Consider the following 117,270-nt stretch of genomic DNA (forward strand, 5'->3'; position numbering starts at 1 on the left):
TCACCCTCTCCAGCAAGGCTCTCATAGGTTCTTCCTCCTCTAGGAAGCCCTCCCCCACTTCTCCAGCCAGTCTCCAGCGATGATCTCTACCTTCCGGCAATCTGGATCACTGCTTGGTATGAGCCTATTTCATCTCCCCAGTGAGTCTCTAAGGACCGCCGGGGAGACGTTCTTCATTTACCATGGGCCTAGCTCTGCATTCACTTTTTTTTTTTTTTTTTTTTTTGCGGTACGCAGGCCTCTCACCGCTGTGGCCTCTCCCGTTGCGGAGCACAGGCTCTGGACGCGCAGGCTCAGCAGCCATGGTTCACGGTCCCAGCCACTCCGCGGCATGTGGGATCCTCCCAGACTGGGGCACGAACCCGTGTCCCCTGCATCGGCAGGCGGACTCTCAACCACTGCGCCACCAGGGAAGCCCCCTGCATTCACTTTGACTATGAAGTGAGGGATTAAGTTAGACTGGGCAGAAAGTAGACTGTTTATACGCTGGAAGGGCATAACTCCAGGAGGCTGAGGTCCCCTTCCAAGGGATTCTCCCCAAGCCAGGCTGAGAAGCCAGATCTGGGGGGTCAGAGGTTGGTCCCTTAGAGCCAACCCAACCTGGGGGCCCTGGGAGCCTGTGTTTCTGGTATCCCCTACCTGTCCTGGCTTGGAAAGGTGGGAGAAGACAGGTTTAGGTGAGTGAGGAGGGCATCCATCCCCTCCCTCAAAGCTCACCCACTCTGAGCTTGGTGCTGGGACTTAGGCCTTTGGTAAGGCTGGGGTTGGGTCCTAGACTGGTGGCCACTCAAACACAAGGGCATGTGGGCTGGGGGTTTAGGGATGAGGATAGTGTAGTGGGGATGGGACGACACAGATTAGGGCAGGGGCAGTGCGGTGAAGACTTACGAAATGAAGAGTGGCTCTAAGCCCCAGCCCACCCCTATTCACTTCCTAAAGCTGTCATAACAAAGTACCACAGACTGGGTGGCTCCAATGACAGAAATGTATTGTCTCACAGTTCTGGAGGCCAGAAGTCCAAGATCAAGGTGTCCACAGGGTTATTTCCTTCTGAGGGCTGTGAGGGAGAATCTGTTACATGCCTCTCTCCTGACTTAACGATGGGTTGCTGGCAATACCTGGCATTCCTCAGCTTACAGAAGCATCACCCCTATCTCTGCCTTCATCTTCATATGGCATTCTCCCTGTGTGCCTGTCTGTCTCTAGGTCCAAGTTTCTTCTTTTTATAAAGATACCATTCCTATTGGATTAGCGTCACCCTAATGGCTTCATTTTGCTCGCCTCTGTAAAGATCCTGTTTCCATATAAGGTCACATTCTGAGTGGCTGGGCGTTAGCAATACCTTTGGGGGGACACAATTCAACCCATACCACCACCACATGGGCCCCACTTCACCTCCAAGCACTGGTGGAGGGAGGTCAAGGAGAAGGCTAATATATATTGTACTCAGGCATCTCCTTTCTGATGTGGCCTGGATGGAACACAGCAGATTCACATCTCACGTCTTCCATCGCATTCTTCTTCCTCCCACCAGCCTATCCCTCGTCACCACCAAAATTCAAGTTGGTAACAGGCAACTCTTGGTCACAGAAAAAGCCGTAGGAGGCTTGACTCCTGCCTCCCCGCCCCCACCCCCTCACGTGACTGTGGTCCTTTCCCCTCTTTGGGCCTCAGTGTCACCACTGTGAAATGAGAGGATTGGATGAGAAACAGGCATGTGGCAACTAGGCATGAGGAGCATCGCAAGGAATAACTTGCCACTAAGGTCAATTCCATTCACTTGAATCCACATTGCCTTCCTGAGTAGAAAAGAAAGGGATGGGGTTATGTGGAGTGCACTGGGAATTTTTCATAACCCAAGGTCATCTTATCTGCAGCCCATGGGAGCAGTGAACGTCATGGGCCACACATAAACAAAACAGAGGGCTCGTGGGCTGGGTGATGTCAAAACTTCTTCCCCATCTAACATGCTGGCTCACTGACCACTGGGTTGCTGACCTCATGAATTTACCACTGACCTCCAGTGCCTTGATTGGAGGTCCTTCATTTCCTTTTCACACTAACGTCAGCATGACTACTGATGTTTGCAGGAAGAGGTATGATCTCAGGATTGCTGGAACTTCTTTTTCTACCTTACAGCTTCTCCCACCAGTCCTGGCTCAGATTTCAAGGGTCACATGAGGCTCAACAGTTTTGCCCTTCCCATCCAAGCCACATACAGATAGCCACCAGGCTGGTCCTGAGCCTGCTTTTCTCCTATTCCTCCAGCTGACTCTGATTTCCAGAAGTCTCTGGCCAATCTGCAGTTTGTCTACTTTCCTCTTAACATGTGCCACACTCCCCTGGGTGCTAGACATGATACTCCAGGTGGTCAGAATCCAGATTATCACCTCTCTTGTCTCAAAATTTCTACCTCTATTAATGCGACCTAGGGTTACATTAGCTTTTCTCTTTTCTTCTCTTTTTCATATATAGAATTTGGGGGGTGGATAACAAAGGTAATGCATGATCATTATAGACAATGAGATCCCACCATCTTGGGGTAACAACTGTTAATATTCAGAAGTAATTCCTTCCAGACTCTTCCATGCATATATTTAAATAAAAAATCAGAGTAGGGCTTCCCTGGTGGCGCAGTGGTTGAGAGTCTGCCTGCCGATGCAGGGGACACGGATTCGTGTCCCGGTCCGGGAAGATCCCACATGCCGTGGAGCGGCTGGGCCCGTGAGCCATGGCCGCTGAGCCTGCATGTCCGGAGCCTGTGCTCCGCAACGGGAGAGGCCACAGCAGTGAGAGGCCTGCATACCGCAAAAAAAATAGTAATACTAAGGTATGAAATTTAAAGTTTAAAAATTTATTTAAATTAAAAAATATATATATAAATAATAATAATAATAAAAATTTTTTACTTTTTTTTAAAAAGAAGATGTTGGGGGTAGGAGTTTATTAATTAATTTATTTATTTTTGCTGTGTTGGGTCTTCGTTTCTGTGCAAGGGCTTTCTCTAGTTGTGGCAAGCAGTGGCCACTCTTCATCGCAGTACGTGGGCCTCTCACTATCGCGGCCTCTCTTGTTGCGGAGCACAGGCTCCAGACGCGCAGGCTCAGTACTTGTGGCTCACGGGCCTAGTTGCTCTGCGGCATGTGGAATCCTCCCAGACCAGGGCTCAAACCCGTGTCCCCTGCATTAGCAGGCAGATTCTCAACCACTGCGCCACCAGGGAGGCCCCAAATTTTTTTTAATTTAATTTTTTTAATTAAAAAAATTTTTTTAATGCATTACTGATTATGAAAGTAATCCATTGTGAATGATTCAGAAATGCAGAAAAGCACAAGCAAATCATAAGTGAAGGCATCAGCTTCCTCTGAGGGTAGAGAGAAGGTGGAGCTGAAAACAGGAGAGCTGACTGAAGGTGGTGGGCGCATGGGTCCCCTCCTCCATTCTGAGCAGCTAGGTGACCACCCTTCCCCTACCCTGTGGAGCGATGGGAGCTCATTCTCTGGAGAGGATAGAACAGAGATGGACGGGGAAACACCAAGCCGAGTAGAGGGTGGCAGCGCCATGAAGATCATGGAGGAATGAAGTGGAAACTTACATACTGAATGGCGAGACGCTCAGCCATCTCCCCCGAGGTGGCTCCCAGAGCGCTGGATGATAGATAAGACTATAAGACGGCAGGCAGGGAAGGCTCCTTGAGGAGGTGAGCTTCAGCACCTGAAAGGTGAGGAGGAAGGCTCCAGGGAAGAGGTGGGGAACAGCATCCTAGGTAGAGGGAACAGCTGAAGAAGAAAGGAGCTGACAAACAAAGGGGATCGATATATTCATTGTTCAGGATTATTTTAGATATGAAACAAGCTTCTTTCCAGTAAAAATGTCTTGTATATTCAATAGCATCATATGAAAGTGCCCGTTTCAAAGCACCCATGCTAGCACTATTAAAAATTTCAATTCCCATGTTTATTAATTATTAATCAGAAAAATATATATATCACCTTTCAATGCATAAGCCTTGATTACTAGTGAGCCTAAACATTTTAACACATGCATCTTTAACACGTTTCTTCTGTGAATTTTTTTTGCCCATTTTTCACTCATGTTTTGGTGCTTTCTGATTAATTTGGGTAACCTCTTTATAGAGAGATTTCAACTCTTTATCTGGCATATTTGTTATTTTAAAAATTTCTCAGTGTGTTATTTTGTCCTTTTAAATTTCTATGTAGTCAAATTTGTCAATTTTTTCCTTTACAATATTTTTATACTTATACTGTTTCCCACTTTCTAAGATTATTTTTCCTCTTTGATATTTAATACTGTAACCTGTCTTGAAAATAATGAGACAAATAAATAATTATTGAATGAAATAAAGCATGAACAAATAAATTAATTTTAGCATATAATGTAAGCTGAGGTGCTAATTTTTCCCCCAATAATTAATGATTCCATCAGCACTTATTGAATAATCCTTCCTATACTAATTTGTGATATCAGCTTGACTGTCTACTACCTTTTTATACATAAAACAGTCTATTTCTGGACTACCTAAAATTATATTCCATCAACCTATCAAATTATATGATACTACCACCCTTTTCATGAGTGTGCCTTTGTAACACATTTTAATGTCTGGTAGAATACATTCTCCCTTTATTGTTTTTACTTTTCTCGAGAATCTTGGAAGCCAGGTATATATTCTCGAGGCAGGTGTTTGAAAGAATCTCCTAAGTGGAATCTGACAGACCCAAAAGAAAAGAGCTAAAGATATGGCACTAGATGTTCCCCAAGAAAACAGACAGCTAGATAGCCAAGCCCCACCCATTCACTCAGAGCAGCTTTTTAGTGACCCACTCTCAAATATGAGCGTGCACCCAAGGATGTCAGGTATTCAAGGCAAGCGCCTTATGTGAAAGAGTTTGAAACAAACAGAATAAAGTTTTCTAGAGGAAATAGAGATTATGTATGGAGAATAAAACTTTTTTTAACTATCACTGCTTTCTTCAGAAAGATAAAAGAGTGTATTGCATCCATGAAAAAAGAAGATGATGCTCTAAAGAAGAAATATGGGACTTCCCTGGTGGCACAGTGGTTAAGAATCCGCCTGCCAATGCGGGGGACACGGGTTCGAGCCCTGGTCCAGGAGGATCCCACATGCATGGAGCAACTAAGCCCGTGCACCACAACTACTGAGTCTGCACTCTAGAGCCCACAAGCCACAACTACTGGACCCGTGTGCCACAACTACTGAAGCCTGCGCCCCCTAGAGCCCATGCTCCACAACAAGAGAAGCCACCGCAATGAGAAGCTGGCGCACCGCAACGAAGAGGAGCCCCCGCTCCCCGCAACTAGAGAAAGTCCGCGTGCAGCAACAAAGACCCAACGCAGCCAAAAAATAAATAAATTTTTTTAAAAAAATGATTCTTTAAAAAAAAGAAGAAGAAATATGCAGAGAATAACAACAAAATCAAGTTCTTGGAAAATGAAAAACATGATAGCAGAATTGAAAACTTCAATAAACATTTTGGAAGATAGCTAGGCAATCACTCCAGAAAATAGAGTAAAAGACAAAGATATAGACGTTACAAAAAAAAATTTTTTTTAAGTTAGAGGACCAGTACAGGAGGTCCAATTAACAGGAGCTCTAGAAAGGGGAACAGGAGAAAAAAAAAAAAAGGAGTGGAAGTAATCAGAGAAAATCTTAGATTGAGAGGGCTACTAAGTGCCCAGCTCAATGGACAATATAGGTCCACACCTCTGAAATTTTTCAAAATACTTGAGACAAAGAGATGAGCCTACAAGTTTCCAGAGAGAGAGAACACAGTCTCAAGAACCAGAATGGCATCACACTTTGCAGCAATCCTGGAGGCTACAAGAAAATGGATCAAAGCCTTCAAAATTCTGAGTGAAGTGATTTGCAACAGAAATTCTATACCCAGGACAATGATCAACTAAAGTAGACTATGTGCTCTGCAATTGTTTTAACAGCATGATTCCTTGAAGGTTTGAACAAACTTGCCTGTAAAGCCAGTTGGACTCAATGCCTTCTTTATGTCATTCTTTAAAAAATTTTTCACTGTCACTCAATGACTATTTGTCTACTCAGAGTTTCTTCTCCATGAATCTTAGTAATTTATATTTCCCCCCCAAAAAAAAATTTTGCCTATTTGATTGTTTGAGCAGCCTTTTGTCATCAGACCATATATTCTCACTTTGCTTACACTTCAACTAAAAGCCTTAGTAAAATTGTTCCTTGGCTTCTTTGTGTGCCATGTGGAGACGTTTCATAATCAGGGTCATGCTAGTTTGGTAAAATATAACTGGAAAGCATTCCAGCTAAAACCCCAAGCCATTTACATGTGGCCTGCCACTAAGCTATTACTAAGCATGAGCTTATGTAACTGGGAATTTGGGAATTAAAAATAACACATCTGACTTACATCTGTACCAGCGAAATTCCATCATGTCTACTTCAGCCCATTGCTCTAACTGACAAGAACCATCCTCTTAAATCTGGACTCTTGTCATCCGGAATATTAGCTTCTAGCTTCCATAAATAGGATTTATTTTTCATCTGGCAAATCTGAGAGTTTAATACAATTAAGTGGCCCTTCCTGGTGAAGACTATGTTTATTCCTGCACCTGTATGTTTGGGGTCTTTGTTAAGTGCAAAATGCTATTTCTAAAAGGCATGTTCCTTGCTCCACCCCACTCCACAGGTGGGGAGGCAGCAGAGCAAAGTATCACAGAGAACCTGAGTGTGTGGGGGGACCTGATTACCCAGGCCATGCCCTGAGCTCAAAGAACGGCAGTCAGTCCAGCTTGGCTGTGACCCAGAGGAGCTCTAAAACCAGAAACAGAAACTCGAGGGTGGACAGAGGGTGGATTCTACAAGGGGGAATGAGGGTCAGACACAGGAAGCCAAGTCCAGCACAGGGCCCAAAAGCTTCCCAAGACGAGACGTGCAGGTGTTAGGTTAGGACCACAGGTGCACAAGCCAAGTTTTAGCCACTGGAAGACGCATTCTCAGCCTTACAGTAGTTGGCCCCTGTAGAGAACAGAGCTCAGTAAGGCAGGGAGCCCAGGATGGCTTCCCAAGATTGGCTCTCGAGAGGCCTCCAGGACTGAGGCGATGACAACAAGCTGTGTCAGAGCCAGGCATGCCTGGAGTAGAGATAACGAGGGACAACTAAGACGGAGAACTCTACCAACCCAGCAGCGACATCAATGGGAGTTTTGACATTACTTCCAAATGAGGTTACACACACAATTGCGTTTTAGTGTGTGTGTTAAAAATCATTCAATATTGACATATTTGAAACATACCACAATTTTTATAACTCTCTTTATACAATTCTTAGCTATTTAATATAGTGAGAGCCTCAAAAAATTTAAGTGGCCCAAGCATTTCAACACCTGAAAGGCTTTGAAAAGAGAAACCTGGACTAAATATTTTGATAGTCTGGTTTTCTAGGCCTCCTCCACTGGCCCATGAGTTCCCTAAGGGCGTGGAGCATGCATCCTCAATACCCAGAATCAGGAAACTCATATAGCATAACCACTTTTTGAACCAGGAGAATGGGTTCATCCAGGTTTATAAAATTTAATTGAACCGAACTCAGAGATTCTGGTAGGGCTCAGCAGAGAACACTTTCAAATGAGTAAAGTCCATGAGCTTATTTATAGGATATGAAGAAGTAGAGAGCAGGGGAGACCTACCCAATCCACAGACAATTTAGGAGAAGAAAGCTCCAAAACGCTGCATGGAAGGCAGGTAAGTGTCACAAAAGGAAAGGAAGCTATATCCCTGCAGCCTGGAGCAGGGGTTGAGGAAATGTGGCAAACAGAGACCTAGGCAGATAAGGGAAGTATCTTCTCTGGGGGTCAGCAACTGGGTCTGAACAAGTATCTGAACCTCTTCCCAATGGGGAAGGAGTCCTAAGATAAATTGAGGGCAGGGTCTACCTCCCAACATGGAAGCTGAAGTGAGGAGATAGGACCTCGTTCCTGGAACCTAGAAAGCAGAGCTTGAGCCCATGACTTAAGTTTAGCCAATCAGCTGTTTCTACCCAAGACTCTTCAGGAAGGGCTGCCAAGACACAGGGCACTTAGAGATGAGCCCACTGGTATGATGATGCCTTAGTTCAGGCTGCTATATTATAATGAAAGTACTAAAAAACTGGGTAGCTTAAACAACAATTTTTTTCTCACAGTTCTAGAGACTGGAAGTCAGAGGTCAGAGTGCCAGCACAGTCGGTTTGTGGTGGGAACCCTCTTCCTGGTTTCTTCACATGGCAGAGAGAGGGGAGCAGGGAGTGGGTGTGGAGCAAGCTCCTCCTGTCTCTTCTTATAAGTTCACTAATCCCAGCACAAGTGTTCCACACTCATGACCTAATCACCTCTCAAAGGCCCAATCTCCAAATGCTATCATCTTCGGGATTAAGGTTTCAACATATAAATTTTGGGGGGGGACACAGACATTCAGTCCATAGCAGATGGTAAGTGCCCAGGGACTACTGAATCCAAGAACAACGGTAGGATGTGTCCAGTGACACATCAGCCCTAGCTGAGGAGTCCTAAGCAAACCATTTCCATGCTTGGATCTTCGCTGGGCTTTGTCTTCCCTAGAGCTTGTTCAAGCCCAGTTCTCAGCCTTCTGGGTCAATTCTATGAGCTACTTAATACCTTCCCAATTAAATTCCTTTTCTGTTTAGATTAATCATAAATGATTTAATAATTAATCAAATACTGATTTCAACCAATAATAATTAATCAAATACTGATTTCAACCAAGAGCTTGACAAAGCCTATATAATTCTCTGACATACTCCATAGACGTCATCATCCCATCATTGGTTAAATGTTGACCAGAACACAGTCTAGGATACAGCTCTACAGCAGGCCACTAGAGCCCCTCCCTCATTCATATTTCCCAAGCTTTGGGAAACCACACTTGATGAACACTTTGGAAGTTATTTTGACTAACATAATATCACATACACGACTTTAATATGGTATTTGCAAATATCATGACTGTTCATTCAACAAATATTTATCCTCAGTAAATAGCCTGCCATATTCCAAACATTGAACTAAGCTCTGGGGATCAGTAGAAAATGAAATAGATCTAGTCTCTGTCTACAAGGAACTTAATAGTCTAATGGGGGAGACAGAAGTTAAATAAAGCATATAAATATAAGATTACAAATTGTGAATAAATGCTATATAGGAAAATAATTTCCCTATAAGGGGGAATAACAGGGATATCTTATTTACTGGAGGTTTCAGAGGAAATGAGGCCTGAAGGATAAGAGGGTATCAGCCAAAGGATTGGGGAACAGGAAAGGAGAAATCCAGGGGAAGAGAAAAGCTTGTACAAAATGACAATATAGCTGATGCGATACAATATAAAACAGAAATGCTGGATAAAATTTTACAAACAACTTTTCAAGTGGAGAGCTGAGCTGAAAAGAGACATCAAAACTAAGGAGGAAAACTTAAAATCAAAGTGAGTATGTGGGTACCAATGCTTTTGTTGTCCTGCGTTTGGTAACAGGGGACTGGCTCTTAACAATGATGTGGGAATAGGAGACAAGGCTTTGGGCCCACCTGTGGCAAAGCTGGAATTGAGACTCCTGCATAAAGCCAGTACTTTCTTTCTCTCAGCCCTAGTGCTAGTAGAAAAAAAAATGCCTCCCTTGAGATTTAGTAACCACAGACCTGTTCTCATGAGTATGGAGTTCGAATCTCTTCTCCTTGCAATATCCAGGTACCCCTAAGCTCAGAAATTAACATAATAAGTAGTCCTTAGCTAATGAAACTTAGGGCACCTGGTAGAAATTGAAAGAAAGTCATGCTTGAGGAATGTTTCCTCAAGCAAAGCCACATGGAAGTCCCATAAAAATAGCACCACCATATACGAACACACAACACAAAATTACAAAACACGCAAGAAAGTAATGCTCTATGAATAAGGGTGAGCAAAAACAACATACAGCAGAATTTGACCTCCAAAAACTTCGAATCATTGAACCATGGGATAGATTCAGTAGATCGAATTGTGATAGATTGAATTACTGACCCAGTACTTATCCTTCCTTGCATCCACACCCTTGCTATGGTTTCATTGTAGGCAGAGTGTGTTTATACACCCCTTAACTTAGAGCTTGCCTAGATGCCTTGTTTTGACCAGAGGCATGGGGAGGAAGTGACCACAGATCAGTCCCCAGACTAAGCCTTAAGAAGCCTCAAGTGTTTCTGTTTGTTCTTTTGTGCCTCTGCGATCATTATGAGAAGATTTTCCCCTGAGTGGCGGTTGCCCCTGAACTAACATTCTAGAAGCAGAGCTGACCACAGAACTGCAGTGAGAAGTAGAGCCATGCCAGCTGCCAGAGGCTCCCAACTGAACCTAGCCTAGCTCTGCAGAGCTGCCCCAGCCAATAAACAGATGCATAAGAATAAGTGATTTTTGTTGTAGGCTACTGAGTTTTTGGATGATGTGTTATCCAATATTATTATGGAAATAGCTAAGTTATACAAACAAGTATGTTTAAAATGACTAAGAAAAAAAGAAGGAATAAAAAAGTGAGAAAGAAAGATTTTTAAGAAATAAAGGTCCATGCATTTTAGAAAAAGAACTAAATCAAACTTACAGAAAATTTTTAGAAGTTATTGAAGTTTAAAACTAATGGAGAATTGTGCTTCTACTCACAAAGGATTAATTGCTATGAAAATTTCCCTCCCATCATAAACAACTAGAAAATACAGACAAAATATATGAAATAACTCCTTTGGACATTGGGCAATAGGCAGTGAAGGGCTATTATCTCTGAAGGGAAATTAACAAGGTGAGCACCGCAATTACCACAGTTTACTACGTGGGAACAGTTTCCTGGCTGCAAAGCAGGGAAGGGGAACCCAAACAGAGACCAACAGTCTTGCTGAATTGAAGAGAAAGAGATCAGAGTTCAAGGAAGCCAAGACAATTAGACTTTCTGGGGTAGAGTGCCACAGAAGATGGAACTTCACAGAGAGCTCCAGAGATGTTTAGAAAATTCCCCTTGAGTCCATGGTGAAACTCCATGAAGACAGAGCAAGAATCACTGGAAAACTATGAACTGAACAAATCCTGGAGCTCCAAAGGTCTGGGAATAGTTTGTGTTCCCACCTGCCAGAGTAGGAGACCACATAATATATGGGGTGTTGAATAGTCCTGACATGAGTATCATGTAGTAGTGGGGCTAAATTAGCCACAAACTAAAGGATCCTCTGGACTTCCCCTAACAAAACTTAAAAACAAGCCTCAAGAGGTTCTAACTAATCCCAAGTAAGTTAGTTGCATGCTAGGGCATTTTAACATTTTAAAAATAAATACAACAAAATCCAGCATCCAAAATGTACAACTCACAATGTCCAACACTCAATAAACATTGCCAGAAATGCAAAGAAGCAGGAAAATGTAACTCATAACCAGGAGGAAATTTAACCAAAGGAAACAGACCCAAGAATGACAGAGATGATGAAATTAGCAAAAAGCAAGTTAAAAGAGTTATTATATATATATATATATACATATATATATACATATATATGTATATTTATATAAATTATGCTCAAGCATATAAAGAAAAACATGAACATACTGAAGACAACAATGGAAGACATTTAGACTTCCCTGGTGGCGCAGTGGTTAAGCATCTACCTGCCAATGCAGAGGACACAGGTTCAACCCCTGGTCTGGGAAGATCCCACATGCCCTGGAGCAACTAAGCCCGTGCACCACAAATACTGAGCCTGTGCTCTAGAGTCCGTGAGCCACAACTACTGAGCCTGCGTGCCACAACTACTGAAGCCCGTGAACCTAGAGCCTGTGTTCCACAAGAGAAGCCACCGCAATGAGAAGCCCATGCACCACAACAAAGAGTAGCCCCCACTCGCCGCAACTAGAGAAAAGCTCGCACCAGCAACAAAGACCCAATGCAGCCAAAAATAAATAAAAAATAAAATAAATAAGTTAAAAAAAACTGATCAAGCCAAAACAAGATGGAGCAATAGCTTTTTAAAGTTTTTTTTAAAAGATCAATCTAGAACTCTAATCCCAGGGAAAATACATTTCAAAAATAAGTGAGACTTCTGGATTCCACTCATCTGGTTTCTTACTCAGTATGTAAGGAGCTTAGAGCTCCACTCCTTCCTAACAACAAGTAAAAAGCTGAACAAACGGAAAAATCAACAACTCTTCCTGGATCTGTAAGAGAAGTAAACCACTGTCCCCACAAAAGGAGAGACCAACAGGCTAGTATAGAAAATTCACAACATTCCAGACCCATGAGCTGAAACCTCTGAGGGAACCAGTGCTGAGGTAGGAAACTTAAACTGTAATTGATGAATCCTGGAATCTCCGTGTAGACAGGTCTGAGAGCCAAAAACCAGGGGAACCCGTCATGGGGAAGGAGGGTCCTCACACTTCTGTGAGTTTTACATTCAGGATCTCCCCTAGGTTCTCACAATGAATATCAGAAGAAAAAGTCCTCCTTCTGGCAGAGGGAGGGGGAAAGTAGCCATTTCGAAATACATCAGAGCATTCTATTCTTCTTATCAAGGACTGTCCTCAGGAGAAACAATTTTACCAGAGCCTAACCCGCTGGAGTTTTATCAGAGCCTAACTGACCTGGGGGGAAGGGAAATACTCAACTCTGGTCCACTATTGCCAACTTGTCTCACCAAAGGGAGGGAGGGAGGAAATATCTAAGAAGAACTTATGAAGCTCACAGTCCAGAAACACAGGCTCATTAAAAGACTGAGACTAATCATAGGAGTAGAGAACACTTCCCTGTCCCCACACCTTACCACCACATTACTAAGGTCCTATTTACAGCAGTTCCTTTCACCCAGTACATTATGACCAGCTAGCAAAAAAAAATTACAAGGCATACTAAAAGGCAAAAATACAGTCTGAGGAGACAGAGCAAACATCAGAACCAGACACAGATATGAAAGGGATGTTGGATTTATCAGCAGGGAATTTAAAACAACTATGATTAATATGATAAGGGCTGTAATGGATAAAAGAGACAAGATGCAAGAACAGGTGGTCAATGTAAGCAGAGAGACAGAAATTCTAAGAAAGAATCAAAAAGAAATACTAGAGATTAAAAAAAGTGTAGAACTGAAGAATGCCTTTGAGGGGCTTATAAGTAGAGTGGACACAGCTAAGGAAAGAATCTCTGAGCTTGAAGATATCTCAATAGAAAATTCCAAAAATGAAAAAAAGAACAAAAAACCTAAACTAAAAAAACAAAACAAAGAAAAAACAAAAGAAAATGGAACAGAATATCCAAGAGTTATGGGATAACTACAAAAAGTATAATATACACAAAATGGGAATACAAGAAGAAGAAAAAGAGAAAGGAACAGAAGAAATATTTGAAGCAATAATGACTCAGAATTTCCCCAACATTAATGTCTGATACCAAATCACAGACCTAAGAAGCTCAGGGAACAACAAGCAGGATAAATGCCAGAAATACTAAACCCAGGCATATCATATTCAAATTGCCGAAAATCAAAAACAAAGAAAAAAGCCTGAAAGAATTCAGAGGGAAAAAACACCTTACCTATAGAGGAGTAAAGATAAGAATTACATCTACCTCTCCTCAGAAACTATGCAAGCAAGAAGGAAGTAAAGTGAAATAAAGTATTGAGAGAAAAAAGTCACCAACCTAGAATTCTGTACCTAGCAAAATTATTCTTCAAAATGAAGGAGAAATAAAGACTTCCCAGACAAATAAAAATTGAGGAAACTTGTTGCCTGTAGATCTGCCTTTCAAGAAATGTTAAAAGAAGTTCTTTAGAGAGAAGGAAAATTATATAGACCAGAAACTCAGACCTACATAAAGAAAGGAACAGCATCAGAGAAAGAATAAGTGAAGCTAAGATAAAAACTTATTTTTACACTTGTTGCTCTAGCAGATAAGTTTATTCAAAAATAATAGCAAATATGTATGTGAGTGTATGTGCATTTATGCATAAGAGAAATAAATGAAAGTGACGATACAATGAACAGTAGGGAGGAATTAGGATTATTTTGTTATTATAAGGTATTAATACTACCCATGAAGTTGTATAGTATTATCCGAAAGTAGATTTGGATTAGTTGTAAATATATATTGCAAGCTCTAGAGCAATTATTAAAAAAAGTTAAAAGAAATATAACTGATATGCTAAGAAAACAAAGAAGATGGAATCATATAAAAATGTTCAGTTAGGGGCTCCCCTGGTGGCTCAGTGGTTGAGAGTCCACCTGCCGATGCAGGGGACATGGGTTCATGCCCTGGTCCGGGAAGATCCCACATGCCGCGGAGCGGCTGGGCCCTGGAGCCATGGCCGCTGAGCCTGCGCATCTGGAGCCTGTGCTCCGCAACGGGAGAGGCCACAACAGTGAGAGGCCCATGTACTGAAAAAAAAAAAAGACAGTTATTGGGAATTCCCTGGTGATCCAGTGATTAGGACTCAGTTTCTTCACTGCCAGGGCCCGGGTTCAATCCCTAGTCAGGGAACTAATATCCTGCAAGCCATGTGGCACAGTCAAAAAGAAAAAGACAGACAGTTATTGTCTGAATGGATCACAAAATAACACCCAACTATACGTTGTCTATAAGAAATCCACTTTAAATATAGATTAAGAGTAAGTTGATGGAGAAAAAGGTATCATGCTAACACTAATCAAAAGAAAGTAGGACCAGCTGTATTAATTTCAGACAGGGCAGACTTCAGGGCAAGGAAAGTTATTGGTGATAAAGAGGGGCATTACATAACAATTAAAGGAACAATTCTCCAAGAAGATATAACAATCATCAATGTGTAAGCATCTAACAGAACATCAAAATATATAAGGCAAAAACTGATAAAACTGCTAGGAGAGAAAGATGTATCCACTATTACAGTAGGAAATGTCAATACCCCTCTATCAGAAATGAACATTATGACTAAATGGGCATAATTCCAGAAGTGCAAGTTTGGTGTAACTAGAAAATCAAAACCACATGATTATTTCAATAGATATAAGACAAGCATTTAATAAAATTCAACATGTATTCATGATTAAAAATTCTCAGTAATCTAAGAATAGATGAGAACTTCTTCAATCTGATAAAGCATGTCTACAAAAATCCTACCGCTAACATTATACTTAAGGTGAATTGGGCAAGGATGTCTTCTATTCAGCATTTTACTGGACAATGCAATGAGGCAAGAAAAAAAAAGGTATACATCTTTGTAAAGAAAGAAGTCAAATGGTCTTTATTCTCAGATTACATGATCGTTTAGAAAATTCTAAGGAATCTACAAAATAAAGAGATACTAGAACTAATAAGTGAATTTCATGAGATCTCAACTTACAAAGTCAATGTATAGAAATCAACTTTATTTTTATATACCACAAAGGATAATTGGTATTGGAATTTCTAAAGTACCATTTGTAATAGCATCGAAACTATGAAAAACTAGGGATCAATTGAACAACATGTATAAGATCTGTACCCTGAAAAGTACAACACATTGTGGAGAGAAATTAAAGAAGATCTAAACAAATAAAAGATATACCAGGTTCATGGATAATAAGACTCATTGTTTTTAAGATGTTGATTCTTCTGATTTATAGATTAAATACAACCTAAGTTAAATATATATAGGTTTAAATACAATCACGATTTAAAAATCCCAGCAGGCTTTTTGGGTAGAAATTATCCAGCTGACTGAAACTTAGTTAAAAATGCAATATTCCTCAAAAAAGAAGTAGGTTGAAGGACATACACTACCTGTTTTAAGGACTTACTATAAACTACTATAATCAAAAAGATGTGGTATTGGTATAGGAATAGACAATAGATCAACAGAACAAAATAGAAAATCCAGAAATAGACCCACACATATGGTGTCAGTTGATTTTTGACAAAGATGTAGGGTAAATAAATGGGTAAAGGATGGGTTTTTTTCATTAAATGGTCCTGTAACAATTGGATGTGGAGGGGAAAAAGGAACCTGAGCCCTTTCCTCACACCATACATAAAAATTAACCCTAAGTAGGTCAAAAACCTAAACATGAGAGCTAATAATAAAAAAACTTCTAGAAGTAAAAAGAAGATAAATTCTTGGGTTGGATAAAGATTTGTGAACTTGGATTAGGTAAAGATTTCTTAGATAGAACACAAAAAGCACAAACCATGCAAGAAAAAATTAATAAATGGGACTTCATCAAAAGTAAACTGAAATAAATAAACTGAAAAGACACTCAATAATATAAGTAATTAAGGAAACACAAATTAAAACCACAATGAAATACAACAAAACCCACTGGAAAGGATAAAAGACTAATCATACCAACAACATGGATGAATTTCAAAAACATGCTAAGTAAAAAAACAAAACATAAAAGACAATGTGTTATATAATTCCATTTATGAAATTCTAGAAAAGACAAAACTTCAATGCAAGAAAGCAGATTGATGGTTGCCAGTTTCCTGGGCTGTAAGTGGGGAGCCCTCCCTATTTGTACCTATCTCATAGGGTTGTTGCAAGGATTAAGTGAGAGTTAAATGAGGTAACCTCTATAGGGGACTTAGCACAGACCCTGCCCATGGAAAGAATTCAGAGATTGTTAGCTATATCTTTTAAATCATTGATATTTTTGCGGCAGAGCCTGCTAAGATTCACCCATATCATGTTGTCCTCTTCTTCCTGGACATGCTGCACGACCCCATTTCTAGCCTCCCTGCATTTAGGTAGGACCACACAACTAGTTCTCACCCATAAAATGTGGATGAAAGTGATATGAGTTACTTCTGGGCAAGGCAGTTAGGAGTGGGTTGCTTTCTCCATGATCTCTCTGTGTGCTGGAGGATGGAGAGGATCCAGTGGAGGACTCAGACCCTAGAAGATGAAGAAACCACAATATGGAAGAAGCCTGGGTCCCTGAATAACTGCATAAAACAGAGCTCCCTCCTTCCTGCACTGGACTGTGAAATAAGCAAAAAATAAACTTTTCCTGTATTAAGCCATGGAGAGTTAGGTGAGTTTTTATTGTTGATGTTATTGTTACAGCATTAGCCCGCCTGACTAATCGTATATATGTGTACCCATCCTTATCCATTGTACTCTGAACACAACTCCCCAAAGCCTTAGTTAGTGCTAGGCTCCGCTTCCCACTCTTCAATTTCCGTCCCTGGCTCTATGCTCAACCTCCATCTTTACTTCCTCTTATAGTCCTTAGTCCAAAGTCATTGATAGACCGAACCCCACCAACAATTCAAGGTTCTAAGTAGCACATCTTTATCTCTAAGCAGTGAGGCACAATAGAACGAACATAACTTGGCATTTCTAAGACCTAGATCCAAATCTCTCCATTAAATTACCAGCCATGACCTTGGCTGTGTGACTCTCTCTGAGACCCAGTGTCCCCATCTGCAAGATGGGGAGAGCAACATCTTCTTCAGATGATTGTTGTAAAGGTTAAATTAGGTAAGAGATGGCAGGGTTTACACAGCCTGATATATGTAAGTCCTGCAGTGGACCCAAAACTACTTGTCTCATCCCCAAGAGCTACCAAGGCTGGCCAGGCTCCCAGAAGCCAGTCTACATTTCAGAGGGCTGTGAATGTGTGGGGAGGTACTCCTGGCCCCAAGAGGGATAGCATCTGCTCAGCCCCCTTCCTGTACCCATAGAGACAAAACCATAGACCTCTTACTGCAAATATTGTGGTAACCTCCTTTAAATCATACATTGACAATAACACCAACAGCACCAATCATGTACTAAGGCCAGTTACAACCTATTGGGTTTATAGTGTTGCACAGTCCCCAGAAGAAAATAAGATGCTAGAAGCACACTTCACTTTCACTACAAGCCTATGAGGTACTTACTCTACCGATGAAGAAAGTAAGGTTCAAAGAGGATAAGTAACCTACTGAAAGCCACATAGTCACCAGGTAGCAAAGCTAGAAATGGACCTACTCATATGTTCAATCGTCCACTGATTTAGTCAACAAATCATTTCTGCTATCTGCTCTGGGCCAGGCCCTATGCTGGGCCTGGAGACACAAAGATGCAAGGAGACCAAGTCCTCAAGGTGCACGTGGGAAACAGACACATGACTCGTTAGCTACAGTCCCAGGCAGAATGGAGCCTGTGCAGTGCTGGTCCCTCTCTGGTCCCCTCCCCCCATTCTGCTACCTTCCAGAGCTGCAGAACCCCAGCAACAGCCCAGAGACATTTCCTGAGGCCACTGTTTTCCTTGGCCCCGTGGTGGGAGACAGTGTGCCCAACAAGGTGGAAAACAAGGCAGGCGAGAGGGAGCAGACCTCCCAGCAACCTGTCCCTGTTGCTGGTGGGAGCATGGAACAGAGGGGGCTGCCCTTGTACCCACCCACCAGCCCCTCCAGGCCATTGTTCCCTTGTTGTGACAGGGGGTTCAGCTGGGGCCTGCAGACCAGGGGCTTCCTCCCCAGCCCGCCAGCCCGCCGCGCTTGGACAGCTGGAGGAAACAGGCGCTGGGGAGCCCGCTCTGCACTCCAACAACAACAGGCTGCCTGCCCACTGGCGGCCTTGCTGGGGGGCCGGCCTGGAGCCAGAGAGGCCCCCCACTCCACCCCGCCACTGGCAAAACATGCTTTCTTGTTTTCTAAGGGGAGGAGGAGGCCCGTACCCATCCTGAGTAAACACGGGAGCTGATAAGCACGGACAGGCCTGGCTGCCAGGGTGCCAGCCGGGGCCATGGAGGCAGGGGCAGAGCCAGGCCCACCCGGGAGACCCTTCAGGCCAGAATGCCAGGTTCAGAGTCAGAGGGGGAAGAGCAAAGTCCTGGCCACTCTGGGGATAAAGCACCCAACGCCAAATCTGCCTTTACTGAAAAGGGGAGACCCCAGGGGCTGCCAGGCTACGAGCACCACCACTGACCTCAGAAGCACAGTGCACTAACCTCTGAGGGCAGAAGTGCCCCGTCCACTGGTGCCTGCTTCTCGGCCAGCCTCTAGGCCGTTACCATTTTCAGCCCTCAGAGAATGTGAAATGTACGGCCTGCTGCCCGTCACGTTTCTCAGATGAGGAGACGGAGGTTCAGGGAGGCAAAGCGACTCATCCAAGGCCACACGGCGATTGGTGCACAGCTGGGATGTGAATCCACACCTGCCGGATCCCAAAGCCCATGTCCTTCTGATCACGCCCTAGCCAGCCCCACAGCCCTTTGTATTTGCAGGGGTCTTTAGCGTACGCAGCACTTATGAGTTTACCGTATTACTTTCTAAGGGCTGAAGTGGGAGCCATGATCAACCTGCCATTTTTATCAGGAAGCCCTTAGTGTCTTAGTTTGCATTCTCCCCAATGCGGACCCTGAGGTAAGGGTCTGAATGCAAAGCCGTTTATTCCAGAGTTGATCCCAGGAAGCTCCTATAAGGGAGGGAAGGGAAGAAACAAATATAGGATGCATCAGGAGGCTGGGACTGCTGTGGGCAACTGGGACTCAGTCCTGCTGGAGACCTCTGGGACACAACATGGAACAGAATCGTCCCCCAGAGACACAAGGAAGCTGCAATACTTACCCACCACTCCTGCCCGGCTCTGGTTGAGAGCTAAGGTGCTACTCCTGGCCCCTTAGTTCTCCAAGCCTTCAGACTGGCCTGTGAGGGGGGCTGAGCATGATCCCACAACCAGAGAAAGTCCTCAGGCAGAGAAATGCAAGTTGACATAACAGCATGTGCGGGAATAGTCAGGGCCCAGAGGACCTGAGTGGGGCACTGACAGGCCCTGCGACAGTTAGTAAAACAGGAGCACCACTCCCATTTGGTAGATGTAACCCCTTGTGTTCTTAGGCCACACCATCCCCATACCTATGCATACTAGAACTCTGGACCCAAAGGCCCCTCTTCATCTCGAAGTGACGTTCAGACTACCTGCCCTTTGTTGCAAAACTCTTATATATCCTGGCTCCCCGCTTTGCCTCCTCAGAGCAGTTCTCTCAGGGTTACTTGAGATGCTGCCTCCTGGGCTTGAAGTCCTAAAAATTTCCACCGAATAAAGCATAGCTCTCAACTTTTCTATTTTTTTTAAATGGACAAATTTTAATTCAGCACGCTACCTCCTGATTCCAAGTCTTTGGAGGAGAGGGAGTGTACATCCTGTCACTTGAGGTTTGTAACAGATGCTAGAAAGCAGTGCTCTGTCTGCTTTGGTCCCACTTGTCCCTATGCAAGGGTACACCAAGGTGGAGGGGGGAGTGGTCCACCCCACATGTGGTCAATAAAGGGGTGCATTGTCTGTAGCAAATTTTAAAAGAATAATAAAACTGACTAAAACTCAGCCGGCTTTTAGGGCTTCCCTGGTGGTGCAGTGGTTAAGAATCCGCCTGCCAATGCAGGGGACACGGGTTCGAGCCCTGGCCCGGGAAGATCCCACATGCCGCGGAGCAACTAAGTCCGTGCGCCACACTACTGAAGCTCACGCACCTAGAGCCTGTGCTCCGCAACAAGAGAAGCCACCGCAATGAGAAGCCCGCGCACCGCAAGGGAGAGTAGCCCCCGCTCACCGCAACCAGAGAAAGCCCTCGCGCAGCAACAAAGACCCAACGCACTCAAAAATAAAATAAATTTATTTAAAAAAATAATAATAATAATAAAGAAAATAAAACTCAGCCAGCTCTTTGTTTTCGCCATACAGTGGCAATTCTAGAGAATGTTAGTGATAAAATAGTCCCCACCACCCCCCACCAAGGGGGACTGCTCCCACCACCACCCCTAAGGCACCACTGCTTGGTGCCACTCCTCTCCCACTCTGCGTCTGTGACAGACATTATAAAGCAGTCAGGTCTCTCTTTTCCACTGAAGTGAGATGCTGCTTCCAAACCTCTCCTCCACACGTTACTCTAAGCAAATCTATTCTGAGCTGGCACCAAACTGACCCCTAGCACCTAAGATCCCTGGCCCAGACCCTTTTCAAGAAGTGTTCCACAGACTGTTCTCCGGCGAGGGAATCTAGCCTGAACCCCGTCCTCTCACACTTAACCCAAGTCCCACCCCCGTCTCTCTGATTTCACAATCCTCACTCAGCCTCCCTTACTGTCCTCTGCTCTATATTTGTTCTTTGTCCAACTACACACCTGCTTCCTGCCCCCAGGGCACCCAGGGCCCTGGCCTGAGAATTCATTCCAAAAACACTTGGCCTCCAGCTGGTCTGCCTCTGAGCAGTGGTCTCCTGATGGTCACGCACAGGAGATCCACAAGGAGCACTGGAAGGTGACTTCTCACCTGCGCATTGTGTCATCAACACGCCCTCTGAAAAATCCCCTTACGGGAGATCTAGCCTTTAGGGTTTATCACTATCTAAAGTTATATCACAGATTCGCTTGTAGGTTTAGTGTCTGTCTCCCTCCACTGGAAAGTAAATTTCAAAAGGGCAGAAACCTGGTCCATCTTGTGCCCAGCTGCATCCCCAGTACCTAGCGCAGTGCCTGGGACGTGGTAGACACTCAGAAGCTAGCAGCTGAGGGGACTTCCCTGGCAGTCCAGCGGTTAGCACTCCTCGCTTCCACTGCAGGGGGTATGGATTCGACCCCTGGTTGGGGATGCTGCAAGGCGTGGCCAAAAAAAAAAAAAAGAAGCAGCAGCTGGCAACTGAAAGAATTAAACGAGTTTTCCCAGCCCACACTTTGACCCTGTGGGCCCAGACCCACCTGGGGTAGCCTCTACACTCAGAATGACTCTGCCTTCGGGATCTCAAACTCTGAGCCCCCTCGGAGCACACCTGCCCTTCCCCCACAAAGGCCCTCAGGTTCTTCTGCCACCCACCCTCTGTCCAAGAGCCCTGCTGTGCCCTCCTCCTCCTCCCTGTGCCCTCACCCCTGCCCTGGTGCCCTGAGATCTGTGTCTTTCCCCAGCACCCGCTCAACCAGTCAGCAGCCCCAGGGATAGAAACTCCAGAGGCGGGAGAGCAGAGTATTTGAGAGCTAGGACCCTAGGATCAGACAGTTTGATTCTTAACCTCTCCAAGGTGCAGTGCTATTTCATCAACAAAATGACAAAAGTAATAATACCCATCTCAAAGGTTCTTACAGGGATTAAATAGGGAGCTAAAATATCAGATGTGTAGTGAGCCCTCAATTGCATTTACCATTATTAATACCAAGTTAATAATACATTATTAATAATACATTATTAATACCAAGCTAAGAGGCTTTCATAATAATCCAGAAGAGAAATTCCAACCCACTCAGACTCCCCCCCGACTTACAGGGATCCCTAAGGAAAATGTTCAAAACCTAGGTTTGCATAGAACTCAAAGCGAAAAACACTGTTTAACCACCACTCATTTTGCGTTGCATGAATGACGCTAATTCTTCCCCTCCCGGACCCACAGCCTTCATCATATGGCTTTGTAGATTTTCTCACTGAAGAGATGGCATCTCCTTCCCCGCTCCTTGAATCTGGGCTGGCCCTGTGGCCTGCTTTGGCCACAAGATGCAACAGAGTGACCGTGCGCAAGTTCTGGGTGAGAGCCCCCAGAGGCCTGGCACGTGAGCATCTGCACTCCTGCATCTCCGCCCCAGCCAAGAGAACATGCCAGGGTGAGGCTGTGGGCAGATGAGGGACACACGGAGCAGAGCCCAGCCCACGGGTCACCCCAGCCCAGGCGACGTACGTTGGCCAACAGCCAAGCCACCCCCACATCTGTGAGTGAGCCCATTGGAGGCCAGCAGAGCTGCCCCGCAAACCCCCAGTTTCCTGCAGACCTGGGAGCCCTCAGTCCTCCCTGTTGTGTCCCACTGAGGTTTTATGGTTATTTCGCAGGAAGACGGGACTGATGTACCACCCAAGTGGGTGCTGGACCACTGTGCTCCAGCTTTCCTATCGATGGCCGACGAGCTTCTGCTCACACGACTCCATCAACAGGAATCTGATGACCTTCAAAGGCAGCCTGTTCCCAAAATCTTTCCAAAGTTTGAGCTAAAATCTCTCTCCATGTCCTTCACCCCTTGGGAAAAACCCCTATATTCTCACACAAGTACCCCAGTCTCTGTCCCAGGCCCATCTGCATGTTCACATGGATGTCCTACAACCACACCAAGGTCAGAACATCCACGATGAAAAGCTGCTTTTCTCCCCCTCCATTTGCACGGGGCAAGAACCTCTCAGCTCTCAAGTCTCGCTCTTCCTCACTCCCAACATGAAAGAGTTGCCAAGCTGTGAAAATTCTGTCTCGTCAGAGTCACAGCTCACTCTCCAGCGCTGGCCTTGCATCTCTGGCCTGGATCCATCTGACGGTCTCCATTCCTTCCTGCACACTGGCAACATACTCCATCCATCCATCTTTCATTCAAAAAGTGTCACCTCACAGCTACCCTGTCTCAGGAACTGTGCTAAGGATGACGAGATAAAAGGCACAATAATCGCTATTCCCAAGGAGCTCACCCAGTGAAGGGGCTCACCTTTCTAGCACAGGGATCTGATGATGATATTATCCTTTATTGGGTGCCTATTATATACCAACTACTCTATATCATACAATATCTCAAATCCTTTCAACACTTCTAGTGGGTCTTACCGTATCCATTTTTACAGATGAGGAAACTGCAGCTCAGAAAGTTCAAGCCATAGAGCAATGGTCCCCAACCTTTTTGGCACCAGGGATCAGTTTTGTGGAAGACAATTTTTCCACGGACCAAGGGTGGGGGGGTGCAGTCAGGCGGTAATGCAAGCGATGGGGAGCGGCAGATGAAGTTTCGCTCGCTCGCCCGCTGCTCAGCTCCTCCTGTCCTCAGCCCGGGCACTGAGGACCCCTTCCATAGAGCATAAGTGGTAACATCTGTTTGTTGGTCCCAAAACCCAGGCTCTTCCCATGGCACCAAACTGCCTTTCAGGCTGTCCTCATGTCTCTTTCCTACTCAAAACGCCACGGCTCCCTTGGCAGACAGAATCAAAGGCAATGTCTTTAGGGTGGACTCTGAGGCCTCGCCTGTTGCTCTACAAACACCAGGCCTGCATGCTCCAGGCTCACCCACCTCCCTTGGCTGGTGCTGCTTCCTTACCCGGGGACATCCTCCCTCACATCCTGCCCTACATCCTCAAGACCGAGCTTGAGGGCACCTTCTCCGAGAAGTCTTTTCAGCCAGCAGGACTCCCCCATGTTCCCTCAGCACTGTGTCAGGCCCGTTGTGTCGGCACTGGCCCGTCTCCCACAGTAGACAAAGGGCCGCTCGTAGACAAAGATTGAGTCTAGCCCATCTCTGGATTCCTGCTGCATCCCACAAAGGGTCTGCACTCATAGCTGTGGGACAAGACAGAATTAACTGGATTGGATTACTGAAAATAGGAAAGTGGGCTCAACCACAGGACAGAAACTGGTTATGTAAATTCAGCCAACCAATGTTTATTGAGCAGCTACTATGTGCTTAGTCAGGATTCTTAGCTGTAAGTAATATTAACAACTCTGGCAAACGAACATGGAAAACTTATTGGAGGGATGTAGAGTAGCAATAGGAAGACTAAAAAATGAGGCTCAATTATTTACAATAGCCAAGACATGGAAACAACCTAAATGTCCATTGACAGATGAATGGATAAAGAAGGTTTTATATATATATGAATATTATTCAGCCATAAAAAAGAATGAAATAATGCCATTTGCAGCAACATGGATGGACCTAGAGATTATCATACTAAGCTAAGTAAGTCAGAAAGAGAAAGACAGTGCTTCCCTGGTGGCGCAGTGGTTGAGAGTCCGCCTGCCGATGCATGGGACACGGGTTCGTGCCCTGGTCCAGGAAGATCCCACATGCCGTGGAGCGGCTGGGCCCATGAGCCATGGCCGCTGAGCCTGCGCGTCCAGAGCCTGTGCTCTGCAACGGGAGAGGCCACAACAGTGAGAGGCCCACGTACCGCAAAAAAAAAAAAAAAAAAAAAAAAGAGAGAGAGAAAGACAAATACCATGCGATACCAAAAAAGAGAAAGACAAATACCATATGATACCACTTATATGTGGAATCTAAAATACAACACAAGTGAACTTATCTACGAAATAGAAACAGACTCACAGACATAGAGAACAGGCTTGTGGTTCCCAAGGGGGAGGAGGGATGGGGGAGAAATAGATTGGGAGTTTGGGACTAGTAGATGCAAATTATTATATATAGTATGGATAAACAACAAGGTCCTACTGCACAGCACAGGGAACTATATTCAATATCCTATGATAAACCAAAATGGAAAGTAATATGAAAAAGAATGTACATATATATATATGTATATATATATACACATATTCATATATATATAACTAAATCACTTTGCTATACAGTAGAAATTAACACATTGTAAATCAACTATACTTTAATAAAACAAATATTTTTTAAAAATGAGGCTCAGAGACCCCCCAGGAATCCAAGGAGGCTCAGCAGCAGGGGCTCCAGCTGAGGTAACACTGTGGGCAGAAGATCCGTGCAGAACGCTGCTGCAGGTGCCTGTCCCTGCTGGCGGCAGGCTCGGCCTGTCTGAACAAACCCGCGGCTGCCCCTGATCTCTGGGTCATTCTCTCTGGACTCAGAGTCCTGAGCCTAGATCATACACCCCCACCCAAGCTGCCAGAAAGGGGGAGGAAGGACGATCTCACAAAGGGAAACCTCTGTAGTGCGAGATGGGGCTCAGCTTCCTTCTAAGACACATGTGAGATTCCCTCAAAACAAAGAGGGGAGTTGGGGTGCTGGGCAGCCAAAACTATATGACAAATGTCAACCTCAGACCTTTGCCTCAAGGAGCTTACATTCTGGAAGGAGAGGTGAGGCGGGATCTTGGAGATCATCTATTCCAACATCTTCCACATGTTGTCAGTGGAACACCATGAGGACAGGAGCATGAGGAAGGCTAAGTGAGAGACACTGGCTAACCCAGTTCCCTCATTTCAGGCCTCTCAGAGCCTTTGATGTGCCAGCATACGCTATGAACGTCCAAGAGGGGAAGAGATCATCAGCTTTTCCCTTCTTTGACCATGCAGCCCTTTTCTTGGAAAGTATTCTATAGAACTAGTATTCTGTTCAGCAGACCACACTTAGGGAACTCTAATTCAACCCTCATTTTTAGACAGGGAAACTGAGGGACTTCCCTGGCCTCACTGGGTCCCTGGCCTCCTGACTGTCCACCGAGGACTTAGGGAAAGGACCTGTTCCCAGGAAAAGGAGGCAAAGATGGAGGCAGAGACCTGGGCCAAGGCAACTGCTCAGGCCCTCCCCCTGACTGGAGCCGCTGACATGAGCTCACTCTGCAGGTGCAGATGAACAATGCCCACCCTCTAGGCCTTCGGGGCCCACTTCCACCCTCAGGAAACCCCTTCCGGGGAAGGGGGGTAGACGGTCACGGGCAGCACAAGGCCACCCAGAACCAGGTCCCAGCTGCCTCAGCACCAGAGGGAAGGATGCAGGACCCGCAGCAATTAGCCGGTACTCAGGACATGGCTGTGGAGCAGGTGTGCTGGAGTCCAGCCCCGGCTCTGCCACATGGCTGCGTGACCTTGGGAAGGTTAGTTAATTCTCTGAGCCTCGGTTTCTTCAGCTGAAAGAAAATGATTCACTGAATTACAAATGACTCAGTAAAGTGTGAAGTATTCTTCAGATATGAAGTATTGTTGAAACAAACTTGCTTCCTTTTCTTAATGAGAGACACTGAAAAAGACTTCGCAGGTAGATCATGGCCACTCTTTGCGAGGCTTCCCTAAAAGGAGGTGTCTCCTATCTAGTTATGTTTGGCAGGGCCATAGCCTACCTAGAAACAGAGACAGGACAGCATTAACATTGAAGTATTCATTCTGGAAATATTTCCAGAGTGCCAGGAATTGTGGGCAGGGTTACATATTCCTCCCCCCCGCCCCCCCACACACACACTGGCTCACATCTTTCATCTCCATGCCCTTGCCCTAACAGTCCAGGCTGCCTAGAGTATGCTTTCCTCTCTTCACCTGATGAATTTCTATTTATCCTTCCAACCTCAGATGAGGGGTCACCTCCCCAGGGAAATCCTCCTAGCCTCTCCTCTCTCCAACCTAAGTGGATGCCTCCTCTGTGCTCTCTCTGCGCAGACCCTCATCACTGATCTTCCGACCCTAGAGTGACCTTACCTGTCTGTATACTGGTCTCCCCAAATAGACTATGAATGACTTGAGGGCTAGAAGCCTAGCCCGGCACATACAGGTGGAGTGAATTAATGTATAACCCAACCTTCAGCTCTTTCTGTTGTGGGAAGCCTGGGGTTTCTCCTCATGTCAACCCTTGAAGCAAGAGTCCATATGTCTTTCCATCTACCCCAAAGAAAATACATGCCACATAGCATCTGACTGCTGGAGATTTTGTAAAGAAGAGTGAGGACATGCACACTCCACAAGATCCTCCAAATACCCATCAGACATGTTTATTTCCAATCTCCTTCCTATGACATCAGTAGTCCTTGATGGTAGCCAGTATGATGCCCCCTCCCAAGATGTCCAGGTCCTAATAATCCCCAAACCTGTGATTATGTCAGGTTACATGGCAAAGGGAATTTAAAGTTGCAGATGGAATTAAGGTTACTAGTCAGTTGACATTCAAATGGGCGATTATCCTGGGATTATCAAGGGTGTCGTAAAAAGTGGAAGAGGATGGCAGAGGTGAGAGTCAGAGTGATGTAATGTGAGAAGAACTTGAGCCAGGTTTGAAGATGGGAAAAGGAGAAAGGGAGTCATGTGCCAAGGAATGGAGGTGGCCTCTGGAAGCTGGAAAAGGCAAGGAAATGGATTTCCCCCTGGAGCCTCCAGAGAAGAATGCAGCCTGACAACACCTTGATTTCGGCCCAGTGAGATCCATTTTAGACTTCTGACCCCTAGGACCATAAGAGTACACTTGTAGGGCTTCCCTGGTGGCACAGTGGTTAAGAATCCGCCTGCAAATGCAGGGGACACAGATTCGAGCCCTGGTCTGGGAAGATTCCACATGCCACGGAGCAACTAAGCCCGTGTGCCACAACTACTGAGCCTGCGCTCTAGAGCCCACGAGCCACAGCTACTGAAGCCTGCACGCCTAGAGCCCGTGTTCGGCAACAAAAGAAGCCACCGCAAGGAGAAGCCCATGTACCACAATGAAGAGTAGCCCCCACTCGCCACCACTAGAGAAAGCCTGCACGCAGCAACGAAAACCCAAAGCAGCCAAAAATAAATTAATTAATTAATTTGTTTAAAAAAGAATACACTTGTGTTGTTTTAGGCCACTAAGTTTGTGGTCATTTGTTTCAGCAGCAATAGGACACTAATGCACCCTCTTGCCCTTGCCCCTTACCATGCCCAGACTCTCCTGCCTCCAGCAATTCCACTCTGGCCCCAAACTTGCACAGCTCACTCAGCTGAACAAAAGCCCTGCAGTTTGCCCAAACCCACCATCCTTAAAAGGCAGTTTAGCAACCATCTGTTGTTATACAAAGTATATCCCTCGACAAGCGGGCTCACACCCTCGCAACTAATCAAAATACTGCTTCCAAATAGATACGATATTCTCCCTGAGATATTCTCCCTGAGGGAAGTCTGGCGAATTGATTGTCTCCATCTTACCACAGGTGAAAATAATAATATAGCTAACATTTGGGAGCACTTGCTATAAGCCAGGCACTATTCTTAGTGCTACATGTGTTAACTCATTTCATTCTCCCAACAACTCACTGAAGCAGGTGCTGGTCTCAGCCCCATCTTACAGTCCAGGGAATTGAGACACAAAGAGTTTAAGTAACTTGCCCAAGGTCACACAGCTGAGATTTTAATTCAGGCGGTCTGACTCCAGTCTGGGCTCTTAATCACTGCACATCCTGTCCCCCCATACGTGAGCAAATGAATAAATGAGGCATGTGTGCAAAGTGCACATGGATGTGCATGTGGATGTCTGTGTGTGTAGATGCTGAGAAACCAGGTCATGAAGACAGAGGTCCTGTGCTCACATTTCTCATGGTCCAGCAGGAGATAGGAGGCCAATTCATCAGTCCAATGCTCTGAGAGCATCTGTGCAGAGCTCTGGGAGCAAAGGGGAGAGTCCAGATAGGAGTCAGGGAAAGCTTTCTGGAAGAGGTGGCATTGAGCTGAATTTTGAAGGGTGTGTAGGCAATAGTCAAGTGAAAGGTGTCAAAGGGCATTGGGTCAAAAAGACCCTGAGGCCTGAAAGAGAAATATAGAGACAGGACAGAGCCATTGAGAGACAGAGAAACACTGACTGCAGACTACAGAGGCAGAAAAAAAGAGGCAAAACAACTGACTGTGTTGCATCTGGCTGTTCCCGGCCCAACCTCCCTCCAGTTCTGGGACAGAAAATAGCCTGGCTGACCCGTAGTGTACAAAGCATTTCCTGTGCAGCCCTGGGGACCCCCGAGCTGTACTTTCTCAGGGGTGGGGCTGGTGGGGGTGTGCAGTGAGGGCAGTGGGGGAGGGGATGAAGTCTCCAGGACAAGAGTGGCTGAAGATGGGAAGGAAGCATGTGCCTATGTCAGGGTCCATGTATGCGCATGGGGGTGCATGTGCGGGAGGGTGCCCCAGGTGTGCGTGATGTGCCTCCGTGTGTGCACATGGCTGACCCTGGGGTTCATGTGTCTCTTCACGGAAAATGAAGGCTGGGTGGACACACAGCAGGTCATGGCGGCCACCTCCCTGTCTTAGGTCCCGGGGCAAAGGGCAGCTCTAGAAGCCTTCTTGAGTACACAAGCCATCTCCTCTGGGAAGCCACCAGCATCAATGCTCCTGAAGCAGCTTCCAGTGGACTCTTTATCCTGCCTGGTCCCCAGGGACGTCACCTCTGCATGCTCCCTTCTCGGGTCACTGACCTAGTTCCAACTTTTGCTGGGGACTGAGTGATCCAGCCAGAACCTTCTCCAAGGACCTTTCCCAGGGAACATGGGGAGGATCTGGGGACAGTCAGGCCTGGCCTCCAGAGCTCAGAACATCTAATCAGGGAAGATATCCTCCTCTCAGGGAGATCCCAAACAACTCCAAGTGACTTCTATGTGCCTCCAGCCTAGCCCCTTCCCTCATCCACCTCACTGAATCCCTGTCACCACATTCCCCAAGGTTGTTTTTTTTGTTTTGTTTTGGTTTTTGGTTTTTTTTGCGGTACGCGGGCCCCTCACTGTTGTGGCCTCTCCCGTTGCGGAGTACAGGCTCCGGACACGCAGGCTCAGGGGTCCATGGCTCACGGGCCCAGCCACTCCGCGGCACGTGGGATCCTCCCGGACCAGGGCACGAACCCGTGTCCCCTGCATCGGCAGGCGGACTCTCAACCACTGCACCACCAGGGAAGCCCCCCCAAGGTTGTTTTTGAGACTATCTTTAAACAAGCTCTCCCCACCCTATCTTTATGGAGTTTATTATTTTGCCCTCTACCCCTGTTAGGTTTTTATCATTCCAACACACGTGATATCTTTGAATCTAGAGCACACATTTTTCCTATTTGATGGACCTGCAGAGACTGAATGGCCAGCTGCTGGGTGGCCACAGAAGGACCGCTGCAGAGCGGATTCCTGCGCAGGAGGGAGGCTGGGCTTTCATTTTCAGCTGGGTAGACACGCACACTGCAGGAGCGGGTCCAGGTGAAACAAGGGCTTTCGGGACACTCAAAATGTATGTCCCCTTGCTCTCCTCCTAAGCCTGAGGTCTCAGCCAGCATCACCTCAAACTCTGACACACCTAACAACCAGCCAGGATCTTTGATTTCACCACACTGGGGCCCATGGAGCTCACCCCAAATGACCACAGAAGAATTTCAAGGCTGGAAGTATACTGGCTTCACCTGGCCAGGCCAGCCAGGCCTTCCTGGCCCTCCAAAGGCCTACAGCCCTGGCTCCCAAGCAGGTGCAAAAATAAGAGGTGCTGTCATCCTCGGCCTCCCAAAAGGAGACCAATGAACTCCTGGACTAAGGAACAGGAAGTAATATTGTGGAGCACCTATCACGTATCTCCTTTAACTGACACCAACCCTTCTAAAAGGGAATTGCTATTCTGGTGAAGAAGGGGTTTCCACAGGAGGCTAAATCAGGGTTCCGAGTCAGGTTGTGTCTGATACATTGAAAGGACAGTGCCCCCCCCCCAGCAACCGTTCACACGGGGAGGGCCCGACATCGGGGTATATACAGGAAGCAGGCTCCCGGAGAAAGGGGCCAGAGCAGATGACCTTTCCCGGCCCAGCTCCTGGGTCTGGGACAGAACGTCAGGGAGAGAGATGAGCTGCTGGCAGGGGAACTTCTCTCCTGGAGGATCACATGAGGGAAGGCTCACAGCCACACAGCTTTGGGGCCCAGAGACAAAGTATGATCTGGATTTGGGGAGAGGAATCTTCTCCCCACTTCGTGGAACTCCAAGTGGCTCCAGTTCACGGAGGACTGAAGGAAACAGGATGCCACCTGGCACCCAGTCTGCTCGCGGGTTTGAGGGCACGGGGACAGCACTGAGCGGGGAATAAGGGCTTTTTCAGGAGTCCCATAGCCCTTCTGTGGCTTGCAGGCCAGGACCAGTCATGAAGTAACAGACTATGAACACATGTGAGATGTCCTGGGAACCCTCTGAGTAGGTAGAAGTCTGGGTCCTATAGATGGGGAGCTACGAGGCAGAAAAAGTGGGGCGTTAAGGCCAATGTGATTTCATTTGCAGGCACAGGTTGGTGAGGCCAGGGAAAGCCACATCTCACACACTTTAGAGATGGGGGTCAGGCTCAAAGAGGCCAAGTCACAGGCTCCACAGCCGCACTCCTTCCAGGACAGCAGCTGACCTGGGTCACCTCTAATGTCCACCTCAATGCCAAGGCCCCATTTCTAAGGCCAGTGCATTTCTACTAAGAAATCACCATAGCAGAGAGGGCTGAGCCTACGTGGCAAACCCCTGCCCTGCCCAAGAGGCATCACCATACGCGTTTCCCCTGTAATGTCTGCCTTCTCTGAAAACTGGGTCCCTATCCACCAGCCTCTGCAGAAGCTGCCGTGTCTCACCTAACACTCACCTTTCCCCCAGGCACTACCTGCTAGTCAAGGGCCAGTGTGTCTCTTCTCTGGGATTCTTTTGGACTCAGAAACCAAGGATCAAAGTTGTTCCTGTAATATATTAGACTTGGGAGCTCTCAGCAGCCCTGTTTTCCTCCACATGGAAGAAAAAGGTGTGCAGTGAGAGGCTGAGAGAGCACTGGCGAGCCCCGTGTCTGCCACTGAAGCAACTCTGCAGACCCTGAAGGTCTTCTTTGCCTGAACAGTACTCGCTGGAATTTGGTCACTTGCCTAAAGCCTTGCCCAGCCCCCACATGCCCTTTCCCCTCCATTCCAGGACGGGCTGGACAACGAGCAGCAGCGCCAGGGAAAAGAAAAGCTGGGTGGGGGGGCACCCGTCAGGCTGTCCCTTGGGGCTCCTCCCAACAATGGCACGGGCAGCACAGTTTGTCCTGGGTCAAGACACCTCCCCGGATACCCCCCACCCCTCAGCTGGCAGTGAGTGAGGCAGAGGCAGAAACGGACGGTAGGGGCAGCTGCCAGGATCTTTGGAAACCTTCTGATGCCTGGGGACCACCTCCTTGACCCCAACTTTGCGTGAGCAGGGAGGGAAAGAGGAGAGGTCAGATGGGGGACGAGAGAATAACTTATTCTATGCTGGGGAGGCAGGGGATGACCCTGGGCTTAGGTGGAAAAGGAGGGAGACCTCTGACCAATAGAAGCAAGATGGCCCAACTGAGACCTGCAACGCGGCTGGAGCCAGCCATTTCTTTTTTCTTTCCTTCAGGGTCCCCAACTGTGAAACACGCAATGGGAGCAGAATAAACTCTGAACTAGAGAACCATGATCTCTCCCAAGTTTGGGGATAACTTGGCGTCACGTGTGATCCCAGACCCACTCCTAACCTTAGCACCTGCCAAGCTCCTCTGAACTCTGACTACTATGACTGTCTGTGTACCTGCCCAAGGTGGGCAAGCATAGGGGGCCAACACCAGTGGCCTCAGGTGCCAGGCATGCTGGGCTTCACTGCTGGTGCAAGCTGATGGGAAAGGACAGGAGGCTGGGACTTGGGCAGGGAGGGTGAGATCCTCCAAAGGCAAGATTCAGCCCAGCATCAATGTCTTTAGGCCAGTTTGGTATTCAGAGCAGACAGCTTTTAGAACTGGAGCTTCAGGAGATGAGTATATTCAGAGCAGGACCCAAGTCCTGCAGCTTGGGAGCACAGAAACCCATCCCAGCCCCTCTGGGGATAGAGGGGGAGAGGAGAGGGACACCAACAAGACTAGTCAGGGTATCCGGCAGCAAAGCAGGGCTTATCAATGGTACCAACTGGGAAGGTGCAGCTGGGGTTAGATGGCTAAGATCCACAGGTGCCCAAAGCTAAGCCCAGAGCAGCCACGTGAATGGCTCTGGTATCTACACCAAGGACAGGAGACAAAGGGGGAAGAGAGTCCAGAGCAGCAGGCTTTGGGGTAAAGAGTCTCCTGGCAGTTGTGGCTCCCCCAGGCCTAAGCAGTCAAGATTCGTACATGCACGGGGGCCATGGAACACTGTCAGGCCTGGAGGTGACCCAAGCCTGGAGTGCAGGGCTGACTCTGGGCAGCTTTCTCAGCCCCGCCTCAGAGGTCCCTGATGGCAGAAGAGTGCCACACAGAGCGTCCAAGACCACAGACACTCCAAGCAGTAGAGGGCCACTACTCAGCTCTAGGTTACCCACACTCCCACTCCCCATTCATTCATTTCCCTCCTTATCTGCTTATCAGATTCCAGGGTCAGAGCACATCCCCCAGCGCAGCGCTGTCCAGTGGAACACTCTGCGATGATGGATATGTCCTGCCTCCTCTGCCCAGTACGGTAGCTACCAGTCACCTGTGGCTATTGGACATTTGAGATGTGGCTGGTGAGGAACCGAATTTTTTTATTTTAGTTCATTTCACTTTTTTTTTTTTTGGCTGCACTGTGCAGCTTATGGGATCTTAGTTCCCCGACCAGGGACTGAACCCGGGCCCTCTCAGTGAAAACGCAGAATGCTAACCACTGGACCACCAGAGAATTCCCCATTTTACTTTGAATAGTTATATGTGGCTACCACCTACCATACTGGACAGAGCACGGTGGGGCAGTCAACCCTTCTGAGGTCCAAACACTTAACCATGTCGTTGTGCCAGGAATGATCAAAAGGGTTCTCTGTTAAGGTAAGGCTGGAGTGACAGATAAGAGGAGAAAGAAAAGATCAAAAGGGTTCTCTGTTAAGGTAGGGCTGGAGTGACAGATAAGAGGAGAAAGAAAAGAAAGGAAGACGTATCTACCTTATCTCATCCTCACAGAAACCCTGCAAAGGCCATACGATTATCTCCACCTTACAAATGAAGAGACTGAGACGAACAGGTCTAATAACTTGCCTAGGGTCACACAGTTAGTTAGGGCCAGAGTCAGGGTTTGAACCCAAGTGTCAGACTCCAATGTCCACGGTTTTCCACTTCATCACGTGTCTGAGGAAGAAAGTGTCCCTTCCTGGCACTGACGGGTCAGGGTTGGGAGGGCAAAGCCGTGGGCTGCTGGACGGTGCTCTAACTAACACGCCTCTTCCTGAGCTAGGTCTGCCCTGTTAACAACTTCATTATCTGGCTTGAAGTGCATTTCAAGAACTCGGACACACCCAGATCCACACAGAAGGCCAAAGGCACATGGCCAAAGAAAAACTATCTGTTCTGTGCTTCCATTAGTGCAGATAATTAACAGCTGACTTGATATTCTTGGCATAAGGGAAGACAGAGTTCTGTTTTGTTTGGGCTGATATTAAAATACCTATTTATCCCCTCTGCACGCTGATTTGCTCACTCACTGGAGAACCAGACAGCAGGGTCAGAAGTGAGCTGGAAGGGAAGGAGATGAGGGCGGAGAGGGAAATAACATTTCTTAGACATCTAAGACTTGCCAGGTACCAAGCTAAGAACTTCAACAACTGACTCAACTAATAATCATCCGATGAGGTAGCTGTGACTAGTCGTGTTTTACGGGAGCAGGACTGAGCGCAGAGCGGGGAAGCGACTTTGCCCAAAGTCACACAGTTGATGGTGGCCAAGTGTGACTTCCAAATCCAGGTCTGCCTGATTCCAAGGCTATTTTGTATCACACTGGCTCCTGGCAGAGACCTAGAAAACTCCCCACGGCTAACAAGGTGCCTGAACTCCTTTCCAGCTCTGTCTGGCACCAAACCTAAAGCCAGGTTCCTGCTACAACCATCCCTTCTCCCAGAAGTTCAGGCTCCCAGGAGCGGGCGCGGACCCCAGCCCCCAATCCCACTGTGCAGTCGATGACAATGAGAGGCAGGCGTCCCCTTCTCACCGACCACTTTCCTCCCCACCCCATGGGGAGCTGCCAGTTCAGCACAATAGTGCATTCTGTGTCCAAGAGCCTCTGCTGGCGGTCCCCACGCTTTTGCAGCCCCTCCAGACAATGGCAGGGCCCAAAGGCCTGATAACCAGTGACAAATGTATGTGAATGACCAGCTCACAGGAAGTGGCCTTCAATAGTCCGATAGCTTCCTGTATCCTGACATTGTGAAGGCCCACTTCCTGTGCTGTCTCCGAAAATACAGCAAGACAGAGCTGGGGGCAGGGGCAGAGGCAGGGCTTCCCTGCCCACCCCCAGGCCAGGTACGATTCAACCCTCCCCGCCAACGATGCCAACAGTCTCACCTGACTCCTGGCCAAACCCCACCCCAGCCCAGGCACAACAGAGGACCTATTCTTAAAGGGTCTACAGCCTTTCTCAGTCCCCCACCGCCCACCCCTGCCCAGTTGCAGGATCCCAAGCCTTCTGCTGGGAAAGGCTTTCCCATGGCTACTTGCATACCTCGGGTGTACACTATAAACACATTTCCCCTGTCCGCAGGTCACTCGACTCTGAATGATAACCTTCAATAAGCTTACAAATGCTTATTAAGTCACCACTTCAACCTTATCTTCCCAGAGTGGACAATCACAATTCCCTCAGCTTCCTCCTTGTCAAAAAAGGCAAAGCACAGCAAGAGCCAGGGAGGCCTCTGCCCTCACTGGGCTCCAGATGGACTCAGGAAAAGGCTTTCCCAGGTTTCGCCTTCCCAGGCACCTTTCCTCCCAGAAGGAGCTGGTCAAAGTGATCAAGACCGCCTCCCAACTAGCAGGAAGGTGGGGTAAGAGCAGGGCTAATGTCCCGAGTGTCTTCTGTGGAGTCAAGTACTGTGCTTACAGCTTTCCCCTCGATTACCTGGTGACTGACGGAGGTAGTAAATCCTCATGTTGAAGATAAGCACTGAAATAAGCCAGACAAAGACTACATGTTATCACTTATATGTGGAATCTAAAAACTAAAACTAAGAATATAACAAAACAGACTCACAGATATAGAGACTCACAAACTAGTGGTTACCAGTGAGGAGAGGGAAGCGGGGAGGGGCGAGACAGAGGTAGGGGATTAAGAGGTACAAGCTACTATGTGTAAAATAAATAAGCTACAATGATACGTTGTACAACACAGGGAAGATAGCCAATCTTTTATAATAACTATAAATGGAATGTAAACTTTAAAAAGTGTGAATCACTCTGTTGTACACCTGAAACATATAATATTGTACATCAACTATATCTCAATAAAAAAAATTTTTTAAATAAAGACAAGCACACAGAGAAGTTAAGTCACCGGCCCAGGGTCGCCCAGCTAATGGGAGGTAGAGCCATACTACCCCCAGCCTTGCTTGGCACTGGGAAATAGGTTTAGGTAGAGGGCAAAGGGGAGGATACCATTCGCCCCCTCCTCTCATACCCTCTCTAGGACACCCACCCACATTCCAGACATGGAAAGTCCTCCCCTGCCTTCCCGGCAGGCAACCCTGGAGAAGGGTAGGGGGTTGCACCCACCCCCCGTCAGTGGCCTGCTGCTGTGAGCATTGTTCTCCACTTTCAATGCCTGGGGCACTGAATCAGCCTCAGGCCATTGTGGTCGCTGGGTGGGAGGGGGGCTGGTGTGGGAGGCAGGGAGAGGTCAAGAAGTGACAACCTATTCATTGCCCTTAGCCATTGGAGACCTGAGAGCTGCAGCTCAGCCAGTAGGAGCCCCCAGGTCCTGTGTGTCCCGGAATCGGGGAGAACAAAGAGGTCTCTGGAGATGGAAGGAAGGAGGGCAGGAAGCCCTCACCAACTTTCCCACCCTCCACCCTCCACCTCACAGGGGAAGAAAGTAAAAGGGAGGGGCAGCCAGCTTCCCTGGGGGTAGAAAAGAACCCAAAGCCAGCAGCCCAGGGCTTAATTCCACAGCCTTCTCCACCAGTGACTTAGAGGATGACTTAGCCTCCGAGTCTGTGTCCTCACCTGTAACTAGGCTTTGCAGGGATTAAATGAGGTATCATGAAACACTCAGCCCCATGTTCACTGGTGCTCACTGAGCAAGCAGGTTTTCCTTTTCAAGTTTTCTGGGCTTTCTCTGCCTCGAGTTCCCGTGACTAACAAGGTCCACAGCAGAAAGAGGGTGGCTGCCCTCTTCCAGCCCTTTTCCAAGAAGCAGGAAGCCCGCAATCGTGGGACTCGTGGAGTGGTCTGGGCAGGAGGCGGCCGGCAGCCTGGCCTAAAGCACCGTCATCCCTGCCTCCAATGCTGGCTCCTGGACCCTGGGGGACCCGTGGCCACAAGAGACCCTGGGCTGCTGACCCCAGAGGGAGGCACCGAGGGCTGGGGAGGGGCAAGGCACCATCAGAGGCCCCTGAAGTGACCTCTAGCCCACCTAGTGGGGCTGCATAAAAGTGACAGGGAGGTGAGCTCCTGGATTTGTTATCTGTGGCCAATTCTGAATCCCAGCAAACTTCTGAGCCACTTTCCCACCCTGCTCAGCTTTTATCAAAAAACACACAGCTCAAGGGAAAAAGTCTTTACCAGAATATCAGCCTGAACCAAACCAATCAGACAGGTAAATCTTCTAGAAAAAAGATAACAGAAGTGATGCTTGGATTCTCAGTGCCGTTTCTACTCCTCCCTACGCAGAAGGGTCCAGAGTTGCAGAGCTCAGCGAAAACCCAGGCAGCTGGAGTTGTCCCCTTCAAAGTCAGTGTGGCCCCACTGGGAGAGCCTGGGGCCACGGCCGGACTCTAACGGTTGCCTAGAGGCGGAAGGGCGTCCAGGCTCTGATAAGAAGGGGAAGACAGGACCAGTGCCTGCGCCCCGCCACTGACTGCTCCTTCACCCCAGAGACCACAGGGATAACCAGCTCAGAGAACCTTCCGGCCGAGGGTTCCCACCCCGAGGCTTCTGGGGAGAGGCGCCGGCACCAGCCTCACTCCAGGACCAGGCCAGCAACCAGGGACCAGTGAGCTCCTGCCTCAGGAGGCTGGGCACCCGTATCCAAGGCACTGGCCACTGCCACCCTCTCCTTGGAGATTCCCCCAGAGGCAGCCCCTTCCATGATGCCACCCTGTCAATCCTCCTGTTATGGGCTGAACTGTGTCCCCTCCCAAATTCATACACTGAAGAACTGACTCCTCGCCCCAGCACCTCAGAATGTGACTGTATCCAGAGACCAGGCCTTAAACAAAGTGATTAAGCGAAAATGAGGCCATTAGTGGGCCCTAATCCGATCTGATTAGTGTCTTTATAAAAGGAGGAGATTTGGACACAGACACCAGGGGCTCAGGTGCCCAGAGGGACAAGCTTGTGAAGAGGCGGCAAGAGCATAGTCTCTGCGAGTCAAGGGGAGAGGCCTCAGAGGAAACCAACCCTGCTGGCCCCTTGATCTTGGACTTCTGGACTCCAGAACTGCGGGAGGACAACAGAACAAATTTCTGTTGTTTACGCCGCCTGGTCTGTGGTATTTCGTTGCAGCAGCCCTAGCAAACTAAGACAGCCCCCACCCCCGCCTCATCCGGGGATCATGAGGAGGGATCTGGGGGGACTCCCCCCATTTACTCCCAGCTGAGCCTCACAATGGGCTGGCGCTCCAAGAGCCACAACAACCCAGGCAGGGCCCCTCCCACTCAGCCCCACCCCTCCACTGCCCAGCTTCTACATCCTCTTCCAGAAACCCCCATGTGCCTGCAGGCCGTTCAGTGAGCCAACCAAGGCAGGGCTATGTGGGCATCAGGGACCCCCCCTGGAGCTGGGGATGCTGTAAAATACCAAGGGGGTACAGAGGGACTGGGAGTGGGGGAGAAAAATGGGAGGAGAGCAGCATCGAATGGCAGAGCCAAGCGGCCTCAGAGTTGAGGACCAGGACCCCTCACCATCCCCCAGCCCTCTGCCATGGCATTGCCCTAGGCCTCGGTTCCCCTCTACAGTCAGGCACCCCTTCTTAGAGACCACAGACCTGAGTCCTGAAGTGTGGGTAAATGCATGGGATGGAAAAATACCACTAATCAAAATAACCAACTTTTCCTAAGGGCTAACTACTACGTGAGTCTCTGTGCCAAACGCCTTGCGTGTTTTCTTCCCATCTTCACAATAACCCTGAGGTGAGCAATATATTAGTTCCACCTGACACATGAGATTAAACTCTGAGAAATTCAGTAGCTTGGCAAAGGCCACAGAGCTGTAAGTGGCACTGCTGGGCTTTGAACCCAAGCAGTCTTAACTCCAGAGCCGAGTTTGTTGGAGGCAGAAGGGGAAGGCTGGGATCTGAGCCCATCGGTGACGCAAGGGCCAGCCAAGGACAGGGCTTTAGGGACAACAGCAGACGGAGCAATCCACCTTGTCATCAACTGACCAAATTATAAACACAAAGGCCTCCATCTGTGGGAAAGACTGTGACCTCCTACCCTCCCGCACGTGGGGAAAACAGTTTGGAGAGCATCAAAAGGGCACAGCTGCCCCAAAGGTTTCTCTTTGGTCTGTGTGCTGGGAAAATGAAAGTGGGAAGGGGCCGGAGAAGCAGGGTGCAGCCTCGGGCAGAGATAAGTCAGGCCAGCCACCAGCAGAGGGGCTGTGGCAGTGCCAGCTCTGTGCCCACTAGCCCTCACACACTCAAGGGTGTTTCCACTGGTAGAGTCAACTGGTTGGCAGGCCAGCTGACCTCAGTTTGGTGTGATGACAAGAAGCAGACTGGGAAGGGGAGGGGCCGTGGGCTGGCTGCAAGCCCAGCTCTGCCAAGAATTCCCTGTGTTACATTGGGTGAGCCATTTCCTGCCCTGGGCCTCGATCCCGTTAGCATAAGGGAAACCAGGACTCCTCTCCTTTCTGTTTGAGCTCCTTGGGGAGAAGGGACAAACGAAGAGGGTTTCATATAAACACAAGATGTTCTAGGCCAGCTTCTTGATGAAATGAGGATACCTAGGGAATTCCCTGCTGGTCCAGTGGTTAGGACTCGGCGCTTTCACCCTGGGGCCCAGGTTCAATCCGTGGTCGGGGAACTAAGATCCCGCATGCTGCGCAGCATGGCCAAAAAATAAATAAAATAAAATGGTTCATTAGAAAAAAAAAAAAACCATGAGGACGCCAAAGCCTGCCCCATTCCTGTTTTCAAGGCTTCCGCCTCACCTTCCAGCCCACCCCCTCCCAGGCCACAGCCAGAGGGAGGGCACAAAGGGGAAAAAGGAGACAGAGAAGACGCTCCAGAAGCAGCGGTTCCCTCGGGCTCCCGGGCATTCCCATGCCTTCCCAGGATTTCCGTGTTCCGCAGGGTCAACCCAGAGGTCTGCTGAGGCTGAGGGAGAGCCCTACCTGGTAAAGGCATTAAGTGGTTCCTTGGGCTCCGACCCAGAGCCCTGCTGGGCTCCTTGGAGGGTTCCCATCCACCCTGCTGAGCTGCTACACAGCTTTGATCACTACTACACGAAGGGTTTCCTGAATGCTTTCCTGAGGACATTGTTCCCCACTACAGAGTCATCAGGGTCAAATTCATCATGGGCTATGCTGGTCCAGGTCCTACCCAGTGGGGAAAGCCCGCCCTCTGTCCAAGCCCCACTTCCCCTGGGAAAATGAAGCCAGTGGTTGCTCTTGGTTTAGCTCATTACCAGCTTTGGGGAAGGCAAAGCTGTAGCAAAACGCGGCTGCCATTAGCTCAAGGCCGCCAGGCAGCTCAAAGCACACACCTGGGAGCCCTGCTCCATCTTCCGAAGAGGCTTGTCTCCATACCCAGCCCCAGTTTCTGTCCCAGAATCACACTCAGGGGCCTCTTAATTCATTCAACGTTTATTGGAAATGACTCTGTGCAAGGCTTGGTCCCTGCCCTCAAGGAACTCACAGTCTAGGGAAACAGACACACGACCATCACAGTGCCTTGTGTAAATGCTGCAGTAGGAGAGCGGACACAGGGTTAGAGAGGCAGAGGGAACGGCAGTCTCTGCTTAGCTACCTAGGCTGTCTTGTGGTGTAATGGAGTTCACCAGGCAGCTAAGGAGGCCCAATGCATAGTGCACCCGGAGGCATTAGGACCTGAACGAGCATAACACGTTCAGGAAATGGTATCAATACAAAGCATGTTCTGTCCTGGGGATGACGGGAGGGAGGCTGGGGCAAGATGGTGAAAGAATCTGCATGGCACACGAGGGGCTTTGGTGAGAGAAGTCATGGAGGTCTTTAAGGAGTGACCTCATTAAAAAGGTGTTTTAGAGAGAAAATGCTGCCAGAAACGGGAAGAATTTTCAGGAGGAGACCAAAAGTTTAGGCAAGAGATTGTAAGGGCAGGGAAGTGAGATGGAGAACAGAGGATGAATTCCAGATGAAGAAGAAGTGGGTCACCACAGGTTGGGGGAAGGGGGAGTCAGAACCAAGTTGAGCAACAGGAGAGAGGAGACGGAATCCATGCCAAACACCAGGCCGGGTGTTTTACAAACACTCTCCATCTTCACAAGAATCGTCCCCATTGTACAGATGATGCTTGGAGAAGTTAAGTGACTTTTCTGGTCACGCAACTAGACTACAGAGTTAAGCTTCAAACCCAGGTCAACACCTTTAACTGTCATACAAATCTAGAAAGAGATGCATAGTGAGCTGTTTCAGAGAATGATCTAGAGCTTGGGGGGTAATTCACGACTACAGATAAGACATCTGGGAGTCCTCAAGGTAGATCAGCAGGTGGTTGAAGCCACAGGTGAGGCTAAAACAGTGCAGCAAGAAAAAAGCCAAGGATGCAACTGAAGAGCACTCACAGAGGAGACAGCTGGGAAAGGAGCCAGAGGTGGTGGTGATGTCAAGGCAGAATTCAGTCAAGAGTGCCGGACACTGCAAAAGGTTAATCAGTATGACTGGGAATGGATACCACAGGTGCAATCATAAAAGCTTTTAGCCAAACTAGTTTCACCACTTTAGTGGTGGAAGTGGAGAGCAAGCAGCAAGGGCTAAGAGGAATGCAGGGATGGGGCTGAGGGCTTGACACGCTTGGTTTAAAAAAGAAATCAGGGACTTCCCTGGTGGTCCAGTGGTTAAGACTCCATGCTCCCAATGCAGGAGGCACGGGTTTGATCCCTGGTCAGGGAACTAGATCCCACATGCCACACAGCGCAGCCAAAGAAGACAAATAAGAAATCACCTTGAAGGCTGCATCTGAACCCATACATGCAGAGTGTCAGGCCACACGGTTATGCAAAATTCTCTAGCTGCACTGGGCAGTTCAGGCCCAGAAGCAAACAGAAATGGACAGTGGAGCTGGGGTTGGAAGTGAAGGAACAGGGGCAGTGGAGGTGGGCAAAAGAGTACAAGGGACTTTGGACTCTTCTAAAGACAAGAGCTTCCCTTTCTGGGACACCAGTAAAGATGTTTAAAAATCTCAAAAATATTTGGAAGACCCATTTGGAATTTTTAAACAAAAAAAACAAAGCCAAGGTTCATCTCTGCATTGTGTAAAAGGGCTTTGATAAACAGATAACTAATGTTAACAAATTTAATTAAAAAAGAATAAACTGTTTTTAAGTACATCAAGACACCACTGGAACAGGATGCAAAATGATACACACACTAATTACTAATTACTCCTCTTTACTCTTCAAGCTGACTCCCCAAAGACTTCTACTTAGCAAATACTTTGAAGAGACTGTTCAGAAAAAGAATAAAGGAGCATTCACGTCTATTCCGTTATTCAGACTGGCTGCCATCCTGATTCGATAAAAGGGAGATTTTACTGGGCTAGAACAGCACCTGCACGTTTTCGAAGCTCTAAGCTGGTTTCTCACTCTTTTTACACTACAGCAGGAAGGATATCAGTACCCCTATTCTTCCAAGGCCAGAAGAGGTGAAGGGGCATGTCCCAGGCCACCCCAGTCTCTTGCCTCCAAGTCCAAGGCTCTCACCTCCACCCATCCTGACGCATGCTACTCTCGGGCGTTCCCCCACACCTCGCTCCACCCGTCTTGTCTCTGACCTTGAGACGGCACCGATGAGGCTACTACTTACCGACACAGGTTGAAGCCTGCACCCCCGTGGCCAGCCTGGTTCTTGGACAAGGCAGCCTTTCCTGTAAAATACTCCTAAGAAGCCCTCAACCACCAGGCCTGAGAGGGTCCCTGTGAGGGTGGGTCCCTGTGATCACCCTCCCAACCAAGGCTGCTCTCCCCTCTGGATCCCTAGCTCACTAGGATCACAAGGCTACATGGAACTGTTTTTCCTGCAATAAAACTCCAGCAGCCAACATTTATTGAGCACCTACTTGTTGCCATGGACTCTGCTAAGACCTTTACATATGCTACCTTAACTTTGCAACAACCCAGCAAAAATAGGTACTCTTATCCCTGTTTTATAGATGAGGATAACCGATACCTGAGGCTCAGAAAGGCTATGTGACTTGTCCAAGGCCATTCAGCTAGCGGTTGAGGCAGTACTCGTAAGTCTGTCAGACTCGAGAATCCACTTTATTTTCATTGCACCACACCGCCCTGGCTCACCACTCTACAAGTGCCCAGAGACCCACACCAGAGTGGAAAAGGAAAAGTGAGGCAAGGCACGAGCCTTTTCATTTTCACTACCTGGCTCCCAAGTGACTCTGGGGATGCTAATCCCATGGTGTTTCACTTGGCCGACGGCCTCACCAGCCCGGGGCCCTGGGAAGCTGACAGGAGTCAAAGGGCCCCCTGGCAGGCTTGTCCTGGCAGCTGCCCAGCTGACTTGAGCTAACACAGCAACAGGCACAGGAAAGGCTCGAGAGAGAGTGGAAAAGCACCAGACCCTGGGCCGCTGCGGACAGAGAAGTGACCCCTGCCATGCTCAGATGGGCTAACGCAGCTCTAAAGCCACCACTGTCACCAGGCTGGGAAGAGACCCGGGCAGGGGCCGGGAGGGGAGGGTAAAAGCCCCAAGCACATCTATTTACTAATGTGTTTCAGTGAATCATGACTGCTGGGCCAACCCAAAAGAGGGTCACGCGCCTCCAAGGTGAATCAGCAAGAGTGGAAGAAAACCAGTCCATGCCCTGGTTGGTCCCAGCAAGACTGGCCCACCTTTGCCCCATCCACAGAAACCCTGCTGCCTGATGACACCTGAGCAGAGGCAAGAAAGCACGCACGATCTCATAGCCCCGCGGTAGCAGCGGAGCTCAGCCAGCCCGTGGGAAAGGGCGAGCCAGCTGAGAATACTAACAGACTTGCTGGAGGCAAAAATTCAGCGAGGGCAAGCCCGAGGAAATAAAATTATTTAAAAGGAGCACAAAGTGAGACTAGAAAAAGGGAGCAACTTGGATTTCCAAAGATAGTGCTTCTTCCATCAGGCACTGGGAGGACGTATATCAGTGGTGGCAGGGTTATTCTAAAATATCTGAAAATCCAAAAATGTCTTAGTCTGTGGGAAAACGTTTTTGTGTTATTTCTGTAGGTTTTCTGTCCTGTAATGTTTTGCTTAGGCCGATATTAAACTACACATGTGCAGGATGCCCAAAAGCGTTTCGAGGGAACCAATCCTGGGATCTAATGTTTGCCACAGTTGTTAGACTGCTTAAAAACAAAGCACATCTCTAAGATTTCATTAGAAGGCGAGGGGCAGCTTGACAGGTGGCATATTCGCAGCCACTGGGTCAGATTAACCCTATGGGTATGTTAACATGCTTAGAATTTTTCAAAAAATAAATTTTCAACATTTAAAAATCAGAAGTTTCCATACCACACCTCCCCACCACCCCCCCCAAAAAAATCCACAAAAATCTGAACTTCTGGCATCTTTTAGAGAGGAAAAAAACCGAACAATCTGGTATCTCTGGGCAAGCAGCACAAATTGGAAGAAGCTGCACAGCCACTGCCCCCTTTAGGCAGGCCTGTGCTTTTCTAGCACCTGGCCTGGCCGCTCATTTAAGCCACCTGACTGACCCCTGTAGGCAAGAGAGTTTGCTACTGGTGGTTTAGCCCAGTGAAGGGATCCCAGGCTTGGTCGTCCTCAGGACTGCCACAGGGGGGCAGCACTGGTCTGCCCATGAGGCCTGCGACAGCCTGAGCCTGTAACCAAGCTGAGCTTATCAGCACATCCTTTCAGAACCAGAAACCTCATCCTCACTTCAGCAGCAGACCCTGCCTCCTCATGCTCCCCATCGGATTTATGCCCTGAGAAGCAACAGCAGCTCACCTCAACATTCCCAGCAGGCCTCGGCGACTGAGGCGAAGCCACCGACTCGACTTGCCCCTCCTTCTCTGGCTACCACTTTCCACGTTCCCCCCCCACCCCGCTCCTCCCACTCCACAGCCGGCATCTCTACCTGTTCAGGAATTCTACCTTCAGCCACCTGTTAACACCACTGGGCCTCAGATCCTGAGGCAAGAGGCAGGGCAAACAGCCTCCCCCTTTTAAGGCAGGTTCATTCTTCATCAAATGCTCATTATTTACCTTTGCTCACTTAGGTTAAAGGTCAGTTGACTTCGTGAGGCAACAGGTGTGCTCTCTGCTCTCACCCCTTCCAACCTCACCGACAACAGCTTTAGTGGCAGCATTTAGTATAAGCTCCTACTGCCCTTCAGGAAAGACATTTAGCATTGAGGCCCTTAAAACCATTCGTCCCATTTCATCCAAAATGCCATTTAAAGGAAAACATAGGCAGAACACTCTTTGACATAAATCACAGCAAGATCCTTTTTGACTCACCTCCTAGAGAAATGGAAATAAAAACAAAAATAAACAAATGGGACCTAATGAAACTTAAAAGCTTTTGCACAGCAAAGGAAACCATAAACAAGACCAAAAGACAACCCTCAGAATGGGAGAAAATATTTGCAAATGAAGCAACTGACAAAGCATTAATCTCCAAAATGCCATTTACTGTTCCTACCATTTAGTCCAAAAATGCAGGAAAATCCTTATATAAGATACTCTTTGCAGTATTTCTTCTAGTGAACGACCAGAAACAACCCAAATGTCCAGCAATAGGGAAACTGTTAAAAACAAACTATGCTATATTCCCACTTGGTGGGCAATTATACAGCTAATGAAAACGATTAGGATTATGAAGACCATGTGATAAGATAGGAAAGTGATTACGATATGAAAACACTATGTAAAAAAAGAATATAAAATTAAATGTACAGTAGTATCTAAAAAAACTAGTCCAAGAATTAGTGAAAGATACCAAAATGTTAATATTTTATCTGTACTAGAGCCCTCAGAGTGTGGGTAACCTTTTTTAAACTCCTACCAAGTTTAATGTACATATATACTTTTATAGGGAAAAGTATGTGTGCATGTGTGTGAAGTTGGAAAATTTGATAGCAATTGTTAAGCTCCCTGGTCTACTCTTAATGTAGACTTTGAAAGTATATAAGCCTCATGTCATCATGATAAAAAGGCCCTTGGGAACCTGCGCCTCCAGGACTCACCGCCTCCAGGATCCAATGCAGCCACGCTAGTAAAACAAAGCTTCCGGGGCCCCAAAGTCCTTAGTTAAAGGCCAATTTTATCCTACCCGGAGATGCCTGCTTTGCATAGCTCCTAGGAGACCCCAGCACCACCTGGAAGACAGGATTAGATCAAAATGGTTCTCAGACGCCACTTTAATCAAGTTTTGCACTACACAGTGACGGGGTGGGGGGGTGAAAGACGGTGACTGTTTTCAAGCAAATTTACCTGCCCCAAGGTGAACAGCCTGGGCTCCCAAGAACAGAAAACTGCTTTCCTTCCCAGGGGAATCCCCTTCCTGAGCTGACAGGACAGGATTTCAGGGAGAATGCGTACAAAGGACAGAGCAAGCTAGTTAAGGGAGCGAGGGAGGCTTCTGAACTCTTCCCAGTGCAAACTAGAACTAGGCATGTAGGTACCCCTCTTAAAGGCATCACCCCAATCCCAGCCACTCCCACCTGAGGCCAAACTGCCTCCCCACAGGGACTGACGGCCAATGTTCACTTCATCACTCTCCTCCCAGTGGTGCACCTAGCAGCGCAGAAGCCTGAGCAGCTGTGGCCACCATCCAGCAGAGGCAGCCTTCAGGCCAGAACCCTCACGGGCCTTCCTCTTCACTGGCCCCTCAGCTACCAGTGTGTCTGCCTGGCCACAGCAGAGCAGCCAGTACGTGTGTGGCTGTGTGGGGCGGGAGGGGCCAGAAGAAGCAATAAAGCAAATCAGATGTGGGTTCTGGTTGCTGGGTCGACATGGTGGCAGGACCAGTCCTGGCCCCCAGAAGGACCCAAAGGGCCCCGTGTCCTCCATTAATTCTTCTCCGGGCGGTTCCTGTTCAGGACAGCTTTAGGGGCAAATTCCAGCTTGTCCTTAAGGCTCACGACCTGGGTGTGGTCCTTGCCTAGCAGCTCATCCAGCTTGCGGTCCTCCCGGCGCTCCGAGATGCTCTTCTCCTCCTCCACAGGCTGGGGATCCTTCCCCCGGATGAACCATTCCAGGTGGTAGCCCACAGCCCCAACCACGAAGGCCACGGGAAAGGTGACATAGGGAGCATAGGTACGCACCACGGTCCAAAGCACAGGCCACATGACATCTGCAGAAGAGCAGGAGACCGCATTAGGGAGAAGCAGCACCCCTTCCCACCAAACACGGACCACCCACCAGGGCTCTCCACTCACCAGGCAGCCTGGCACAATTTACTGAGCATCCACCCCATGCAGAGCAATGCAAGAGGGCACCTTGCTTTATGCAACAGTTGGGTCTCTGAAACAATCTAGGAAATTTCAGAAGGGTCAATTGTCAGGGAAGGGGGAAAGGATCTCTTTTACGTACTACGCTCTTTGACAATTACGCAACCACGTATGGCAGCGTTCCCCACGAGAGGACCTCTGAGCCTTACCTAATAAAGCTTCAATCCTACTGTTGACCCCAGGCCCTCCCTGCACAACTTGCCAACATTCGAAGAGCGGGTAAGAGCCTTTCTCTGCTCTACAAAATTCCTCCATCAGCAGAGCCTGCCATCCTTTCCCCACCACGCGCACCCCTGTGAGTCTCCTGTCTCCAGGTTAATGAGAAGTAGTTCCTCTGCCCCACATAAAGAAGAAGCAACGTATTTAGGCAGCCAAAACCCCAAACCATTACCCAACCACTCTGGATTTTAGATAAAGGCAATGGGTTTTTCCTATTCTGAACCTGACTTTTCCAACAAGACAAACCTCTTCCTTACAAATCTGCTTGCCAAACCCCTTTCAAAATACACTCTCTTCAACCAAAGCCATATCCTTGTATTTGCATAATAAGCTCCTAAAAATATCACCAGCCCATTATACATACTCTGAACACACTAGAACTTGAAAATTCTATGTTAAAAACCTACTGTACAAGAAGTAGAAAAACAAAGAAGTGGAATGACCCCAGGGCTTCCAGAAATTAAGTAAGGCAACACCAGGATAATGTAAAAACACACAAATTGGGTCACTCTCAGCCATTTAGTCTCAAATGATTATTATCATTATTAACAATTATCAAAGACTATTCACAATTATCATAATAGTGATAGCTCCATTTATTGAGCACTTATTACATGCCAGACCTTGGGCTAAGCTCTTTATATATACTATCTCCTTTAATCCGCATGTCCACTCTCTTGATGTAGCTGGCATGACCAGAGGGTTAAGTAACGTGCCCAGAAGCCTCAAATGAAAGATCATTCCTTTTGTGCCCCTGCAGGTATTTCTCCAATCTAGCTATCTCTGGTCTGAACCTCACCAAAGATAAGGTGACTCTCTCCCCCTCCCTTTGGTTCCAATTCTCTCTGGAAGAGCCCCAGCATTTTGTGGACCCAAGACTATAATGGACCATCACCAAGGAAAAAGCTGCAGCAGCTCCAAGACTGCCCTCTGAGTCCCTGTCTTAGCACCAGGCACTATGCTGGACAATTAACACACTAGTCATCATCTGATCTTCACAACACCTCTGAGGTAGGAATTATTAGCCCAGATTTTTGTTGAAGGCCACAAAGGCTCAGGGACATAAGCTTAACTTGCCCAAGATCACCAGAAGTGATAGAGACATTGACTTGAACCCAGGCCTCTCCAACTTCAACACCTATGCTCCTTCTACTGGAAAGAACACACTGCAAATAGGTGTATGGTTTCTGTCCAAATCCTGGACTTGAGGAGAACTTACTGCACTTTTTTCCCATCAGCTTGGCATTTCACTACCTAGAAGAGCTTCCCTTTTTGCAAACTCTAAGATTACACTCAGAGATTTGTGAAATTACAAGATTTAGGCGTTGTTAAAAGAGGCACCCTTGAAGAATCTCAAACCTAATACTTCATTTTCTTTCCTACCTGTAAGCAAGTTCTCTATAAGTAAACACTTTTCCTAAACTGCAATTCTCCACTCAGGTTTCCAATCTGTCTTCAAATACATGAAGCATGAGTCCACAACTAATATTATCTCTCACATGCAGCCCGAGGTCTCCCTCTGTGGTCGGGTTCACATTCTAATCATTCCCAGATAACTTAATCCTTTCATTTATTCAACATTTATAACCACTTTCTCTGTGTCACACATTGGGCTGGCCTACCCCATTTGTCTGCATTTCTCAAAGCACTTTACCCTCCAAGAGGGCAAGGCCCATGTTTGTGCGTCCCCACTGTGCCCTATTCATCCCCCACCTCTCCCACCACGCCCGGCATTAAGCGCTCAAAAAGTCTGGTGAATGAATGAGCTCAAGCAACTCAATTGTGTAAAACCACCGCAGTCATCTAACCACCCGCCCTCGAAAGGCGGCAGGAACACAGCAGGTGCCTTTGCTGATTACAAGAAGCTAGATACTCTAACAAGTCATCTCCAGGGTGTCAAAACGAAAGAGGCAAAGGTGGCAAATATTTCCAGCCCCGCACTGAAGGAGCCTGAGCGTCCGGTGAAGGTCAAACGGTAAAGGTTGCCGGGAAACCTGCCCTTGTGCCGGGGGCCTCGGAGGCCCAAGGAGACGCAAAGCCGCAGTCCGAGATTTGCGAACTGCTAACGAGGGCAGAGGAGACCTAAGTGGGTGGAAGAATTCATTCCGACTGTTACTGAGCCCGGTCCGGGGATGAGAGCGCAAGGAGGTCAGGGTCCAAGGGTCTGCCCTTCTCCCTCCTCTGGGTTCCCGGTCCCCTGCCCCTATCCCACCACGCTCACGGCCTCATCTGGTCTGTCCTCACCCACGTGCCTAAGGCCGAGAAGCCCGGGCTGCAGAATGTCTGCAGGGCGCTCAGACTCCCACGCCGAGCCCAGGGAAGAGAGGGAGCAGTCTAGCCTGGCCAGGGCCGCAGCAGACGCGCGCCATCTCCCTTCCCCTAACTCAGAGGTCAAGGCCACCAGCCGTCGCCACAGCTACGGGCGGCCCAGCAGCCGCTCGGGGGTAGGAACTGCCTGCCGGGACAAGTGCTCACCCGTGCCTCAGCTCACACCTCGCCGTCCGGCCCCAGCCCTCCGCCCGCGATCGGCCCGCGCTCGCGGAGAACCAAAGCCGCCACTCCCAGCGGCCCGCGGGCCCTCGCCCCGGACCCCGCCCCCCGGCGCCGGCTCCCTCGGAGCGCAGGGATTGGCTGAGCTCCAGAGCCAAAGGCCTGAGGAAGCTAGGGCTCCGCAGCGGGCCGCGCTGCTCTAAGAAGGGTACAGCGCCCCCTCCCGGACAGGAGGTTTCCCAGTGACATCATCACGGGCTTTCGCGCGGAGAAAGTGGAAGGTCACGCATTCATGTATTCAACTGATGTTTATTAGGCTTCTTCTAAGACCTTGGTCTGGGCACAGAAAAATAAAAAACATGATCCTTGACCTCAAGAAGGTCTCAGCAGAGTAAAATCTAGAACTCTTAAGAACTCTTCCGTCTGGGCTAGCTTTCTAGCAGCCTGACCTTGGGAACATTGTCAATCTGCCTGAGCCTCCTTTCCTTCTTATGCATAGAGGTAATAACACCTATTTCACAGGATGTTGTGAGAGCTGATGAGACAATGTATGCAAAGTGCTGTGCTGGCACATAACAAGCAGGGAAATAAATGGTACTATTGTTAGTATACAAATAATTGAAATATAGTAAAACCTGTCTTACTTGACCCCTTAGGTGCAAGTATTCACTGCCTCCTCTGTGTCCCCACTGCGCCCTGTACAGATGTCTACTTTATCACATATAGAAAAAAAAAACACCAAAGCTTAAGCTCCATAACACGCCCGCCTAGCCCTGTCTTTCCACCTTCATTCCACTAGTCTCAAGCAGGCGTACTTATTTACCTTTAGTAACACATACTAAACCCCTCCTATTCCCCCATGCAGACCAAACTGTTTCACACCTCTGTGCCTTTACTTACGCTTTTTCATCTACCTGGAGTGCCCTTCCCACCTTTCTTTACCAAAGTAGCTCTGTCTTGTTTTTCAAGCTCAAGGGACACCTTGGTAGGAAGCCTCCTAGATTGCATTATCAGGGTAGATACCCTTGCTTTATGATCTCAAAGATCTCAATGCTAAGCTCTGACAATGGAGGTGGAGAAAAAGGAACAGATAAAGAATAAAGAAATGTGTACGAAACCATTATTAGCAGAACGTGTTCACTGAGGGAGGACAAGGGAACAGAATTGCCTAGAATAACGAGCATTCAGTCAGCCAATTAACATGTGCTAGGCATTGGGGATGCAAAAATGACTGGGACCATGTCTTCCCCCAAGAGTTGTCTGACTAATGGGGAAGCAGAGGGGTCTACAAAATGTCGAGAGAGTGTGAGAAATGTGATGACGGGAGCATGCACAAGTAGCACAGAGAAGGAGCCCCAGGAAGAATCAGGGAAGGCTCCCCAGAGGAACCTGCCCTTGAGCTAATCTCAAGTAGTGGCTAGCAGTTCTGTCAGGCAGAACTGAGTGCGGCTGCAGGGCACAGATTTAGGAAGCAGAGAGTTGTGGGTTCAAGTTCTGACCCTGCTGCCTGCTAATCTCAGAAAAGCTGTTTACACTCATTGTTTTAAAAAAGACAATAATAGTACCCACCCCCCTTCGGTTGTTCTGTACTAAATCACCTAATGTGTATAAAATGCTTAGCATTTACAGTATATGGCACCTTCTAAGTGCTTGGTAATTGATCACCACTATGTTTAGTATTCCTCAAATTTACTCCTCCTTCTGTAATGTCCCATGTCCCTTTATGGCATTACTTACTCACCAAGTCAAAAACCTGAGTGACATCTTCAAGGCCTCTTCACCTCTGCATTATTCCCCAGATCCAGTTTATAGCACCTATGCCTCCTGAATGTCTCTCAAATTCATCATCATCTCTTACCTGGACCACCTTGGCAACTCCTTCAATGGTCTCTCTGCCTTCCATTGCCTCCTCCAGTCCATTTCTATTCTGTTGGCCAAAGAGTCTTTCAAACACTTAAATAAAACCATGGACTCTCCAGCTTAAACCCATGGCTCCCTTCCAGCCACATCTCCTTTATTTCCCCTCTGCCCATCCTAGCTTGTCACCTCTCTCCAGTCTCTGCTCTTCCCATCATCCCACACACACATAGCATTCCATGCCTTTGCCTAAGCTGGCCCTTTTGCCTGAAATGAATGTCTTCCCTCCTCATCCCTGACTACAAAACTCTAATTCATCCTGCAAGACCCAGTTCAAAAGGCTCCTCTCGCAGAAAGGTTTCCTAGACTCGCCGGCTGCTAGAGACTCCCTCCTCTGGTCTCTTCAGCCCCTCTGGGAGAGCAGGCCTCCCTTTGTACCATAACTTTGTGTTTATGTGCCTTGCTGTGGCCAGATGGGAGCAACTCAGGCACAGGGACTGGATCTAATCCTTCACGTGTCCATGGAGCCCAGCACAACTACCTGAGCCACAATACCCTGAGGAGACTCCCCACACGCCCCCTACATCAGCCCCACACGGGGAGATTTTAGACATCACGTCTGTAGCAGGATGCCCACACAGTCTCAGACGCTACCCATCTCTCCGTGTCCATTCCCATATACCTCATGGTCCCGGCAAGCCTGGCCCAGTTTCTGGGAAAACACAGAGACCCATAAAAAGCTATATAATGTAGAGGTTACACTTGGACTCAGCTACTTCCTGGCTTCGTGATTTGGGCTAAGTTGTTGAACCTCTCCAAGCCTCGGTTTTCTCATCTGTAAATTGGGGGTGATAACAATACCTGCTTCATAGGATTGCTCTGAGTATTGTCTAGTTCAAACCTCTCCCAGGTCCCCATTTTCAAGGTGAGAAAACTGAACCTCAGGATGATAAAGTCACTCAGCCAGTGCCCCACTTTGCAAATCTGGGGGAAACAGACATATGAACATTTCTAGTTGAAACTTTGAGTCATCCATTTCAGTATTCCCAAACCTGGCTGCCATCAAAATGGTGCAGTGGTTAAGAATCTGCCTGCCAATGCAGGGGACACGGGTTCGAGCCCTGGTCCAGGAAGATCCCACATGCCACGGAGCAACTAAGCCCATGTGCCACAACTACTAAGCCTGCGCTCTAGAGCCCGCAAGCCACAACTACTGAGCCCGTGTGCCTAGAGCCTGTGCTCTGCAACAAGAAGCCACCGCAATGAGAAGCCTGTGCACCACAGGGAAGAGTAGCCCCCGCTCACCACAACTAGAGAAAGCCCACGCGCAGCAACGAAAACCCAACGCAGCCAAAATAAATAAATAAGCCAAAAAAAACTCATCTGAGAGCAAAGACTCTGTTCACTAAGTCTTGCACAGGGCCCAGGAATCTGTTTGGGATCAGCTCCAGGCTGATTCACTTTTGGGAATTCGGGTCACACGGGAGCCCTCTTCACCTCCCAGTGGTCTCAAATGAGTGTGTGGGAATATGACCTCTTGCTTTTCAGGTGGTCTTCCAGACCAGCCTGTAAAATATCTGTTCATGCCACTCTCTTGTTCAAAACCCTCCTGTGGCTCCCCGTGGCCCTCAGGACCCAGGCCCACCTTCCTCAAATAGACCCAAAAGCCCAGCAGGATCAAGCCTCTGCACTCCCAATACCTCTTTCTCCTCCAAGCCTCTGAACAGCTGTTCTCTGATCGTGAACATTCTTCCCAGCCCTCGCCCTCTGTCAGTGGCTAATCCCTAGTCATCTTTCCAGCACTCACCCTTATAATGTAACTGCTTACTCACTTGTCTGTTTCTCCCATATGGCTGTTAGCACCATAAGAGCAGAAAGTAACTTGTTCAGAGCTATCTTCAGGTGCTGGACAGGGCCAACAGTGGTTCTTGATAAATATTTGCTGAATAAATGAATGAGAAGAACTGGCTAGTCCAGTGTGGCCCAGAAGAGCAGTCAACCCTTTTGGAAGGTTCTTCATCCTGCCTCAGAGGGCCACATCAGCGCAAAGACTGGAGAGAGGGCTTTGTGGGTAGAAGCTGCCATTCAACTCTTTCTGAGCTCAAAAGGCTGTAGAGCTAAACGCTCAGGATTTACATTAGACAGACTTGGGTCCACCACTCTTAGGCCGGCCTGTGACTTTGGCAGGGCACTTGACCTCTCCTGGGCTTCAGCTTTCTCATCTATTGTAAGGATGAGCTATGTTCATGTAAAGCACCCGCATCTTGCCTGACCCTCAGCAAGCATCCAATAAATATTAGCCATCACTACTAGGTTTGGGATGCCACTGAGCTTCCCAGGAAAGTTCTGTTCTCTCTCGTTCCCCATCAATGTACCCATGCACAAGAGGCATCAGAAAACATACGACAGCACAGAATTGAACAGTTTTCTGGAGCGGAAAGAACACTGGCCCCTTAGGGAAAAGGAAACCAATATTTGCCCATATCGAAGAACAGCAGCCCTCCTGTTTATGGAGCACACGCTGTGTGCCAGGCATTGGGCTCTGGGCTTCCCTCTCTGGGTGAAACCTGGGGAACTGGAAGGCAGAAAGGGAACCGGACTAAACTAGGAGGAATCGGAAGACAGGCCTCTTCACCCCCACCCGGGCCCCTTCAACCCACCCGGGCCCCTCCAGGAGGGCTCAGGTCCTCTGTCGCCACCCCGGGGGGCCGAATCCCCTTTCCCCCAGCTGGCGCAGACAACCCCGCTCTCCCCAGACCAAAAGCCTGGGCTCCGGCCTCTCCTCCCTCCACCCCCTGTCCCCTGCTCGGGCAGAGGTGGCTTCTTCTGGAGAGAGCAGCTGGCTCGAGTGCAGTTCTGCCGTTTTATTTTTCCTGGGAAACTCAAGGGGATGTGGGAACAGCCACAGGTGTGGTGAGGGGAAGCCCCCATCTCCCCTCCCCAGCAGCTGGGAAAGGGGAGAGGCCCAGGCGCCCTGGTCCTGGGTTGGTCCAGCCACTGTGGTCCCTGGGCCCGGTGGGCTGAGGGCTGAGGGTAGAGCCCCTGGGAGGGTGGGGCGGGCTCCTAGGCGGGGTTCGGGATTCTTCATAAAAAGCCACGAAGCTTGATTCCCCACGAAGCCCAGCCCCGCGGGGTGGGAGGGACGCAGAGCCCAGATGGGGGACCCGGCCCGGCCTGGCCCGTGGGATAAGTAATGGCAGAGATGGTGCCCGTGGGGAGGAGGTGGGGACGAAGCGTCGGACCTGGAAGGTGGGGGGGTCCCGGTGGGAGCGCAGGGCGGAGAGGCACGGCCCCCAGCCCAGCCCGGGCGCCTTCGCGTGGGGTCGGGAAGGTAAAAAACCCACGAGACCGTGACGGGCAGGAGGGGCCGGGGCGTGCGGTGCCGGCGGGGCGGGCGCACGGTGCGGCCCGCGTTCACAGTGACCTCGACGCTGGGTGTACAGTACGGGTAGAAAACCGCGGGCCCGGGCCCGGGCTGGGCGGGCCGGGCCGGTCACAGCCTGGTCTGGGCCTCGGGGATGTAGATCTCGATGCTGTCGGCGCTCTCGGTGGCCGAGCTGTGGCGGAAGGAGGCGGCGCGCTTGGCCGCCAGGAGCCGCTTGCGCGCTTCCTGCCGCTGCCGGTCCACCGAGTCCAGGGAGCGCTCCTTCACCGGCACGCCCCGGCCCCGCAAGGGCTTCTTTGGTATCGGCGGAGGGACCTTCTTCTCCTCCTGCAGGTAGAGGGAGCGGCACTTAGTTTGGGGGCGGGTCCCACCCGACTTCCCAACCGGCGCCCCCCCGGCCCGGAACAGTTAACAGCGCGCGCCTCTGACTCGTGAGAGCGGTTCTTGAGAGCGTGGGACGGCCCCCGAAGCCCCAGGGGTGCTTGTTCTGCCAAGGTCAAACCCACATTTATCATTTTTTAAAGAGATGGACTCGAGCGCCCCCTGGGGGAGCCGTTTTCCACAACTCGCATCAGACGCTCGCTCCCTCCCGGGGAGTGGAGCCGTTCCCTCCTGGTCCAGAGGAGTGCAGTTCCCCCGACCCAGGCAAGGCAATGAGGCCTCACGTTCCAGGCTGCTGGGACCCATCACTGACAAGGTCTAGTGAGATGAGGGCTGAGGGGACCTTGAAGGTCCCCTCTGTGCCGAGGTCCAAGCTGCCCTTCCAGTCTGCCCTTCTGGAAGCTCTAGTCTGGCTCCCTCAAACGACAGCTGGTCCGAGGTGGCTGGAGCCACCAAAGGGTTCTTGCAGCTCAGGCAGTGATGAGCAGTGGGACCAAGCAGAGGGCAGTGACCAAGAGCAGGGTCGAAGAGGGTCACCATCACCTGTTCAGGACTACCTTTGCTGCCCAGGGTCTCTTCTCCTGCCTTCCTCTCCCCCCCGCCCCCGCCGCCCACACTCTCTGGGGAAGGGCATTTTCCAGGGTCTGGACTCTTGGTTTGAAGGGACCTCCCCCCACCTTAGGCTCCAGGAGTTTCCAGCTGTTGGCCTTGAGTTGCTGTAGCTCCAGGAACTTGAGGGTAACATCCTCGATAGAGAGCTGCAAGAGGTCCCAGAAACCCGCCAGGTCCTGGAAGGTGGGCACGGGGAACGCAGTGGGGTCCTGCAGTGGAGGCAGACAGAGGGGAGGCAGTCAGTCGGCAGGGTCTGGGCCCCAGCTTGGACCAGAAAAAGCCCAACCCACCCTCACTGTCAGGAAGCTCAACCTGGGAGAGTGCGGAGGGGACTGGGAGGTAGGGAGACAAGACAAGACAAACACCTGGTCTCACTTCCAGGCACACACACACTCCAGTCCCCTACCAGGTACACACACCTGATAGGCTCTGTGCCATGGGCACTCACCATGCTTTGCTGACACAGCCGGAAGAACTGCTGAACCTTCTGGGACAGGAGAAGTTGTGTGCTGCCCACGGCACTGCGGATCTTCTCCAGGACTGGAGAGCAAAAGGAGATGCGGGGAGAGGAAAGATGCCTCTCCTTACCCAGCCTCCAGGAAGTCTGCCCTGAATGACTGACCCCTCTGTTATCTGGCACCGTCTATCCGTCTGTCTCCTCCGGCCCCCTCCCCATCCCATCCTCAAGGTCTTAACAAGCAGCTCCTATCCCACTTCACCAAGAAGACTGTCTCCCCAGACACTGATGTTTCTTCTTTCATACGATCTACACTTCTTGAGTGCTTATCCTCCTGTGTCCGCTTCCCTCCTATGTCAGAGAACAGATGGAAAGCAGTGCCAGCCTAGCACAATAGCCTTAGCCAGGCACTAGCTCTGTGACCACTCATTGGCAGAACTTTGTCACTCGTCAGTATATGACTCCTTGGCTCATTGAGAATTACCAAATAATGTCACGTGCATGACTCTTGTCTTCTAGTCACCATCCCATCAACTTGGGGATTCTGCGGTTAAGACTGTCTCCCCTCAGACTGGACTTGCAGGGAAGGGCATGTCCTCCCTCATGCAGGGCCCTGTCTTCCTGGCTGAATCTCCTTCTCCTAGGCCTCAGACGTGAGCTGACACTGTGCACTGCCTCCCCCTCTGCCTCAAGTCCTGGTCTCACACCTGGATCAGACCTGGATTCCCACACCAGCCCAGATGGGAATAGGGTCCCCTCAATCCCCATGGACTTGGGCTGGCAGCCATCTCCTAGGAGGCCCAGCCCTTTCACCCGGTCACTTTCCCAGTCCTAGCTCTGACCTCTGAAGCTGCTCCCTGCTTCCTTCCAAGAGCTCCCAACATGCCCTACTGCCAATGGGAGCCACCAAGGTCTGGGGTCATACGACCAAACTGTGAGAAAGGCACAGTCACGCCCAGCCAAAGGCCTCTCCTATCACATCGCGGTAGTGGCCGCCACCTCCATGATGCCTCCATGCCCGGAGTCCCCTCACTCACTCTCCTCCGGCAGTTCATAGTCCTCCGCCTCGCGCTCCATCTGCTGGCACCAGTGCTCCAGCTTCTCCACCTCCGCCCTCAGCATCTTGATGAACCACTCGCCATCCCGTGGGCTGGGGGACGTGCGGCCTGAGTCGGGGAGGCTACGTGAGCCGCGCTCCATCCAGGAGTCACGGCGCCCGGACCCGGGGCCGGGGGTAGGGGCAGGGGCAGGGCCGGGCGACCCATCGGTGGCCGGCGGCTCATACGGCAGTGGGTAGCCCTCTCGGTAGGCCCACTGGCCCTGCGTGTGGACCGTGCGGAAGACTGAGTAGGTGGGGGCCCGGGGCCCGGGCTGGGGCTCAGAGGCGTGCCTCTGGAAGGAGCGTCCGAACTGCAGGGCCTTGTCTTCTGTGGCCACGGTGGCCAGGCCGGCCAGGCCCTCCAGCTCCAGGTCGGCCTGCACGCCGGCTGTCACACTGTTGGAGCGCTTGAACCTCGCCCGCCTGGTAAGAGAGCTGGCGGTTATCTCTGCCCCTGCCCAGTCTCATCCCAGCCCTCACCCGCACCCCAGGCCAAAAGGAAACCTACAAAGTGATGGACATTCATTCACGACCTTTAAACGTATCAGTCCTTGCCACGGGTCGGTACCTAACATACCTACCTGTTGCACCGGTTCTGGACAGGGGTGATATTCAAAATATTTAACCACCTGTACTCCATGGGCAGAACAGATGCTGGCAGACACCAATCAGACGGACAAAGCCAAAGTGCTAGGGCATCACCCCGCAGAAGCTGGACTGTGGGCCAAAAGGGCCTGGGGAGGGTCCAGGGTGGTGGCTCTTTACCAATGAACACAGCATTATTTCAGCATTTTAACAAACAACGTGTCTTCGCTAGCTCATACCAGCTGTACGGGTATATCCTCAGTCCTATGGAGAGATGAATAAACTATAGCACAGAGAGGCCCACAGTCACCCAGCTGCAAAACAGCAGAGCCAAGATCTGGACCCTGGGCTGCCACGCTCCACAGCCCAAGAACTTGCCACCACGCCAGCTGCTAGAACATCAGGAAGAACTGCCTTAGAGCAGCTGGCGAGAAGGGGTGGGCTGCAGCTGGGAGGACTTCTCCTCTAGGGACCCCATGGCTCAGCACAGAGCCTGGCCAGACACAGTCAGCCGGTGCCAGTGGAGCTGAATTAAGTTGTTGGCAGGAATGACACAGGGCCTGGAAATTTCTTGTCTTTGAGTTAACAATATGCAAATCTTATGCAAAACAGAACGTCAGTTGACCTTGTTCTCCCCCTCCCCACTGAGTTCAATCAGAGTGAGGGCTCTTTTCTAGGAAGAGGTAAGTGCTCCCTGAGGCCCATGAGGTTGGGGTCAGATAATAGATAATACTTAAAGGAGAGAGAGTCAGGAGATGTGAGGGTGGCAGGGAGAGGTGAACAGACGTTTGAGGTCTGGAAATTCAAGGACCGTGAAAGAAAAGCCCATGTGTCCTAAGCTACCTCCACCCTCATATGGTCAGAAGAGAGAGGGATTTGGGGGGCCAGATTTAGGGGCTCCTCCTGCTTCCCAGAAGACTCCACCCCCCCACAACTTTAGCCTTCCTCATGCTGCCTGGGCCTTCTCTCCCTGCCTGCCTTGCCTGCCTGCTTCCCTCCAGCTGGCGGGCTGCCTGCTGGGAGCCTGTTGCCATAGAAACCAGGCCCAGAAGGATGCTGCAGGACCCAGGAAAGAGAGATGCACTCATGTGCAGTCCCCAGCCAGCCCTATGTCCCAACCCCCACCCAGAGGAAGAGAAAGCAGGAACATATCCACATTGCCTCCCATGTGGTCTTCACCTTGGCACCTGCCCTGTCCTGCCCTGGTCAGGACTTGCATCTCTCTTTCCTTTACTATTGGATCAACCTCCTTTCGGACACTGCTGCCTTCACTCAGAATAGCACAGAAGAAGAGCAGAAGACTGCGAGGCAGACTGGAGTTCTAACGCTGGCCTTGTTGCTATGTGCCTTTGGGAGGTCACTCACCCTCCACCTGGGCCTCCACTTGGGCCATCTAGTACGTATATATGTATGTGTGTATATAAAATACATTATATGATATATATGAATATATATTATATATAAACACACACACATATATGCTATAAAATGACAGGAATGAACCAGTACCAATGCCAAGGTACCTCCTCTCTCTAAAATTATACTTTGCAGGTGGGGGATGAGTGAAATAGGTGAGGGAGATTAAGAGGGACAAACTTCCAGCTACAAAATAAATAAGTCACAGGGATGAAATGTACAGCATGAGTAATATAGTCTGGAATATCGTAGTCACTTTATACGGTGACAGATGGGAACTAGACTTATCGTGGTGGTCACTGAATAATGTATAGAAATATTGAATTTGTGCACCTGACACTACATAGTGTTTTAGGTCAATTACACTTCAATAAGAAATAATAATAAAATAATTTTTTGAATAAAATAAAATGAAATTATACCTTTTAAAAATTATACCTTGTAAAATTATACCTATGCATATTTTAAGATCTGGGGCCCAACATTCCCTCACCAATCCACCCAGCACTGGAGTAGTCTTTCTAAAGCTGACCTCTGCCCAACCCATTCCCCTGCTCAAAACCCTTCCATTGCTCCCCATTGCCAACAAGAGAAAGCCCAGGCTTCCTGTGCTAGCATTTACTCTGGCTGCAGTCCTCTCTGACCTCATCTCCCTTGACCCCTCCTTGCTCCCTAAGTAGATTATACTGGCCCTGACTTCAGCCTCTGCACGTGCTATTCCCCTGCCTGACATGGCCTTCCTCCCCCTCACTGCCTGTTGGTTCCCTGCTCAAGCCCCCTCCTCTTCTGTGAGCCCCCTGACTGCCCCGAGGCCATCCTCCTACCATCCCTCCCTCAGCCGTCTTCTTGCATTTGGAGGCGGTCCCACGGTTTGGTTACATTGCTCTGTTTCTGGTGAGAGTTTTGTACGTCTAACTGAACTGTCAGGGTGCCCTCTGGCTCCCTTTAAATATTTTTGTGCTTTGAGCTCCAGTTAGCCTCTGGCTCCTTTGGCGCTCCAGCAATTGCAAACCACACAGGTAAAGGTGGGGCTTGCCCCAATAAATACATTAGTGAAGATCTGCCTTCCCTATTTGCTTTTCTGTTACCCCCATGAAACATGGAGCTGTCCTTTGTCATCACTGGGTCTGTGCCTTTCACTGTCCTCTGAGGGGTCCTGAGAAGATCACACTGTATCTTTTTTTTTTTTTTTTTGTCTGCGTTGGGTCCTCGTTGCTGCGCGTGGGCTTCCTCTAGTTGCAGCGAGCAGAGGCTACTCTTCGCAGCAGTGCGTGGGCTTCTCATTGCAGTGGCTTCTCTTGTTGCAGAGCACAGGCTCTAGGCACTCAGGCTTCAGTAGTTGTGGCATGTGGGCTCAGTAGTTGTGGCTCATGGGCTCTAGAGCACAGGCTCAGTAGTTGTGGCGCACAGGCTTAATTGCTCCGTGGCATGTGGGATCTTCCTGGACCAGGGCTCGAACCTGTGTCCCCTGCATTGACAGGCAGATTCTTAACCACTGCGCCACCAGGGAAGCCCCACACTGTGTCTTGATGGAAGTAGGCCACACAGTCTGGAACAGAAGCATGAATGCCCCAGGCTTCATGGTTCTCGAGTCAGTACCTCAAGTAGCTCTCTCACTTGTCTACTTGAAGGAAGACCAAAGAAATTGAGGAGCTTATGAGATTACTGGAAGCAAAATCTTCACCAACACTTCCAGCCAGGAGCCAGAGATCCGCACAGCACAAGCAGGAATTGGTCATCTTTGTGCAAGTGGCATTTAAAACCAGCAGTGTGAGACAAGATCACCCAAGAAAAGAGAAATGGAACAAAGATGCAAAGCCCTGGGGAACACAGATATTTCAGGGGCCAGTGGAGACAGCATAGCCCCAGGCATGTCTAAGCCAGAGAGGAAGAGGAGGAAAATCAAGAGGAAGTCACCTAAAGGCAGACAGGGGACCACAAAAGGATGAAATCCTCAAAAAAGGGTCTCAAGCAGGAATGAGCAGCCAACTGGAAAATGCAGCCAGTTGAGAATGAAAGGTGTCCATTGACTTGTCAATATGGAAGCCATTGGTGATCAGGGCAAGAGTCAGTTTGGTGGAGTACGGGGGCAGACGCAGATGGGAGGGGGTTGTCACGAGGTGGAGAAAACTAGGCAAGACAACTCTTCCAAAGGGCTTGGTTGAGAAGGAAGGAAGAAAGAAGACAATGTACCTTCAAGGAAGGGATAATCTGGTTATTTGTCAATTGTATCTCAGTAGAGCTGGAGGGGGAGAAAAAGGAGGGACATATGGATGGTTCTCACATGCCATATCCCCAAGGGGTAGGTAGAATAGTGGCCACCCAACAAAGTCCATGTCCTAATTCCCAGAACCTATGAATATGTTACCTTCCACAGCAAAAAGGACTTTGCAAAAATGATTCCATCAAGGGTCTTGAGACGAGATCCTGCACTCTCCAGTTGTGTCCATTTTAATCAAAAGCGTCCTTATAAGTGAAAGAGGGAGGCAGGAAAGTCAGAATCAGAGAAGCAGATGGGACAATGGGATCAAGGTTGGAGTGATTGCCTGTGAGGACTCAACCCGCCACTGCTGGCTTTGAAGACAGAAATGGGCTACAAGCCAAGGAATGCGGACAGCCTCTATAAACTGGGAAAGGTAAAAAAATGGATGCTTTCCAGAGACTCCAAAAGGGGTCAGTCCTGCCAACACCTTGATTTTAGCCTAGTGAAACCCAGTTCAGACTTCCAACCTCTAGAAATGTAAGATAATAAATATGGATTATTGGATGCCACTAAATTAGTGGCTATAATACTGTGCTGTAATAATACAGCAGCCGTAGGTAACTAATACAACCTGTAAAGAGAAGTCAATTCAAGCTAGAGAAGAGAGAGGCAGTAATCCAAGGACCAGATAGGAGGAGAACGAATAATAACCACTTTACATGAGTCAATATGCTCACTCCTCACATTAGTATCACCCCTACTCACAGACGAGCAAACTAAGGCTTAGAGAACCTAAGTGACTTCCTAAGACCAGATACTTATTAACTTAGTGCAGTCTGTCTGCAGAGGCCAGCTCTTAAACCATTACACTCCACTGCCTTCCTAGGACTGAGGGACATGAGCAGCTTTAACCAGAAAGGCAGATGCCTCAACCCCTGAGGCAGGACTGCTGGAGGAGGCAAGGAAAGAGGTGCCAGTTGGAGGCTGGTCCGGCAGTGGAGAGAGGTCCCACCAATGACCTCAGTCATTACAATGAAGTAAGCAGGGAGGTCGTCGGCTGGAGATTTGCGGGTGAGAAGGCTCGGGGAGGGAATGAGAATGAACAGTTTTAGGGAAGGTAGGCTAGCAGAGTGGTTAAGCATGTATGCTGTGGAGCCAGAATATCTGGGTCCAAAACCCAGCTCTATGGCTCGTGCCTCAGTTTCTTCATCTATAAATGAGAATGATAATAGTACCTATTCACAGGATTGTTATGAGATAATGTATCTGAGAAACATAGAACAGCACGTGGCCTGCCCACTGCAAGTGTTAGCTGTTACATGGTGAGGCAGGAGGGTTTGTAGCTCACACTGAAAAGAAAGGGAGGTGGACAAATAAAATAATGGGAGCGTAGCACTGAGAACCCAGCCAGACCATTGTAGTTATTGATGATTATGATTGTCGTTGATCACTTCCATCTGTTCTCCCACAGCACTCTGAATAAAACCTTTGTTATACTCCACATCACACTGTATTGTAGTTAGTTATTTACATATCTGTCTCCCTTACTAAATTGGGCAGTTCCTCAAATAAACGTTGGTTGTTTGGTTGGTTGGTTGGAAGGAAGGATGGTAGAGATGACGAATCATCCCCCAACATCCATTCTCCTTTCTTCCTTAGTAATAGAATCCCACAATTTTAAGCTAGACACATGGCCCTTTCAAATAAAGATTGTTTTACCTATCTCCCTTGTAGCTAGGTGTAGCCATGTGGCTAAGTTCTAGCTCATAGGTGACAAGCAGAAGTCGTATGTGCAACTTTCAGAAAATGTCCTTAAAAGGAGAGGGCATGCCCTTCTTTGTTCCCTTCTCCTCCCTGCTGACCACAATGTAGACAGGATGGCTGGACCTCAAGCAGCCATTTTGGACCATGAGATGGAAGCCACGTGCTGAGGGTGGAGGAGCAATAAGAGAGAGGTAGCCTGGGTCTGACACTGCGGAGCACCTACCAGCCCTCAGCTGACTCCCTGGACTTCTAAGCAAGAGAGAAATAAACTTCTATCATGTTTGAGTCACTGTCATTTGGGGGTTTTCTGTAACTCACAGCCAAACCTAATCCTAACTCTAACTGATCCATTTTCAGGGTAGTGAAGTCCAAGGCTTATGTCCCTATTTAGTTTTGGATTTGGCAGTATTTGCTGCAGTCTTTACCAATCGCTGCAAACACAGGAGAGAAACTGGCTTCAGTTATGAATCATCACTAATTCATAACAATGCCTTTCACAATATTTTCTCCCCAAGCCTTTTAACAAGGTTGAGGAGGCCTCCCCCACTCAAGTCCTTTAGGGTGACAATGCTCACATTCCTGATGATTCTGGAAGTTATCATGGATACTTCTGGGAGATGTTTCTCCTCTGATTCTTTAAGGGATAACACAAAAGGCTCTGGGAAGAAACTGGCTTATCCCAAGAGACATATTGTCCAAGGAATGCTCAACATCCAGGAGCTGTCAAGAAGTTTTGCCAGGAGTATCTGGCAGCAGGCTCGCGGGGGTGGGAGGGAGAATGGGCGTGGACATTTCAGCAAGGCTCAGCCATTGTAGCAGCTCCATCTCTGAGAAAGCATCTAAGAGCTTAAACATATAATCAATCAGGAATCCCCAAGTCCACCACCGCAGGCTTGGGGCTGGGACAGTGATGTCGAGGTGGGGCTAGGGTGGGAGACTGAGGAAGAGTCATGACCATCCTGGAGTTGATGCTGAGGAACAGAGGCAGTGTCCACACCCCAGGCTTGTGGTCAGTCAGCGACTCATTGCTTTTGCAGGACTGCTCTTGGAATATAACTTCATGAGGATGGAAGCTTCCTGTTCTTTCTGCACATTCCCTTTCCAAGGTCCCAAAGCCAGAAATGATCATGAAGCTGAGGAAGGGGTGGACTTCCAACACAGAGTTCTCCAGGGAGCCCTGGTTGGGCACAAGGGGATCTAAGTAGGGTTGTCAGATAAAATACAGGACTCACAGTTAAATTTTAATTTCAAATAAATAATAGATAATTCTTTTAGTATAAGTATGTCTCAAGTACTGTTTGGGAAGTACTTATACTAAAAATAATTCATTGCTTATCTGATAATCAAATTTAATTGGGTGGTATGGTGTTTTTACTTGTTTACTTTGTTTTGTTTTTGCTGAATCTGGAATTTAAGATAAGATCTTAGTGGCAGGGATCTAGAAGTGGAAGCCACAAGGGGATCCCATGATTAGAGAGAAAGGCAAAAATCACATAGTTTTGATGTTCTCAAAAGGCCCTAGGAACAGACTTATAATATCCAGCAATGACATCTGATGCATTGTTTTATCATGGCCCAGAGTGTGCTGGGTCTGGGAAGACAGGTGCTCTAGGATGCCCTGAGATGGGGGTGGTAACCGTTTCTTAATTATGCTCCCTCCCACCACAGGGTCTTAGCACCTGCTGGGCCTTATGCCTGGAACACTCAGCTCCCACTTGCACTTTGTTAATTTTTGTTCATCCTTCAGATCTCCACTCAAACGTCACATTCTCAGGAAATCCATGCCTGACCCCTCTGACTGGGTCAAAGGCCCCTATTACACACTCTCATAGTGTACATACCTCTCCTTTGTGGCTCCTGCTCAGCTGTACTTCTGCATCACTTAGGAGGTTCTTAGATTAACATGGCAGCGAGCTTCACAGGGCAGGGGCTGTGTCTGGCTCTGCTCACCTTTGTATCTTTGGTGCCCAGTACAGTACTTGACAGATAAAAGGGTTATAATAAATGTCTGTGGACAGATGAATCTTAGGTGGAGGTGCAGTGGAGATGGAACTGAAGGGGCACCAACCCCAACCCCTGTCTATTTCTAAGCCAAGTCACCACTGATGATGAGCAACAGAACGGACCCACAGACAACTCCCAGGTATAAGGGGCTATAAATCTGCACTCCTCCCCCAATAGGTTAGCAGGGAATACCTGAAAGGCAGAGAAGAAGAAACTTTTCCTCCCCAGCAATTTTTTTTTTTTTTTTTTTTTTGTGGTACGCGGGCCTCTCACTGTTGCGGCCTCTCCTGTTGCAGAGCACAGGCTCCAGACGCACAGGCTCAGCGGCCATGGCTCACGGGCCCAGCTACTCCGTGGCATGTGGGATCTTCCTGGACCGGGGCACGAACCCGTGTCCCCTGCATCGGCAGGCGGACTCTCAACCACTGCACCACCAGGGAAGGCCCCCAGCAATTTTTTAAACCAAAGTACAGAAAGAGAGAGAGAAATACTGGGACCAGTGAGACAGAAGCAAGGACAAGAGAGTCCAAGAAAATGGGGTGGCAGTGGGTGGGGGTCTAGGCCTGGATGTGTGCCGAGAAGGGCTGCTGGTATTCGTGGCTCACTTTTATGTACCAGCTGGGGCATGGTGTGCAGTAAGTCAGACTTAAAGTGCCAGGGACATAAGGGAGAGAAAGGACAGTGCAGGTGTATAACTAAGGATGCCTTCAGCAGACAAGCAAGGGAGCCTGGCCAGAAAGATGCGCCAGATTTCTTCTCTCCCCACCTGTCACCCCCTCTGGATTCCCAGTGTGATCACCTGTCCCAAGCAATTCAGTTCTTTAGACATTTATCCATAAACCTTCTCCTCTCCCCTGCCCACCGCTCCAAATCTCCCCAAGCACCTACACAAGAGCAAGGAAGACATTCTCTGCCTGTCCCCACCCTTCCTTGACTTCACTCCAAAGGCTTCCAAAATTGGTCCCACTTCTCTCTGTAACTGCTGCTGACAAGTAATCAATGTAGTGGACTGAACTAACTTAGGAAGTTCCCCCCCACCCCCCACCCCACCCCCATACATATAGAAATGCTGGATCAAATAAAGCCCAAAAGATGGTTTTGCTACAATGCCAAGCTTGAAAGCAGGAAAGAGACATCTTCAGGTATCAGAAACAAAAAGGAAATTCAAAACCTTAGTGGTGAAAGGGAACCTAAGCCAAGTGAGCCACAGGAATATGGGCCAGATATATCCTAGAGGCTAGATGGTAATGCCCAGGGAGGATTAAAGGAGAGACCCCAAGCCTGTGCATCCTGGGGACCTGGAAGGAGACCCCGAGCATAAAGCTAGCAGCCAAAAAAAAGGTTGTTTCATTTACAAATGTGGACTAGAAAATTCATGTCATGATTCAGGTATGTGGCCTGGAAGTAGGATGCTGAGAAATCAGAATATTAAGGCTGCTCTGGTTGTGGGTATGGGGTTTGAATGAGTAGTACCAGTGAAATACAGAAACCTCAAGCTGAGATATTAACTCTAAAACTGGTCCCAAGCTCAAGCAATACTTGAGCATAAAGGAAATTGAACCCAGGAGGAAGCAGTGGGCAGTAACAAGTAATAGTGAACACATAAATTGTTAAAACATGTTTGTAAATCCAAACTATTAAATGATAAAAGATATAACAACAACAGATTTTTAAAAGGGTTTTAAAGGCAGGGTTTTTTAAAGAGGTATAATCAAAATACTAGATAAATATAACATGGAATGGGAGAAAATATTTGCAGAAGAAGCAACTGACAAAGGATTAATCTCCAAAATATACAAGCAGCTCATGCAGCTCAGTAGCAAAAAAAAACAAACAACGCAATCCAAAAATGGGCAGAAGACCTAAAAGATATTTCTCCAAAGAAGATATAAAGATCGCCAACAAATACATGAAAGGATGCTCAACATCACTAATCATTAGAGAAATGCAAATCAAAACTACAATGAGGTATCACCTCACACCGGTCAGAATGGCCATCATCAAAAAATCTACAAATGATAAATGCTGGAGAGGGTGTGGAGAAAAGGGAACCCTCTGGCACTGCCAGTGGGAATGTAAATTGATACAGCCACTATGGAGAACAGTATGGAGGTTCCTTAAAAAACTAAAAATAGAACTACCATATAACCCAGCAATCCCACTACTGGGCATATACCCTGAGAAGATCATAATTCAAAAGGAGTCATGTACCACAGTGTTCATTGCAGCTCTATTTACAATAGCCAGGACATGGAAGCAACCTGAGTGTCCATCAACAAATGAATGGATAAAGAAGATGTGGCACATATATACAATGGAAGCCATAAAAAGAAATGAAACTGAGTTATTTGTAGTGAGGTGGATGGACCTAGAGTCTGTCATACAGAGTGAAGTGAGTCAGAAAGAGAAAAACAAATACCGTACACTAACACATATATATGGAATCTAAAAAAAAAAAAACAATGGTTCTGAAGAACCTAGGGGCAGGATAGGAATAAAAACGCAGACATAGAGAATGGACATAGAGAACGGGGAGTGGGAAGGGTAAGCTGGGATGAAGTGAGAGAGTGGCATGGACATATATACACTACCAAATGTAAAACTGATAGCTAGGGGGAAGCAGCCGCATAGCACAGGGAGATCAGCTCGGTGCTTTGTGACCACCTAGAGGGGTGGGATAGGGAGGGTGGGAGGGAGACGCAAGAGGGAAGGGATATGGGGATGTATGTATACATATAGCTGATTCACTTTGTTATACAGCAGAAACTAACACAACACTGTAAAGCAATTATACGCCAATAAAGATGTTAAAAAAAAAAAAAAAAGGGGGGCTGACTCAGGGCTGGAAGGCATGGGAACCACTGGTTCTGCCCTGAAGGAGGAGGAAGCTGCCTGTTGCCAGACACACCTGATGGCTTTCACACTTTGATGGCCCTTGAGATTGCTTTGTAGAATCACTCTTTTTTTTTTTACCAATAAAGAAGAATTGAACACACACACACACACACACACACACACACACACACACACACACATATATATAAAACATGGAAAATGGGAGGAGGGAGTTAAGAAGGAAATTAAAACGTTCCAAGGTTCTTGGTTTGTGCCTATTTCAGGGTAGAAATACTAATTTTAGACTTTATCAGAGACATATGAAATTAAGTATATTTGTTTAAAATTTGAGGGAAATCACTACTAAAACGTAAACTTCCAAAGCAGTGGAGGGATGGAGGGAACAAGAGAAATAAAGTCACCTTGATCAGTTCAATAGAGGGCAGAAAAGTAGGGGAGGAGGAAAGCTAAGAAAAAGCATGTCCAGTAGAAAATTTTTAAAGAGATGATAGAAATAAGGCCAAATAAATCAGTAATCAAAAAATATATAAATGGATTAAATAGGTCTACTTAACTCTAGCCCCATACTGCTTACAAGCAACATATCTAAAACATAAGGCTACGGAAGGCTGAAAGACAAAAGATGGAAGAAGACATAATGGAAAATTAATCAAAAGAATGCAGACGTAGCAATAAAATCAGGCAAAAATCAACTTCAAGGCAAAAACCAATAGTAAGGATGAAAAGCATCCTATTTAATGATAAAAGGGCCAACCCATCAAGAAGATACAACAATCATAAGCCTGAATACTAAATAGCATTCTCTCAAATTAAGAAAAAATTAATTAAATTCCCAGGGAAAATGACACATTAACAATCATGGTGAGACATTTTTAAAACACCTCACTCAGAACTCTTAGATCAGACACCCCAAAAAAATCAAAGATAAACATTTGAAAAATGCAATTTATAAGTCTGACCATATATATGCTATATGTGTATATGATGAAGGAAGCCTTGACAAATTCTAAGGAATAAATATCATACAGAATACATTCTATGTCCACAATATAGCAAATCTAGAAATCAAAAGTGAAAAGGAGCCCCTCAAACAAAAAAATACATTTCAAAACTAAAAAAAATTTAAAAATAAAAAATTCTTCTAAACAATTTACAAGTTAAAAAGGAAGTTATGATGAACTTCCTAAAGGAAGTTAGTTACAAACTATTTATAAATGAACGATGAAAACACTGCATCCCAAAACTTATGAGATGCAGGTACAGCAGTGTAGTTAGAAGGGAATTTATAGCCTTAAAAACATGTTAGAAAATAAGAAATAGTGTTCAAGAGGATGAAAAAAAATCAAACATGGTAGAAGAAAGAAAATAACAGAGAAGTAGTAGAAGAAAGGAAATATTAAAGATAAAAGGGAAACAAGGGCTTCCCTGGTGGCGCAGTGGTTGAGAGTCCGCCTGCCGATGCAGGGGACACGGGTTCGTGCCCTGGTCCGGGAAGATCCCACATGCCATGGAGCAGCTGGGCCCATGAGCCATGGCCACTGAGCCTGTGCATCCGGAGCCTGTGCTCCGCAACGGGAGAGGCCACAACAGTGAGAGGCCCACGTACCGCGCAAAAAAAAAAAAAAAAAAAAAAAAAAAAAAAAAAAAAAAAAAAAAAAGAGAAACAAGAGAGATGCTCACCCAAACCAAAAGCTAGTTTTTTTTGTTTTTTTTTTTTTTAATCTTTTTGCGGTATGCGGGCCTCTCACTGTCGTGGCCTCTCCCGTTGCGGAGCACAGGCTCCGGACGCGCAGGCCCAGCGGCCATGGCTCACGGGCCCAGCCGCTCCGCGGCATATGGGATCCTCCCAGATCGGGGCACGAACCAGTATCCCCTGCATCGGCAGGCGGACTCTCAACCACTGCGCCACCAGGGAGGCCCGCTAGTTTTTTTAAGACTAATAAAATATAATTTTAAAAATATATTAAAATGATAAAATATACAAACCTTGAGCAAAATGAATCAAAAAAGAGAGGTAGGGTATAAGCATGTGGCATTAGGAATAAAAAGGGGGGCATAACCTATAAATATAATTAAAATGTGTAAAATTATAATACCATGAGAAAGAATATTTGTACCAAAAATTTTGAAAACTGTCAATTTTTGTTAAATGGTCCATTTTTTAGAAAAATATAAATCATCAAAATTGACTGAAGAAGAAAAATAAAACCATAATAGATCAATAACCATGAAAGAAACTGAAGCTCAAAAAGTTTCTCTTATCCCAAAAAGGCCCAGATAGTTTTTTGCAACCTTTACCAAACCTTTAAGTAATAGATAATTCCTACTTTACACAAATCATTTCAAAGAACAGAACAGAGAGAATGCTACCAAACTCATTTTAGGAGTTTAGCATAACCTTAATGCCTGAACTGAATAACAACAGTAAAAACAAAATTGTAAGCCGATATCACTTATGAACATAAATATAAAAATCTTAAATAACAATAGCTATTCAAAAATCCAGCAACCTATATGAAAATAATACAGCAAGACTGTGCCAAAAACTGTTAGAGTTCCATTTCCCATTCTTCTCTTTGTGTTTAGCCATAAGGACCCTGATTTTCAGCTCTGCTCATTGCACATTGCTTCCCAATACAAGACTATTCCACAGCACCTCCCTTGCAGCTAGATGCCACCATGGGATGAGTTTTTAGCCAGCATGATGTGGGAAAGTGTTGTGTGTAACTTTCAGGAAATCTTTTTTTTTTTTTTTTTTTTTCTGGCCTCACCGTGCAGCTTGCGGGATCTTAGTTCCCTGACCAGGGATTGAACCTAGGCCACGGCAGGGAAAGTGCCGAGTCCTAGACTACTGGACTGCCAGGGAATTCCCGCAGGAAGTCTTTTTTAAAGGAAGGACTGCATCCTTCTCCTCTCTTTCTCCTTGGTGCTGCTCAGGATGCAGACAGGATGGCTGGGGCTTGAGCACCAGCTCCTTGGTTATGAGTGATATACAAAAGGTAGAAGATCAGCAAGATAGGAGGAGCCTGGGGTCCTGACACTGAACTTCTACATCCAGCCTTTTTCTTTTTTCTTGGTTAGAGAGAAATATACTGAAGACACTATTGAGACCCTGTTACAGCCAAACTTAATCCAAACTGATAATGGAATCAAGTGGGGTTTATCCCAGGAATGAAAGAATGGGTCAACATGGAAAATCTATTAATATAATTCACTACATTACAGATGAAAGTATTCAATCTATGATCATCTAGGTAGATTCTGGAAAAGCACTCAATAAAATTCCACTCTCATTTTTTATTAAAAAATTAAAATTAAAAGCTCTTAGCCAACTAGGACTAGAAGGGAATTTCCTTAACCCGATCAATAGTATCCATCAAAATCTGTTGCAAACATCATCACACTTATAAGTGGGCCTTAGAAGATATTCACTAATGTCAGGAAGGACATAAGAGTGCTGCACTCAACAGTAAACTAGAAGTCCTCTTCAATGCACTATTACAAGGGAAAGAAATTTTAAAAATACAGATTTAAAAGAAATATCCTCATCTGCAGAAAATATAACTGACTATATAGAAAACCCATCATGATTTTCAGACAAACTTTGGGTCCTAATAAGAGAAAGCAGCAAGGCTGCTGAATACAAAATCAACATATAAAACTTAATAGTGTTCCCAGACACTAGTACTGCCCAACAGGAAAAAAAGAAAAATCCCCAACATAAGATTGTCCATAAAGCCTTTCTTCTGGATCATGAAAAAATCCTGCTTCCTAGCCTCTCCATACCCACCATTACTTCCCTGAAATTCATTCTCCACTCAGCAGCTGGTGATCTTTTGTAAACATAAATTAGATCATACCACACTCCTTCTTTAACCTTTTAAGGGCTACTCATTAGTTAGAATTAAATTCCAGCTCTTTATCATGCCCATGCTGTACATGACCTGGCCCCCATCTATTCTCCAATCTACTCCCTCCCCACTGTCCTGTCCTGTTCCACACCAGCCACATGAATTTTCTTTCAGTTCCCAATGCATGTCAAACTCTTTCCTGCCCCAGTGCCTTCACATATGCTATTCCCTCTTCCTGGAATGCTTCCTCCCCTGACCATCACCTGAGTGTTCCTAGTCAACCCTCAAGTCTCAGCTTAAATGTCACCTGCTTAACCTAAATAAAGTCCCTTCTCTCTTAGCACCTGCTTTTTTCTTTCATATTCCCACCATAATTGTAATAATATCACATTACCTATTATACCACAGTGTGTAATCATATTTTTACTCATGGGTTGTTTATTCATTGCCTTGATTCCCTTCTAGGCCATAACTTCTACGAGGGTAAGAGTCATGTCTTCCACATTTCCCTGAGCATTTAACAGGCGCTGTCATATGCTTATGACATAATAAGTGTTAATAATACTTATTGACAGATGCTTAATAAGTATTTTCTGAATGAATCAATCCACAAATGAATGACAGAGGTTGCTGATATAGTCTGAGTCTCAGTAGAATGCCTGCTGCACTCTTCCCAGAATTCAGGCTTGTTAGGAGGAATGGGGGGACCCCCAGGGGTCTATATGGATGAGGGACCAAGAAGCCCCATGAGGGAGCAAATGGGGGCACATGGGCTTGGTTTCTGGTCGACGGGGCAGCATTAGATTTGGGGGCAGTGTTCTGAACACAGAGCTGCACCCAGCCATGACTCCTACCCCACCTCTCAAGAACTCAAGTCATAGACTTGCAGAATTGGCTTTACCATAAAGTGCTACTTTTCTGTGATCTTTGCGGAATATTAAGAATTGGGAGGACGGTAGCTTTCAGTAATAATGGGGGCAACAAGGGCGCCTTTTTGCCACACTCGATGGAGGCATTTACAGCTTCAGGAGCATATGGAGCTGCAGGGAGCTAGTGTGGGAGTAAAGTGATGAATCCCCGCAGGAACCCCAAGAAGTCTTGATCAGGCACACGCACACACACACACACACACACACACACACACACACACACACGATGCTCCAAAGGGTTCCCAGAAATAGTTGGGGGAATTTAGGGAAGGTCTAAAACCCAACAATGGCAACCGGGAACAGAGCTGTGAAGGACTGCTACTGGCACTCTAGTTTTATTCCTTCAAGGGGTATGGCCTGGGCAACACAGATTACCATGAAACTCTTACAGCCAGCCCCAGGCAGGTTCCCAGACACCACACTTAGGGCCACTGGCCTGGGAACACTGAAGCCCAGAGGGCAGATGGGCCACTATGACACTGCCACATGGCCATTAGAGAAAGCATCTTCCCACAGGAAGCCAACAACAGAGGGATTCCTCCCAGTATTCCCTCCAGAGCTCTCAGTGTTAACTTTTCAGTTCGAAATTAAGGAAACAATGTTTCTGAGGCCACCTAATGCCAGAATAGTGGCTGTTGATTTCTCTCGTACACCACAGACTCAGGCATATAATAGGTACCCCCAACTGGTTAAATGCTTGTATGAGCTGAGTGGGGAGGAGTATTATATCTGCCAGGGGCCCCTGGGAGGCAATCTTCATGTTTGTTTGTTTCTTTTTGGGTTCACATACTTGTACACCACGGGAAGTAACGAGGGATTGGAAAAATCCTGTTATCCCCTATAAAAGACAACTGCCAGAGGCCTGCTTTGCACCTACCTGCTACTTCTCCCTACTACCCCGTTCCCGGGACCACTGTATTCTCCTGTCCACCTCACAGCACCTGGGACAGGTATGGGTACAAGGAGAATTCACTTTAGACTGCCCTGGCGACATCTCCGTGGAGAGCCTCTGCAGCTGCTCTGACACCTCCCCATTCAAAGGGCTTGTTCTCAGGACCAGGAAGAGAGGGTGTGCAGGGAGCCCAGGCCAGTGAGGTCGTTATGCATCCCTCTCTCCTCTTCTCCACCCCACCCCCAGCAAAGCCTGAAATACCCCCACTCGGACCCACCTCTTGTCTTCTTCCACCTGTACACCGATGGAGTGGAACTCTCTTCGACTCCTGTTCTCCGTGTCCGAGTCTGAGATAGTCTCCACCTGGTGGCAGGATTGGGAAGTCAGCGGCCAGGGCTAGACGGAGGGCCGCAAGCCCTTCCCAGGGGGAAGGGCAAGCGATGCCTGAGCCCCAAGCCAGCTGGCAGATCCTGAAAAGACAATCTGCCTGAACAAGATGAGAGGCCCAGGAGGTTAGATCCATCAAGGTGCCAACCTCTGGGCACCGCTCTCCGCTCGCCAGGGGTGGTGGTGCCAGGATGAGGGGCAAGGATGTGGGTTGGGGCTGTTTGGAGCAGCCCCGTCGATGACCAAGCTAAGAGCAAGCGAGGAAAAGGTCTATGTATCCAGAAGGCCCCACTGACCCCCTCAATCCATCCTCAACCGGACGGGGCCTGAACTTTCCTCGGCGCCTCCTCCTTCCATACCTGCACCCCGATGGACGGCCGCCACTTCCGCTGCCGCGCCAGGCTCCGCAGCTCCTCCCTGCCTGGAATGGTCTTGATGATGAGCGTGGGGGGCTTGGGGCTGGCCCGGGGTGACACCGGCGCCAACTCCAGGGTGCGCGCGCCCATGGCCGGGCCGTCCAGCCCGTCGGCGGAGCTGCAGCGCCGGGCTGGGCCCTCTGCCGCGGTGAAGCTCTCATGGGCGGAGTCGGTGCTGCTCTGGGCGGTGATGGAGATGCGGGGCGGGGCCTGGCTTCCCGGTGGGATGGGGGGCGGGGCCTTTCTGAAGTTGAAGGCTGTGGCCAGGGAACGCAAAGACACATAGGGTGAGAAACACGTCCTGGCAGGTGTCAGCCACTCCCCACACCCACGCGGTACCACAGAACCCAGCAGCCACGTGTACTCCACGTGCTGCTACGTACAGAACCACGGATCCTTCTCCCCATCATCCGACCCAGAGAGGCAAGCCATCTGCCCAGGGTCACACAGCAGAGCCGTGACCGGGGCCAGAAGCGGACCCAGATCGCTCTCCAACCTAGGGCCGGGCCAGGGACAGAGGGGGCGTACTCACAGGAGCCGGGCCTCCCTGAGACAGAGGCAGGGGTAGCAAGGAGGGGCAGGCAGTCATCGTCTTGAGAGCAGCCGGCCTGGATGGCCCGGAGGTAGCTGTGGCTCCGCATGCGGAAACAGCCGGGCAGGTCCAGGGCGTCCACGGCCTGGGACTCCAGCTCCCCAAACACGGACCCGCACACGGCCTCCAACTGCTGGTTCAGCTCCTCGCTGAGCTGGGTACAGGGGCCAGAAGGACAGTTACCGTGGTGCTGAGATGGGATGGGAGCGTCTCTGAGGCACTTTGCCTTAGGAATATATCTAGTTCTGCAGAAGCTGTGTCTCTGTGTGACTCTTAATGCCTTTGGACTAAAAGAAACCCTCACCCCCTGCAAAGAAAGATGGAGGGACCTCTGCCCTGTGCTGCTCGCCAGGCCTGCTTTGGGACCAGCCTTGGGGTCTAATCTTTCCTCTAAATACTCCTCCCTCGACCCCCACCATGCCTCTCCCAGACGCCTATCTCGGGTGCCTCCAGACCACTCCATCTTCCTCTCCACCTGTCCCAGCCCTTCACGTTTCTCTCACCTGACCCTGGGGGGAGAGGACCAGAGAGCTGACAGCCACCCTCCTGCCAAGTATGGGGGTGGGGTACTGTAGGGAAGGACAACTTTTATTATTTATGACCAACTGCATTACAAAAATGATGGAAAGCAACCTATAGAGATAAAATCATGTGGCAGGAAGGAAAGTAATGGGTACATAACGGAGCAAAAATTATCATCCTTCAAGTGTTCCAAGCCCTCCCCAACCTTCTGCCCACTAACTAGGGTTCTGGTTCAGCCTGCCAGTTCCTTCCTTGCCCTCATCCTCTGAGGAAAGTTCAGCCACTGCTGATTGAGGTTCTTGGTTTTGGTTTTGATATTTTGTGATGCAGAATCCATGGTGTTAAAAAAAATTGAAGCAACTAAGAAAAAGCAAAACAAAAATTTTGTTCATGGAACCATGTCACATAACACTGCACTAAGACTAAATATACCAGCAGCTGTAGCTTCATTTGCTTTATATGAGAAAACTGACACAAAGAAAATATAAAGGTAGGGAAGAAGGTGGTTCAGTGGTAAGCTCAACACCCAGAGCACAGGATGGTTGCACATTTGACCCTGAGCTTCAGAGCACCCATAGCTTCAAGGCGTATAGCTTCTGGGTTGCCCACATGGGCTATGTTGTGAGACTCAGCTGGACTCAAGTGCTGGCTCTGCTACTTCCTCGCAGTGTGGCCTGGGAACGTTATTTAAAGTTTGGGGCCTCTGTTTAATCACCTGTCAAATGGGAATGATAATGGTACCATCTTCATAGGGCTATTTAGGAGACTCAAAGAAAAACATGGGAGGCACTTGGTGCAGGTAAGCCCTCAATCAGTGCCACAGGATGGTCTCAGGGCCTACCTGGTAGACACAGGCCACCACTCATGACAATCACACTATTCTTGCCACTGAGTCCAAGAGAAATTCCCCCATGGGTGATTATGTAGAGGCCACTGGATGAAGTCATGGACAAGGTCCTCAGTAGCATCCACATGGTGAATGCGACAGCAAGTATCCCATGGCTCCATCTTGTGACCTCCCAGGAAAGATTCATGGCATCATATTTATGTACAGTCAACAGAGAAAGGAGTAGCTTGACTCATGTGTAAATTGCAGCTCAGTGTTTCCAAACCCGGCCCCCAAAGCATATATGACATTATATCACTAGAGTCTATCTCAAATTGAGCAGGAATTTCCATCCTATTCTACAGATAGGCAAACTAAGGCTCAGAGACGGCAGATGAATTATCCAAAGATGCCCAGCATGTAAGTGAGAACACTAAAGTGTCCAGTTTCCTGTCTCTCCTGCCAGGCTAACTGAGCATCAGAATGTCCTGGAGAGCTTGTTAAACCTATATTAACTCAGTCCCCACCCTAAGGATCTGAACCCAGGGTTCTCTAACTATAAGCCTCTCTTCACCTTGGCTGCTTTGAAGGTCAGAGCCAAATTTGCTGGAGATTCAGTGATTCCAACATGGGTCCAGTAATTAAAAAGAAAGACTGTCTGCAGCTTTTTCTAAAGGAACTTCATTACAAGTGTACAGAAGTCACAGGCCATAGACAAATCAATCCAAGATCCTGTAGGCGTGAAGTTCTCCCATGTTTGTCCGGCACAAGCCGCACTCCTGTAAGCACCTGTGACTTTCACGACTCCTTGTGAGTCTACCTCTCATTTTCCTATCTCTTGATCTCTCGGGTACCAAGCACCAGTGGTACCTGAAGCTCAGGAGCTGATCTAACTCTTGCTATTTCTAGGCTGGGTTCAAGATACTCCCCAACTAGAACCAATCCAGCCCAGAGGGTCCCTCTGAAGCACAAGAAAGTTTATCTAACCCTAGCAGAGAGCATTTCGGTCTCAAGTCTGGACACCAAGGATGGAAGGAATCTCACTCTGTGGCTTATATCTGTATCTCCAGCCCTTTTCTCTGTGTAAAGCACTAGGTATAATATCTGGCATAGAGCGGGTGCTCAATAAACATTAACTACTATTATTAGTAGCAAGAGGTTCTTAAATCACAGTGACAATACCTCTCAAAGGCCCATCTTTCCCAAGGGTTCTCAAGCTCTTGAAATCCCCACCATATGCTAGTCCCATGACCAATTCTATCCAGGGCAGACAGAAGGAGGGTGAGAAGCTCTCTGGGGCTACACATATTCCATCTCTACTAGCCAAGAGGAGCTTCTGGTGTTCCAATAAGGGACCAGGACCTAAGGGAAAGGCAGACTTTTATAGACTCTCAGAGGAATACTGCATCTGAGCTGATCTTTACTGTATTACAAGTATGAAATTGTGACATTGTGCTGTGAATTCTCCTATTTCCCCTACACAGCCTTCCACCCTGCTCCCCCCAACTCTCACTTTCAGGAGAGTCAAAGCCAAAGAATCTTCTTGGGAAATGAAAACCTTAACCTTTCTGCAAACCAGACTCAGAATCAGTAAATATTTCCAAGGATGCGGGATATTTAAAAGAAAATACTTTGTTTGGGTCTCAATGAAAATTGTCTGTACTAGAGTTAGTGGATCCAACTGGGGACAAGGCAACATCCTGTATACTTTACATATGTCATTTGGTTTAGATAACCTTGGAAAACCCTCCCATTTTAAAACATTCTAAAACACTTAATAAAATATAACAAACGTTTTATATGCATTAACTGAGCTCACAAGAAAGCGAGGTAAGTCCCCAGGGGACAAAAGCAAAGAGGAGACTGGAAAATCAGAATATTAACTGTGTGAGCCAATGCTGCAAACAGCCCCATGGAGGGTGGGAGGTGGAGGCAGGGGTTGCTGGTCTCAGTAACCAAAGAGCTTAGATTTTAACACCCACTTGGGCCCACATGAAGCGTGGAATTGGAAATGGGAACCTGCATAAAAGTAGGAAAGGGGAAAGCTTTGATGAAAAGACAAACTAGAAAAATCAATTATCAACACAGACTGATGACAAGAGAGCTAGTCTGTAGTCTAGGCACTGGGGAGAGGGGAAAGATGATAAATCTCCTAAGAATGTATACCCACAAGCTAGTCTTCACACAGACCCAGCCTTCAGTGTCTGCATGGGCCGGACGCCCCCCAAATTAAAAATTAACATAAAAAGGTCCCAGACCGAGAATAGTTGAACAGAAGCAATTTAAAAATATTTTCTGAATGGTTCTGAAGAACCCAGGGGCAGGACAGGAATAAAGACGCAGACGTAGAGAATGGACTTGAAGACACGGGGAGGGGGACGGGTAAGCTGGGACGAAGTGAGAGAATGGCATGGACTTATATATACACTACCAAATGTAAAACAGATAGCTAGTGGGAAGCAGCCACATAGCACAGGGAGATCAGCTCAGTGCTTTGTGACCACCTAAAGGGGTGGGATTGGGAGGGTGAGAGGGAGACGCAAGAGGGAGGAGATATGGGGATATATGTATATGTATAGCTGATTCACTGTGTTATACAGCAGAAACTAACACATCACTGTAAAGAGGTTATACTCCAATAAAGATGTTAAAATATATTAATTAATTAATTAAAAATATTTTCCGGGGGACCCACTCCTAACCCAGGCTGATGAGGGTTCTCAAAGATAAAGCTCCATTGAAGATGAACTCATATTAAACTGTGTGGTAGACAACCTCTGACACAGCTCCTAATCATCTTCACCTCCTGGCATTCACATCCTTGCATAGTGCCCTCCTCTTGAGCGCAGATTAGACCTATCAGTCCACTTCTAATGAACAGAATATTGCAGATACAATGGCATGTCACTTCTGAGATTAGATTACAAAAACACTGTGGCTTCCATCTTGGACACTTTCTCTCACCATCTCTCTCTAGAAGTCTTTGCTCTGGGGGAAGCAAGTTGTTATGTTGTGAATCGTGTTATGTTGTGAGCCATATGGTGAGTCCCACACATCAAGGATCTGAAGCCTGCTGACAGCCATGTGAGTGTGGAGGGGGATCTTCCTCTAGGCAAGCCTTGAGATGATTGCAGCCTTGGCCAACACCTTGATGAAGCCGGTGAGACATCTGATCCATGTGGCAACCAGCTAAGCTGTGCTTGGATTCCTGACCCACAGAAATTGTGAGATAATAAATATTTTTTGTTATAAGACTCTATGTTTTGGGGTAATTTATTATGCAGCAATAGATCACTAATGCAAACAGTGACATAAACAAGAACTAAACTTCTACTGAGTGAAGCCGTTGAGAATTCAAGGTTTGTCGGTTACAGCAGCTGGTGTTACCTTAGCTAAAGCAGAATAGCTTTTAAACAATGTTTAAATTTTCTAAAACTTAAAAGATAAATAAAACTGAAAACATAAGGATAGAATAAAAGCTTTGAGGGACTTCCCTAGCAGTCCAGTGGTTAAGACTCCATGCTTCCACTGCAGGGGGCACAGATTTGATCCCTGGTCGGGGAGCTAAGATCCCCCGTGCCGCATGCTGTGGCCAAAAAAAAAAAGCTTTGAAAAACCCAGAAAGATGTGAAAAGGGACTAAATCAGATTTCTAGGGGGCAAAGGGGGAAATTTAAAACACAACTAATGAGTAAATGAAACACAGTTGAAGAGAAAAATAGTGAACCAGTGAATAGTGAATAATATCTGAGGAACTTACCTAGAAGGCAACATAGAGAGGTAAAGAGATGGAAAATATGAAGGAGAGAATAAAAAGGCCCCAAATACAACAAATAAGAGTTCTAGAGGGGGGACTCGATAAAATGTGGAAGAGGCAATATTCAAAGGGATAATTATAGTCACTGAGAATTTTCCAGACTTCTGACTTCAGACACAACAGAGTGAGGATACCAAATCCTATCCCCCAAGACAACTATAAAGCTGCACAAAACTGTCAAAAACAACCACTTTATCACTCTGAAAATCAATCAAAGGTATACAGCAAAGAAACACATTCATGAAAATTACTGAACTTTGGGTAAGAACAGCATGAGTCTGTGGTGTCCTTGCCTGAGGCTGCTCCCATTACCCAAGCTCCCAGATCTATCTGTTGCAATAGTTCAAAAAGGGTGGGCCAGGCTATGAAAACCAGCTGCTTCACTGCAACTAACAAAGGGAGCTCACTTAATTTTGAGCATTGTCTGTTATAGTGTCAAGAACAGGAATAACCAGCAGTACTGCCAGGCTGAGGTTTCAGCACTGTTTGGGGGCAAGCAATGGGACTGTCAGACTAGACAGGGATTTGATGGGGAGTTCCAGGGGCTAAGATAGCCATAGAGAGTTTGATAAGCTCTTCACATAGTCTGGGTTAACTAGAGGCTGGGTGCATGTACAACAGAGATCAGAGAGGCCTTGAGCTCACCCACATAACCTTTGCCAGTGGAGCCTGTGCATACGTGCAGAAGAAATGCAAGAGAGCCTGGTGAAAAGTAAAAGCCAGAGATGGCTTGAAAACAGCACAGTGTTTGTACTCCCCAGATCACACGTAGAACCATAAAAGGAGAGAGAAGGAGTCTTACGGGCTTGAAGTTTTTGAGCACAACCTCTGATCAATCTCTGGCTGGACATTAAGCTATGCAGAGACAGGGTCAACCCCTAGGAAACCAGGCTTTAAAATAAAAACAAGAAAGAAAAATAATTAGTGGAGAAATCAGAGGCTGCATCTGGAATCGTAGATAGATTTCACAGATTTAACCCAGGGATTAACAAACAAACAAACAAAGCAAAAACAATCTTCAAGAGGTAAAATAAGAATCCAGAGTTGCTACAATACATTATCTAAAATGTTCAGTATTCAACCAAAAAATCTGTGACACATGTAAATAAACAAGAAAATGTGAATGCCCCCAGACATTTGATTTATCAGACAAAGACTACAAAGCAACTATTATAAGAATGTTCGAAGAACTAAAGGAAAGCATGTTTAAGTATTTAAAGGAAAGTATGACAACAGTGACAGCATTCCTAGAAAATCACAACAAAGAGAATTTTTTTCTTAAAGGAACAAGAAAAGGGCTTCCCTGGTGGCTCAGTGGTTAAGAATCCGCCTGACAATGCAGGGGACATGGGTTCAAGCCCTGGTCCGGGAAGATCCCACATCCCGCAGAGCAACTAAGCCCGTGCACCACAACTACTAAGCCTGCACTCTAGAGCCCGCGAGCCACAACTATTGAAGCCCATGAGCCTAGAGCCCCTGCTCCGCAACAAAGAAAAGCCGCCACAATGAAAAGCCCGCACACCTCAATGAAGAGTAGCCCCCACTCGCCGCAACTAGAGAAAGCCCTCACCCAGCAACGGAGACCCAGCCAGCCAAAAGTTGCAGCCAAAAATTAATTAATTAATTATTTTTTTAAAAGAACAAGAAAAGAATCAAATGGAAATTCTAGAGCTGAAAGGTACAATAACTGAAATTAAAAATTCACCAGAAGGGCTCAGCATAAAAAGTGATCAGTAAACTTGAAGATAGATGAGTATAGATTATCCAATATAAAGAACTGAATGGGGAAAATGACTGAATAGAAATGAACAGCGCCTCAGAGACCTATGGAACAACATCAAGGATAACAGTATGCATGTAATGGGAGTCCCAGAAGAAGAGAGAGAGAAAGAGGAAGAAAAATATTTGAAAAAATAATGGCCCCAAACTTTCCAAATTTGATGAAAAACATTAATCTACAGATCAAAGAAACTCAATGAATCCAAAGTAGGTTAAACACAAAGAGATCCACACCCAGACACATTACAGTCAAAATGTTGAAAGACAAAGAGAAAATCTTAACAGCAACAAGAGAAAAACAACTCATTGCATACAAAAAAAAAAACCAATATGATTAAAAACTGGCTTTTCATCAGAAACAATGAACACCAAAGGCAGTGGAATGGTATAGTGAAAGTGCTAAAAGAAAAAAGCTGTCAACCAGGAATTCTATATCCAGCAAAACTGTCCTTCAAAAAATGAAGTAAAAATAAAGACATTTCCAAATAAATACAGGCTGAAGAAATTATTGCCAGCAGAACTATCTTACAAGAAATACTAATGGAAGTTCTTCAGGTTAAAAGGAAGTAACAACCAGTAGTAACTCAAATCCACAGGAAGAAATGAGGAGCACCAGAAATGGTAAATATGTGAGTAAATATAAATAGCTCTATAAATATATTTTTCACATTTTTTTCCTCTCAACTTCTTTAAAAGACATAGCAAAGCAATTATTATAACACTATTATTGGTTTATAATAATTTTAAGGTTTATAACACAGGTATAGGTAATACATATGACAATAATAGCACAGAAAAGGGAGAGAGAAAGGAGATATGTTAGAGCAATGCTTCAGTATGTTACCAGAATCAATTAGATTTTAATAAGTTAAGATACACATTGTAATTTCTAGTGCAACCACTAATAACTTGAATAATATAGTAAAAAGGAATTAACAAAAAGAAATTAAAATGGTACACAAAGTATTTAATACAAAAGAAGGTAGTAAAGGAAGAACAGAGGAACAAAAATAACATGAGACAATCCAACCATATCAATAACCACATTAAATGTGAGCAGACAAAACACTGCCATTCAAAAGGCAGAGATTTTCAGACTGGATAAAAAAACAAGTAGATAGCAAGTAAAAAGAAGGAAAAAGATGTACCAGCAAACAGTAACCATGAGAGAATTTTCCAGATTTGATGAAAGACCTATGATTCAGGGAACACACCACACACACACACACACACACACACACACACACACACACACACACACATCATAGTGAAACCATAGGACACCAAAATCAAGGGCAAAATCTCGACAACAGAGAGAAATGAAAATAACCAACAAAGACTATTAGATTGATAGTAGACTTCTCCACAGCAACAACAGAACAGATGACAGAGGAATATCATCAAAACACTGAGAGAAAATAAATGTTGACCTAAAATTCTGTAATAAGCCAAATTATATAAAATAGTGAGAGTAAATGACATTTTTGGTTAAAGACAGAATTTGCCACTAACAGACACTCACTGAAAAAAGTTACTAAAGAATTTACTTTAAAAGGAAGAAATGAAATGTAAGAAGGTATAGTGAGGGGGGAAAAGGTAAAAATGTGAAGTATTAGTAATACTTGGTATTAGTAATACTACTAATCACGTATTAGTAGTATAAAATTTAATAATAATAAAGACTAATTGAGAGAAGTAAAAAAAAAGGTGGGACTAAAATACTGGGCAACTGGTACATGTAAGAAGGGAAGAGGTGATCAAAAGTAAAGTGTCCTAAGGTCTTTACATTGTTCAGAAGAAGGGTAGAAGTAATTGTCAATCTGAGACAATCTGAGACTTTGCTAAGTCAAATATGCACATGAAATTATAAGAATAACCACAAAAATAATGAAATTAGTATATATAACTGCCAAATCAGTGTGGGATTTGGTGAAGAGAAAAATGAAGAAAATCCAATTGATCCAAAAGAGGGCAGCAAAGGAGTAGAAAAGCAACACCCAAAAGGCAGGATAAATAGATGGCACAAAATAAGATGACAGAAATGAATCCAAGCATATCAGAAATCACAATAAATATAAATGTACTAAACTCTCAAACAATTGTCAGAATGGATATAAAATAAAATATAGCTATAAACTACTTACAAAAGACACACCTAAAACATAAAGAGACAAAAAGCTTTAAAGTAAAATATAGGAAAAGATGTTCTAGGAAAACACTAGAAGGGCAAAAAGCGATAAAGATAATAGAGTGACATCGCTAGTTCATTAAACCTGTTTCCTCTTCTGTAAATCAGGGGTTATAAACCATGCCCCCCTGGAAAAATATGTAAAGTATACATGATGTTAGATATTGTAAAGTGATGAAAAGAAGTGGCGGGGTGGGGAGGAAGAGGAAAAGGAGAAGAACAGAGAAGGGCAACAGGAAATGTTGAGGGGGGTTAAAATTAAAATTTAGAATGTTTGGGTAAAGACCTGAGAGAAGCGAGGGAGCAATCCATCGGAGTATCTGGGAAGGAGAGATCCAGGCAGAGGTAGCAGCAAAGGACCTAAGGCTGAAGCACACGTGTGGTGTTGGAGGTGCAGCAAGGAGACCAGTGTGGCTGGAGCGGGTGTGGGATGGGAACAGTGTTAGGACAGGAACTCAGAGGTAACAAGGGCCAGATCATGCAGGGCCTTATACATCATAGTACAGTGTTTGACTATTCCCCTGAGCAAGCTCTTGATTGAATGCAATTTTATTCTTAAATGATCACTCTGGCCGTATTATGAGAGAATGAAGTGGAGCAAGGACAAGTGCAAGAGATCAACTAGAAAACAGTGCCACAGTCTAGACAAAAGAACATGGTGACTTGCACTGACGTGCTGGCAGTGGAGATGGTGAGGAGTGATTGGATCCTGGAAATACTTTGAAGGTGGGACCAACAGGATTTGCTGAAGGGTTGGACATGGGATGTGTGAGAGAGAAAGGAGTCCAGACTGACTTCAGTGTTTTAGATCAGAGCTCCTGGAAGAATAAAATTGCCATTATCTGAAATGGAGAAGACATTGGATGGAGTAGGAAATTTGAGGAAGGAGAAAAGGGTACCAGCAGTTTGGTTTTGAACATCTTAAGTTTGAGATGTCTACTCAACATCCAAGTGAGATTTCAACACACAGATATATATGCATTTATGGGAGAATGTGGGCTGGTGATAGACATTTGGGAGTCATCAGGCTCTCAATAATATTCAAAGCCATGAGCCTGGATGAGCTCACCCAAAAAGTGAGTGTAGGAAGAAGTCCAGGAACTAAGCCCTGGAAAACTCCAGTGTTCAGATCCTGAAGAGTTTGCGGGCACCAGTGACACAGACTAAGAACAGGCAACCAGAGAGAGAAGGCAGAAGAACCTAAAAGGTGTGCTGTCCTCAAAGCCAACTGAGAAAAGTGTTTCAGGAACGAGAGAGTCATCAGCTGCGTTAGATGTTGCTGATGGATCGCGTAAAACAAGGGCTGAGCATTAACTAGTGGGTTCAGCAACATAGACTGGTCTTCTGTGAAAAGATGGCTGTGCCAATCAGATTCCCTGATTCAGGAAATGTAACAAAGAAATGCTGAGAGACTGCAGCAGCAAAACCATGGGAGCCAACCAGGACGGTCTTTGCATTGCTTTTTTTCCCCAGCAAACAGTAAAAATAGCTAACCTTTATTGAGTGCTGGCTGTGTGCCAAGAACACTATTATGATGCCTATTTTTAAATAGGGAGAGTGGGGCTCAAAAAAGTCAAGTAACTTGCCCCAGGTCACTCAGCTGGTAAGTAGCTGAGCTGGAATTCAAACCCACCTCATGCATTTAATTACTAAACTGCACTGCCTCCTCTAGTTAAGGGTAAAGTCTACACTTAGGTATAGAACTCACACTTGTAAAATACCAGTGTGGGGCCAGGTACCTTGTGTTTGCGTATATTTTCTCACTGAACTCACAAAACCCCTGTGAGATAATCATCATTACAATTGTCATTTCAAAGATAAGCCAACAGGGGCTTGGCTTCCCTGGTGGCGTAGTGGTTAAGAATCCACCTGCCAATGCAGGGGACATGGGGTCGAGCCCTGGTCCGGGATGATCCCACATGCCACGGAGCAACTAAGCCCGTGCGCCACAACAACTGAGCCTGCGTGCCGCAACTACTGAAGCCCGCGCATCTAGAGCCCGTGCTCCGCAACAAGAGAAGCCACTGCGATGAGAAGCCCGCGCACCTCAACGAAGACCCAGCACAGCCAAAAATAAATAAATTTAATTTAATTTGAAAAAAAAAGATGAGCCAACAGAGGCGTTGAGAGGGAGTTATCTTGCCAGTGTTCCACAGGGTGGAGTGGAGAGGAAAGAACTCAAGCCCTGATCATCTCTGAGACTGCAATTCTGCCTATCTCCAGTCTGTACGCTCAATCTTGCCTTTTACATGGGGTGGGTTGGGAGCAGTCAGGCCACGAAAGGGCTGGGGAACCTCAGAGAACTGACACTGCCCTTACAAGTTCATCATTTTGAGGATGCTTGGTGGTTTTTAAGGATGTGACTCTCTGAGATCCTCAGTCTGAGTCAGCTCCAGGACTCCCAAGGCAGGCTTCCCAGCTCCCCAGAACCAGAGCTGTGCTCTCTCCACGGGCAGATTCCTGATTTTAAGGCCTAGGCTGAGCATGGGACTGAATCCCCCTTCCCACCCTTTCCTTCCAGCATGCTGGGCCTCTCCCTACCTGTCCGGTGGTGAGGGAACGGCTATAGCCAGGGATGGAGCTCCGGGGGTGGATCCGGGGCGGGACACAGCAGCTGGGAAAGGTCAAAATTGCAGATTCAGAATGGGGGTCTGCTAGGAGGTGGGGGAGGGGAATGAGAGCACTGAGGCCCCTGAGCGGGTTCTAACCCTCAGAAATCCCAAAGATCCCCAGGAGACTCCTGGGTAAAGGGATTCTGCCAAAGAGACATTCAGATAGGGGTTATCACAGGCACCCTCTCTTTATATGGGGCAGAGCAAGACTGCCCAGCTGAACCCTAAGCAGGGAACCTGACTGGTACCCACTCTATGCACATCTACAGGCACCCAGGATCAGCATCCTACACCCCACCCCCACCCCAGCTCTCCCTGTCCTTACTTGATCCGGGCCTGGTCCACGCTGGAGGAGCGGCGGGTGGTGAAGCGCCGGGCGACCGCTTTGGGAGATGTCTTGGGGCTGCCATCTGAGTCTCCACTCTCCTCATCCCCCATGGCTTTGATGTAGCTGCCGCTCCGCATCCTGCGGCAGGGGATCTCCCCGTCCTTGCCCCCAGTGGGGTAACCCCCCCAGTCATCTTGCGGCACCTGCAGGGACAAGGGGCCTCTATCTTTCAGACAAGTCCCTACTGAATCTGGAAGCCGGGACCCACATTCTCCACTGCTAGTGGGAGACACTCAGCCCTAGCTCAAGCAGGCCACGTTCAGGAATGTGCAGAGGCCGAGCAGGTGAGGTCTCCGCTACAGGAGACGCCTCATCACCCTCCATGTGCCTTTTGCTCCTTAACTGAGGACCACCTAGAGAGTCTAGGAGCTGACATGCCAGGTACCAAGAGGTTGAAGCTCAGAGGCCAAAGTGACCTATGTCAATCTCACCCCTAGCAGCAAAGCGTCACCTGACCTCAGTGACCTTTCACCCCTCCTTCTCCTTCATCCTCTTAACTGCTTATAACCCAAATCCTCTAACTTTCCGCCTCCCTTCTGTGAAGAGCCACAGAGGGAGTGACATCAATTTGTGTTTCAGAAAGAGCACTTCAACAGTCCAAACAGAGGATGGATTGTGGAGGGCCAGGAGCAGGGCAGGGGCTCAAGTGGCGAGACGGAGACCAATTAAGAGGCTGATGCTGTTATCCAGGCAAGAGATGATGAGGCTTAAATTAAGACAATGACAACGAGGGGGAAGAGGAGATGGAAATGAGAGGTGTTAAGGAGCATCAGCGAGCCTGATTAGACGTGGGGGGTGAGGGGGTGGGGAGGAGTCGATGACGACTGAGATGCTGCTGGCTGAGGACCTGGGGGGATGGGGCTGTTGCTCACTGAGCCACAGAATCCCAGAGAAACAGGTTTGGGGAAAAGGTGATCGGTTCAGCGTTGAGCATCTTGAGTTGGCAGAGAACTGTGGAGCAGGTGGCTGGGCGTTTGGTTCTGGAGTTCAGTGGAGAGATCTGGGCTGGACGCAGACACGGGGGAGTCATGGGTGGCAGCTGAGTCCACAGGAGTGAATGAAAGAGCCCAGGGGAAAGAAGAAAGAGAGGTGGGAAGGGATCCACTGACATTTAAAAGGGGACTGTGAAGAAAGGGAGAGGAGCCTATGAAGTCACCTGAGAAAGAGTGGGCAGAAGGGTGGGAGGGAAGCCAGGAGAATGCCATGTCATGGAAACAGGAGACATTTCCAGAATAGAAGGAGTTGATAATGTCAAATGCCACAGTGCATGCAGAGGTTAGCGATTCAGGCTAGGGAGTTAGAACCATGTTCAAATTCTGGCTCCGTCACTTGCTAGCTGGGTAAACTTGAGCAAAACTGATTAATCGCTAAGCCTCAGTTTCCTCGTCTGTGAACCGGTGATGATAATTATGCCCACTTCACAGCATTGGTGGGAAAGATACGTGAGCCAATAGAGAGTGCCCAGCACAGAGTAAGTGCCCAATGTTGACCATTGTTATTATAAGCATTGAAAGGTACCTTTCAAGGAGAGCTCTCAAGAGACCATTGGTGACCACTCCCAGGACATTTTAGAGGACAGGGGTATGGAAGTCAGACTGTAGTAAAGGGGAGAGAGTGAAAGGAAGTGAAGTAGTGGAGTCTACACTCTAAAACTTGGAAATGAAGGGAAGACAGGAGGGAGATGGAAAGGGGTATGGGGTTGAAGAAACTATTTTTTTTTAGGATGAGAGAGATTTGGGCATGTTTGCAGGATGAGGGAAAGAGTCAGTAAAGAGACAGTCTTTAAATGTGGGGAGGAAGGGGGGACAGCTCATGGACAGAGGGGATCCCAGAGAGATGGGCTCAAGCCCTGTGGAGGCGTCATCCTGGGATGGGTGCTCCTGGCTTCTCCTCTGAGCCAAGAAGGAAGGGTATGAGGGTGGCTGGGGAATCTTGATGAGTCCACAGGTGCACCGACAGGAAGGTGAGGGAGTCTGGGATGGTCGGCCTACACTGTGAAGAATGAGGTGTAATGAAGGCATGCGGGAGGGGCCCAGGGCAGGTAGCGAAGATTTAAAACACCTGTTGAAAAGAACAGGTTAAATGGGGTGGGGGTCAGGGATCAGGGAGAGCGTAGGGTTCAGGAGAGGAATAGAGATTCTGGGGTGGGACTAAATGAGGGGTCAGAGATCAGTGTGAGAACAGGGATGGGATGGGGCCCCATGAAGGAGCCCTCAGGGGCTGAGGCGGACGGGGCTCGGTGGGGGGCTGGGCTCAATCAGAAGATGGGAACGCAGGGAAGAGACGAGGCTCCATAAAGGAACAAGGGCTCTGAGTGAAAAGAGGGATTCTGGAAGAAGTCTGAAAGAGAGCTGGCATCCAGTAGGGGAACAAGGTCTCAACAAAAGGACTGGGGATCCAACAAAGACACCTGGTCTGATGTGGCCAGCTTCCCCTGCTTTTGTGCCAGGAGGGCACCAGTCTGTCTAGAGAGTCCCTGCAGCCCCTTGTTCTCCCCCAGACAGGCTCAGACTTTCCAGTCCTAAGATTCCCTGGAAGCCCCGCCCCTGATCGATCCCTCCCCCTTCCCCATACTCTACAGAGAGGAGCCACAGAGGCAGAGGGAGGCAGAGGGAGGCAGATGGGACAGCCAGGCACGCTCTGCTCACTGCAGGGCTCCCACTCCATAGCCACTGCGGAGCTGCTGGCTCCTCTGCAGGACACTGTGAGTTGCATGTTAAAAAGGAAGCCCCCAGGGAGGTGAGGGCAGCCCTGGAGAAGCAGCAGGGAGCAGCGGAGTGGTGGCAAGGTTCCAGGGATGGGAGAAGAAGGGTTGGTGTTCTCTCCTCGGCCCTTTCTGCTGGACCCTTCAACCCCCAGTTTAGAGAACCTCTCTCCCAGGGAGGGGGCAATCCAAGGCCAACCCAGAAGTCCTGAATCCTAGAAGTCTCCAGCCTCCCCTTCTGTCTCCCACCCCTCCCTGCTTCCACTGTGGCCCTATCTGTTCCCTTGAGCTTTTGTGAGTTCCCCACCCAGGAGAGCCCTAACATGTGAACAACTTACCAAAAAGGCCAGTGACACCCAAAGACACATGCAAGTTCAACTCTCCACACCTTTGAACGTGCTGTAGTCTCTTCCTGGAACACCCTCAATCCTGGAACTTCTGCACTCAACTAACTCCAAATTCTCCACTGAGATTCTGCCCAGGGGACATTCTTCCTAGAAGTTGTTCTGGCCACTGACACCCAGGGGGTGAGGTGCCTCCTCTGGGCTCCCAAGGCTCCCAAGGCTCTCTCCTCTCACAGCCTCATCACAGTGTATTCTACCTGATGCCTTGTCTATCCCACCTTTAAGTGGTGAGCTCCTCCCAAGCAGCGTCTGTCTTCATCTTTGTATCCACAGCACCCAGGAAATGCTCACTGAATGAATGGATGCAGATTAACTATGCCGAACATGGGTTTGGGGGATAACCCTACGTCTACTGGACTTCTAGAACTTGTCTAGACTTTTCCTCCTAAAACTAGAGCAGGGCTCAAGAAAGCCTGTCAGGGGATATGAGAGGGGAGCGTAAGGCAGAGAAGAGGGAGGCTGATGGCAAGAAGAGCCCCCGACCCCATCTCAGTAGGAAGACGGAGAGGGGACAGTGAGAGATGGAGGAAGGCTCCATAAGAAGAAGGGGTCGGAGCTCTTAGCCTCACCTGCAGACACCATAGAGCTGGTAAAAGAGGACAGGGACAGTGTGCTGGTTACCACCTGTACCATCCACTCTCAGGAAGCCCTGGCCTGCTGCTGTGTCTGGAGCTCAGACTTCAGTGTGAAGCCCAGCCTGGGGAAACCCGTAAGACAGGCTCCCAGGCTCTTCCACAGCCTCACGCGTGTCCTACTGCAGGTTCCCAGAACGACAAATACCAGCAGAGACACATTCTGGAAATAACTGACCTTCACATTCAAACAATATCTGGACCACCCAGGTTTGGGCAGAAAAGAGGTCTGGAGAAGGCCTAGGGGCAAGAGGACTGCTTTCCAGCTGCTGACCTCCAGTCTTGGGGAAGCTTCAGGCAGGGAGCCCCACACTGTCCTGTTCACTGCCTACTCTCAGCCTCATTCTGCCTCCAGCCTCACAGGGCAGAGGCCAGCACAGCTTGTCCAAAACATCAGGTAAAGGAAAAGTCTTCCTGGCACTGACATACAATATCAAAATAGAAGGGCCCCTTCACTGCACAAACAGGGAAACTGAGGTCCCAAAAGGGGCTCAAAGCAATACAGTGAGGCAGGGAAGAGCCTCCCTGACTCCAGCCCCTCCATCCTGGGAATAGCTGGCTCCCACCCAACCCTTTCCACAGCTCCCTGGGTGACAACATTGATGAGGGCTGAGGACCCTGTTCCCCACCCCCACCAAAGCCTCACCTGCAGATAGTGATAAGTCCTGGCTTTGGCCTTGGTCTCCGGACCCAGGAGCCCCTTGCCTGGCCCGGCCCCTGGGTATCCATCCCGGCCCTGGCTGACCATCATGGTATGCCAGGCACTTCGCTTGACCGATTGTCCATCCAGTGACATGGACATGCCAGTGCAGGCAAGACAGCGGCCTTCCGACCCGCCCGAGCGACCCTTGAAGCTCAAGTCCCGGTAGGACCCATCTGGAGCCTCCAGGCAGAAGGGACCACCAGGCTCCCCAGGGGGCCGCCCACCGGCCAGAAAGCCGCTGTCACTGTCCAAGTTGTCATCGGAGCTCCACCAGCCCGCGGCCTTGGCCTGCTGCCGTCCATCCCCCTTGCGGTCCTTGCTCTTGCTCCTCTTGCTATGCCGGGACTGGTGGTGGTGGTGGTGGTGGTGATGGTGGTGGTGGGAGGCGTGGAGGCCTCCAGAGCCCGGGCCAGGGTAGCTGTCTCCGCCGGAGCCACTTCTGCCCTCAGCCTTGGGCCCATTATAGTCCCGCTTCCCTGGCGCCTCCAGAGAGTGGGACTTGGCGAACAGCTTCTGCACGGAGTGAACCAGGTGCCGGATGCGGCTGGGGCTCTCGCTGCGGGCCTCCGGGGTAGTGCCAGAGCCGGGCCCGGGCCCGGGCCCGCCCCCTGCCGGACCTCGCTGGTACGGCAGCGTGTGGAAGCCATCTTGTTGAACGGGCAACTGCTTTTCAAACTGGTCCAGAAGTGTGGGAGGCAGGCGGGGGGCACCCTTGCCCTGTGGGTGGCCCACACAGTCTTCGCAGGTGTCGAAGGGGCCCTGGCCAGGGTACATCCTGGGGAAGGTGCTGCTGCCCCCCCCAACCCCGGCCCCTCCTGGCCCTCCCTCGGGGCCTGTTGATGGCCCCTCACTCAGGCTCAGGGGCCCTTCAGGAGAAAGGTGTCCCAGGCCAGCTCTTGGGGCACAGAAGCGGGGCTCGGTGGAGAAGGCCTCCCCGGAGCCCAGCAGGTATGGAGCCCTGGCAGCGGGGCCCACGTCCATATGCTGCTGGTCGGCAAAGCGGGCTGGGCGGGGATGGCTGCCTCGGTCGCCATGATAACCCCTCATGGCCTCAGCAAGGGCTCTTCATAGTGCTGGGGGCCAGGCCCCAGGAACCTCCTGGGAAAACAGGGAGCAGTGGGATTAGGATTGAACAACAGGCCACTTCACCTGAAACTCTGTTTTATTAGGTATTCTTATATCCCTTTAGGTAGTGCATACCAATTTAGTGTGATTAATTCTACTATCTTTCCACAAATGGGCTTAAAAGCCTTAAAACAGTCATACTAGACAAAGACGCTCACGGGGCACAAAATAACACCATCATTCATCGAATGCTGCAAATATGATAAATACTTATTCACAAGAGGAAATGCCCTCAACCAAACGGGTTTTTAAAAATCCTTAGGTAACCAAAAATAAAAAGATACCAATACAGACATAAAAACAATAGTCAAACATACTAGCCATTAGGTGAACTAGCTTTTAACAAGCTGACATGAGGCAAATTGATCCAGCACCACACCTGTGTCCCATCCCTACCCAATTCCACTGCTATGAAGAGTCAGGCCTCTGCGTCACAGCTCCCAGAAGCAATAACCAAAGAGAACACTGGACCCAAATCTACATATCTATCACGATTCTGCAGGAAAACCCCTCCGCTTCCTTCCACACCCAGCTCCTTCTATCTGGCTGTAGGCTTATTCTCCTTCCCCCGACCCAGGACTGAGATAGGAAGGGATAACCTGAGATGACTCTGCCTTCCTCTTCCGGGTTCCAAATATCCCCTGATGGAATTTCCCCTTTTGCCTTTTACCACCACCCCCATTCCAGTGGAGGGGAGTCATGAAGGGAGGAGAAACATAAAGAGGAGGAATGCTGGCTCTTCGAGCAGCATCTGAATCCTAAACTGGGGTTAGAACCCAGGAGTTCCTCCTCCCAGGAACAGTGGGCTGGCAGCGCAGGGGGGTGATGGGGAGAAAGCATTGGAACCAGTGCTCCTGGCCCCCATCCCAGACTTGCCAAGACTACAGGACAGAGAGGTCAGCTCTCAGCAAGTACTGCCTCCAATCAGGACTCCAGAGCTGCCAGGACAGGAGCTATGGCAGGAGGGGGTGCCAGCAGGAGGGGCACGGACTGAGGAGCTGGCAGACGGCACCCTCTCTCATCCCAGACCAGGCTCCTGGGCCATCTGCTGACTATGAGGTGATGACAGCCTCAGAGACTCCAGACAGCAGCACCTCCAAGGCTCTTCCTCCCTTCCTCCCCTGCACTGCCTCCCCATACCCACCATGGGTATGGCTTCTTCCAAATGCTGCTCACAGCTCATCTCTGAGCACTTGCTATGTACCAGGTACTGTGCATACCTAATATTCTCTAATCCCACTGAAATCCTATGTGTAGACATTATCCACACTTACCCATGAGAAAATTGAGCTCAAAATGGTAAGGTCACAAAGCCGGTAAATGGGTGAGTCACTTTGAATCAAGATTCAAACCCAGGTTATTCTGATTTAAGAAGCCCATCTCCGAAAAAAAAAAAAAAAAAAAAGAACCCCATCTCCCAGAGTCTCCTACTACTCACCATCCGGGTTGTCCCATCCTTGGTGTCAGGATTCCCACCGCCAGGCAGAATCCTAACTTCAGAAGGCTCAGGACCACTGGCTCCTGACCAAAAAGGAAAGGGTGGTAAGCAAAGAGGAAAAGAGATTCTCCTGGAGTCCTCAGAGGACCAGTCTCAGGCCTTGAGAGTTTCCCTGCCCAACCCCCCAAACCAGGACTGATTGGATCCCCCATGATGCAGAGCCTTTGGACCCCCAGGGAAATGAAGTTGGCTTCATTATGCAAATGCACGCAAATGAGCTTACAGTTTGGACTACCTCCAACTGCAGGTGTCTGTGTGATCTGTCCATGGTGCTGAGCCACTGCATTTTTTTTTTTCATTGCCCTCAAATATGATTCCATTCCACAAATATTTGTTGAGCAGCTACCATAATAAGATTTGGAATGAGAAGTGTATAGAGGCGATTTAAGTGTGGCCCCTGTCATCGAGAGGCTTGTAGTCTAACAGGGGAACAATCTCCCACGTGATAGGGTTATTTTAGGTCCCTGAATTTTTGCACAAGCTGCTCCTTCCTCCTAGAATCTCCTTTCATCCACCTTCCAACCAACTCCCCTGGCTAACACTTATTCATATTAAGCCCACCTTCCCTCGAATACTTTTTGTGCTCTTATTCTGGGTTATGCCTCTCTGTTGGGTTTTTATAACACCCTGCGTTCCTCCCATGAAAGCAGCTATCACACTGCACTGAAATTGTCTGTTTCAGTTTCTGTCTCCCCAACTAGAATCTGGTCTTCTGCAGGGTAGGAACCAAACTCTATTTATCACTGGATCTCCAGCGACTAACTCGGGGCTTTGCCCAGAGCTGGTACTTAATAAATGTTCGTTAAGTAGATGAATAAATGACTGTGCTGGAAAGGGGTACCAAAATGTCAGGCCAGTTAAGATGAGGGCAAGAGCAGATCCAATAGAGGGAAATTGAGGAAGACTTCCCAGAGAAAAGTGTGTTTAAGATGGAGAACAAGATGGCTGTGTGTAAGGGAGAGAGAATTCCCAGTGGAGGGAACAGCAGGCACAAAGGCAGAAGAGGTGGGCAAATAAGGAATTCTGAGGCATGGGTTGAGAGAGTTCCAGCAGACACTGGGGTTTGGAAAACACTGGGAAGAGATGGGAGAGAGTCAGAAAGGAAGACGACTCTGAAGTTTGCAGCAGCCGTGACTGGAAGACTAATGATGCCATTATTAGACACAGGGATGTCAGGAAGAAGAGCTAGCTTTGCGGGCATGATTAATGGTAGTGGAAGAGACACAGTCAGACAACAAGAAGAACTTCCTGACCCTGAGGGATGTGAGACAATGAGGAAGATTGTGAAGTCTCCTGGGAATCTTCCACAGAGGGGAAGGTAGGACATGCCCAGCCCCTGGCCCACCCTATGGCCTGGGCTGGAGAAGATGTTCGTTATCTTGCCTGGAGGGGAACTGGGGGGGGGACCTCACAGATATTAACTGCCTGGCTCTAGATGACAATTCTCCTCCTTTGCCCCGCTCTGGGGAAGCAGAGGGGACTTCAGACCAAAATGGCCTCTCAAGCAGCCTTTGGAAAAGCACCTAGAAGCATCTCCCCACCTTGGAAAGAAGCTTTGATAGCTTGGTCTTTCATCCATGGCATGGTCCTCCTCTTCCTGCCCAGGCAGGACCCATGTCTGAGACTCACAGCACAAAAGGCCACTTTGACAGAAACCCAGACCATCCCATTTGCTTTCTTTGTGGCCACATCAAACCTGGGAATGTCCACACCAATGGTGGGTATTCCCAGGTTTCCCCTCTTCCTCCACCACCACACAGGTGCTGCTGCCAGCCCTAAACCTTCATCAAGATCTTACCAGTCTCTTTAGCACCAATCCATGTCCTCCCAGCTCTAGTCTCAAAGGAGATGGGTCCCTGTGTTTGCTCCTCTCCAGACAAGCCACCCCCAACTCCCTTACCTATGTCCTACAGGGCAGTACTCGCTAGTGGAAAAAGCTCAAGCCCTGAGACCAGAAAGTATGTGACACTAGACAAGTGACCTACCCTCTCTAAGCCTAATGATACCTGCTCACCTACCTCCAAGGATTTTAGTGTCAAGTGATACAAAACCACTCTGTAAACTCTAAAAGATTATACAATATAATCCCACATGTGAAGCCTTCATTTTGGACTTCCCAAATCCCCAGTGTCCAAATATTAACAACACAATCAAATCCAAATTACTAGGAAGAAGATATCCAATTTATGGATTTCCTAAAGAGAAGATTTAATTGATATAGATTTAATTACATAACCTTCCTCCTATATATCACACTTATGATCACATACCTTCTGCTGCCACCCCATTACTAAACATAATCCACAGGCAGGAAAAACAAGCAAGGAGGGGACTAATAATTCAATCCATCGCCAAGTCCTATGGATTCTGCTTCCTAAAAATAGATCTGCCCACTTATTTCCATATCCACCAAATCACTGTCGGCTGACTAGCCAAAACTCATTCTCAACCTCCTTTCCCCTTTCCCAGCCTCCCTTGTACCTAGAAGCCACATGATTCACTTGTAGCTAATGATATATACATAAAAATTTGATGAGGGATTCTGGGAAAGATTTTTGCCTTTATAATAAAAGGGATGTGGCTTGCAACTACCATCCTTCCTCCCTTTCTTTTCAACTTGAATACAATCATGATGCCTGGAGCTAGGGCAGCTGTCTTGCCACCATGAAAGAAAGGCCTAGAGGATCACAGAAGTGCTGGCCCTGGAGTCACTGAGCCATGGCACCAACGTAAAGCAGTTGCCTTCCTCCAGGCCTAAATGCAGGAAGGAATAAACTCCTCTTTATGTAAACCACTGTTGGCCAGATTTTCACTGCTAACTAATCCAACTACCTCAGAACATCATCTCCTGCCTGGACGTCTGCAAAAGCCTCCTAAATGGTCTCCCTGCTTCCGTTCTTACCCGGCTCCAATCCAAATGGTCATCTGGAAACACAAATCTGATCATGTCACTTCTGTGGTTAAAACTCTTCACTGGCTTATTGATGTTCTTAGGATAAAATGCCTTAACCCATCCAACAAGGCCTGCAGGCTCTGGCCCTTCCTGGGCTTCCAAACTCTGCTCACAACACGCTCCCCCTTGCTTCCTCTGCTCCAGCCAGGCCAGTCTTTCTGCAGTCCCATGATCTCTCCCATCACGGGGCCTATTCCCCACCCCCGACCCATCCAGAAAGCTTTTCCCGTCCACCTCTGCCTTGCTAACTCCTACACACCCTTCAGATCTCAGCCCCGTTGTTGCTTCCTCAGGGAAGCTTTCTCTGGCCTCCCTGACTAGGTCAGATCCCCCTGCTGTTTGCTCTCAAGGCACTGTGTACCTCTATAGCTCTTCTATCATTACCATTTTCAATTTGTGTGATTCAGAAATTGTCTGTCTCTCTTACATGGAGCACATAAGCTCCATGTAAGTGCAGGACTTTCATCCATCTTATTCACGGCATTATCCCCCCCCCCACTCCTAGAACAATGTTTGGTAGATGGCAGGTGTTTGTTGAGTGAATGTGAGCCTACAAAGAACAAGATTCTTTCACTTATGACATTTTAATTCCCACAACTATGCCAAGGGATAGATATTATCCCCACCTCCCAATTTACAGAAGAAGAAACTGAGGCTTGGAGGGGCTGACGGTCCCAAGGTCATGCAGTTGGTGACAAACCCAGAAGTCAAACCCAGTGTAGTCTCACTCCAACGCCTGAGCTTTCCTCATACCTGTGCTGTTGCTCAGGGAAGCCAAACGGATTAAACACCCTTCTGAAGGAACATAGTAATGAAGTTGTTTTTTGTTTTTTAAAAAGGAAACAAACGACTAAGAACCACACACATACCACACACTCCAGAGGTAACCAAAGTGCGGTTTAGCCTTTTCCCCTGAGTGGTGAGTACTGAATTTGTTCCAAGTCCAAGGTCAGATAAGTACAGAATAAAGGAAGCTCCCTGAAACCCTCTGACAACTCTGGGTGCTGGTGCTACTTTCCCCCATTTTATTGCACCACGTCATCTATCTACTATCCCAGGCCACCAGCACACAGAGAACTGCCCAGATGGTGAACCTCTGAGCCCAGGGAAGCAGCTGCTTTTGCAGTTGCCTGTAGCTGGCTAGGAAGTGGGGAGTGAAGGAGGCTAGGAGGGTGTTGTGTGTGACACATTCTCTGATGCAGCTCGCATCTATCTGTGATTGGAAGAAGTGGCACACGTGCCGTCACCGAGAAATTACCCAATTTAGCACCAACTACACAATCCAGCAATTAGTTTCTTAAACCGGAACTTGCAGGGGGCTGCCAGGCTGGCGGAGTTGTTGTTACAAATCTCACTGGGAAACCAGCTGTGTAATTTGCCAGGAGGTTGTCACTGCCCCAAGCAATTACCTTCCAGAAAAACAATGGAAAATGGAGGAAAGGGGCTGCAGAGGAAAGAGTCACAGTGGTTTCTTGTCCTCTCCCCCAGGACCCTGTGCAGCCAAACCAACTGATTTTCCTTTCTTGAGACCCAGGTGACTCCCAAACTCCCGGGATCAAAGCAGTTATTGGTATAGCCTCTGTTGTCGGACTCTCAGGGTTCAAGTCCCTTTCCATTCACTGACTAGCTGTGTGCACTTGGGCAGGTGGTTCACCTCTCTCAGCCTATTTTCTCTTCTGTACAGTGGGGCTAATATTAGCACCATCAGAAAGGTATGAAGGATGTGATGGTTAACCAGGTAAAGCATATAATACTGCACCTGGCACATGGTGAATACTCAATAAAGGTAGCTATCAGTATTTGCATTTTCATTTTTATGACTTCCTCCATTGGTTTACAGTGTGACCTTGAGTAGGTCACTTAGTATCTCTGGGACAACTATATAAGACCGAAGGTATTCTACCGGAAAAAAGCAGTTCTTACTCAAGATTGTCCACACCTGGGCAGCCAAGGATCAAGGTGCCTTCGACAAAAGCCAGGGTCTCAGAGGCTGACACAAAGTGATGCTTTGGGCAAAGATAAAGATTTCAGAAATCAGATATTAACTGCTTCATGCCTTTCCCCAAGAAGCTGTCCGGAAGAGCTACAAGCTGGACATGATGGTCCAGATGGCAGCAAAAGGGTACAGTTGCTCTCGTGCTGTGGATCAGCCTTCTCTAGTTCCCTCACACTGGAGCCTCTGAGGTCATCCCCTCACCAGTTCCAACATAGCAGAACCTACAGCAAGTGAGGCCTGGAATTCATTTTGCTGCTGTAGGCCCAGGCTCCTCCACACCTGTGGGTGAGCTACGTGTGCCCTTGGGACCTCAAAGTTTCAGGCATTGCCTTCCCATCCCCTTTCCCTGTGTCAACCTAACCAGAGTGGCCAGGATTCTGCCTCAGTTTCCCTTTCCAGTCCTCCTCCACCCCCTATCCTGACAGCAGCTCAGAGGCTGCGGCTCTGTCCACGGTGAAGGGGTCAGCTAGTGGGGGGCCCTAACACAGAGCCTCTGACCTGTAGCCCACACTCCCACGCCCACTGATAGGAATTCCTCCTCAGCCCCGGCCTTTTCCTGCATCCAGGGCTGTCCGAGCCCCCTTGACCATTTCAGCACTGGCTTTTCTCAGCTGCCTTCGGCAGGATCTCCGCAGCTGGGCTGGTTTCCTCACCCCTGGCCTCTTGCAACCTCGCTACCGAGCTCTGTCACTGAAGACTCAGCAGGCCTCGTGCCCAGCCCCCACCCTTAGGACCCTAGAAAAGCCTTCTCTTCCTCTCACTGCCCCAGAAAGCGGAAAGAAGGGAGGGGGAACAGAACAGGAGGGAGGTTAGGGATCTTTTTCATTCACCTTTATTACTTCATTTAATCAACTCTTCCTAGGGGTTTAGGGTAGGAATTTTACAGAAAATGGGCTTACTGCTCCAAAACACTTGAGACACAGGAAGATCCAAGTCTAAATCCATCTCCTGACCCATTGGACAGTGCTCAGCCCGTGAATAACCCACACTACCTATAATCTCTTTGAAAATCCCACCTCAGGGGGCTTTGTACTTGATGTTCTCTCTGCTGGAACACTCTGCCCCAGATATTCCCATGGCTTCCTCTGTCTCATCTCTCAGGTCTCAGCTCAGAGAGGCCTTCCCTGACCACTCTCTAACTAAAGTCGGACTCCATCCCCCAGGAACGCTCTACATCACCTGGTTTCATTGCCTTCATAGCACTATTGCTCTTTGAAATTATTTTCTTTATCTATTACATGTTTATAGTATGTTTCCCCATAGCAGAATATAAGCCCCAGGAGGGCAGGGACTAAGTCTGTCTTATGTGCTGCAGTATTCTGAGTGTCTAGAACAATGCCTAGCACAAACAGGTGCTCAAAAAGTATCTGTCCATGAATGAATGTCGTCACTTTCCACTCCACTCCTGTGCCCAGCAGCCCACAGAAAGGACCTCCGCTCCTTTCCCTCTAAGGGCTCTAGAGAGCCCCTAGAGGATTTGGTATTCAAAATCCCGCCACCAAACCCAGCCGTGTTCGTCACTGTTTATCTAGCCCCTCTCAACTGGCAGGTAAAGATGGTTCTTTTCCAGCCACGTCTGGGGCTCTCTAGGTGTGCCCCTTTGCAGAGTTCAAGGAAGGCAGCAAGGGGAAAGAGGAATGAAGCGGGGAAATTTACACTCCCCACACTGCAGAGCAGAAGGAGGAGACCGTGAGGAGGGAATCTCCCAGCCCCAAGTAGGTCTCTTCCTCCAGACTCTCTGGGTCCCAGCTTCTCTCCCAGCTGGGGCCATATAGCCCAGAGGTGCCAGAAGCAAAGTTCAGGCTTCTCCAGGGCTACCAAATGCCCTACGAGATACAGTTCCACCTGATCAGCCTCATCCCTCCTACCCGCTAGCTGCAGCCAACTGCTTTTGGCCCGTGCTTCCCTTTCTGTCAACTGATCAATCCTCAGGTTGCTCAGCCTGTCCATGCTCCCCCTCCTGAAGGTCTCCAGGAGTCTTCTTTGGAGAAGTCATCCCAGCCAACCGCTGAGAGGCAGGATCCCAGGACTAGACTCCTATAGGACCCTGGTCAGGGACGGCTAATGAGAGAGACTGTGGGTTATGGGTCCCGAGTGACAACTGTTTGGGTTCATGTCCCAGGTCCACCAGTTACTAGACATGTGGCCTTAAGGAAGTCCCTGCATCTCGCTCTAGTTCAGTTTCCTCACCTTTCAAATGGGGGCAAGCCTAGCTCTTTTCTCACCATGATGTCATGAGGATTAAGGTACTGCAGGTAAAATAGCACAGTGCTGAGGGTTAGCTCCTGAGTACCAGGGAGAAACCACTAAAACATGTGCGATCTGGGAGCAGCGCCTTTGAGAGGGTTTCTCAGACAGCCTCAGTCAGAGGCTGTAGCCATACCTGACTCAGGTATGGATCAGAGACCCAAAACTCTGAATACTCATTTGTTTCATGTTTCACCCAGGACTTTCTGTTTGTCTAGGTTCCTTTCGAAGACCTCCCACCCCTTCAGCATGCTGAAGACAGCAGAGCAGCTCTGGTGGCCAAAGATGATGGCATCTGAGAGAACTAGATGCTCTTGATTTGTAGACCCCACTGATCCCCGCAGCCAGGGCTGGTGGTCTCTCTTCCAACTCCAAGGATCTGGGAGGGAAAGCCCGGTGAACTTATTGCTCAGTATTGAAAAGACAATCATCTGCTTCCAACCATTTCATCCCAGCCTACCTGCATGACCATGAGTCTCAATTTTGTCATCTGTAAAATAGGGATAACAATACCTACCTTCTAAGGTTGTGGCAATGAGGAAATAAGCTGATCTGTTCAAGGCAACCGGCACATATGTTTCCACATGTTGGCTTCTCCTGACTTGAGCACCCTAGTGCCTTCTTTTATTTGTATGTGTTTGATGAGATTTGGGCTGATGCTGCCCTGGCCTCCAGGATGCTGCCAGACCTGAGCCTTCTAGGGCCATTAGAAAACAACAGGTAGAATCCCAAGTCCATGGCAAGGGTCCCCTGGGCAGCAGCTTCTCAGCCAGGCCAGGCCTGTGGCCTGTGCTACTCTCTGGCCCAGGTGTCTTGCTGCCCCATGAAGCCTGCCTCGTGGGTTGGCACACTGTCCTGTAAGCTCTCTGTGAGAGGTGGGACCAGGATTGCCTGCACCAGGGCCTGTCCTCTCTGGGCCTCTCCTACAGGGAAGTCAAGCACAGAGCCGGCCCCCAGGGGACCCAATGAGGGCTAGTTGGTTGGCTAACTGCCAGGTTGACGTGGTGGCACCTCCCTCCCCTCTGCTCTGCCTGGTCCTCCCCCAGCAGCCAGGGTCTCTTAACCCCTGCTCTCCTCGCTAGACTTCTGGGCTTAGCAGGAGCTAGGACCACAACGGGGGAGAGTATGGGGAGAGGAGTCAGCACAGACTATGAGATTCTTCCGTATGGAAAGCCTGTCCTCCCAACTTTGCCGCTGATGCAGTTCAAGTATCCTCTCTTCCGAGAAACCTCACCTAAGCGTGCCCTCCTCATCAATCCCAGAGCAAAGCAGTTGCTACCTTCTCTAAGGTCCCATACTTCAACACAGTAGGATAAATAGTTGTTTGCAGGCTGTGAGCTCCTTGAAAACCAGGATCCATGTGATCTATCTCTGTATAAACAAAACCTGGCTTATAGTACATGCTCAGTAAGTTCAAGATCAGTAACTGAGCCATCAAGAAGCAGCACCCCTTCGGCTGGTGCATAGAAACAGGGAGAGAAATGGGAGAAGGCACGAGGGAAATGACTCCCTGCAGCTGGACCAGCACTCTCCAGCAGGCAGAGCTGGTAAAGTGTGATGTGGGTTTCCTGAAGAGCTGGGAGTGTCCTGTCCAGGGAGGCATATAAGCTGAGGTTGGAGGACCACTTTGGAGGATGGTATAGGATGCATTCAAGCACAGAACGCATTTCAGATCATACACCCTCTGGTACCTTTCAACTCTGAAGTGTAAGGCTCAGCTCTTTGAATGTCTACAACTGAACAGGCATTGTGTTAAGTGCTTTAGATGTACTTCTTTGTGTAGGCCTCGCAACCATCCTTTGCAGTAGGTGCCATTATTATTCCCAGTTTACAGATGAGGAAATTGAGGCTAAGAAATGCAAAGAAAATCGCCCAAAGTCACACAGGTGGTGGAGGATTTGAATCTGGATCTAGTCCTGGCCTGACACTCTCAACCACTAGGAGACCAAGCCCTGGCGGGTCTAAAGGAGCATCTCTCTCTGACCAAACTGGTCCGTTGAGGTCCCCAGGTGGACCCTCAGTGTGCCCTGATTCATCACTCAGCCTCAGGAAACCTCCACCCTTGCCATCCCTCCCTTGCGCATGGGCACCCGGTCCCAAGACTGCTTATTCACAATTTAACACACGTGTTCTCCAGAAGCAGATTACACAGCCATGCAGGCTCATCCAACGCAACTCACATGGCATTTGTCCTCAAATAGCTAGTCATCATCACATAATGTGCACAGATACATACAAACTTGTTCCCACAAGGGTTCACACGCACGTGCGTTTTCATCCAATGGACACTGACGCCTGTGCACACAGAAGCTGCACAGATACAAAACCTCACATACACGTTCACATGTTTATCCCCACACAACCGACATACATGTTCATCTCACATCACTTAAGCACCCACATCTGCTCACTGTCGTACACCAAATCCTCCCCCAACAAGAACTTTATCCGTTGCTCCCAGACCCAACACTAGGCCCAGGTGAGCAATGAGGCTGCCTCCCTCTGGGGTTGGCCAGGCAACCCGAAGATCGGGAGATGGTTCAGCCTGCCTGTGATGGATGGAGTTAATCTACTGAGCTGGAGAAACTAAATAATTAAATCCCTAATCACCCCCCCAAGCCAGCCCAAGCCAATATAGCTGAGGGAGGGAGGGGGCTCTGAGGCCCAGACCAATACCCTAGAGAGGAGGAGGGGCTTGGAAGAGAGGCATAGACAGAACCCTCTCGGAGGGTTCTCTGGAAGGCAGACAGACAGACATGGTTGTCCAGTGCTACCGGCTCTCCCTTTCCACATGGAAATGGAGCAGCTTGGGAAGACAGCCCACCACCACCCGCTAATACAGAGTGAGGGGAGGGGTACAGTCCTCCTCCCACCCTCCCCAGAGTCCTTCCTGCCCCTCCACGGTGTGCGTCCTAGGAGTGTAAGGGGATGGCGGACAGGACACTCAAAGTGCCCAGGACCATGGCCGTCAATGGGGGCTGTCAGCCCAAAGGGGAGCTGACGTAAAATCAGTCAGGCCCTGGCCACCCCTGGAATAGGCCCCTTCCCTGCCTGTCGCAGATGGCAGGGAAGGACCCTCCACACAGGTGCACCTGCTTCCCTCGGGAAGTGGGTCCAGCACGTGACTAACAGGCTGAGGATGGAGCAGAGGCCTGGGCAGGGGGGCTCAGGGAATGAGCCTGGGAACAGGCCCCAGTCCGATTGGCTGAAAAGTGGGTCATTTTCCTTTTGAAAAATAGTGAGAAAATGGAGAAGTAGGTCGGGCTCTCATCCCCTCAACCCCAGGCACCATCCCGGACTTGTGGGGTGGGGCGAGAAGGAGAGGTCTGCACATGCCAAAGCCCCATCTCCCCCAAGACTCCACTGGGGGAGCCCGCAGCCCAGGAGGCCAAGGTCGTCATCACCCAGGACGCCCAAGGACACGCACTCTCTGAGGCCAGGCCGGGGGCACAAGCCCCACCCTGCCCTGGGGGCCCTGGGCCAAGCTGGAGGGATGGGGGCTGCCGCGTGCAAGACCCTGAGGAGCCCCCTCCCATCCTCCTGTCTGTTGTGGTGCCTCCTCTCCTCTCTTCTCCTCCCTTTCCTCGTCGTCCACGTGGGCAGAGTCGTTGCCATGACACCGCGGGCAGGTGGGCGGCTCTGGCGGCTCTTTCGGCCCAACCCCCACGCTCAGAGCCCAGGTGGGAGGGGAGCGGCGGCAGCGCCCCCGCCCCTGGTCCAGATGAGAGGAGAGATTGGCAGAAGGTCCCCATCATACACCCCGGAACCTGGAAGGGGCTCTAGCTCTTGGAAATGAGGCAACCCAGCTCTTGGAGGGGTTGCGGAGGATCTCTCAACGCGGATTTTAGGCCTCAGGGCCCGCCCCCTACGCAGGTCAGGCGGCGGCACGAGCGGGGCTGACCCACAGGTCCCACCTCTTCCTCCTTTTCTCACCAGCCCGCCTCCAAGCGTTCCCCAGGTACTAAGTTTCAGTCACTTCACCCTAGAAGCTGAATGGTCCTGCCTGAGGTCTAACCGCAGTTCCTCATTCTGCAACACAAGCTCAAGTCTCTATGCTCTTTCCTTAGAGAGGAAATCAGACAAAGCTGAACCTCTCAGAGAGATTCCTCCCCTACCGCCGAAGCCCCAGCCTGCCCGCTAGAAATCGAGTCCCAGTTCCCTGGGTGTCCCCACATCCCGGAACTCACACACCCTAGTGGGGAACCACTCACTCCTAAGCCCATACTTGCTCAAGGCACCCACCCGGGTAGGAAACGGGACCAGAGTGGAACAGGGAGAGGAGCGGGGGCGCAGGGGAAGGTGAGGGCTAGAAAGTGGATGCTGCCTGAGGATGCTGTCCTGCCTCCCACCACATCTGGCCTCAGGAAGTCTGGGCCAGGCCTGGAGCTCCTCACCGGCTCTGAGCACCCCTCTCAGGGTCCACGTGCCTCTCCCCGTGTGCCTCGAAGGCTCTGTGACTCTGACTTCCAAAGACCTTTTCCACCGTTCAGCACCCTGTGCCCTATCCCTATTCCCTCAGGCAGGAGCCCTGCATCACTGACCAAATGGAACCTGCCTGGCAGCCCTTCGCAGCCTGGCTGACAGGGGCAGACGTATGTGGGGTGGTGGTGAGAAGATCCCAAAGGAAAGAACATCATCCAGGGTTAGCTGGAGGCTGTCCCGCTTGTCACCGGGTGTTCATGACATACGTACCGATTTACATATAAAGACACTTTCACTTTCTTAGCCTTCCGCGACTAAGATAGTAGATGTCACTGGCTAAAATATGACATGTGCACACGTGTGCCTGTGTGTGCATACATGCGCTTTCTCCACCTCCACTCCCAATGTTCTCCATCAGGCTGGCCTCATCCTAAGTTCTCACTAAAGCTCTTACAACGGGTTCCTAACTGATCTCCCTGCCTGTATCCTGGCCCAGCCCGATCCACTCTCCTCACTGGCTGCCAGTGCGATCTTCCTAAAATCTGTTTATTCAACAGGTACATAATGAGTGCCTCCAAGCCAGGCACTCCTCTGGACACAGTAGGTACAGTAGTGAACAAAACATTCTCTTGCTCCATTCTCTTTCCTAATGGACAAAGAGATGATGAACAAATATATGAAATAATGGAAGTGGTAAGTGCTGAATTTTTTTTTAAAAGGGGAGGTGAGAGGACAGCATGACAAGGGGCTATTTAAGATAGACTGTGGGGGAGGCCTCTCCAAAAAAGTGACTTCTGAGCAAAGACTTGAATCAAGCGAGGGAGCAAGTCATGTGGGTATCTGGAGGGGAGAGCGTTTCAGGCTGAGGGAAAAGCAGAGGCCCCCAAGGTGAGGCTGTGCTCAGCATCTTTGTGGAACCAAAGGGAGGCACTTGTAGGGGTGGCATCTGAGATCAGGGAGCTCACTTGAGGCTATTTTACACACAGCACTTATGTCACTCAGACCCCAGTAAGCACTTAGGATTTCACTCTGAGTGAGATAGAAAGCCACTGGAAAGGCATGATCTCATCTTAAGCTGGCTGCTTTTGTGGGGAGACTCTCCGGAGGAGGGGCTGGCAAGGGTGGAGGTAGGGAGACCAGTTGGGACATTTCCTGTCACTAAACCACCTTTTCCTACCTCTGCCCACCTGGTGAACACCTGTTCAAGCCTTGGCTCAAAGGCCTCCTCTTCTATGGATCCTTTACCAAACCCCTCCCTTCCCTGCTCCAGAACTGACCAAGCCCTCCATAGGCCTCCACTTTCCCCCATGAACACTTAAGTCCTCCTACTTTCCTGAACACTCTCCTTACTTGGATCCAGGTCTTTTACCTTCTCTAGACTGTAAGTTACCTGAGGTCAAGGACCATCACCAGTGTCCAGCACGGTATGTGGCACATCACAGACATAAGGAAAACACTGGCTGAATGAATGGATGAATTGGGGGAGGTACATGTGATGGAAGAGGGACTATTTGTAGGCTGTTGTTAACCTGGGTGAGTGAGGTGCACATGTATGTCATCATGGGCGGCAATCAGGCCAGTATTAACACATGCCCACATATTTCTTCTACTCTGTCTATATGCATATGTGTGTTAGCATGTATGTACGTGTCGACAAATCCCTCTGTTGGTATGTACATTCCTGTAGATTTTTCACGTGTGTGTATACATTTTAGAAAGTGCATTTATGTTCAGATATGCATATTAAGGCATAGACAAGTAATGCACACACATACATGTACACACGCACATGTGTGAAGCTGATGCACACACTTGGGCCTCCCTAAAAATCTCTACCCCTTTCATTCACTAAGCCCAGCTTGTTCTGCTTGATTCTTGAAACTTCAGCAGTAACGTTCAAGCTCCCAAACTCTTTCCCCTACATACACCCCTGAGCACCATAGCATCTGATCAGCCTTGAGCTCAGCTCCCTTTCTCAGCTGTCCCCAAGGCCTGTACAGTTTTCTCCTCTGCAAGCTCCTTTCATATGGATGGTGGCAGGGAAGAGTTGGGTCCCCATGAGAAAATAACTTGAGACACCTCGAAGAGCCTGGTTTTTGGAAAAGAGCCACAGGCATGAGAGTGGATCAAGTTCAAGCTTGTGTGAAAACAACTTTTGGACAGCCCCAATGTTTAGTCAGAATCTCTCCGTCTCATTCTTTCCGTCACATTCATTCACATGAATGACTCAACTTATGTACACATATTCACATGCTGTTAACTCACGTGCCCCCACATACGTGCTCACATGCATACTTACACTCACATATATGTATGGTTGGGTGAGCACCCTCCCACACACGGGTTTAAGTAATTGCCTTTATAGTCACATATATACATAGACATATACATAGAGTCATACATACATTTACACGTGTATACATATGTCCACAAATACACAAACTCATAAATGTGTTTGTACCCATTCATACAGCATACTCACACATGTATGTGGACATATACACAGTCACATACACACTCCCAGGCAGGAATACACATGCACATGCACTGGAATAGCAGAGATGTGCACAAAGCCTGGAGTCCATATTTTCTCCAAGTGACATCGCAAGTTTGCGTTTGCTCTCTCCTCTTGCCAGTCTCCCACTTCATTTTGGAAAGTTATTCCTATTATCAATAGGATATGCCCCACTCCTGGATATACTCCATTCCTACCCACTCAAAGAAAATAAAAGTCATTCCAAAAAAGGGCTCTGTCATCCCCTTGTCTCATGCCTGGAAGAACCAATATTTCCACAGACAACCTGGGAGGCAGGGAACAATGGAGTAGGTACATCTCAGAATAGGTGCACCTTTTTCCACCCAACAGGCAGCCCCCACCTCCCATATATATACAACTTTTTAATTCTGAAAGGGGAAATGAAGAGAAAATATCAAGGCCAGAGTTCTTCCTCCCAGTACCTCTGGGTATGGTCCACGGCTCCCAGACTCCAAAACAGCTATTGGGGCAGAGGAAGGAACAGTAAGAAAATTATCTCTGGGCCTTAAAACTTCTTGGGGATGCTTCTCTTCTTCCCTAGAGGGAGGCTTCATGATGTTCAGTGAACCCCTCCCACCCCAGCCAAGGACCCCAGCAAAGACAGGGCAGACCTGGAGGCTTAAAAATGTAAAAGGGCAGGGGGTGATCTGGGCTCACAATAATAAAAGCAGCAAGTATTTAGAAAAGAGGAGCTGGGTAGGGAGCAGGGGAGCAAGCTACAGACACCTCCCAGCAGGAAGGCAGCTGCTGGAACACTGGATCGTGAATAGCACGACCCTCCAATGGGCCAGGGAGAAGGGGGTGGACATCCAACGTTCCATGTGGGGGTGGAGGGGTGACTGCTTCAGGCAGTAGCAGCAGCTCCAAAGTAAAGTCTTATCAAAGCTGTTATGTAACCAAGGGAGCTGAGTGGAGCACAAACACCTCCCCTCCCCAAACAGGCACCCACACCCACACCCACCACCTCCCAGCATCCACAGCATAGGAAAACTCAGCTCCTCCCAAGCAGCTAGAGAAGGGAGGAATCATCTTGATGAGTTACATCAAAAACATGATGGGTGAGGGGCTCCTTATTAAGTAGAAGTCACATCTGGAAAGGGATGAACTGGTTCAGTTTGGGGTTCCTAAATACCTCCCCTTTCTTTTTGAACTCCCTGCCACACCCAGTTTTTGCCCGGCATCCAGAAACTTTCTCCTTCCTCTCCCCTCAGGAAGGATCCCATTTGAATATTTGATTGTTCCTTGGGGATGGGAGGTGAAGCTGCCATCATCCACTCCTGCCTGTTGTTCCCCCACAGTCTCATCTGCATGTCCTGACATTTGGCTCTCATCCCCCTGGGATGACAAGGGAAGGGACCTGGAAAAATAAGTCCTTGCTCTATTCCCTTCAGATTTACAAAGATGGAGCATAAGAACCCAGAAAATTAAGATGATCCTGACCCTAGATTAGTGCGGAAAAGATTTACAAGGGAGCTAAGAACTGAAATCCAGACCCCCATCCCCCGATTCGAATCATTTTTTTCTCCCCCAGATTTTTCTCTTTTCCCACTGCCCCATCTCTAGTAGCCTCCTCCTTCTCTGCTGCATGGCACTGAACAATCCCACCCACTCCTTGAGTCCTTTGCTTGGAAATCTTCCTCCCCAACAAAGTCTCTCCCAAATGCTGCTCTGAGCTCTGGTTGGGGTGGGCAAAGCATGAGACAGGCTTGCAGAAAATTTCACTGTCTCCTGTCCTGAGTTTGAAAGTATGGTGGGCAGGGGGATGCTACGTGGTCAATCAAATTATCCTAAGCTCCTGAGCTCTACGCACCCCAGGCCTAACCAGCAAAACCTAAAGTCTCTTAATCCAGATCTGCCTTGAGCCTGAAGTTCTGGGACCCAGTAGGAGAAAGGCTGGTGCCAGTACCCCTAAGCTTATTGCACTAAAAACTATCCAAGAGAAGAGAGCTCACAACCGCAACATCACCCTCCATCCCTACCCCCACACCAACAGTCGGGTGGTTTTGAAAAGGGGAGGGGGAACTGAAACAGGAAAAGAAGAGTCCCTTTCCCAAATACCGTTAGGAACCGTGAGGCCTAAGGTCAGAGGAAGGACCCCCAAATCTATCTTTCCGTCCAGCGACCCTGTCCTTGGAAAGTAGGTCATCAGGGAGAATTTTTCTAGTGAGCCCTCAGCACTGCCCAGCAGCCTTTCCATCATTGGGTCCCCAACGCAGCCCCATTCAATACCCGGGACAGTTCCAAAGGAGCAAATCCCACCGAGTCCAATTCAGCACTTGGGACAGCTCCCAGCCACTCTGAGGTCCTGTTGCCAGAAACCCAGGATGCCAGAAACGAAAGGCTTACCCCACTACACCCCCGGTTTAGTACAGAAGCCCCTCTCCCCTGCCCCTCCCACACTCGCTCCCATCCACGGGAGGCACCTGGTACTCCTCTCTTCCCTCTATGTCCAAAGAAAGAAAAGAAACCCAGACTCTAGGCTTCCCCGAGTGAGCCTAGAGAGAGGACCCCACCCACCTCCTTTCAGCCCTGAGCCTCTCAACGCCACTCACAGCTGGTTCTAAAACCACTTCCCTCCTCAACCAACCCTCCCAAATAAAATGAAATAAATACTCACGTGGGGGACCCCAGCCCTGTAAGCAGATATGGCGGGGGGAGGCAGAGAGAGGTAGCTCCCCACACCCCGTTCTGAGCCCCCTTTCCGAAGGAGCCAGCTCCCATCTGGACTGGGGGGAGGAGAGACATGTGGAAGCACTGAGTGAGGGGAGGGGAGAAGGGAGAGGGGAGGAGGCAGGAGCAGAGGACTGCGGGGGGGCGGTGTCGGGATGGGGGCGAGGGAATCCTTCAATTTCATTCTCTCCCCATGTCTACATCAGCCCTGCAGGCTCAGCTCTTTAATATTTACACACAGGAAGAGGAGAGGATGAGAAAGAACAGAGAGTGAGGGGGGCAGGAGATACCTGAGCTCAAAGGGCATAAACGCAGGGGCCTTGGGGAGCTAGGAGCTCACACCATCCCCAGCCCACTCCCATTCTGAGCTCTTGACTGGAAGGAAAAAGGAACCCTGGGACCATTCTGTCCCTTTGTTAACAAGACACTTTGAAGCAGCATCAGAAAAAGATCAGATCCCCACCCACATACCTGGACACCCCCACACACCCAGATTTCTCGGGTGCCTTATGTTCAGAGGGTAGAGGCAGTATTCATGCGCAAGCACGTTCTGATGCTTGGAGGCGTGTTTGCATGTGGACTGCTGTGTAAAAGCACATGAACATGTCAGCTAGCATGTACAGGTTTATACAAGTATGTTCTGAGTGCATCCACATGTAACAGCCCATGCAATCATATGCAAACTTATATAATCGTATGTGTCAACCAGTCCCCAAGCGACCTCCTCACAGCTCTCCAGCTAAAACCCCAAGGACAAGGCCACCCACCTCCCCAGACTCCCTTTTCACAGGCTCCTCCCTCACAGCCTCACTTTTTCTTTCTGTAACATGGGGAGAAGGACTGATGGGAAGGCATGCTGCATTTGAGCCCAGGGACTTGACAAGTTATTAGCAACGATGAGCTGGCAGTGCGTTGCCATAACGATGGTGCCACCACCTCACCCCAGCTCAAACCCAGACTCCCCAGACGGCAGGAGGCCCGCTGAGCCTTCAGACCTGAGGGAGGGGGTGGGTAAAGAGGGAATCAAGACGTAGCGCTTGTAGAGTGGAGGGTACGCAGCTGTTCTTCCAACCCCCACTGAGAGACAAAGCTTTGAATCTACCAAGTGGAATGAAATCAGATTCTGGAACGGTTTCCTGACCATGGGGATGGAAGACACTGGAAGGGGTCTGTAGAAGCCCCTCTAGACAAAAGCTCCTGTTGTCATTTGCTCTTTTGTCCCCTCACTCAAAAGAACCTCTTCTACTGATCTCAGTAGATTAATAGAAAAACCAAACAAATAGGAGGCACTTCTATGAATTTTGGTTTTCCCATCTGTAAAACGGGAACACTTATCTTTATCATTTAGCCCAGGCTCCTGGAAGGCTTAGTTAGAAAGAGTTTAAGGGTAACCACAGACCCCTCCAAAATCAAACAAGCCCCAGAAGTTTCTCTACCTAACAGGAACATATGAAGTAAGGAACCATCAGGCCAATGAGGCAAAATGCATCAGAAACTGGATGGGATGAAGGAAAATGGAGCTCAGCCAGCCCAAGTTCCAACATCAACTGGAGAGAGATGATGTGAGCTGCCAGGTAGCAGCTGAAAGCAGCTGCTGCCACAGAAGAAAGTCTGGGAGTCTGGCCTGCAGCAGCTTCAACCCCTCAGCAGGAATTAAGAGATGATGCTCAATGGCCTACCTCAGTGGTGGGTATGGCTAGGAATCCCCATTCCCAGGAACATCTGTAACTCCTTCTCTTTGGAAAGGGGTCCCAGGTTGAAGGGTCTACAGCCTTAACATTACTGAGCCTTTGTTTCTTCTCCCCAAATCCCCTCTGCTCAGTTTTGATGAGCAGAGCGTGGGGTGAGACTGGGGGTTTCTAGGAATGGAAAGCAACATGGAAGGTTGTAAAGTTCCTAGGCTAAAACTAGCCACAAAAACTAGTTTGCTGTGTGACCTTGGGCAAGTCCCCTCCCTTCTCTGGGCTTCAGTCTCCTCACTTTGTAATTAAGAGGTTGGACCAACTCAATTCTAAGGTTCCTCCCCTGGCCATCACTCTAGAGCTACATACAAGTGCACTCCTTGGATGTGAGCCCCCTGGCATAAAATGCAGTGGGCACTGCCTGCCAGATCAGTGGGGCGGGGGGAGTGGGGGATGCGGGGGTTGCATCTGAGGCTGTTCATCCTATGTTCATGTTCCTTTTAGAAACACCTGCCACCCTAGCCCTCCCGGCTCCCTTTTTAGACCCTGATTCACTGCCAACTCACGAAGCCTCTCCCTCCTCTCTTCTCCCTCTCTCTCCCTTTTAGGCCTTGGCAGCTGGGTGTAGAAGTAGCCCCAGCACTCAGGGAATGCTGGGTGGAGGTGGAGGGCAGTGCCACCAGGGTCAGAGAGAGCACACCAGGGAGTACCACTCTCTAACCCTGGCCCAGCCCAGCTCTTTGAGTCACCAAAAGACTTGGGTTGGAGTCTTTCCGAACCACTGACTAGCAGTGTGTGATTGAGGGGAATGCAATTCACCTCTCAAGCCTCAACATCCTCATCTGTAAATTGGCATTATATTAAGTTGAACCACATGAAATTGCTGTTTTGTAGGTAAAAAACAAAAACAGTTGAATATTGGCAATTTCATATGGATTAACCTGCCCTGCCTGTTTCCCAGGATTGTTAGGAAGATGAGAAAAGTGTTGAGAAGGGAGCGTTTTTTAAAAGCCCTGAACTGACATAAGGGCATTTTTTTAAATTATTATTACTTCAAAGAGCTTTTGCACAGACCCACCAGAGTCAGTGGGCTGAACCAATGACCCAGAACTTGGAAATTTAGGGCTTGGAAGTCTGGAAACAGCCACCTGCTCTGATGACTAAGAACAGGACAGAAGCCTCCATCTGGCCTCTTGAGCTCCTGGCTCTAAAGGGCCCTTGGTGAAACAGTACTGGGGTGACACAAGTTCCAGGCCCCAAGAAGGAGAAGCACACACAGGCACATACACTCCAGCTCCCCCACCCACAGGCCCAAGGGCCTCAGCATGCAGCTAGGACACAACCAGTAGCATCACAGAGGGTACCCCCTGGGGTAGGTGAAGGGGGGAACTAACGTGGAAAGTGCAATGCAGCTGTTGCCTGAGTCAGGGGTGAGGAGTCCCTGGGGAGGGGGTCTGAGCTGACCTCTGAAAAGTCCCCTCTCCCTGTCCCATCCCCAATACCACCAGGAATCCCCTGGGAGAGGAGGGGACAAAGCCCAGGTGCGGGTGATTCAGAGTGAACCCTGCTCGGATACATTCTCTCTCTCTCTGTCTTACACACACACACACACACACACACACACACACACACATTCACACAGGCCACAGATACCTGGACCCACTCACAGAAACAGTCGCACCGGCACACACACATCCATTCGCATACACACTCAGAGACATCCACAGGCACACACACAGTGACAACACACACTCATTCACACACATCTCCACCGACACATACACAGCAACACCCTCCATACTCACACGGCATACACGCACTGACATGCACACACTCACCCACAATGACACACGCACACTCTCGCTGTATACACTCACTGGCACACACAATCACCCACAGACCCACGGCGACACGCACGCGCACTCACACACCTGCAGAGGAAACTTCTCTCTGGATCTCCCCGACACCGCCACTTGCCCTCCACAACCCAGCTGGCTACTCCCTCCCAGACCCAAGCCTCAGCCGGGCTAGGGCTGGGCCGGGGCGGGCGGCCACGCGGCTCTACCCCGAGAGCCGGTCCGCGCTCCGCGTGGTCCGCCACCCGTCCCTCCGGTCAGGCCCGCGGGCAGCCAGGCCGGGGCGGGGCGGGGGCGGCGGAGGAGGCCCAGTCCTCCCCCATCCCGGGGCCGGGAGCCGAGGCCGCCGGAGCCCGGGGCGTGGGCGGCGCCGGGGCCGCAGCCAGGCCGAGGCTGGGGGGCGCTGCAGAGGGCGCGGCGCGCGAGGCCCCGTCCCCACCCCTCTCCGCGCCTTACCTGGCCCGGCTTGGGCTCCGGCCGGGTTACATGGTGCCGGCGGCCCGGGCCGGGGGCGCTGCGGCGGCTGGCGGGCGGGCAAGGACGGGGCCCGGCACTGCGGAGCCCCGGGCTGAGGGGCCACGCTGGCTGCGGAGCCCCGAGAGAGCGCCGAGCGGCTGCGGGCGCGGGAGCGGGAGGCGGCCAAGCCACGGAGGCTGGATTTCCCGGGGACCAGGAAGGGGAGGCGGGGGGATCCCGCCCGCGCGCTCCGCCTCCGCCCCCGCCCCCGCCCCCGCCCCCGCGCACGGCCGCCGAGCCCGGAGCCGGCGAGAGGGAGGGGGACCGAGCTCCCCGCCCCCGCACGGGACCTAGGAGGGCAGAGGTTGCAGCTCGCGAACGGCCGCCGGGGTCTCAGAGGAGCGGCCGCTTAGCTGAGCGACAGCGCTGGGGAGACCCAGGTGGGGGGGGGGCGAATAAGCCCCCGCCTCCCTGGGGACCGCCAGGGACCCAGGAACGGGCACACACAGTGTCACGGTCACGCACAGCTGCCTAGGCACAGGGACCCCAGCCCAGAAGCGGGCGGTTAGGGAAACAGTCACACAGCCTCCCAGACACGGCCTCGCGCCCCACCGAGGCACAGTCACACCCTGAATGTCACACACAGACCCCCGGGCACATCCCTCTAGGAGACTCTTCGGGTTTCCCGGGTGAGCTACTCGATTTCAGCTCCTGGCCTCGGGTCTAAGAGCCCCCTTCCTCTGCTTCCCAGGGTGGGGCGCTGTGCCGGGCCTCAGAGTCACAGACAGGCATCCCCCATTCACAGTCCGCACAGCCCAGGCATCCCCAGCGTGGAGCGAGAACCCCGCTAGACCTGT

At 48.8% G+C, this 117,270-nt stretch overlaps 2 protein-coding genes across 3 annotated transcripts; both read right to left on the reverse strand.

Annotated features, from left to right (window-relative positions):
* Window positions 1-46,893: 46,893 nt before the first annotated feature.
* Window positions 46,894-50,803, reverse strand: SMIM12 (small integral membrane protein 12). 2 transcript variants are annotated; one of them, XM_060082082.1, is made up of 2 exons: window positions 50,698-50,803; window positions 46,894-47,846 (listed from the first exon to the last, which is right to left on the reverse strand). In XM_060082082.1, the coding sequence occupies exon 2, from the start codon at window positions 47,839-47,841 to the stop codon at window positions 47,563-47,565; it is 279 nt and encodes a 92-aa protein (XP_059938065.1). In that variant the 5' UTR covers window positions 47,842-47,846; window positions 50,698-50,803; the 3' UTR covers window positions 46,894-47,562. The 2 variants fall into 2 exon arrangements, with proteins under 2 accessions (XP_059938065.1, XP_059938072.1); XM_060082089.1 differs by lacking the exon at window positions 50,698-50,803 and adding an exon at window positions 47,932-48,014.
* Window positions 50,804-55,413: 4,610 nt separating this feature from the next.
* On the reverse strand, window positions 55,414-116,608 carry DLGAP3 (DLG associated protein 3). Its single transcript, XM_060082103.1, has 12 exons — window positions 116,414-116,608; window positions 95,536-95,618; window positions 92,916-94,070; window positions 88,467-88,672; window positions 88,071-88,143; window positions 76,339-76,552; window positions 75,750-76,063; window positions 75,281-75,366; window positions 58,442-58,926; window positions 57,396-57,487; window positions 57,013-57,156; window positions 55,414-56,281 (listed from the first exon to the last, which is right to left on the reverse strand). Exons 3-12 carry the CDS (start codon window positions 94,017-94,019, stop codon window positions 56,063-56,065), a joined length of 2,937 nt encoding a protein of 978 aa, XP_059938086.1. The 5' UTR covers window positions 94,020-94,070; window positions 95,536-95,618; window positions 116,414-116,608; the 3' UTR covers window positions 55,414-56,062.
* Between the last annotated feature and the right edge of the window lie 662 nt (window positions 116,609-117,270).

Source organism: Mesoplodon densirostris, chromosome 2, assembly GCF_025265405.1.
Source record: "Mesoplodon densirostris isolate mMesDen1 chromosome 2, mMesDen1 primary haplotype, whole genome shotgun sequence".
Lineage (NCBI taxonomy): Eukaryota > Metazoa > Chordata > Mammalia > Artiodactyla > Ziphiidae > Mesoplodon > Mesoplodon densirostris.

Coding starts and splice junctions, on each gene's coding strand:
- SMIM12 (XM_060082082.1), bottom strand. CDS start 47,841: ATGTGGCCTGTGCTTTGGACCGTGGTGCGTACCTATGCTCCCTATGTC.
- DLGAP3 (XM_060082103.1), bottom strand. CDS start 94,019: ATGAGGGGTTATCATGGCGACCGAGGCAGCCATCCCCGCCCAGCCCGC. Junction 75,367..75,749: donor GGCCGTCCATCGGGGTGCAG/GTATGGAAGGAG, acceptor TCCTGCCACCAG/GTGGAGACTATCTCAGACTC. Junction 57,157..57,395: donor GGCTGTGTCAGCAAAGCATG/GTGAGTGCCCAT, acceptor CCTCCACTGCAG/GACCCCACTGCGTTCCCCGT.